The sequence below is a fragment of the Podarcis vaucheri genome (assembly GCF_965113315.1).
Source record: "Podarcis vaucheri genome assembly, chromosome: 9".
Classification (NCBI taxonomy): domain Eukaryota; kingdom Metazoa; phylum Chordata; class Lepidosauria; order Squamata; family Lacertidae; genus Podarcis; species Podarcis vaucheri.
This window is the reverse complement of record NC_138767.1, coordinates 70907894-71049951: the sequence shown is the minus strand read 5'-3', so window position 1 is coordinate 71049951 and position 142058 is coordinate 70907894. Positions and strand designations below refer to the sequence as shown.

At 44.6% G+C, this 142058-nt stretch overlaps 3 protein-coding genes and 1 long non-coding RNA gene across 5 annotated transcripts; 3 read left to right on the top strand and 1 right to left on the bottom strand.

Annotated features, from left to right (window-relative positions):
* The first annotated feature begins 21129 nt into the window (after positions 1-21129).
* On the top strand, positions 21130-52487 carry SLC34A2 (solute carrier family 34 member 2). 2 transcript variants are annotated; one of them, XM_082237392.1, is made up of 13 exons: positions 21130-21298; positions 28269-28362; positions 28488-28622; positions 31432-31560; positions 33684-33827; positions 35357-35468; positions 38264-38459; positions 40293-40388; positions 41204-41324; positions 44685-44852; positions 46508-46624; positions 48851-48975; positions 50357-52487. In XM_082237392.1, exons 2-13 carry the CDS (start codon positions 28272-28274, stop codon positions 50912-50914), a joined length of 1992 nt encoding a protein of 663 aa, XP_082093518.1. In that variant the 5' UTR covers positions 21130-21298; positions 28269-28271; the 3' UTR covers positions 50915-52487. The 2 variants fall into 2 exon arrangements, with proteins under 2 accessions (XP_082093518.1, XP_082093519.1); XM_082237393.1 differs by lacking the exon at positions 21130-21298 and adding an exon at positions 22005-22043.
* Positions 52488-52528: 41 nt separating this feature from the next.
* On the top strand, positions 52529-58526 carry LOC309540545. The gene is made up of 2 exons (XR_014223335.1): positions 52529-57998; positions 58042-58526. It is a non-coding gene; the product is annotated as an uncharacterized lncRNA (long non-coding RNA).
* An 11920-nt stretch (positions 58527-70446) lies between these two features.
* On the bottom strand, positions 70447-120234 carry SEL1L3 (SEL1L family member 3). Its single transcript, XM_082238467.1, has 24 exons — positions 120033-120234; positions 116735-117302; positions 111896-112022; positions 108189-108310; positions 106997-107112; positions 105687-105742; positions 103576-103708; positions 101034-101160; positions 98782-98964; positions 97554-97765; positions 94902-95081; positions 91929-92048; positions 90249-90389; positions 87966-88028; positions 87478-87654; positions 87088-87215; positions 85239-85322; positions 81655-81745; positions 81472-81556; positions 79999-80108; positions 78655-78782; positions 76574-76676; positions 76420-76492; positions 70447-71220 (listed from the first exon to the last, which is right to left on the bottom strand). The coding sequence occupies exons 1-24, from the start codon at positions 120105-120107 to the stop codon at positions 71054-71056; spliced, it is 3369 nt and encodes a 1122-aa protein (XP_082094593.1). The 5' UTR covers positions 120108-120234; the 3' UTR covers positions 70447-71053.
* Positions 120235-126095: 5861 nt separating this feature from the next.
* SMIM20 (small integral membrane protein 20) lies at positions 126096-131497 on the top strand. Its single transcript, XM_082237499.1, has 3 exons — positions 126096-126271; positions 129622-129678; positions 130927-131497. The coding sequence occupies exons 1-3, from the start codon at positions 126163-126165 to the stop codon at positions 130962-130964; spliced, it is 204 nt and encodes a 67-aa protein (XP_082093625.1). The 5' UTR covers positions 126096-126162; the 3' UTR covers positions 130965-131497.
* The last annotated feature ends 10561 nt before the right edge of the window (positions 131498-142058 follow it).

The window sequence follows — 142058 nt, the reverse complement described above, 5'->3', positions numbered from 1 at the left end:
TATCGAAGTGCCGCTTTCTGTGGATTCTGGAAGCAACGCAGACTTTATAGCGCAGAGCTTTGTGGAGCAGCACGCTATACAGCTATTGCCTGCCACTCTGCCCCTGCAAGTCGTCACAGTGGATGGCAGAGAGTTGCTAGGGGGGCAGGTGGTGAAGCAAACGCCACCGATGGTGATGCGCCTTGGCAACCACAGGGAAGTCATCAGTTTTAATGTCACCCAACTGTCGGACACGCCCATTGTGTTGGGCATGAGTTGGCTGGACAGGCACAGTCCGACACTGGCTTGGTACCAGAGACAACTGATCTTCGGCTCCTCTTATTGCGCAGAACACTGCATCCTGCCCCGACGGGAGGGAGAGGAGGAGGAATCACAACTGCAGTTGGGAACGTTGCAAGCGGTCCCCCACAAATACGCGAGCTTTTTGGAGGTCTTCTGCGAGAAGGAGGCGGACAAGCTACCCCCTCACCGGCCATATGACTGCAAGATTGACCTCCTACCGGGGGCGACGCTGCCGAAGGGGCGGCTATACTCCATGTCTGAAGATGAAATGCAGGAACTCAAACAGTTCATCGAGCATAATCTGGAGCGTGGCTTCATCAGAGAGTCCAAGGCAGTGGGGGGCAGTCCCGTTTTCTTCGTGAAAAAGAAAGACACGCCCCAAAAAAGACTCGTTGTGGACTACCGCCTTTTGAACCAGATGACCAAACCGTCTGATTACCCCATGCCCAGGATTGACGACCTCCTCGCGACGGTGCGCAAGGGACGCGTGTTCACCAAGTTGGACCTGCGAGGGGCGTACAATCTCATCCGCATGCGGGAGGGCGATGAGTGGAAGACGGCCATGTTCACACCGCTGGGCACCTACGAATACAGAGTTATGCCCTTTGGATTACAAAATGGCTCTCACTGTTTTCAAGCTTTTATGCATCACGTGTTGGAGGGACTCCTCTACAAGACATGCGTCTGCTTCCTGGATGACATCCTGATTTTCTCTGACTCGCAGCAAGCTCACGACCGAGACGTGAGGGAGGTGCTCAGCAGGTTGCAACAACATAGACTGTACGCCAAGCTGGAGAAGTGCCAGTTCGACACGACGGAGGTGGATTTCCTGGGATACAAGTTGTCGGACAAGGGGATAGCCATGGACAGCACCAAGGTTCGTGCGGTATTGGATTGGAAGAGCCCGCGCAACCGGAAGGAGGTCCAGCGGTTTGTCGGCTTCGCCAACTTCTATCGCAAGTTTATCAAGGGGTTCGCGATGCAGACGGCAGCAATTACGGACACGCTCAGCTCCAAAAAAAAGAAATTCATCTGGACGGAGCAGGCGGAACAGTCCTTTCAAGCGCTCAAGCATCTCTTCGCATCGGAGAAGCAACTGCTGCATATCGACCCCAGTAAACCGTTGAGGGTAGAGACAGACGCGTCAGACAGAGCCGTGGGAGCTGTCCTGCTGCAGCGAGACCCGCAGGGGGTGTGGCGGCCGGGAGCGTTCTACTCCAGAAAGCTCAGCAAGTCGGAGCAGAACTACACCATCTGGGACAGGGAGTTGCTGGCCATTCATGCAGCTTTCAAGGCGTGGAGGCACTTCCTAATCGGCGCCAAGCACACGGTGCAGGTCTGCACGGACCACAAGAATCTGGAGCACTGGCGCACGGCTCAGTTCCTGAACCAGAGGCAGATACGTTGGGCGGAGTTCTTTGCTGACTTCAATTTCCGAATAGAGTACGTCCCAGGCGACACCAACATCATGGCGGATGCACTGTCCCGAAAACCGCAATACCTAGAAGAGGTGACGCCAGCGGCGGCCATGCACATCTTCGCACCGACGGCGTGGGCGTGTGCCTCAGCTACAGTAGACCTGGATGCGGTGCGACGTGCATTGAGGGACGACTCATTCGCGCAAGACAAGATGGCGGAACTGCTCAGAGGCACGGCTACCACGGACGAGTTCCAGGTGCGGGACGGCTTGCTCCTACGCAAAGGGGCTGTCTATGTACCAGGAGACGACCTTCGCGCCAAGGTACTGCAACAGTTGCACGACGCACCCACGGCCGGTCACTTTGGCACAGAGAAAACGATGGAATTAGTCGCGAGAGACTTCTGGTGGCCCAGGCTGAGAGGAGAGGTCGCGGACTACGTCGCGAGGTGCGACACCTGCCAGAGGGCCAAGCCGGTACACAGACCACCGGCGGGACTGTTAGAACCGCTGCAAACACCGTTTGAACCGTGGGAGAGGGTGGCCCTGGACTTTGTGACGGATCTACCCAGCTCGAGAGGCAAGACAGCTGTGCTAGTGGTGGTGGACTTGTTCACCAAGATGGCACATTTCATTCCGTGTGCGAAGGTGGCCACGGCGGAACAAACCGCCAAACTGTTCATAGATCACGTGTTCAAAGTGCATGGCCTGCCACGGTCTATCCTGTCCGACCGCGGACGCCAGTTCATCTCGTCTTTCTGGCAGAAGCTGATGGGTTTTCTAAATGTCAAGGTCAATCTGGCATCAGCAAGACACCCGCAGACCAACGGGCAAGCAGAGAGGGTCAATGCCATCATGCAGCAGTACCTGAGATGCTATGCCAATCAACAGCCTGCGACGTGGGTGGATTACCTGCCGCTAGCCGAGTTCGCTTACAACAACACGAAGCACGTGTCCACAGGAGTGACGCCGTTCTTTGCCAACAATGGGAGGAATCCCAGAACCTTCCCGGGACTGGAGAGAGTGGGGGAAGGAGAACCACAGACGGCGGACGCGTTCGCGTCAGAGCTGCAGGCGGTCCACGATCAACTCAGAAGGCAGCTGGAGCTAGCTAAGCACGCCTACAAAGTGCAAGCTGACAAGCACAGGCGGGTTGGCGAAGTGATCCAAGTGGGAGACTGGGTCTGGTTGGCAGCCCACGCAGTGCCGACCAGGTCACTTGCCAAGAAGAAGTTGGGGCACAAGCAGATCGGTCCGTACCAAGTCGAAGCGCAGATCAACCCGGTAGCCTTCCGACTGGCGCTGCCGGAGGGTTCCAGAATGCATCCGGTGTTCCACAGGTCGGTGCTCACTCCCTACAAGGCCCCTCACAGGTTCCAGGAGCCAGGGACGGCGCCAAGTCCGCTCCGGGAATGGACGGAGACGCGGGAGGTGAAGCACCAGGACCACATCAACGAGGTCACGGAGATTTTGGACTCCAGATGGGGGGAAGAGGGAGTCGAATACCTCTTAGCCAGAGAGGGCACCCGGGCCAGCGCCAATAGCTGGGTACCAGACTACGCTTTGGAGGAACCCCTGCTCAAGGACGAGTTTCATGCCCTCTTCCCACACAAACCCATGCCAGCGAGCTTCTTCGACGACTGGTTGTTCACACCCACACTTTCTTCCAGCACGTTCCATGGATTCGACTCAGAAGGGGAACCCGCACGGAGCACCCGTTCCCCAGAAGGTTCACCGGCAGGTTCGGCATCAGGCAACTCGTATTGGTGGGACGATCGACCAGAGGAGCAATGGCGCAGGAAGTGGCTGGAGATGCCAGGTCGAGCGACCGACGCAGAGACTGACATGGACGTGTTCGGGGAGGACCTCGGGTTCGAGCACGGCGGTACAGAGATGGAAGAGCAACAAGTCAACGTCGACGACCGCGAGGGGGAAGACTCGGAGGTCTTCAGTTGGCGGCCACCCACGGGGAGCGACCTGTATCCAGCATTCCCTCCCATGATGATGGAGCACCCAGCACCCACACCTGACAGCGGGGAGGGGGGAAGGGGGGGCTTCGAGGGGGGGATGGATGTCAGGGGTTCAGAAGCAGAGACGCAGAGAAGGGTGGAAACAGAGAGCGAGGGGGAGGAAGCCGAAGGGAGAATGAGTGATGATGACGAACCGAGATCTCCAAGCCTAAGCAGTGAGTCAGAGGACTCCCAAAAGGGAGCCCCAGTGAGCAGAGCAAGGGGGGGATCCGGGGGGACACCCCAGGAGGAAGGGAACAGAGGAGATTCAGAGAGCAGCAGCTGGAAGTCGGGACCCACGCTCAAGACTGAGAGCAGCAGGGAGGAAGGCAGCCAGGCATCGGGTTCCGGAGGCCGTCAGCAGGAGGGAGGGCACGAGTCAGGGGTGGTCACGCCCTCCTCAGAGAGCGAGGCAACGGTCAAGAGGAAAGTAGAGAGTTGGGCGCGCGCGCCAAGTTCAAATGCAGCGGAAGCTGGAGCAGTAAGCAGCCCGGAGAGTGAGCCAGGTCCCAAAGCCCGCCGAAAGGAAGCGGAAGGATCAGGGGGGTCAGCGTCAGAGGAGAGTAGAAGGGAGGAGTCCCAGGGGGGCAGAAGGACCCAGAGACGTAGGGAGAGGCGAAGGAGGTGGAGCAAGGCTAGGGTATTAAGCTGGTGTGCAAGAGGCGGGGACTCAGATGGGTCTTCGCCGACCTAGGGCAGAAGGTGTAGAGCTGCACGCTGCAGTTCGGAAATGAAACCTGTAACTCAATAAAGACTCTTTTAAAGTGGACGCTGTGTGGCGTGGTCCTATGTGAGCTGGGACCTGGTAGCAGCTCTGACAGTATGTAACCCGAGGTACCACTGTATTATTTATTAAATTTCTATGCTGCTCTTCATCTGAGAATCACAGGGTAGTTTATAATATAAAAACACAAAAACACATAACATAGTTCAAAAGTGCAAGTAGATAAATAGGTACCACTGCGGCGGGAAGGTAAAAGGCATTTCCGAGCACTCTGGCTTGAGTGCTATGCGCTCAAACTCTCCTGCAGCGGAGAGTTCAGCTGATTTTCTGAACTGTCTGCAGAGGCCGCCCCACATATAACGTGTTACAGTAATCTAACATTTACCAGAGCATAGACAACGGAAGTTGGGCTATCCCTATCCAGAATGGGGCATAGCTGGGCCACCAGCCGAAGATGATGATGATGATAATAATAATAATAATAATAATAATAATAATAATAATAATAATAATAATATATTATTTATACCCTGCCCATCTGCCTGGGTCCCCCCAGCCACTCTGGGCAGCTTCCAACAAAACACTAAAATACAATAACCTATTAAACATTAAAAGCTTCCCTAAACAGGGCTGCCTTTAGATGTCTTCTAAAAGTTTGGTAGTTATTTTTCTCTTTGACATCTGGTGGGAGGGCGTTCCACAGGGCGGGTGCCACTACCGAGAAGGCCCTCTGCCTGGTTCCCTGTAACTTGGCTTCTCGCAGCAAGGGAACTGCCAGAAGGCCCTCGGCGCAGGACCTAAGTGTCCGGGCAGAACGATGGAGGTGGAGACGCTCCTTCAGATATACTGGACCAAGGCTTTAAAGGTCAGCACCAACACTTTGAATTGTGCTTGGAAACATACTGGGAGCCAGTGATAGTAGGCACTCTGTGCCACCAAGGCCACCTGAGCCTCGAGCGACAGCAAAGGATTCGGATGTAACCCCAAGCTGCATACTCACTCCTTCAGAGGGAAGATAACCCCATCAACAGCAGGCAATCTCCCACCCATCCCGTCTCGTGTACCACCCACTAAAAGTCCCTCAGTCTTATCTGGATTGAATTTCAGTTTGTTGGCTGTCATCCAGTCCGTTATGGAGGAAAGACACTGGTCCAGCACTTCCACTGCCACACCTGCAGATGTAAAGGAGAAGCCGAGCTATGTGTCATGAGTATATTGCTGACAACGTATTCCAAACTCCAGATAATAATAATTTATTATTTGTACCCTGCCCATCTGGCTGGGTTTCCCCAACCTCTCTGGGCGGCTTCCAACAAAGATTAAAAATACTTCAGATGTCTTCTAAATGACCCCACCCAGCAGTTTCATGTAGATGTTAAACAGCATGGGGGGTAAGATTGAACCCTGAGATGTGCCAAACACTATGAGCTTATCTACATTCAGACTTGGAGCTTTATTTTATTAAAATGATTTCTGTCCAGCCTTTCTACCTGAAATGCAATCAAGGCGACTTACAATAAAACCACAACTAGAGATCAGAAATGCAATCTCATAAATACAAAACAACTATACGGTGGTACCTCTAATTACGAAGTTAATTCATTCCGGAGGTCCGTTCTTAACCTGAAACTGTTCTTAACTAGAGGCGTGCTTTCGCTAATGGGGCCTCTTGCTGCCGCTGCGCCGCTGGCACACGATTTCCATTCTCACCCTGGGGCAAAGTTCTCAACTCAAGGTAACTCTTCCAGGTTGGCAGAGTTTGTAACCTGAAGCGTTTGTAACCTGAGGTGTTTGTAACTCGAGGAACCACTTTAAAAGACTAGAAAGCAGCCATTAAAGAGGTGAAATTAAGAAAACACTCAACTAGAACTGCCTTCACTGCCGTGATATGAGGCAAGATATGAGGGCCCCCACAGCCAATTGGGGTGGGGCCTCAGGTTCAAAGGCTCAAGGTTTGTCAATTTTAGACAATTGTTAATTATTAGGGTTTTTTAAGCATTTGGTAAGTTTAACCATTTACCGTATTTTTTTGCTCTGTAAGACTCACTTTTTCCCTCCTAAAAAGTAAGGGGAAATGTGTGTGCGTCTTATGGAGCGAATGCAGACTGCGCAGCTATCACAGAAGCCAGAGCAGCAAGAGGGATTGCTGCTTTCACTGTGCAGCGATCCCTCTTGCTGTTCTGGCTTCTGAGATTCAGAATAGTTTTTTTCTTGTTTTCCTCCTCCCAAAACTAGTTGTGTCTTGTGGTCTGGTGCGTCTTATAGAGTGAAAAATACGGTATTTTGGACCCCTGTATCCCCCCCAGAAAAAAGGCACTGAGTAGGACATTCCCATTTTCATCTGAAAAATGTAGGAAGGTATGGATATTTTTCTTTTGCTGTTGCTTTAGCAGCAGCAGGGCTAGTAAGACCCTCCACCCTAATTCCCTAGGAAGGGAAGAGGTTGAGACCCTCGCTGGGCAGTAGCAAGGCAGTAGCAAGGTTGGGTGCAAGGCTATCACCCCTATTTTCGCCTTCTCCCCAGGTACAGCCTTGGTGCAGTGAACAGGCTAGAAAACTGCTGTTTGCTGCAAAATTGCGCAGGCGGCTGGCAGATGTGACGAAACTGATCCATGCGCACAAAGTTTCACTCCATGACTGGCCTGTCTTGGGCTGGGATTGCCAAAGAGAGCTTTTGGGAGATGGAATAAACCAGCAGAACAGGGAACAAACACAGCAGGGTGTGATCTTGAGGGTTAGATTGTTTCTCAGAACTATCTTGAGCAATTGGGGGGGGGGGAGGAAGGGAGAATACTTTGAAATACATAGAAAATACGTTGATGAAGTTTAATTTTTCTCACCCTCTCCCTAATGTCACGGGTGTAACAAAGGATTGTCCAGGGTTGGGAGGAGACAGAAGTAGAAGGAGTAGTTGAGAGTGATTTAAGCAGAGATTAAGGACTGGGCGTGAGGCATAAGAGAGAGATGACAGGAGATGTGAGTGGATGTTTTCTGAGAACGGAAGAGATTGCTTTTCAGAACGCAATCCCGAGTGGGAGAAAAAATGCCTGGGGCAGGAAAGGAGGAATCCTCTCACCCACAAGTCACATTGGATGCAAAAATTATTATTATTATTTTAAAAAATTACTTTTTTATTCAAAATTAAAACAAAACATGTTATCTAGAAACATATCATCCTTATTTTTCCCCTTTTTCCCTCCCTTCCCCCACAGAACCCACCCACCCCCATCCCCCAACTTCCCTCAGTTCCAGTCTTTGATTTCTCTAAAAATACTGTTTTCTGCATGTTACACAGTTGTATAGATCCTCAAACTATTTAGCTGATTATTATCAATAAAAAGTTTGTGAATGTTTATTCAAAACCAGCCAAGGAGTCCACTTCGCTTTGTTGCGTCTTCAAATACTTTGTAAAGGGTTCCCATTCATCTTTAAAGTCACAGTTATCCTTATCCCGTAGCTTGTATGTCAGTTTTGCCAGTTCTGCATAGTCCATCAATTTTTCTTGCCATAATTCTTTAGCTGGGGTTTCTTCAGTCTTCCATCCTTGTGCTACTAAAACTCTCGCGGCCGTTGCCGCATACATGAAGATGTTTTTCAGCTTTTTTGGCAGATCTTTCCCTACAATCCCTAATAAAAATGCTTCAGGTTTTTTAACAAATGTTAAATGGAACATTTTCTTCAATTTGTTATATATCAGTTCCCAATTTTTTTTAAATTACCTTACAATCCCACCACATTGGATGCAAATATTAGACCTTATACCCAGGGCGATTTTTGTAGAAGAAGAAGAAGAAGAGTTTGGATTTGATATCCCGCTTTATCACTACCCGTAGGAGTCTCAAAGTGGCTAACATTCTCCTTTCCCTTCCTCCCCGACAACAAACACTCTGTGAGGTGAGTGGGGCTGAGAGACTTCACAGAAGTGTGACTGGCCCAAGGTCACCCAGCAGTTGTCCAAAAATATTTTGGCTGCCTTGTGGCCACAATATTATGTGGGGCGTGTAGTTTAAACAACTTTTACTATTATACAGGAACTGAGTGGCATATGCTGTATCCCATGTAACCCATGCCCTAACCCATGCTGGGAGTTTAGGATGAAGGATGGGCAATAAATAAATAATAATGAAATAATAATAAAAAAGATGCAGTACACCTGTAAGTATTAAAGCTGCCTGCAAAATTGTTTGTATTTGTTTTGTGTTACGATGGGGCAGACTCAAAATCATTTATTATTATTATTATTATTACTGCTATTATTTGGTGAGGTGAGCTCGCAAAGGCAAAATCAGAGAACCCCAGTAGTAGTGGGAAAGGTGAACAAGGCTAAATTTAAATGTGTATGAATAAAATAAAACCTTACTGTTCTTACTGGATACCAAATGCTACGCGAAAAGGAAAAATCTTGCAGAAATTATCCATTCGCACCATTGGTGAACCTGGTTAAGTAGTCACTTATGCACAGAATGAATCTTCAGTACCAGAAATGTTCCTGGCACCTTTAATGATGAGCTTTAGCTGCTAAAAAAACAAAAACACTAATAAGGAAGCAAATACACAGGAAGGCTTATATGGTACTTCTATGGTACTTCTTAGAACACCCTAATCCTTCTCACATTCTTTAGAGACTGCAGCAAACCATTCACGTTCTCTGACACAGTTTCTGAACTCATAAACAATGATACTAAACCCAAATAGTGGTAAGGTCAGGCCAGTAAAGACATACCCTCCAACATTTCTCCAGAGAAAATAGGGATGTCCTATTCAGTAATAATAATATCATTTGTCAATGACAAACCTAGACAGCATCTTATAAAGGAGAGACATCACCTTGCCAACAAAGGTCCGTATAGTTAAAGCTATGGTTTTCCCAGTAGTGATATATGGAAGTGAGAGCTGGACCATAAAGAAGGCTGATTGCCGGAGAATTGATGCTTTTGAATTATGGTGCTGGAGGAGACTCTTGAGAGTCCCATGGACTGCAAGAAGATCAAACCTATCCATTCTGAAGGAAATCAGACCTGAGTGCTCACTGGAAGGACAGATCCTGAAGCTGAGACTCCAATACTTTGGCCACCTCATGAGAAGAGAAGACTCCTTGGAAAAGACTATGATGTTGGGAAAGATGGAGGGCACAAGGAGAAGGGGATGACAGAGGACGAGATGGTTGGACAGTTTTCTTGACACAACCAGCATGAGTTTGACCAAACTGCGGGAGGCAGTGGAAGACAGGAGTGCCTGGCGTGCTCTGGTCCATGGGGTCATGAAGAACCGGACACGACAACAACAATATCATTTGTACCTACCCATCTGACTGGGTTCCCCCAGCCACTCTTGGCAGCATAAAACATGCATAAAACATAATAAAACACTAAACATTTTTTTTAAAAAAATCTCTCTTTACAGGGCTGCCTTCAGATGTCTTCTAAAGGTTGTGTAGTTACTCATCTCCTTGACTGAAGGGTCGCATAACTCCACACCCTCCAAAACTTCTTAGATGAAAATAGGCATGTCCTAAGGAAAGTGGGAGATTCTGGGATCAAATCAGAAACTTGGACAGCTTCTGTAAATCCAGGACTGCTTCTGGAAAATAGGGACGCTTGGAGGGTTTTTAAAGAGCTACAACACTTGCGTTCTCATTTTGCATGGGCCACTAAGAAAGGTGAGGGGCAGTGTGAGATACAGTGGTACCTCGCAAGACGAATGCCTTGCAAGACGAAAAAGGCGCAAAATGAAAGAGTTTTCCGTTTTTTGAGTCGTTCCGCAAGACGAATTTCCCTATGGGCTTGCTTCGCAAGACGAAACGTCTTGCGAGTTCTTGCGAGTTTGTTTCCTTTTTCTTAAAGCCGCTAAGCCGCTAAGCCGTTAATAGCCGCTAAGCCGCTAATAGCCGTGCTTCGCAAGACGAAAAAACCGCAAGATGAAGAGACTCGCGGAACGGATTAATTTCATCCTGTGAGGCACCACTGTAGTTCAGCTTTCAGTATATTGGCACTTTATGGGCGAGCCAGCACCAATGATTTTATTCTTTCCGAAATCTGCATTCTGCAAATTACCTACAGCTTTTTGTGACATGGCAGTTATTCTCCTCTCTGTTTTGAGAGACTGTTCTTTGAACAGGCAATACCTCATTCTTCTCTTCCAGCACCTTTACAAGAGAACTCGAAGAACTTCACGAAACATTAATTAAAAAAGATGTTGGATTGCACTTCACTGTTTGCTCACTTTCTACCTTTGCTTCCTAATGTAAGACCAGCGCTATCTTCCTAGAAAAAGAGGTGGTGTAACTCACCACGAACTTCTCCCTTGTTCTCTTAGAATGGCGATGGTGCCCACCTGAGAGGTGCTGGGGGGGGAAAGCCCTGTATCAGATCTCTCATAATCAAACATCGTTATGAGGAAAGTACGAATTGCTAGCACTGGGTTACTATAGTTTATTTACAGATCACCATTCGTGTTTCCGCAATCATTCTTTTTGGGGGAACATTCTCTTGTCACTCTAGCTTAGCATCAAAGTCAACTGGCATCAAAGCCTTTCCTGATTGCCATTAACTCTGCAAGAACGTGCCAAGTAGCTGGGCGGACCACTTAGGCTTCTTGCCAAATGCCGTCAGTTGGACTTGTTTTGCCAGTCCTTGATGGTAGGCTCAAACACTGCCGGGAGTTGCCAACCGTACGCAGCAGAGAATTGGAGGCAAGGAGTGGATTTGCCTGCCCAATTCCAGTTCCAAAAGCCCATTCTTTATGAAGCAGATAGTGGATATTGGGGAAGCCTCTAATATGTTCTGTCCAGTTGGAACTTAGCTTTACTTTGGGTTTGTTTGACTCTTGACCTTAAATAATTGTTGTTGTTGTTGTTTAGTCGTTTAGTCGTGTCCGACTCTTCGTGACCCCATGGACCAGAGCACGCCAGGCACTCCTGTCTTCCACTGCTTCCTGCAGTTCGGTCAAACTCATGCTGGTAGCTTCGAGAACACTATCCAACCATCTGGTCCTCTGCTGTCTCCTTCTCCTTGTGCCCTCCACCTTTCCCAACATCAGGGTCTTTTCCAGGGAGTCTTCTCTTCTCATGAGGTGGCCAAAGTATTGGAGCCTCAGCTTTACGATCTGCACTCAGGGCTGATTTCCTTCAGAATGGATAGGTTTGATCTTCTTGCAGTCCATGGGACTCTCAAGAGTCTCCTCCAGCACCAGAATTCAAAAGCATCAATTCTTTGGCGATCAGCCTTCTTTATGGTCCAGGTCTCACTTCCATACATCACTGCTGGGAAAACCATAGCTTTAACTATACGGACCTTTGTCGGCAAGGTGATGTCTCTGCTTTTTAAGATGCTGTCTAGGTTTGTCATTGCTTTTCTCCCAAGAAGCAGGCGTCTTTTAATTTCATGGCTGCTGTCACCTGGAGCAGGAACCGGCAAGCCACTCCAGTATCCCTGCCAAGAAAACTCCATGGACAAAGACAACCTTAAATAATAAAACAAAATAAATGAATCAGCCCAGTTCTATGCATGTTGTATGACTTACAAGAAAAAAAAAATCTCCAGGTTTAAAAATACATACCATGAAGCAATATAAAGATAAACTGGAAGATTGCAACAGAAAAAAATCTGATAAGAAGCCCAATAAATGTTTACTTTCCATACATTCTAGACAGATGCAGAGAATTTATAAATAGGAACATCACTGTATCAAAGTTTGTAGGTCAAGGGCAGTGCCATATATTTTTCCATTAAGTCTATCAGTAATAAAAAGCTGTGTGTTTTACCAATAAACTTCTTTTTTTAAAAAAGGAAACAAACTTTGCCCCATAGTATCAAGGTCTTTCTTTTACATGTCAGCAGAAAAATATGCATAATTACAAATGTATATATGACCAGTCACACCTGTTGCCTTTAGGTTAGAAAGTTCCATTTCTATGGAAGTCAGTAATTACATATTTGTTGACCAGATGGGAACATTTTCTGAGTGATACACTGCAGTGAATTAACATAGTAACTCCAGTACTTTCCTAAAATGTATCAGTATTTTAGTATTATTGAGACTATGATCACAAACTGTGTACCGTGCAATATTACTTGCAATTGATTATTCCACCAAATAATGGTTTAAGTTCTAAAGCAGAGCACAGCTCAAGCCCCAGTAACGTTCTACACTTGGTTAGGCAGTGATATAATTTGTCCAAACCAGAGCGTGCACATGCATAATAAACTCTGAGACTAACTAGGTGGATGGGCTCTTAAATACGATGCAGTCAGACATTTAAAAATATCTTTTAAAAAGTGATAGTTCACAGCAAACCAAATTTAAGCCAAAGGCAGGTACTAAAGGGGGAGTTTCCTGTAGATTTAATATTGGGATAACAAATCAACACAGCCCATCTTTCAAAGGAACAGTGGCAGTTCAAATATGCCTTATCCAAAATACTTTAAAATAGAAAGAAAAAAGAGGGACTTTGAGCTTTTTCCTGGCTGGTGTCACTTTATCTATGTGGGGATAAAGGTCTGGGCCAAGGTTCTGGTTGTTGACTTCAAGTGAATCTTCCACACTTTAATTCCTGATCTGGCAAGTTTCAAGAATAGAATGGTTGTGGTTATCATGTCCTAATCCTGCCCTAATCACATGAATCATCAGAATAATCTGATAAGACTTCCGTTTTTTCTTCAAGTGCATGTAGATAAAGCATTTACAGTGGTACCTCGGGTTACATACGCTTCAGGTTACAGACTCCGCTAACCCAGAAATAGTACCTCGGGTTAAGAACTTTGCTTCAGGATGAGAACAGAAATCGCGCTCCAGCGGCACGGCGGCAGCGGGAGGCCCCATTACCTAAAGTGGAGCTTCAGGTTAAGAACAGTTTCTGGTTAAGAACGGATCTCCAGAACAAATTAAGTACGTAACCAGAGGTACCACTGTAATGGGTTTGTATTTTTATGCATTATATAAGTATAATGTGAAGACAGAAGTGCCTGGCGTGCTCTGGTCCATGGGGTCACGAAGAGTCGGACACGACTAAACGACTAAACATCAACAACAAAGTATAATGTGTGTGTATGCACGCCATTCCTAAGGCCAAACTAGGCAGGATGACAGTTTGCAATTTTATTTTTCATTTTTGAAAAATTTCTACACTGCCCTTGGGTCCTAGGGCAGCTTCCAAAATAAAAACCCTAACATAAAATAGAAGCCATGTTGAAAATATATATGCTACGTCTATTAAATCATGATAACAGTAGCATGAGATGGGCTTGGTTTAAAAACAGATGGATGCAGCAGGCAATTTTTTTTAAAAAAAGTAGAATAAAAACAGAATAAAAGTACAGTGGAATAACACAAGACTTTGTCATCCTTCTGAAACGCAAAGGAAAAGTGGCAACTAAGCCTATTTTGGGAGGTAGCTCTGCAGTCTGGGTGCCAATATCAAGAAGGCCTGCACTCCCTTTCCCATCAATAATACCTTCAAAATTGAAAATAATACTGTGAAATAACACAACAACATCTCATAAAAATCACTCATTTCTTGGCCGTTACTAATAGCAGCAGCTAATCCATTTGTCTAATTGGGTATTTCCTCCAGAGACCCACACAAAAAGATTCATCTTCGTCTTGGTCCTGAATGGGGAACTGTGCCCCTGAAGGACCAGGTGCGCAGCCTGGGAGTCATTTTGGACTCACAGCTGTCCATGGAGACGCAGGTCAATTCTGTATCCAGGGCAGCTGTCTACCAGCTCCATTTGATACGCAGGCTGAGACCCTACCTGCCCGCAGACTGTCTCGCCAGAGTGGTGCATGGTCTAGATATCACCCGCTGGGACTACTGCAATGCGCTCTACGTGGAGATACCTTAGAAGGCGACCTGGAAACTACAACTAATCCAGAATGAGGCAGCTAGACTGGTGACTGGGGACGGCCACCGAGACTATATAACACCGGTCCTGAAAGACCTACATTGGCTCCCAGTACGTTTCCGAGCACAATTCAAAGTGTTGGTGTTGACCTTTAAAGCCCTAAACGGCCTTGGCCCAGTATATCTGAAGGAGTGTCTCCACCCCCATCGTTCAGCCCAGACACTGAGGTCCAGCTCTGAGGGCCTTCTGGTGGTTCCCTCATTGCGAGAAGCAAAGCTACAGGGAACCAGGCAGAGGGCCCACCCTGTGGAATGCCCTCCCAACAGATGTCAAAGGAATAAACAACTACCTGACATTTAGAAGACATCTGAAGGCAGCCCTGTTTAGGGAAGTTTTTTATGTGTGACATTTTAATGTATTTTTATTCTTTGTTGGAAGCCGCCCAGAGTGGCTGGGGAAACCCAGCCAAATGGGCGGGGTACAAATAAATCATTATTATTTATTAATTTATTTATTTATTTTCCTGTTTGGAAGGCAGGGAGTTACACATGCAAGGTAAAGGTAAAGGGACCCCTGACCATTAGGTCCAGTCATGACCGACACTGGGGTTGCGGCGCTCATCTTGCTTTATTGGCCAAGGGAGCCGGCGTACAGCTTCCGGGTCATGTGGCCAGCATGACTCAGCCGCTTCTGGCGAACCAGAGCAGCGCACGGAAATGCCATTTACCTTCCCACCTGAGTGGTACCTATTTATCTACTTGCACTTTGACATGCTTTCAAACTGCTAGGTTGGCAGGAGCAGGGACCGAGCAATGGGAGCTCACCCTGTCGCGGGGATTCAAACCGCCAACCTTCTGATTGGCAAGTCCTAGGCTCTGTGGTTTAACTCACAGCGCCAACCGTGTCCCTCACACGTGAAGGAGCCATTACCAAAAAGGCTCTTTCCCAGACCCCTACACTACAACACTACGAGAGCCAGTGTGGTGTAGTGGTTAAGAGCGGTAGTCACGTAATCTGGGAAACCGGGTTCGTGTCTCCGCTCCTCCACATGCAGCTGCTGGGTGACCTTGGGCCAGTCACACTTCTGTGAAGTCTCTCAGCCCCACTCACCTCACAGAGTGTTTGTTGTGGGGGAGGAAGGGAAAGGAGAATGTTAGCCGCTTTGAGACTCCTGAAGGGGAGTGAAAGGCGGGATATCAAATCCAAACTCTTCTTCTTCTTCTACATGCTTCATCCTGTGTTGCGGTCACTAAAGTAAAGGTAAAGGTAAAGGTACCCCTGCCCGTACGGACCAGTCTAGGGTTGTGCACTCATCTCACTTAAGAGGCCGGGGGCCAGCGCTGTCCGGAGACACTTCTGGGTCACGTGGCCAGTGTGACGAAGCTGCTCTGGCGAGCCGGCACCAGCGCAGCACATGGAAACGCTGTTTACCTATTATTGATGTATGGAAGTGAGAGCTGGACCATAAAGAAGGCTGATCGTCGGAGAATTGATACTTTTGAATTATGGTGCTGGAGGAGACTCTTGAGAGTCCCATGGACTGCAAGAAGATCAAACCTATCCATTCTGAAGGAAATCAGCCCTGAGTGCTCACTGGAAGGACAGATCGTGAAGCTGAGGCTCCAATACTTTGGCCACCTCATGAGAAGAGAAGACTCCCTGGAAAAGACCCTGATGTTGGGAAAGATGGAGGTCACAAGGAGAAGGGGACGGCAGAGGACGAGATAGTTGGACAGTGTTCTTGAAGCTACCAGCATGAGTCTGACCAAACTGCGGGAGGCAGTGGAAAACAGGAGTGCCTGGTGTGCTCTGGTCCATGGGGTCACGAAGAGTCGGACACAACTAAACGACTAAACAACAACAATGACCATATTCACCCTGTGTCCTCAGGCCACACCTTTCACCAACCCAGCATTTGGACCTTCCTGGAGAGTTTTTGCCTGGCTGGCACGTTTCTTGAACTCAGCGCCTCTGGGCACATCCATTGCTCTGCCAACTATTTTCTCTGGTTCTTCCCTTTCCAGCTTGCAGTCCCGGAAGGTTGCAAAGAAGAGAATGATTCGACAAAGTTTTCCTTCAGATTTTCACATACTTGGCACTTTATGAATAAAGCATTGTTTTGAGATTGACTTCTCAAAACAAGCAGATGAAGCTCCTTAGGACACTTTTTTTTGTTTGCTCAATATCCGTCTGTATTACTTAACTTTTGCACTGTAACATTGGGGAGGTCACCTCAACATTAAAAGACTAATCCCAAAGGCTTATTTTTCACAATTATGAGTCAGAGGGGTTTGCCCCTAAACTTCTCTGGTCATTTACGGATCTTTACCTTGTTCCTCCTTTCTTCACATCTGACTAAAATTCTGGCATAAAATCAAGGTTGCCTTAGCAACAGATAGTGTCATCTCAACCTCCTAAACTCTAATGGGAATGGGGATTGGTTTGGGTGGTGACCAAATATAGTAAATTCCAGAATTCCCATGCAGAAGAAGGAGTTTTAGCTTTGATAAAAGGGCTGTACTTGCCAGACTTTCGTGTGTTTTTTTTACATCTGTTTGACCCATTCAGTTCTCTTATTCTCCTATGCAGGCATTTGGTTTTCTCGAATTTGCATCTAATTCTGTTTATTTCTATAATGTGTAAATTATATTTCCATTCTTTCCAACACTCCAAAATCTGTATGAGGTATTTTGAATCACAAAAACCTGTTTTGCCCTGTCTAGAGAACATAATCTGACAATTTTTCACTACATTGAACTTTCAAAATTCTGATAACTTCAGTATTTGGAGAACAATTTTGCATGACAATGGAACTATATCAATTTATTTACCCCTGTGCTTGGAAGTGTACTTTCTTGGGGGTGGGGGAAGAGAAATGGATATTTTGAATAATTATTTTATGTCATTAGATCTATTATTTTTAGAACATTTATAAACTTTTTTCCAAAGTAGCAAATAAATTTAGAAGTAGGTGCAAAATAAAGCAAATAGAACCAGAAACCTGCCAAACATAAATAATAACCAAGCTTACCACATTTAGAAGGGTTGCGAGAATAAATGAAGTTTAAGTAACAAACTGTTGCATATAGTTTGTTCACTATCAACTCAGTTTAACCTTGCAAGCTGTTTTCACACAGTGGCTAAAAGTATGATCCACAAACTAAGAAGTCTCAGATTCAAATATTTTTTTCACCCAAGAACCTACTCACTTTGGTAAGCTACTGTCTCTCAACCTTGACCTCCCTACATCAGCAAAATGACGGTGTTAGCATAGTTTGCCTTTCAATATTGTAAAGGTAAAGGGGCCCCTGACCTTTAGGTCCAGTCGCGGATGACTCCGGGGTTGTGGCGCTCATCTCGCTCCCGGTGTACAGCTTCCGGGTCATGTGGCCAGTTCTGGCGAACCAGAGCAGCGCATGGAAACGCCGTTTACCTTCCTGCTGGAGTGGTACCTATTTATCTACTTGCACTTTGACGTGCTTTCAAACTACAGTGGTACCTCAGGTTAAGTACTAAATTCATTCCGGAGGTCTGTTCTTAACCTGAAACTGTTCTTAACCTGAAGCACCACTTTAGCTAATGGGGCTGCCGCACCACTGGAGCACAATTTCTGTTCTCATCCTGAAGCAAAGTTCTTAACCCGAGGTACTATATCTGGGTTAGCGGAGTCTGTAACCTGAAGCGTATGTAACCTGAAGAGTATGTAACCCAAGGTACCACTGTACTAGGTTGTCAGGATTTCAGTATTGTAGCAGGTATTAATGGGCAATTGTGTCATAGGTAATTTTAGACTCTGGACTGAACTGTCTTAGGGGGATCTATCGATGGCAATGCGTTTTTCTTTGAAGATGTAGTACCCAGCCACGCAGTGCCCTAATCTCTCTGCCTCTCTTGCTTGTTCTGCTGAGTGGGACGTTGGACTTCTGCCCCCAAGTCCTGCTTTGCTGTGATAGTGACTCTGGAATCTTTTGACACCTAAAATATGCTATTGTTGCATGCCACCTCAGTCTCCAATCGGTGATACTGTACATGTAATGATGTGTGGGATTCAGCCAGATAAAGGCTGCAAAACAAGTCATAGGCCTTAATTATTTCTGCGACACCCATGGCTGCAGCATGATGCCGTCACCATTACATGTGAACCAGTACTGGGTAAATTTTGCCAAATTCTGTAGCATAACCAGTCCACATGCGCGATATAAGGAGGACAATAACTAAGCTGTTGTGTGTTCCGACACACAGAAGGAAGATGGGTGTTCTTGTCAAAGGAAATGGCAGTAGATGTTGCTAAAATTTACAGGGAATTTGAAGCTTCCTTTGGTCTGTCAGTTTAAGCTCTTGTGTGACTCCTATTTACAAATTATTTACTGGCAGTAGGATCAAACCTATCCATTCTTAAGGAAATCAGCCCTGAGTGCTCACTGGAAGGACAGATCCTGAAGCTGTGGCTCCAATACTTTGGCCACCTCATGAGAAGAGAAGACTCCCTGGAAAAGACCCTGATGTTGGGAAAGATTGAGGGCACAAGGAGAAGGGACGACAGAGGACGAAATGGTTGGACAGTGTTCTCGAAGCTACCAGCAGTGGAAGACAGGAGTGCCTGGCGTGCTCTGGTCCATGGGGTCACGAAGAGTCAGACACGACTAAACAACAACAACACTTATTTGAATAAAGGGGGGGGGTAAAAGGGACCCCTGACCGTTAAGTCCAATTGCAGATGTCTCTGGGGTTGCAGCGCTTATCTCACTTTACTGGCCGATGGAGCCGGTGTACAGCTTGTGGGTCATGTGGCCACCATGACTAAGCCGCTTCTGGTGAACCAAAACAGTGCACAGAAACGCCGTTTACCTTCCTGCTGGAGTGTTACCTATTGATCTACTTGCAGTGTGTGCTTCTGAACTGCTAGGTTGGCAGGAGCAGGACCGAGCAACGGGAGCTCACCCCATCGTGGGGATTCAAACTGCCGACCTTCTGATTGGCAAGCCCTAGGCTCTGTGGTTTAACCCACAGCGCCACCCATGTCCCCACTTACTTTGAGTAATACCATGTGTCAGGGGTTCAGGAGCAGAGACGCAGAGAAGGGAGGAGACAGAGAGCGAGGGGGAGGAATACGAAGGAAGGATGAGTGGGGATGACGACCCGAGATCACCGAGCCTGTCCAGTGAGTCCGAGGATTCCCAGACGGGAGCGCCAGCGGTCAGAGCAAGGGGGGAAAGCAGGGGGACACCCCAGGAAGAAGGGTCCAGAGAGGGATCAGAGAGCAGCAGTTGGAGATCGGGACCCACGTGCCCAGCCGGGAGCAGCGGGGAGAAAGGGGACCAGACATCGGGTTCCGGAGGCTTTCAGCAGGAGGGAGGGCATGAGTCAGGAGTAGTCACGCCCACCTCGGGGAGCGACGAAACGATCAAGAGGAAGGTAGAGAGTTGGGCGCGCGCGCCAAGTTCAAATGCAGCGGAAGCTGGCGCAGTAAGCAGCCCGGAGAGTGAGCCAGGTCCCAAAGCCCGCCGCAAGGAGGCGGAAGGGTCAGGGGGGTCCGCGTCAGAAGAGAGTAGGAAAGAAGAGACCCCGGGGGGCAGAAGGACCCAGAGACGGAAGGAAAGGCGCAGGAGGTGGAGCAAGGCTAGGGTATTAAGCTGGTGTGCTAGAGGCGGAGACTCAGACGGGTCTTCGCCGGTCTGACATAGAAGACGTAGGGCTGCACATTGCAGTTTGGAAATGGAACCTGTAACCCAATAAAGACTCTTTTAACGTGAACGCTGGCTAACGTGGTCCTATGTGAGCTGGGACTGGGTAGCAGCCCTGACACCATGCAAACACTGTTCTACTCGGACACTTATATCACCGTTAGTGCTTCCAGGTTGTGCTCCACATCACAATAACCCAACTAGCTGCAGAATTACTTTGTCCTCATCACTTTGTTATTTCATTGCCAGATATTGGGATTGGATTTGGAAGGTTTGGATATAAATGCTTGCTCACCCCTGAAGTTCAATGGAATGACCAAGTCACTACCTCTCAGACTACTTGAAGGCTTGTTCCCAACTGAGCATTATTTAGCTGTTAATCCACTGTTTCCCCTTCAAATTAATCCACACTTGCACAAATCTGCATTTGCATATGAGGAACAATTTAGGTCTTTCCCCTCATATCAATAGGCATTTCCTTATGTGCTTGTCTCTGCCTTCTAATTTGTTTATCCTGTCATGCTGCTTAAGGACCTTGGTTTTTTAAAAAATCATTTCCCCACCCGGGAAGTGTGCAAATGCCTATCGTCAGGCAATTGTAAATTCTCAGCACACAGTTTTTAATGCGGTTTGCTTGCGCAGTTTTCTCGGTTTTGTGCAAGGCTGAGGGACCAAAAGGGAAAGCTCTGCTGGAAATAATTACTAGCCCAGCTGGAAAAGAAATGAAAACATGAGTAGTGGCCATGGAAAGAGGAGTAGCAGGAAGTTACAGTTGATCCACCGCCAAAATAAATTGCCTGAGGAGAGCAGTTCAGAGCCCAATTCCCCCCAATTTATCTGACTCTCTATGTATTGGGTGAACCTAAATTAACAGGGAGAAGGCATCAATATTGGTGTTTTAGCGTAACATCATGTGGACCATGCAAATTAAGTGGGAACGAAAACAAAGTGGACGAGCTCTTATGTACTGTTGTGATGGCAAAATGAGGCAAAGGCATATTCTAGTTTGCCTGGATGTCTTCAGCTAGGGTGGAGGAGAATGTTAATTATATTGTTGACCATGCAAATTGAACACCCTTAATCCAGAGATCCCCAGCACTCATTGGCTAGCTGAGGTGCGGCAGCAACAAAAAAAAAAAAACTGTCTGTGATGCATGCAAAGGTAGACAGTTCTGTTTCCACCTACTCTAGGTGTGATCCACTCAGCAAGCTAATAGAGATAAAGGTGGGAGGTGCACTTGCTTATTTGGAGAGACATTGGGAGTTTTTGAAACACTGAAGATGGTTTTGGATGTAGGAATTTTACTGAGCAGAGATGTGTCTCAGCGGTGACTGACTAGGTATGTACACCAACTGAAATTCAGGACAATAAAATAGAGCAGTCCCAGTACTTTGCAAGTGACTTGCTTGTGAAAGACTGGTTCTTTTCCCAATACGAATCAGCATTGTGAACTTTCTAATTTGCTTACTTACCTTGCGATTCTTTGATGTCATTTGATTTCTGGCTTTGCCGGGGTACGGTTACCCGGAGCGCATATAAATTTTTAAAATCTTTTCTAAAGAAAGGCACTAGGACAGCAGCAGCGGCAGCTGAAACAAAAGCTGAAGTTTTTCTACCTCAGGAGAGCAAATTATGACATCATTTCGTTTTGAAAGGGGTTCTTAACGAGTTTGGAGAGAATTAGACTTGCTTTTTATCTGATCTTTAAAAAAAAAAAAAAAGATCTGCAGCAAGATAAAACTATACCACTAACAGTGCTCTACCAGTCAGGACAAGTTTTTATCTTAAATGAAAAAGAATAACAAAGGATGCAGTGCCTGGCAATTTAGAAGGATGGATGTAATCACCTTTAAACTTTGAAGCACAGGACTATTAAAGTTCCTCCTTTATTGCTGATGGGGTATTTTCTGAGCTAAACTTTGTGCTGCCTGAAAAACTTCAGCAGGTAGCCTTGGCAAACCAGAGGGTGCAATTGGAATTTAACCTGGTGATGAAAGCAGTCCAATACCTGCTCTCTCTATATATTGTAGCTCCCCACAGAGATACCTTTGTAAATCCTTCATTGTCTGTGAAGGAAGGAGCAGGTGAGTAAAAGGAAATCTGAGCTCAAACTTTCCATTGCCTTTATGCTTTCATTGATGTTTGCCTCCCAGGTGCTCCTCTTAACTACCTACCAGATATAGCAGCCTGTTGTTCCAGTGCAGGAAATCTGAAAATTATATGGAATTCTGTTCTGTAGTCTTTTCTTAATTGTACGTCCACTGAGATATTGTAACCCATAGAGGCAACCCACATTTATTAACCATAAAATAGCTGTTGAGTTAAGAATGTTTGATTTCTAAAGATCAAACATATTCAAAGTATGGGAAGTTCATATCAAATGTTGGGTTTATTTTTTATTGTTTGTACAGAACCCCCGCTCATTTTTTTGAAACCATTTAAAAAATATATTTCAAAACTTAAGTTTTACTCAGAGTAGATTCTCTAAAATGAATGAACATGTTATGGCCATTGTTTTCAATAGGTCTACCGTGAGCAAAACTTTGCTGAATACCTACCACAATATACGTCTCGTTGCGTTTTCAGGGTATTTGCAAAAAGATGCTTTTTCTGTGGCTAATTTGCTTTGATGCACTGAGATAAAGAGGTTACACAGTGCTAACACTGTCAGGTGAATATAACATTAGGCAGACATCCACTGAGATCAGGGTAATGGTTTTTCTATTAGATCTGGGTGCTTTCTGGAAGTGGTCATTATGTTTTCTTCCTTGGGATTCTTTACTTGGGTTTGAATGTACTGTATGTTTTATTCAGAGTGCTCTTATGGCCCCAAAGGATAAAAGAGGAAAGCAGCTAACATGATACTTTTAACCGGATCTTTATCTACCGTGAGAGTAGGCAGGCTTTTGAACTTCACAGACATCTTCCTCAGTGATGCAATCAGAGACCTCAAGATCCGTATTTAAATTCTGGGCATTGCACTTCCCCTTGCCTGCACCGAGAGGAACAAATTTAAATGCCGATCGGTCACTGGAGCAAGAAGAACTTGTCCCAGCCAATTTAAACTGGTGTGCACACATGCTTATTAAAATTATGACTTGTTGTATCATGTGCAGCGCTCTCTCTCTCTTCAGTGACATCACTAGGAGTGCTGAGCTGGGTAGGAAAAATAAGTCAACACCTTTTAAGTAATGAAGAAACAAAACACTTTTTAAAAAGCTGAATCTTTTAGTCTAATATTACAAAATTGAGACAGCTGAGCTAGATTCTCGTTTGGTATAAAGTTGCCTCGTCCTGGAGCCATTTGTTGATACAGGCTGACTTGCACGAACTTTTTTTTTTTAATGTGAGTTTGGCAACACCGCATCATTTGAGCAGCATTTGAACAACATTAATGTGCTTATTGTTATTCTTATTGAATATTTTTTTATTGCTCTCTCTCTCTGTGTGTATGTGTCTCTGTGTGTGTACACCAACGTTTTATTTCCCAAGCGATGCTATTTCTGTTTTGAGATCCTAGGGTGGAGTGGATAGCAAGTTGTCTTTAGATGATGGAGACCCAAGCTAAAATCTCTGCCCAGCCGTGAAGTTCAGTGGAGGACCATGACACAGTCCTTATCTCTCAGTCTAACCTACTTTAGAAGGTTATTGTGAGGATTAAAGGGAAATGGAGACACACAGTATATGCTATTTTAAGCCTCACGGAAGAAGGGCTGGGAGAATAACTTGTTAATCCTCCTCACAAAAACCTTGCGGCTAAAGAGAGTAATTTGTCCAAGCCCACAAAATGAGCTTCTGGAAACTGTAGGACTTTAATATAGGTCTTTAAAGCCTGAGTAGGATGAGGTTCCTGCTGGATGCCAGTAGTTCTTATTAGCTGTTTTGTGTGGCAGGAGAATTCCTGTGTGACACGACAAAAAGCACAACCTCATAGACACAAATTCGAATAAGAGGCAGAATAGTGAAGGGAACAGAGTTTTGGGATCGGTTTCAGGAAAGCTATAATCAAATGCTTACTCAGCCATTAAACTTGCTGAGTAACCTTGGGCAAGTCGCTGTCTTTCATCTTTATGTACCTCACTGGGTGAAATTGGGAGAACCCCATGTACGCCTCCCGGAACTGGTGGAGGAAACTTTGCATGAGGATAATTGACAAAAGACAGGATAATTGGCATGAGTAATGAAAACTGCAGGTGCAAATAGATTTCTGCAGCCAAGTACGTTTTCACAAGCGTCCATACCGTGCGAGCTTTTACCATGGAATGTATTCCTGGCAAACATCGCTTTTGAAATGCAAAAAAACAGTAACAAAGATTTAAATATTGCTTGTGAAACCAGTCTGACAGCAGGTGTAGATAATCTATAAACAAATCGTAAGCAATGACAATGAAGAAGGATGAAAGTGGCCAATCCCAGGTGACAGTCCAGTAGGCATTTTGGAACAATTAGTTGTTTTTCAAGCGCAACTCAATTACGGCAGTCCAGTCTGGAGGTTACGGAAACATTAATGTTGTTCATTAACTGGAAGGCCCTGTCTGCATAGACAGTTGACTTTGGAGAGAATACACAAAGAAAATGTTCAACGCTTCTGTTTCTTCAACCATGACCATGGAAAGTTAGCAAGTGTTAAAATGTCTCTCCAAATGATGCTTCAGGCCAAACATACAAGGTTTTGTTTTCCTCTACTTTCGTGTATCCTTCAATATCTGAAGAGAGTACTATTCACATATGAAAATCTAACTGCTTGCTGAGTTAATAAGTGGTTATGATTGATACTACTTTCCCTCAGAAATCACCACTCCTGGTTTTGCTTCAGTTTCTCTTCGTCTGCTCCCCTGTAATTTTGAGTTTCCTAAATTGGGTTTCTTTACTGTATTCACTTGAAGTACAACTTGTCCTTTCATTGGGTTGTCATGGATGGCAAGCCGCAAACAATGCTTTGTAGTCACATACAAGTCACTGGTTTTATACCTCTTTGTGTTATACCCAGGGGAGTACAAATAACCTCTTCTATGGGAGGGAAAAAAACACCGTGAGGAATCTAGCCAAAGAATGTTGACAGTGATACTCCATGAGAGCCAATAAGTCATATTAAGGCTATTAAAGCTTGGGTATGATCCTGTCCGGTAGTTGAGTTCAACAGGACAGAGTTTCACCCCATAGTTTATTCTCCCGCTAGAAGCACTTTCATATGCTTGACATTGTTCAGTAGGAAATATTCACTGTTATACATAAAACAGAGTGAACTTCCATGAAAAATGAGGAGCAAGGTGGCTGAACGAGGGTTTGCCAATGATGTTGTTAGTGTTACAGACCCTCTAAGTGTCCTTATTTTCCAGGGACTTTCCTGATTTAGAAAAGCAGTCCCTGTTTCTGATTTGATCCTGGAATGTCCCACTTTTCCTTAGGATGTCCCTACAGTGGTACCTCGGGTTACATACGCTTCAGGTTACATACACTTCAGGTTACAGACTCCGTTAACCCAGAAATAGTACCTCGGGTTAAGAAATCGTGCTCCAGCGGTGCGGCAGCAGCAGGAGGCCCCATTAGCTAAAGTGGTGCTTCAGGTTAAGAACAGTTTCAGGTTAAGTACGGACCTCCGGAACGAATTAAGTACTTAACCCGAGGTACCACTGTATTTTCATTGGAGAAATGTTGGAGGGTATGGAGTTATCTGACCCCTGAACTGTCTGAAGGCATCCTGTATAGGGAAGTGGTTTGGTTTTTGTTTTTGTTTAAATGTTTAATGTTTTATTATGTTTTTATGCATGTTGGAAGCTGCCCAGAGCCCTGGGGCAATGCAATAACATGCGTGGGGTATAAATAGTAAAATTATCATTGTGGAATGGGACGTCACTATTTCCATCAGAGAAATGTTGGAGGGCATGGTGTTATGCGGAGTAAGAATAATAATTTTTAAGTGTAGACGGTTCAAAGAGTTTGGGCTGCTTTGTGTGAGTTGGATGGGGGACTGTCAGTCACCACTATTTTTTTAATCTGAAACTTTCCAATTCTAAAAATAACCTATTGTTCTTTAAGTTGCATACACACCATACATTTAAAGCATACCTCTCTAAAAATGAAAAAAATCCTGGGAACTGTAGTTTGTTATGGGTGCTGGGAACTGTAGCTCTGTGTGGATAAACTACAGGTCTCGGGATTTTTCTTTTTCTTCTGACGGGTGTGTGCTTTAAATGTATGGTGTACTTTAAATGGCCTTCAATCAGTCCTGTAACAAATTTAAATTAAATACAAAAAATTAAAAACCCTGGGTTTTGATAATTTTTAGGTGGGGCACTTATGCTTTAGTTTTTGAAAGTACACTCTCTAGTCTATGGGTAGGCAAACTACGGCCCGGGGGCCGGATCCGGCCCAATCGCCTTCTAAATCCGGCCCGCGGATGGTCCAGGAATCAGCTTGTTTTTATATTAGTAGAATGTGTCTTTTATTTAAAATGCATCTCTGGGTTATTTGTGGGTCCTGCCTCGTGTTTTTACATGAGTAGAATGTGTGCTTTTATTTAAAATGCATCTCTGGGTAATTTGTGGGGCATAGGAATTCATTCATTCCCCCCCCCCAAAAAAAAATCTAGTCCGGCCCCCCACAAGGTCTGAGGGACAGTGGACTAGCCCCATGCTAAAAATGTTTGCTGACCCCTGTTCTAGTTGCATCCTGGCTCAGGGGTGGAACGAGAAAGATTGGTGGAAAAGTTGTAGAGAAGGACTAGAATTCAAAATCTGCAACAAATCTGCCTGTGAAACTCTAGTCCCAGTTACATATTGTCCTCATTCGGACATAACACTAAACTACAGTTTAGAATTACAAGGCTGGGCAAACCTTGGGCTCATGTATCTGCCTTCTCTTCCTCCGACAAGGAAGAGATGTGCTTTTCTGCAGCGCATGACTAGAGAAGAATCACTGTGCTGAAAGCGATGGTGGTAAGAAGGGCTGAGATCTCACTTTGGTACTTGTGAGCTAAGTCGAAAGCACAGTAGCTTGTTAACTGGACACCTTTAGAATAAATGTACACCTTTCATTCTATTATAACACGATTACTATCACATTAACTGTGTTTATTTGTGCTAGTTTGTGATCACTGTGGTCAGCAGCGTAGTAGCAAGTCGGGGGACATGAAGATCGTTTTTTGGACAGGTCACGTACTAAAGAAGAGGCTTTGTACCTCTTCAAATTAATGCAACCTCAGGGTTACAACATAAAAGGAAAAGAGATTGGGAGGGAGAAAGAAAAAAAACAAACCCAGACACTAGTTCTTGATTAGAGGGTTCTTGTTACTGCCAGATGGAATTGAAAAATTTAAAGGAAAGGAGGAATAAAAAAAAAAAAAGGCTAACAACAATTTAATGTTCACAAAAATGAGCTAGTATCACTCCAGGAAGTCAATCGAATACTTACAAGAAGAAGAAGAAGAAGAAGAAGAAGAAGAAGAAGAAGAAGAAGAAGAAGAAGAAAGGGGGGGGGAGACAGCCATTAGCACTGTCATTTTCTACCAAAGATGAAATAAATGAATTAACAATTAGAGCATAATCCTGCACATATTTCCTCTGTTCAGTGCTGCCTTTGTTCAGTAAAGATGCACAGTTCAGCCTAAAACTGTCCGCATTTAAAGGTAAAGGGACCCCTGACCATTAGGTCCAGTCGTGACCAACTCTGGGGTTGCGGCGCTCATCTCACTTTACGGGCTGAGGGAGCCGGCGTACAGCTTCTGGGTCATGTGGCCAGCATGACTAAGCTGCTTCTGGCGAAGCACAGCAATGCATGGAAATGCCATTTACCTTCCCGCCGAAAGCACTTTGATGTGCTTTCGAACTGCTAGGTTGGCAGGAACTGGGACTGAGCAACAGGAGCTCACCCCATTGCAGGGATTCGAACCGCCAACCTTCTGATCGGCAAGTCTTAGGCTCTGTGGTTTAACCCACAGCGCCACCCGCGTCCCCGTTTAGGTGACATTTAAAATGCTTAGAACTATGTATTTTCCTCTTTAGAGTAGTAAGAGATGAAAGAGTCGAAAGTGAGAGACAATTGTTCGTTTATGTTTGCGTATTTGCTAGATCGATAAATGGGTAGCTCTTTGGGTTTGTTCAGATATTTATTTGTAATGTGGAATGCGAGCTACTTTAGTTAAAATAAAGGGGTTAGGAAATATGCTGTTGATGGCATTCCCTTGAGGAAATGGCATTGGCTCATGCAGGTTAGTATTCAGAGTTGATTGCCTCAGATTCATATAATTAACCCTTTTGCATGGAAATGCTTTGGCTCTGACCTTTCGTTGGTGCATCATCTCTTTGCAGGCGATGGCTCCAAGGCCTGAACTAGCAGGAACAGACGCAAGCAAAGCCCAAGAAAATCAAGTCATGTCTGACAGAGCGATGAACAATTCAAAAGGTACATAAATAGTTACCATCCCTATTCCTATATATCCTATATTAACATTCTGTTTAGAAGCTTGCGAGTTCTATATTCAAGGATAGGTAGGAAACAGTTATTGACTTGCTTGCTGGTTCTCTCAGGTGAAGCGGTTCCTGTAGGAAATCAGCTGGAACTTTTGCCCGCTTACTCCACCATTGCCTTGGCAGCAGAACCAGCGCCAGAATTTGACCCATGGAGTTTGCCAGAGCTCCAGAACACAGGAGTAAAGTGGTCAGGTAAGAACCTGTTGTGGATATTTATACTTTTCCACCTTTAATTTGTGTTTTCTGCATTGCAGGGGGTTAGACTGGAATGGGGTAGCCAACTCCCAAGAGACTGCGATCTACTCACAGAGTTAAAGACTGACAGTGATCTACTCCCTTTTTTGGAGTTTTTGAGTCAAAGTTTTTTTGACTCAATTTGGGCTTTAATTTGGGTTTTAATTTGGGTCAAAGTTTCTGAGCTTTTTTTTTAGGAAGGAAAGTCCTGTTTTCTGGGGTTCAGGGCAAAGATGCTGAGCTTTTTTTAGGGGAGACAAACTTGCTGAGCTTCTTTGGGGGGAGCCAGTGATCTGCCAGTGATCTACCCCAGATGTCCAGTGATCTACTGGTAGATCACAATCTACCTGTCGGACGTGCCTGGGATCCTCCGGGACCCTTCTAACGCTATGATTTTCAAACATTAGCTTTCTAGAAAAGGGTGCAGCAAAGCCCAGGTGGAAGTTGTTTTAATCATTGGCTCTGAATCTTTGTGCCTTTATTTACCTATCAGTACACGGGTGGCGCTGTGGGTTAAACCACAGAGCCTAGGACTTGCCGATCAGAAGGTCGGCGGTTCGAATCCCCGTGACGGGGTGAGCTCCCGTTGCTCGGTCCCTGCTCCTGCCAACCTAGCAGTTTGAAAGCACGCAGTGCAAGTAGATAAATAGGTACCACTCTGGCAGGAAGGTAAACAGCGTTTCCATGTGCTGCTCTGGTTCTCCAGAAGTGGCTTAGTCATGCTGGCCACATGACCCGGAAGCTGTATGCTGGCTCTCTCGGCCAATAAAGCGAGATGAGCGCAGCAACCCCAGAGCCGGCCATGACTGGACCTACTGGTCAGGGGTCCCTTTACCTTTAATACCAAACTATCTGTATTCTCTGATTTGACATGCTTTGTTTTAAAAGTGGACAGCTGAGCAGGCAAAACAACAAATCAGTGCATTGGCTAATGAAAGGTCTCCCATTGAACATGTTGCGTTTCCCATGTTATGGTAGCAGGGGAAATCTCTCAAGTTGCAACCTTCTTTTCCATTTATGTATTTAGGGTGTTCAAATGCTGTTGGGTTCTGCAACCAGGTTGTAAACAAAATTGGTATTGCTGTTGGCAAACAGATCACCTTGGACTCTACGCTGTGTCCATGGTTGATGGTGTCAATGCTGACCTTACTTCTCAACAATTAATTCCATATCTGTTGGTTTCTGCTGGTCTAGTAATCTCTCAAAAGTGGAACGATGCATCTTGTTATTCTAGGGAACCATGGTTTTAAAAAGGCATGTTCATTGCTGTTTCCGAAAAGCTGCCACCCCTCTCCAACTTTGCTTCTGCTTGGGCGGTCATTTGTGATTTACATGACCAAACTATCTTATGGCTGACACATTCCCACTAAATATGTGTTTATTTGGCAACATTCATGATCATTTGATATGCTTGGTACAACTGTGAACCTTGTCTTCCACTACGGAATATATTGTACACCACTCATTCTTTTTAAAAGCTTTCTATGACTGTTATTTTATTATTTTGTAATTATATTCTTCCTGCTACAGGGACGCGGGTGGCGCTGTGGGTTAAACCACTGAGCCTAGGACCTGCCGATCAGAAGGTTGGCGGTTTAAATCCCCGCGACGGGTTGAGCTCCCGTTGCTCGGTCCCTGCTCCTGCCAACCTAGCAGTTCGAAAGCATGTCAAGTGCAAGTAGATAAATAGGTACTGCTCTGGCGGGAAGGTAAATGGCGTTTCCGTGCGCTGCTCTGGTTCGCCAGAAGCGGCTTAGTCCTGCTGGCCACATGACCCGGAAGCTGTATGCCGGCTCCCTCGGTCAATAAAGCGAGATAAGCACCGCAACCCCAGAGTCAGCCACGACTGGAACTAATGGTCAGGGTTCCCTTTACCTTTATTCTTCCTGCTGAACTCAGTGGCAAGACATAATGCCTTGTTGTCCAAAGAGCTTAGAATGGCTTCCACGTGGATTCCCAGGCAGACTCCATTCAGGAATCTTAACAAGCTCAGAAATCCTTTGTTTTCGCAGTGGCTTGTGTCTCCAAACCATTATTTGGCCCCAAAGTTTCATTTTCCGGAGCCCTGTAGTCCTTTGGTGAAGTCTAAGGCAGTTCTCCTCTTCCTGTGGTAGGAAGATCCCCATCGGAGCTGCTTATGTTTTGGTGACAAGTGGAAGTTTAGAGTTGTGGACTGGTTCTGTAGAACCCTCTCTACCCATGGAAACACTTTACCTTCTGTATTGCCAGAGGTAGAAACAAGATGGAGGAGCCAACCAGGCAATTCCATCAGGCGAAGACACCACCTATTAGGGACATATAGTGAATTATTTAAATACACATCAACCTGTGCTGATGTGTACCACAACAGGCAATTTCAGCACTATCTTCCAACGCTTAAAAGTGCATGGGAACTCTGTTGTAATAATCTTCTGCCCCTTTTTGTTTCAAATTAATGATGCTATTTTCCTCATAATATTATGAAATTTGAGTAAAAACATAAAAAAATAAAATTTATCATTCTCACATTTTGCTTTAAGTAGGGTGAGAAGGGGTAATTGTTGTTTTTTTTTAAAAAAAACACCTTATTGGGTTTTTATAGCTTCATAAAAATCTTTTAGCTATGGTTAAATTTTAATAATGAGAACATTCCTTCTGGTTTATCATCCACCAAACTCACAGCATCAGCCTGGACTCCACAGACTTGCATGAAACCGATTGACTGTTGAAAATCAAGTATTAGATTCTTTGCTGTTTTGTATATGCAAACTTGCTTTGTATTTTGCAGAGCTGGATGCGAAAGGCAAAATACTCCGTGTGACAAAAGGATTTGGGAAGTTTGTTCTCTTGCTTGTCCTGCTCTACTTTTTTGTCTGTGCCTTGGATGTGCTCAGCTCAGGCTTCCAGTTAGTAGGAGGTAGGAAAACACTTTCATCATGGTTACCTAAGTCTCTGTTTCTGTAAAAAGGATCTTGTTGAGTTAAGCCTCAGCCCTCCAGAAGAGCCCACTTCAAACAGATGAAGAGAAAAAGAAAGTGTCAGTAAATGAATGCGGACGCCCCTTTATTTGCAAAGGCACCTTTTGTTTTCAGCATTCCAAGGGGGTGTTGACATTGCTTTAGTTTAGCTTCAGGTATTAGTCTTGGATGGTATAGATCAGGGGTCAGCAACCCGTGGCTCCGGAGCCGCATGTGGCTCTTTTACACCTTTGCCGCGGCTCGGGGCGGATACTAGCGAGGGGAGGAGGCGCATTGTGCGCCCCGACACTCCCCACTGTGGCGGGCGCTGCACTGGCTGTGACGTCGCATGGGGGCGGTGCGTGCGTTAGTCATGCACCGTCCCGACGTCACCTTCCCGCCCACCCGCTACATTGTAAGGGGCATGTACTCTGGACACTGTTTTGAAGGGGAGTGAAGAACACACACACAAAGGTAACTTGTTAATTTAACGTTTATTTCTATGAGGAGGAGTAATTCTGAGGGGTCAAACAAAGAAATAATAAAAAAGTGACAAAAAGTTATTTTTATAATGACGAGTTTTGCGGCTCCCAGTTTTTTTTCCTTCGGAAACGGGTCCAAGTGGCTCTTCTTCTCTTAAAGGTTGCAGACCCCTGGTATAGATGGTGTCAGTCGTTGGGATGAATTACAAGTCAAGCTAGACTGTTCTATGGAACCTTAAACTTTTTACAACGGTATTATGTAGTGTGAGATTTTGTGGGTAAAAGAGGGGCTGGGGAAACCCAGCCACATGGGTGGGGTATAAAAAATAAATTATTATTATTATTATTATTATTATTATTATTATTATTATTACTACTACTACTACTACCACCACTTTACAGATTCATGACAAAGGCAGTGAACACACACACACACACACACACACACACACACACACATTCTATGGTTCTATATAGTGATACCTTTCCCAAAACCCTGCAGCTGCTGTGAGAAAGGGGAAGAAGAAGAATGTCTACTGTTCGTTGCTGTCAGTAGTATCTGGACAAGGGATCTCCCACACATCTGTTTTGCCTAGAAAGTATGGCTCCAAGCAGTTTCCCCCTTGCCTCTCTCCTTTCTAAGGGAAAACCTGCTCTTTAGCAATATATAGGAACAAACAGCAATCCGGGGGAAACCCAAATGGCTGTTTGCTTCGATTGAGTGGTTTTAATTGGGGGGAAGGAATGGGACAAGAGGAAGTGTCGATATAAGCCCAAAGTCAGGAGTCCTCAAACTTGGCCCTTCAGATGTTTTTGGCCTACAACTCCCATGATCCCTAGCTAGCAGGACCAGTAGTCAGGGATGATGGGAATTGTAGTCTCAAAACATCTGGAGGGCCGAGGTTGAGGAAGCCTGCCCTAAGTCTTGGGGTGGTTTTGCCTTTGCATCAGAGCAAGCAGTTATTTACTCTTCCATACATGAATGAATGGCAGCCAAAATATTTTATACAGGAGGCATAAGAGTGGGGTTATCTGGGGGGTGGGGGTAATCTCTATTTAATGGCATAGGAAATACCTTTGGTGAGTCAATAATCACCCCTGCCACAATACGCAGAGCTGCCCCCTGGCTTCAACATCCTGCTCACACTAAAGCACGACAGAAAATTGGAAACTGGGTTTTCTACATATAGGTCTTCTTCTTTGGCGATCACTCGTAGCCAAGTAAGATTGTCTTCCATAAACACGGTTTTAACAGTGAGTCCGTAAGTGACTGTGGAGGCCAATTCTGGATCCACACATCCTTCCACAGTGGGGACATAGGTTTCCAGGTGGGAGTTGATCATGGTGAGGGTTTGCCAAGCGTGCCTTCCTCTTAGCACATTTCTCCCTTTTGCCCTGAGTTCGAGCGTCTTCAAAGGCCATGTCACCTTTGGTCAAGGCTGTTCTCCAATTGGAGCGACCGCAGGCCAGTGTTTCCCAGTTGTCGGTGTTTATACTACATTTTTTTTAGATGTTGGAACCATTTAGAAGTTGGAAACTGGGTTGTCTGCATATAGGTAGCAATTATGTTATTCAAAGACACAATCTATCTTTTTTTGTAGGCAAAGCAGCAGGGGACATCTTCAAAGAAGGCTCCGTGTTAGCAAATCCTCTTGCAGGCGTAGTGATTGGCCTTCTGGTGACAGTCATGGTGCAAAGCTCAAGCACGTCCTCATCCATCATCGTTAGCATGGTGTCCTCTTCAAGTAGGTTAATGGTACAAAGGATTGGTAGTTAATGGATGTTTTAGTTGAAATTCTTGCATTGCAGGGGGTCATCCCTTGGGGTCTCTTCCAACTCTACAATTCTATGATTATAACAGCCGTACAAGAAATATTTAAAATAACTAAGCAAGTATTAGACATCACTCCAGAATTGGCCCTACTAAACATCTTCCAAGACAACAATGTTCATTTACACCACAAAGAACTCATAATCCACCTACTTTCAGCAGCCAGAAACACCATAACCAGACACTGGAGAGACCTGTCAGGAGTAAGCATGGACCAATGGTACCAAATAGTATGGGAAACAGCCCTACTAGAAAAATTAACCAATAAACTGAAACTGACACGGGGACAAATAGAAGAAGACGCCTTCACCCCGGTATGGCTCCCCTTTATCACATAACACAGCCCAACAAGACAATGACAAAAATCCACCAACAGCATGCAAATCAATATGGCTAACCTGATCCAAAACACCCACCCACCCCACTCACACACGAAAACAAAGATCACCACAGCCAATCACAAACAAACAACCACACCCTAGGCCAACCCCAACCTCTCTCACCACCAAAGGAACACAAGCGAACAGCAGAAAACCTACATGAGCAAGGCTGACACCAAACTCTACATACATTAAGCATAATAGAAACACCGCCACCCCACCCCCACCCATCTTCCCCCCTCCACCCCTTTTTTTCTCCCCCTAATGTCTCTACATATGAAACGGATTTGTAAAAATGTTACATGGAAAAAATACGAGAGACATTACACATACTTCGGTAAACCAAGAACATCTTTAATAAAAAATAAAAAATTCTATGATTATAGATTTGTACAGGTCATCCTGAAAGTTGTGCATGCACAAATATAGAGAGCAAAGGGGATATTGGAAAAATATTTTCATAAAAAACTACTATGGGAATATCATATTGGAAACAGGAACAGACAATGTGTTTGGTGTGCCTTTTCTGTTGTAAAGATAGGAGGAAGTACACCTGATAGAACGCTGCCTTTCTGAGTAACTCTTTTAAGTTGTGTGAGACTTGGTCTGGATTTTGTAACCCTGGGTAGGAAAGGACTCTTAGGAGCAATGTTGTGGGAAGAGCCAAGGTCAGTCTGTGGTTGCAGAGCATTTATTTCAATCATTTGATCCAGGGGGAGGGGGGAAATGACAGGGGAAAAGGCAACCCTGCAAGTTTAAAATATAAGACGGAGTCTAAAATATAAGACGTAGAAAAATATTTTCCTGTTGGAAATTGGGTTGTAATGTTTTGGCAGATGACTTAGATCCGAACCCCACTGTGATCTCATTTAGCCATGTTCTAAACGCAACAGTTGGTGCTTTCTCCATATTCTGATTAGTGCAAAACAAGCTTTCTGATCCTCAAGTTGGTTACTTTTGTGTCTCAAGAACAAAGGAAGGTCCTAAGTTGGTTCAATGTACTGTAGATGCCAACACGGCCCATCTCTTCCATTTTTCATCTGTTGCTTCCAATATCTTGCAGTACTCAGTGTTCGGCATGCAATTCCGATCATGATGGGAGCCAATATTGGTACTTCCGTCACAAACACCGTTGTGGCGCTCATGCAAGCTGGAGACAGGAACCAGTTTAGAAGGTACCAGTGTTTTAAACTTAAGCTACAATCGATTATAGGAGCAGGTTGTGATATTTAACTGTAGAAATTCCCAAAATGTATGCAATGACATTTTTATTTATACTGCATTACAGTATTGCATGATATTCTGTGAACCCCCTGAGATCTTTTGATGAAGCATGGTATATAAATTTGATTAAACGGTTTCTTTTACTGGGCAGTTGAGAAAAACACTGATTGCTTCCTATATTATCTATAAAATTAAAATAGTAAACAAATAAATTAAAGTACGTCACTCTGTTTTCCGCCTTTCTCACCCTAACCTCAGTGGCTACATGCTTAAGACATGCTCTTAGCACACAAGAATACATTATGCATCTGCAAAATGTGCAATGATCGGGCTAGATGAATATTGGTTGAAGCCTTGCAACAGTACTAATATGCAGGGGTGAAGTATCCCCCGAAATATGGGCCTTTATAGTCTGGGGGCCCTTGAGCACAGGATAGCAGTGAGTCCCTCAGCCATTCCATTTCTCCTCATACCATGTCCCCCTCCTTGACCCATTGAAACTAAAATGGTTGTTGCCCAGTAGGGCAGTTCTCTGTGGTCAAAGAAAAACACGAGCATTACTATTTCACTAGTTGCCTTTTTTAAAAAAATGTTAATAGTATAACATCCTACAATACTTACAAGCAACTAACATGACTAGTGAAAGCACCTTCTTGTATAGGGTGCATCTGAACTGAGCAGTAAAGGTCCTGTCGTGACCGACTATGGGGTTGCGGCGCTCATCTTGCTTTATTGGCTGAGGGAGCCAGCGTACAGCTTCGGGGTCATGTGGCCAGCATGACTAAGCCGCTTCTGGCGAAGCAGAGCAGCGCACGGAAACACCATTTACCTTCCCGCCAGAGTGGTGCCTATTTATCAACTTGCACTTTGATGTGATTTCAAGCTGCTAGGTTGGCAGGAGCAGGGACTGAGCAACGGGAGCTCACCCCATCGTGGGGATTCAAACTGCCGACCTTCTGATCGGCAAGTCCTAGGCTCTGTGGTTTAACCCACAGCACCACTGAGCGGTAGCACAGCTAATTGTGTGGGGGAAGAGTTTGTGGTCTTATTTAGATGAATGAACTTTGTGTTGTTCCTGTGTCCATATGACTGCCACACCTTGTGTTGTGGAGCATGTGCTCCTTTCATTATCTGCACATCAGTGCTGCTTGTTTGTGTATTGTACCCTGGGATTGTGAGATTGACGTCACAAATAAATCTTCTTAAGCCAAATCATATCTACCCTACATTTGTACAGTAACCTTTTTATACAGTCCTTGTCATAAAACAGCGTTGTGAGATTGGTCGTTATTAATCTTTTATTACTGAATCCAAGAATTAATAATTTGCCTGATGATTGTTTTATCAATCGGTGGTTGCTTGGGAGTCCTCAGAGTTTACCTGATGGGGTTTTATCAGATGCCGCACAGTTTCTTTAACTGACTTTGAGCATTGGTGCCATTGCCTGTTGAAGTTGTCCCAGGCTATCTGCACCACATAGCAAACATCGTCGTGCTTTACTCTCTGCATACTTGCAAACGAAGCAGACATTTTGAGACAGGGCTGCCGACTCTGTAGGGACGAGTTGTCTTTGGCCCCCACAATATCCGATGGGAGGGAGGCCGGGCCCCCTCAGTGATGAGGGGGCAAAGAGGCCAAGCCAAGCACAGTATAGTTTCAGTGCCCAGCCCCACCTGAGCGTGAGAGAGGAGGAGCCGCTGGCCACCCCCCAAAATGTGACATCGCACACGCACCACATGCCAGACACGTGATGCCACAAGAGCGCATTGTGTGACAGGCTCCCTCAATCTTGGGCGCAACTTGGTGCCTCTGTTTTGAAGGCAGCATAGGTTTCCAGTGCTCTCTCCTCAGTTGTGAACCAGGATTAAGTAGCACCACTCCTGAGAAGCGGCTTAGTCATGCTGGCCACATGACCCGGAAGTTGTACACCGGCTCCCTCAGCCAGTAAAGCAAGATGAGCGCCGCAACCCCAGAGTCGGCCACGACTGGACCTAATGGTCAGGGGTCCCTTTACCTTTGAGGGACACGGATGGTGCTGTAGGTTAAACCACAGAGCCTAGGGCTTGCCGATTGGATGGTTGGCGGTTCGAATCCCTGTGACGGGGTGAGTTCCCGTTGTTCGGTCCCTGCTCCTGCCAACCTAGCAGTTCAAAAGCACGCAGTGCAAGTAGATAAATAGGTACCTAAACAGCATTTCCGTGCACTGCTATGGTTCACCAGAAGCAGCTTAGTCATGCTGGCCACATGACCGGGAAGTTGTACGCCTGCTCCCTCGGCCAATAAAGCGAGATGAATGCTGCAACCCCAGAGTCGTCCACGACTGGACTTAATGGTCAGGGGTCCCTTTACCTTTACCTCCTCAGTTGTGAATGAGGACCAAGTATCACCACCCCTGAGACTTCCTGCCATCTGTGGAAGCCAGGAATGCTCAGCAATAGGAAGCGTGAGCACTGAGGTGGCAAATTTCCTCTCTTGTTCTTAATCCAGACCCTCCAAGTGTCCCTGTGTTCCAGGGACAGTCCTAGATTTACAGAAGTCTTCCCGGTTTCTGATTTGATCCCAGAATGCCCCACTTTTCCTTAGGACTTCCCTAGTTTCATCAGAGAGGTGTTGCAGGGTATGTTAATCTACCGTGATAAAGAGTAGATTACTTGCTCTTTTCTCTAACAAGAACGTTAATTTACCTTTCTTTGGTGTCTTCCAGCATGTGGGTTTACCCTTTTGTCTTCCTTTGCTTTTTCTGCAGAGCCTTCGCCGGAGCAACAATCCACGATTTCTTCAACTGGCTGTCTGTGGCTGTCCTATTGCCTATTGAAGTGGCCACACACTATCTTTATCACCTCACCAATGTCATTATGAACTCATTTCAGCTTGAAAGTGGGGACGATGCCCCTCAGCTGCTGAAAGTGATCACTGATCCACTTACAAAACTTATAATCCAGGTAGGTGCTTTCCTCGGTTAGTTAATAATTGCCGAAGCATCTTTAGGTACTCAGATATGACTTGTCCCTCCCTAATAGTATTGTCGTTCTTATGGAGGGAAGGCTTCTGAGCAGACGTTATTGTTATTCCCATGAGTTAGAATCTTGTTTTTGAAAAATATGCTTCTTAGAATGTGCACTTTGCCTTCATAGCTTGACTTCAAAGTATAAGAGGGAAAACAGGATCAGTAGCTGAGAACTGATTATAAACCCTCTCTCTCTTTCTCGTATTCTTTTCGTGTATAAGACGCCCCCTATTTTTAGGGACTCCAATTTAAGAAAATAGGGACTCCAACTTAATAAAATAGGGTTGAGATTGCCCCATGTATAAGACAACCCACAGTTTTACACATAATTCTAAAGAAAAAAACCCCGAGTCTTATACATGGAAAAGTACGGTGTTTCAGTTTCCTGACATAATAAACATGAAAACCTCACAACATTACAATAAAAATAGATTAGAATTGGTTGGAAGGAGTCGTGGGGGTGAGCTAAAGCAAGCTCTGTGAAACCCAGAAAATTCAGTGCTTGAGCATCCCAAACTAATGGATGAATATTTTCAGCAAAGGCAGTCTACCCCACCAGCCCTGGTCGTAGGTTCCAATGTTGAACAGCTGTTAAGGAATTTCTCCTAATGATCAGCTGAAATTTATCCTCATGGAACTTAAGCCCAATCAGTCTAATTCTGACTTCTGTGCCCTTCAGAGTTTGAAGAGTGCTATCAGGTGTCGCCCCCACTCCGACGTCTTCCTTTCTTTTTTCAGGCTAAGCATACCTATTTCCTTTTTACTTTTCCTCTTAGGATTTGTTTCCCATACTAACTGCCCTCACGGGTACAGGAATGAAGTCCCGAGAGGGAAGGGCATGCTACTTAAAGACAGGCCCAATTGGCTTAAGACCAAAGCGCCAATAATGATTCCACTCCCTTTTTGTAGATGCCTTTTCAGCTGCTGTGATAGGAAAAAAAAGTTTAATATAGTGTTGTGTGGAGGTAAAATACAGAGAGGCCCCATATATTATGGTGTTACAGTGCGTACCATGTGTTGATCTTCGGCTAAGTGTTGTCCCGAACTCAGACCCAGGTGGCTTAAATGTCTAGCCAGAGGACCAGAGTGAAGTCTTCTCCCCTTCGGTCCGCCATCCAAGCTCTGCTTAGGCGGGATATCCTGTCATCCTTAGCAGCTGCACAGGGTGATTCCCCAACAGTTGGTCCTTGAGGCAGTCCTGGGAATTGAGGGGCGTCCGCGAAGGGTCACAACTGCCAAGGACCAGATAAGCAGCCGTTATAGTGTTACAGTACATGTTATGTGTGGGTCAGAGATTCTGATCCTTGCAGGATCCCCTCCCAGCGGAATATAGGCCACTAAGAGTTGCAAGTCTAAACCACTGAGCCTCTTGGGCTTGCCGATCAGAAGGTCAGCGGTTCGAATCGCCACAACAGGAGTGAGCTCCTGTTGCTCCGTCCCAGCTCCTGCCAACCTAGCAGTTCGAAAAAACACCAGTGCAAGTAGATAAATAGGCACCGCTCTGGCGGGAAGGTAAATGGCGTTTCCGTGCGCTGCTCTGGTTCGCCAGAAGCGGCTTAGTCATGCTGCCCACATGACCCGGAAGCTGTACGCTGGCTCCCTTGGCCAATAAAGCAAGATGAGCACCGCAACCCCAGAGTCAGCCATGACTGGACCTAATGGTCAGGGGTCCCTTTACCTTTACCTTTTAGAGTGTGACAAAGAGATGGAGGAATGTATTATTAAATGATGCAATAAACCAAACCTTATTTTCCATTTGCTTTAACAGCTTGATAAGTCGGTGATAAGTGCAATTGCTACAGGCGACGAGGAAGCAAAGAACAAAAGCCTAGTGCTAACGTGGTGCGAAACCAAGACCGAAGTGGTAAGTATTATGTTCCTGTGTTCCATAATGTACATTAGATATTGTATCGTCATTAAATAAGCAGACTACGAACCTCCAGAAGGGGAGGCTTTATCCAGCCTCAAAAAAATAATAATCCTGAAATTGGCTTTACAATTCTTCTTTCAAAGATTATCTTTGAAACACAATTTTATTCTAATTTGATTAATACCAAACTTTTTATTAAATTTGTTTGTTATGAAACAATTTAAGAAATAAAAAATAGGGAAGGGAAGACCTCCCAGGGTGAGAGACGAGGATTAAGAGCTAAGAGAGAGAGAGAGAGGAAGGAAGGAAGGAAGAAGGAAAAGAAGGAAGGAAGGAAGGGAGATTTAGCTTTGAAATTCATTGTTTGGATTGGCACAATCATACTACTTAGCATTTGTATAATGCTTTAGAGTGTTCAAATACATCCAAGCTCTGCTTGGCAAGGTAGATTAATAACAATAATATTATTATTATCCTCATTAATAGAATACTTTTCATTATGATGAGTGTGGGAGAGAGGCCAATAGAGGACTCATCCATTAGAAATATCCTACTTTCACAACTGTAATGAGTTCTTTTGAGATGCGCAATAGATCATTACAAAAAACAACAACCCTGAGATCTTTCCCAGTCTGCATCTGTACTGGAATTGTTTTAAATACGTTATTAATAATAATAATTATTATTATTTCATCACATGTTTGGCAATGCTGGGCTCCTTTGCAGGGAAAGGGTGAGATTACAAGTTTAATAAATAAATACATGTGGAGTGTTTATTTCATTGCTCTGCTTTATTTGTTGATATCTAGGATCCAATGAATGTTACTATCCCACCGTGGGAAAATTGCACCTCCCCAGACCTCTGTTGGAGAGATGGGAACTTGACCTGGACGATACGAAATATATCCACCACAGAATATATAAAAAAATGTAAGTAAAACGCCGCTTTCTGTAGCTCGTAACGCGGAGCTTTGTCGGGCTCTCGAGTCCAGCAGCCCATCTCTGCCCCTTGCATTGTAAAACCTCTTCGCAGAGACGGCACAATATAAAATATTATGGCAATGGCTCTCTTTCAGTGGGTGTGATTCAAACGTTGCAGTGGTGCCATTCTGATCAAAGGTATGCCTGTACAAAAATGAAATGTGCAGTGTGTGAGAGAGGGTTGTAGGGGAGGCGCTATAATCTTGGCTGGGGATTTTTTCCAGCACTGGAAAATTGTAGAGGCAATACACCCAAACTGCTTGTGGTGCACTGGAAGACTGTGATTGTTGCGTGTCGAGGTCCCCAGGTCCACCCCAATAACTCACACATCACACAGAAGTTTTTGTTTAAGATTTTTGGCATAATTTTGGCCACAACTTTATTAAAATACAAATTTGTGAGTGGTTGCTTAGGCATTGTTTGCGACTATCTGCCCCCACCGTGGGGGGACAGACTGACATTCCGCACGCCTGTGAAAGTCAGAAAAGGGGAATACACTTGGGGGTAGCGACGGAGCAGGGAACCTGCCCTCACCCCAAATGCAACCAGGAGCTCATTGCTATGGCCCGAGCCCCCTTGACAGAGTGGACAAGCAATAGTTAGCCCCCAATTCCTTTAACGGAATCCCTTGCAGCAGCAGCATTAGAGGGGCAGGCACAGCCAATCCATGCCCCTCAACCAACCAAACCATAAACCAATGCCTAACCGCGAACCTTACAAGTTGTGACAATTTGCTACGCAGTAGGCAAAAACCAAATGGCCCCAGCCAATCAGCCAGATGGACAAAATTCCTACCAGGCCCCCGCTCCAAAGCAGACGACCCCATGACAGGCATAGCAAGGTCAAAGCGAACAACCCTAATTCTAGGTGTGGGGGGGACGGGCAATCTGATGCACGGGCGAAAAGAGGAAGCCCTAGCCTCGTGCAAGGAGTTTTAGCATTTCTGGCTGTCAATCAATAAATGGCAACATTAACTTCTTCCCAACAACAAGGGAAGCCCCAATCGCATCAGTGGCCAACGATCAGTTAGCCCGCCCCCAACTTTGGAGTGTCCTGGCGGCCCCCACCGCAACACGTGCTCTCCATAAAGGAGAACACGCTTTCCCAGAATCATAGAATTGTAGCGATGTCCATCAGCTATACTGCTTTATATTTTTAAGGAACCGGAATAATAATGTAGGTTTCCAAACCTATATGAAAGCATCAAATAAGACAACCCAGAATAAAACACTTCAGAAGAAAATCAGATATAAAGTATACAGTCAAAGCAACATAATTAACAGGAAACTAAAATTATTTTATTTTCCTGTTTAGGGAAGCTTTTAATGTTTGATGTATTACAGTATTTTAATATTTTTTTGGGAAGCCACCCAGAGTGGCTGGGGAAGCCCCGGCAGATGGGCGGGGTACAAAAAAAATATTATTATTATTATTATTATTATTATTATTATTATTATTATTATTATTATTATTACTATTACAAAGAACGTACAGAATGCAAAAGTAACGCAGCAAAGTTAACAAAAAAGTCACCTTAACATTTCGAAATAAAACATTACTAAAGGACATCAGATATAAAATGCACATTGGAAACAGCATAATTAGCAAGAGAATAAAGTATTATCTTTTCTAATATTAATATTTTACTGAAAGAATGTCAAATATGAAGAAAAAAAGTGATACAGAGAAAAAAAGGGGAAGGTGAGGGGAAAGGATGTGTATAAGAAAATATATACATATATACAAAAATACAATGTAATAAAGTATTACCTTAAGCATAGAACATGGGTAGACAAACTAAGGCCCGGAGGCCGGATCCGGCCCAATCGCCTTCTAAATCTGGGCCGCAGACGGTCCTGGAATCAGCGTGTTTTTACATGAGTAGAATGTGTCCTTTTATTTAAAATGCATCTCTGGGATATTTGTGGAGCATAGGAATTCATTAATTCCCCCCCCAAAAAATATGGTCCGCTCCCCTACAAGGTCTGAGGGACAGCCCCCTGCTGAAAAAAATTGCTGATCCCTGGCATAGAACGTATCTGCTGCTATTGCTGCCAGTCTGCCCATGGCAGATCAGTGTGGGCAGCGGCTGTGGAAGTTCAGACTTGATGACCTCGGTTTGCACTCAGAGACAGCCAAGACTAGTAGTTCTTCAATGCCAGGCATGTTCAATGCGTGGATTGCAATCGATCAGTTGATCGTGGGATGAATGTTCGTAGATCGTGTGCCTGCCCCCTCAGGGGAAGCAGCCAGTACCCGCCTGCCCCCCCCCTGCACCCATCCCTGGGTGGTAGATCACTGCCAGTTTTTATATTGGATTGTAGATCACAGCCTACATCAAGTTGGACGTTCCTGTTCTATGTCATCGATGTTGTCAAAACCCCAAAAATTCAAATGCAACGTAAAACATGCAGTGTATCTCATCTATCTGCCCCAATGCATGCCAGAATAGGTAGACCCCTTGGGAAATACAGTGGTACCTCGGGTTAAGTACCGTATTTTTCGCTCTATAACACGCACCCGACTATAACACACACGTAGTTTTTAGAGGAGGAAAATCCGTAGGCATGCCATCCGTAGGCATTCCCTCCATAACACGCACAGACATTTCCCCTTACTTTTTAGGAGGAAAAAAGTGAGTGTTATGGTGCAAAAAATACGGTACTTAATTCATTCCGGAGGTCCGTTCGTAACCTGAAACTGTTCTTAACCTGAAGAACCACTTTAGCTAATGGGGCCTCCTGCTGCTGCTGCACTGCTGGAGCACGATTTGTGGTCTAATCCTGAAGCAAAGCTCTTAACCTGAGGTACTATTATTTTTGGGTTAGCGGAGTCTGTAACCTGAAGCGTATGTAACCCGAGGTACCACTGTACAGTCATACCTCAGGTTACAGCCGCTTCAGGTTGCATTTTTTTCGGGTTGCGGACCACCGAAACCCAGAAGTACCGGAACGTGTTACTTCCAGGTTTCGGCGGTCGCGCATGCGCAGAAGTGCTAAATCGCGCTTTGCAAATGTGCAGAAGTGCGGAATTGTAACCTTCGCGTGCACAGATGCGGGTTGCGAACGTGCATCCCGCACGGATCACGTTCACAACCCGAGCGTCCACTGTATAGCATTGGTATATTTTGGATGGATAGATATAGGAAAAGGTTTTTTTTCGTTATCATTGTTTCCACATGCAGCATCGCCATGGAGGTGAGGGGAGTTGCACTTGCATGGGGAATAACATGCAAACTTGACAGCTCCCAGAGCAGACTAATTGTGTGTGTGTGTAACTAAAAGTTCTGTATCTCTCCTCCTCCTATAGGTAATCACATTTTTGTAGACTCAGGTCTCTCAGAAACTGCCGTCGGCCTCATTCTCCTTGCCTCCTCGCTGCTCTGTCTGTGTGTTTGCCTGATACTCATCGTTAAATTACTGAATTCCGTCCTGCAAGGACAAGTAGCAAATATTATCAAGAAGACATTCAACACGGGTAACAATCTCTCTCTTTCTTTTTATTACATAGCCTAACAAGTAGAAATACGTTAAGCACAATGTATAATGGCTTTTCTTGTCCATAATGCAGTGGAATCAATAAAAGCTAGTGCAACATGGACTCAGTGGGGCATATATTTTTGTCTCTGGAGGAACGGAATGGTTTTTATCCAGCTCTCGTCCCGGGTCATAAGTGGCCAGGCAAGCCCATTCTGTCAAATGTCATATTTGGACTTTTTAAGGCAAAATACAAAACAAACAAACAAAAAACCACACCTGCATAATTAATTTTTTTTTTAAAAAAAACTATAAAGCGCTTAGAAAGCGGTCTGAGGACTTCCATGTCTCTTTCTCTTTCCCCCTTAAAAATCATTTGCTGTTGCTTGCCATGCTTGTTAAAAACTTTTGACCAATAAGTCCCTGGAAGCAACAGTATGCTATGAGGTACCATCTCTCCCTTGGTAATTGTAAGGACAAAAAACCCCATTTGCTTCTATGTACCTATGGGGATGAGTTTACAGCGACACTGTATGGGGGAAAGAAAGATGGCTGCCTGATCCATTGGATACAGACCAGGAAGGTTCACTCCAAATTGTGGAGCAAACTGAAATATTTCCCCATTCCTGCTTTTGCCTGTACCTATATATATCACCAAGACGCGGGTGGCACTGTGGGTTAAACCACAGAGCCTAGGACTTGCCGATCAGAAGGTCGGCAGTTCAAATCCCCGTGACGGGGTGAGCTCACGTTGCTTGGTCCCTGCTCCTGCCCACCTAGTAGTTCAAAAGCACGTCAAAGTACAAGTAGATAAATAGGTACCACTCTGGCGGGAAGGTAAACAGTGTTTCTGTGCGCTGCTCTGGTTCGCCAGAAGCAGCTTAGTCATGCTGGCCACATGACCCGGAAGCTGTACACCGGCTCCCTTGGCCACTAAAGCGAGATGAGCACCGCAACCCCAGAGTCAGTCACGACTGGACCTAATGGTCAGGGCTCCCTTTAGCTTTTTATATATCACCAAATGAAAAGGACTGGGCTGCAAAGAGGGGGGGAATGTTAGAAGCCCTACAATTTTTTTGACACTCATCATACATTCATGAAACTGCATGGAAGCTGCTTCCTGTGGTCCTTTTCCATTTGGATATGTGAGTTTTCCCAACCAGTTGGCAATTTTTCTTTTCCTGAGGGGCCAATTGGGTGGAAGAGACCCATCTGTTTGGCCTTTACAGCATTTGTACACTTACTGAAGTAGCAGATCAGAAGTATAGGGCGGGATGTTTGTGAAAGAAACTTTATTCTGCAGTAAATCTATGAGGCAGGGGATATTTCAGCCTCACCCAGTAAAGTATCCCTCAACCTGATTCAAAAAATATATAATGGTTGCACTCCAAGCTCTGTGATTCAGAAGGTAGGGTGCCAAGCAGGAAAAGGCAACAAATGAAACTTTCCAAACACAGAAAGTGTTCTATGAGGCAAGCATACCTAGCGAACAAGTCACCACCTTTTAGCTTCTTATTTCAGGTGAGGATCAAATGACTTTCAAGTTTTCTGGCAAGTGGTTTAAGTAGGGCACCCTGGTGTTTAGCTAAACAGTTCCACACATAATTTTGAGCAGAATATTCTGACTCTGATGCCTCCTTTACTTTTGTTTTCCAGATTTTCCTTATCCGTTTGCTTGGCTGACAGGATACATGGCCATGGTAGTTGGTGCTTTCATGACTTTTGTTGTTCAGAGCAGTTCCGTGTTCACATCTGCTATTACTCCACTTGTTGGTAAGTGTTGTGTGGAAGCATTTTAAGTAACGGTTTTTGGGGTGGGGGTGTTGAATTAGCCTAACTTTCAGCTACCAAAGTTAGGAGCAAATGAGGTAATTCCAGGTTTTTTTATGATACCATGTATATTTTTGTCAGATCTTTTAAAGAAACAAAAACAAATCTACACGATAGACCTGCCTAGATCTCTAGTGGTAGACTATGGCATAGAAATGGAAACATTTCCCCCCCCCTCCTCTGCCCCCCATCTCTTATGACGTGGCCTTAGACTGATAGTCCATTGCCATGCTTCCAAAATGGGGCCTTGAAAGAAATGGAGTCTTGCTGTAGACACAAATATACAATACACAATATACAATACAAATATACAATACAAATATTCTATTCTATGCATGGGACTGCCTTTGATGACAGTTCAGAAAATTCGGCTGGTTCAGAATTCAGCGGCGAGATGTTTTCAGCATAGAACACCGATTCTGGCCCAACTGTCCTGGCTGCAAATTAGTTTTGGGGCCCAATTCAAAGGGCTGGTTTTGACCTATAAAGCATTAAATGGCTCAGGACCACAATGCCTCAAGGATCCCATATGAACCAACGCGGACCCTGCAATCGCAATCCGAGGTCCTTCTTTGTGTGCCTCCTCCACAAGAGGTCTGGAGGGTGACAACAGGAGAACGAACTTTTCCTGCAATGGCTCCCTGCTTGTCGAGAGCCAGTGTGGTGTAGTGGTTAAGAGCCGTGGACTCGTAATCTGGGGAACCGGGTTCGCGTCTCCGCTCCTCCACATGCAGCTGCTGGGTGACCTTGGGCCAGTCACACTTCTCTGAAGTCTCTCAGCCCCACTCACCTCACAGAGTGTTTGTTGTGGGGGAGGAAGGGAGAGGAGAATGTTAGCTGCTTTGAGACTCCTGAAGGGGAGTGAAAGGCGGGATATCAAATCCAAACTCTTCTTCTTCTTCTTGAATGCTCTCCCCAGAGAAGCTAGCCTGGTGCTTTTGCTACATAGCTTTAGGTGTCAGGCAAAAAATGTTCCTCTATAATAAGGTTACCAGATTTTTTTCAATGACTCCAGGGACACTTTAAGTAAATAAACAAATACTACACATTCGGGTTGTTGATGATACAGCAATGGCGGTGGTAGAGGGGCAGCCGCCACCTTGACCTCAACCTCTACATTTCCCCTTCCTCCAAGGCTTCTATCTCTTTTCTCCATAAGCCTGGGCAGCCCCTGAGCTGTTGGTTTTTCTGTGGTAGTGTGGGGGGAAGAGGTGTGCGGTGGGTCAGGCATGGATGGTGGAAAAGGAGGACCGAGAACTGCGACGGTGGCAGGGCTTGGACAACATGATGCCTCCCTTCCCATCGGAGCAGCCCCAATCCCATTCCTACTTGCGTGCAAGCAGGAGGGGCGGGGATCCCTCAGCTGGGAAGGGAGGCTTCCTGTTGCCTAACTGAAAAGTCCCTGCCCCCTCCTGCTTGCACGCAAGCTCTGATAGGCAGTGTGAAGCCTCCCTTCACAGCTGAGAGATCCCCGCCCCGCTCCTGCTTACACGCAAGTAGGAGTTGGGAGGCTGCTCCAATAGGCAGCATGAAGCCTCCCTTCACAGCTTAGTTGCTGGGGTCAGGGAAGGTGGAGGCAGCCTGGAAGCTGTACCACCATCATATGGGGACTTCCAAGCAGCTCCTGAAGCCAGCCAGAGCCAACTGCTCCGGGCTGCTGAGACTGCCGCTGTTGCATTTCCCGGGGACATTAGATGAAATCCGGGGACATTCCGGGGATGGAATTTGTCCGGGGACTTATTCGCAAATCCGGGGACTGTCCCCGGGAAACGGGGACGTCTGCTAACCCTACTCTATAACCAGCCCTTTGGCTGATTAAACCATCCATGGCCTTTTAAATGTCTTTGTGGGAGAAGAAGGATTTGGTTGGGTGGGTTTTTGTTTTTTGCTTTGTGTTTCCATTCTGTCTTTTTATGTTGTAAACCGCCTTGCAGTCTTTGGATGAGGGGTGGTACATAAATTTAAGAAATAAAAAAAATGTATATAAAAATGCAGCAATGTTTTAATATAGCTGTGACCGTCTTAAGTTGTGGTAGGTAAATTGCTATCCCTTAACCTTATAGTTTTAGGGCCGTCGTAATGGACGCCGTAAACATGAGACACTTCGGAGTCTTCAAAGTGCCACATGAATAATGATAAATTCACGTTGTTGTTTTGCCCCTCAACTAGGAATTGGTGTTATAAGCATCGACCGAGCTTATCCCCTAACTTTGGGGTCCAACATTGGTACAACTACAACAGCGATTCTTGCTGCTATGGCCAGTCCGGGAAACAAATTAAAGGCTTCCTTACAGGTTAGTTGTGATTTCTGTTTTATATTATTTCCAAACAGAGAGTAAATGGGAGAATTTGAACATGACTTTTACTCCAGTCAGGACTGTTTTATCTCTTATGTAAAAAACTGTGAGTGCAATTCTAGCACTTGGGGTTTTTTGATCCAGAGAAGTCCTTTGAGCATGAACTTAACAATAAGCTTGTAGTTGTTTTCCTGGGGCTCCAGTAGAGTCTTGAACATGCTATACTAAGGTGTAAGGGAGAAGGAACATGTTGCATGTGGCTGCGTGTATATTTTCTGCTACGTTTCATTTTAAAGTCTCCATGTCTGCAAGGGTCAGTAAGGAAATGCTAAAGGAGGTGCTTGCTACTTTGTTGCTTTTGTGCAGGAAATTATTTTCTCCTGAAAACCACATTATACAATAACGTTTCCGAGTTGGATAAAAATAAATGTCTTATGCTATTTGAACACACTGCACTCATTGGAGGGCACAAAATAGGAATAGAAGATTGCCCATATTTACTTTTTGGATGACTCTGATGATGTTCAGAATGACATCTCTTAGATTCTTGAACCTGTGATGGTTTGGCATTTATATAAGCCCTGGGCTTGTTTGTTTCCTTTGTTTCCCTTTCCTTTTTCCCCTTGCACACTCCGATTCACTTCCTGTCTCAAATGGCAAATTATGGTTTGTGCTTCCCCTCCAAACCAGAGTTGGAACTCATGGTTTGAATGTCGTTCCCAGTTTTGTTTCGGAGGACAAATATAAACCATGGTTTGCCATTTCAGATGTAATGTGTGCTACACAGGAAATAAGTATGTAAGTGTGTAATAGGATGAAGGATGGGACGATGGGAACATGCACACCCAAGGCTTGTTCGTGAAATGCCAAACCATGGTCTGATGTCGTGACTAACCTCATGTGTTGAATATTTCCTCCCATGGTTCTTTAACTCAGTCTATTTGACGGATGACCATGATTCATTTTATAAAATTATGAATATAAGCTTTAATATGTTGGCTTGCTTTTTAAAACACACATACCTGGTATATCAGGTATAGCTGTATGTTTGCTGTGGGACAGATAACAGTTTGGGGAGATCTTCAGTTGGGAAAATTAGTACAGGGCACCAATACAACTTATCCTCCCCATGGCAAGAATTGTTTTATTTCCCCTTGAAACTCCAATGCCATGTCTAGTTTGGCCCTTATTTTGATTGTGTTTAAATAATTATTTAATTTTTTAAAAAAAGTTTTGAAGGTCATAATAGATGGAATAGTAGGAGAGGATCCAATGAAGGGAGGAAAACAGTGCTTTCAAGGGTATTTGTACAAAAGTCACACTTGTTTTAACGTTTTTCTGATTAGTTCTCTTTTTGCTTCATTTCGTGTTTTTTCAGATTGCTCTCTGCCACTTCTTTTTCAATGTTTCTGGGATTCTCCTGTGGTACCCGATCCCTTACACGCGCATCCCCATCCACCTGTCTAAGGTTTTGGGGAACATAACAGCCAAGTACAGGTGGTTTGCTATTTTTTACCTTTTCATCGCCTTCCTTGTGATTCCTGTTGGTGTCTTTGGTCTGTCGGTGGCCGGCTGGGAGTACCTCGTGGGTGTCGGTGTTCCTATCCTGGTTCTCTTTTTCGCTGTGATCATCATCAACTATCTTCAAAAGAAGCGGCCCGAGAAGCTGCCCGAGAAGCTGCAAAATTGGGACTACCTTCCCTTGTGGATGCGGTCCTTGGACCCGTGGGATGAGGTTATGGTGTCGACAGGCGCCACCTGTGAAAAATACTGTTGCAAATGTTGCAAACGCCGGGGAGGCGAACAAATGGCAAGCGTGGCGCCGGGGAAAGCGATGGAAGTTCATGAAAACCCAGTTTCGCTGGCTGATGAGAAAAACGCCTTTTCAAAGACACCGCAGGCGACTGAAATGAACTTGTCCACCACCCCCTTGTAGCAGAAGACAGGACTTCAAGAGCCGAGGGCTCAGGGACAAAAAAAAGTGGGGGGCAAAATGTAAAGGGAGAGGAAAGAAGCGAAGGAGGGAAACGTATGCCATCTTCTTGCACCCAGCGAAAAGTGTGTATTGCTCTGTTGGTAGCTGAACATTTGGGCGAGCAGGCGAGAAGTCAAGTCCAAAATATCAGACACACACTTAAGGACACATACAGTCTTGTGCACAAACTTGCCTCTAGTCTGCTGAGCCAGGAAGTGGGCAGCAGTACAGTGCTGGAGTGAAGGTCTGACTCTGTGCCATAGCCAGGCCTTTGGGCCTTCCTGCTCCTGTCCAGTACTGCTACAGACCCAAACTGCGTCTGCCAGCTGTGGTTGCTCAGCTTCTCATCAGTGGACCCAAAATCAGGTACACAGGGCTTAAGGCAACATTGGTACAGAAGGGATCTAGTCTGTGATTAGCAGCGTTGCATCAAGAACTTTGAGATAGTACCACCTCCTTTCTGGCGGTTTCGAAAGTTAAGGCACAGGGCATCGTAAGAAAATCTTAAAGGTACCAAACTTTTTTTTAAAAAAAGAAATATTACTGAAAGAAGCTGGGCGTGTAAGAATAGGAATTTATAATTTTTAGCTTGATGCTTCCAGTAGTTTGTGTCTTCTAGCTAGAAATCAGGATATATTTACATACCCTCCAGCATTTCTCCAATGAAAATAGGGACGTCCTATTCTATAATAATAATAGTCATAATCATAATTTTATTATTTATACCCCATCCATTTGACTGAGTTGCCCCAGCCATTCTGGGCGGCTTCCAACATATATAAAAACATAATAAAACATTTAATAAACTTTCCTATACAGGGCTGCCTTCAGATGTCTTTTAAAAGTTGTATAGTTGCTTATCTCCTTGGTTCAAGGATCACATAACTCCATACCCTCCAACATTTCTCTGATGAAAATAGGGTCGTCCTCAGGGCATTCCAGGATCAAATCAGAAACTGGGACGGCTTCTGTAAATCCGGGAATGTCCCTGGAAAATAGGGACATTTGCCCTGACTTTCTATGGCACTTGTCTTTCCTGTGCCTGAATTTTTTGAGGATCAAATTCAGAAAGAGAGAACAGTTGCAGGATCTCACCATTACAGACCTGGCTTCCTTCAGACAGAGCACTTTTTCAGAAGAGAGAACAAAGGGAGTTTCCCATTGAGATTCCCATTGAGGCCCACGTCTGCTCTTGGCAAAATTAAATTGCATAAAAATGGAATGTGATTTGAAACTATTTGCTATGATAATTTTTCTTTTATAGCCAGGGACATAGGAGCTCCTGAGGAATAACCTCCTGTGACCCAAAACTTAGAGCATGGCAAAAACTGGCCTTTCTAAATAGCACCCCAATAACAGAGTGCACCTTGTCCTATGATTTCTGGCTGCAACAGCAGCATTTAAGCAATACATTTTTGCAAGTACAGTCAAACCTTGGTTGTCGAATGTAATCCGTTCTGGAAGACTGTTCGACTTCCGAACTGTTCGATATCCAAGACGTGGCTTCTGATTGGTTGCAAGCCTTCCGAAAAACGTTCACAAACCTCTGGGTTTTAGGCATCCTGGAGCCAAAACGTACAATAATGGAGCTGTTCAAGAACCGAGGTTTGACTGTAGTATCATGCAATATTGCGTTCAGGTCGAGACTAAGACCCCCATGGATGAAATTTGCAGCATATGCAAAAAAGCACTTTTGAGATTACTGCACATTTTTAGGTCTTGTAATTTTGTAATGAATTCCAGGCCAAAGTGTTTGACAACCTGACGTTTTCCCAAGGGGATTTTGGAAGGGGCTTATGAGAATCAAACCCTGGAAAATATTATGGGGCTGGGAGTAACATGTCCTAACCATACTGCTGCGTCATCAGCTGTGGATGGAAGACCAAACCATCAGTTGATTTATGTAACATAGTTGCATCTGATGTGCATCATTTATTTATTTGACAAAAAATACTTTGAGGTGAATTTTAATTGTTAGCTAAGACTGAGCAGGAAATTTTAACATATACGTCTGGCATTGTCTAAGCTTTGATCTCAGGGGATGGAACAAGTATGAAGAGGACATTTATATCTGCAAGATTAAGTAAAAGTGAAGGATTCTTCTCCTCCAGTTGTTCCCATGGGAAATATTTTACCTTTTCCTGTGGGGATCATTAGGGACTTAGATGTGTCCACCTGCGGCCAGACCTTTAAAAAGGTTCAAAAGAAAGTCACTCCCACTTGTTAACACATCAGAGACGATAAAATGATGTTGAAATAGGCTAGCTAAAACTCTAAGTCAGAACCAGCCAGATTTATACACCTTTAAACTCCATTGTTTATGATGGAACGCCTTCCACTGAAATCAGTGCTATTTAAAAGTGCTTAAATTTGTCTACATATTTTTCTCCACTATAATTTATAATGAAAGTGAGAAAACATGCAGCTCAGTTCTATGCACATTTACTTAGACAGTAACTCCTACCACGTTCAGGAAAGCTTAATCATAAGCAATTTTTAACTGAAAAACAGTATTACATTTTTTTTTTAAAGAGGGTTTTGTCCTGTGCACAGACTTTCTGACACTAGCATTTTTGCTTGCAGTTGTTCTTAAAGAAGTGGGTTTCTATCTTATAGTTCCACTGATATTTGAGGTTGTATATGGCTTTTATATAACTTAAAGCAGTCACCTGTTTTATATAAGAAAAATATTCAGATTTTATACAATGGATTGCACCTGGTACAAAGGGCAGAGTCCATCCAACACGAAGCACTTTCAGTCTCATTGTAATTTTAGGCTGCTTTCATATTACCACTTACCTGGAAGTCAGCTTCACTGAGCTCAGCGGAGCTTACTTCTGAGTAGAAATATGCAGAATTGCACTGTTAAGCGTATGCCTCACCCTCCTACTGAATTTGATAGGGCATAATCCCATTGTATCTATATTCTTTTTATGTCATGTTGTTAATTGCTTGTTTTTTCATGGAAAATGTTTTCTTTATGCTTAATCATTACTAGCTTATTTAACATATCTGTCAGAGAATGTTGACAAACTTATTTTTAAGTGAAACTGTGTTACTCTGCAATAACTCTGGGATAGAGGCAAGCAGCTTATCTGGTTTCTGGAGAACTCAGTCACAGACCATATTATTTGAACCTCATCTACCTCCTTCTCTCTAGCATCATCTACCTTTAGAAGGGGTGTTCATAAAAGCTTATAAAAGACATGTTCTCTAGTCCAATATTGAGTTTTTAGGAGGGGAAATCTGATGCTCTGAGGCTAGGGTACACAGATTTGGATGAGGGTCTCAACTTAAAAACACTGAGAGGAGGCTGGACAGAGTTACACTTACGAAAAGGAGAAGACCATTACTAGTATTGCGTTTTTCTTTATGTTCCAACACAGAGCTCCTTTCTTTGAGAGTTAAATGGGAGTCCTGATCAGTCAATTTCATTCTGGGCAGTTTGTCGAACTTAAGGCCAGTTTGTACAACTGGCAGAATAAAGTGGTGAAGCTTTTCCTGAACTGTAACATTTCATTTTGGATGGATGGTACACATGGTTCATCGTGAAAGAAAACCCTCTTTGCACACTGGAAAACAGAATAAGGGGAAGAAAGGTAGTGTAGAGACCAAGCTAGTTGCGCGTTGAGGTCCCCAAGACACCCCCAAAGAAAAACACAATTTTTGTTTAAGGTTTTTGTCATAATTTTGGCCACAACTTTATTCAAATTACAGCAATGTGAGTGGTTGCTTAGGCATTGGTAGCACTAGCTGACCCCGCCCGGGGACAGCTCTGACATTCGCACACCCGGCGAAGTCAGCAAGGGTAAGTCACCTGGGGAGAGAGACGGGACTGGGAACCATGCCTCACCTCTCCCCAGAATGCTCCCAGGGGCTTGCATGGCCCTAGCCCCTTGCCAGGGGGTTTCGGGCAAAAGCATGGGGAGCCCCTGGGTTCCTTTAACGGAAAACCCTAGCAGCAGCAGCAGCAGCATTTTGGAGGGGCAGGCACAGCCAAATCCATACCCCTCCACCAACCAATTCCCAAACCAATGCCTAACCGCAAACCTTACAAGTTGTGACAATTTGCTACGCAGTAGGCAAAAACCAAATGGCACACACTAATCAGCCAAATGGACAAAATTCCTACTGGGCCCCTGCCCCAAAGCAGACGATCCCATGACAGGCAATAGCAAGGTCAAGCAAACAGCCTAACATTAGGGAAGGGAGGGCGGGTGATCCGAAGCACGCAGCGAAAAGAGGAAGTTCCTCGCTGCGAGCATTGTATTTAACAAATAGGGCTGCCAATCAACAAATGGCAACATCTAGATTTCCCCAGTAACAGCCCGCCCCGGCTTAAAGGATGGCCAAACCATTTGCCTAGCAACAGTGAGGTGTCCCTCAGCCCCGCCCGCAACCCGTGCTCTCCATGAGGGAGAACATGCTATGTGGCAGCAGAATGTCTGCTATCAAGATCTCTGTTGAAACCCAGTTATTTTGAAATGGCATAGATAGAGCAGGGAGATATAGTGATAAATTGTCCTATTATTGCATTCAGATCGCTATACCGGTTTCAGACAGTTTGAGATCCATTCCAGAGCCAGACATCATGATATATCAGTATATTGCAATATTTAGCTGCTGATATATTACAATGCTGAAAACCAGATATCAGCCAGCCCTCGACATAGACAGTGGTGTAGATGGGTCTAAGGCTAGGAGCAAAAAGAACATGCAGAGGTCAGATCCCTGGAAACCAGTTTTCTTCCCACTTGGTTCACTTCCAGTATTGCTGAGGGGAAGCCATGGAGGAAGGAGGGAGGCTGCCAGAAGCTAAAACCTTGGATGTACTCCTAATCAGTACATTCTCCATTTTCTCCTAAATCTACATGATTTCTACAGGTCCAGGTTTAAGCAAACAGATCTGCTACTGCTACAACTTTTTGGGTCCTAAACGGGTACTTTTGTCTATTGCAAACCTTCAACCCTCCACCTCGGTGTAATCTACACATGTATAAAAAAATGCTGTGAAAATGTTTTTTTTTTAAAAAAAAAAAAACAACAACCAACAACCACAAACACGTTTTGACAAACACATTGAATTTTGCATAACTCACTTTCGCCATCTAGTGTCACATGTGTATATTGCACTTTACAACACATCTAAAATGTTTTATTTGATGCTGCGTAGCTGAGTCCCTGCTCTCCGAAGTTATACAATTCTGGAAAGGCTTTTGCACTCGGTTCTACTGTTTTGCACATGAGTTGCATACTTTAGGAAAAAAACTTCCTCTTCCCTAGGCAGTAATAGGAAAGGCCTGTTGAGTGTTTTGCTGCTGACTCTCACCCCAACCCAGCAAAAGTTGTTCCATGTGGAAGTAAGTTAAAGTGTAGGTGGGTTCCCACGAGGCAAGACACAGTGATAACAGCAAGAACCGTTATTGAATTAACAGAACTGGACAACAGGGGCAAAAACAACTGCTTATATACATTTCTGAAGACCTGGGCCACTCCCACTCCCAACATGATTGGCTGCCTAAACTTCCAAGCTGCGAATCATGACTCAGAGTTTCAGGGCCAATGGCAGATGCCCAAATCCTGAAATGTTCTGCAATTGGATATCATGTATCAAATCAGAACACAGGCTCAGAATCCTTAGTCCAGACTGAAGCTCAGGCAAACCCAGACCACTGAATGCATAACATAGGTTTCCATATGTATCGTCCGAGCTGGATTGGGACCTGTGTGCGTTACAAATAGATGCAGCATTTGAGTCCATTTGAAAGGTTACATTTCTGCGGAAAAGCTTCTCAGGCAAGGGAGAGTAAGGAGGCTGAAACCAGCTTTCCCCATTCCCCCATTCTGGCCAGACCACTGGCTTCAAATATTTTAGCTCTGTGGGTGCACAGTCTAGATCTTCTGATCTTGGTGCATTTTGAAACACTCACCCCACATGAAATTAGAAACAGCAGCTGTATTTTATCCCCTCTGTGACATCTCATGAACCCCACACTGCCATCATCAACACATTGGAGGGGAACGTGTGAGAGGGGTCCCTTTCTCTCCTAGATTTAGAACACTGGCCATGCAAGAAATTTTATTCTCTCGAGTGCTGTGTACATTAAGCTGCCCCTGTCTTGCAGTGTGAGTGAAGTAGCCTCTCCTTTGTGTGGAAATCTCAGAGTCTTCTTATGGAAACGTCAACTCCTGTCATATCTTTTAGCTTTTTAGACTCTTTATTTATAATTGTTTTTAGTGTATAGTTTTTTCTCTCTCCATAAGTTGTGTAAGAAGCACCTCAACTTGAGATGTGACTTTTATATTGAACATTCCAATTTGGCGCACTGTGGTAAGAAATGCTTTTAAAGAAGAGAAATGGCTTTTGAAATGGTATTTTTTTGTGTCTGCACATTTGGTTCACATGCACATGTCATGATAAGCCACGGTTTTCTTCCTGCTTTGCTCCTCTGCAGCCGTAAGCGGGAGATGCAAAGCAGAAAGGTGTAATAAGGGGTGGGGAGAAATTTGATCCAGTTTTTATAGGCAAACCATTCTCTGAAACAATACCTGGACTGAAACACAGCCAACATTGCAATACAGTTCTCCAGCCAAGAAATGTGTTACAAAAATGCATATACTAGGGTAAACTGTGTATTACCCTGGTATATATTTGTGGAAATAGCTTACAAAATGCATTATATTGGATAAAATTGCATAGTAAAATGCGTATATTGGAAATTTTCAGTAAAATGCAGAATGTTCACAAGGACTTGCTTTTTAAAAATTCACCAACTGATGAGGAAATGTGGAGAATTTAGAAACTGAGGAAAAAAGCAAAAATGACAGATTCGCCCACCCTTGAAGACAATTATGTTTGCTTTCCCGCTACATCTCAACCCAGGATTGTGATTTGTTGCTCTGTCACAAGTGAGAAAATCCATAAACCAACAACAAACCAGAATTAAGGCTGGAAACAAAACATGATTCTGGATTCTGTTGCAACAGAAAGCCAAGCTTAATTGCCACTTCCCGGTTTGTTTGCTGTGGCGCAATGGGTCCGTTTGTCTGGCTGTTAAGCACAAAGTTGGTGGTTTGAGACCACCCAGGGATGGCTGTGGGCAAGATTCCTGCACTGCGGGAGGTTAGACTTAAATGACCCTCGGGTCCCTTCCAACTCTTCAATTTTATGATTCAATTATCCTCCTGCTTGTGCAAGGGGAGTAGTGAAACATGCACTATAAACCACATTGTCATAAACTCTGGCCTGGCTTATGATGTGTTTGAATGTGGCCAAAAGTGTGGGTGGCAATGTTATTTTAAGTTGTAACGAGATTTGCTGATAAAGCACAATTAAAACCCTTAAAAGATGAAACTATATCTGCAATGTATTCAAATATTTAACTATTTTTATGGACTGTTCCCTTTTTTTGCTGTGAATGAAACTTCTCTTTTTGTATTAAGATTTCTTCATAAATTAGGAGGATAGTATGTATGACCAGCAATGGGGAAAGATGTGATTTTGTAGTCTGATTTTGTTCTTTAAAGGAAGTACAGGCCATTCAATGAGAAATTAAAGATTTTTAAAACAGTTCCACAATCTACATTTTTATGCTGTCAACATTTTTGCAGAAAGCTTTGGCTCATATTGTTTCTGTGTGTGTGTGTGTGTGTGTGTGTGTGTGTGTGTGTGTTGTGTTGGCTGTTAATGCTGCTCATGGAGTGAGGAAGAAGGAAATACCTATTTTCTGTACAAACATTCAAACGTCTACCAGCTCCACCTGGTACACAGGCTAAGACCCTACCTGCCTGCGGACTGTCTTGCCAGAACGGTGCATGCTCTAGTTATCTCCTGCTTGGACTACTGCAATGCGCTCTACATGGGGCTACCTTTGAAGGTGACCTGGAAACTGCAATTAATCCAGAATGCGGCAGCTAGACTGGTGACTGGGAGTGGCCGCTGGGACCACATAACACCGGTTGAGAGATCTGCATTGGCTCCCAGTACGTTTCTGAGCACAATTCAAAGTGTTGGTGCTGACCTTTAAAGCCCTAAACGGCCTCGGTCCTGTATACCTGAAGGAGAGTCTCCACCCCCATCGTTCAGCCCGGACACTGAGATCCAGCGCCGAGGGCCTTCTGGCAGTTCCCTCATTGCGAGAAGTGAGGTTACAGGGAACCAGACAGAGGGCCTTCTCGGTAGTGGCGCCCACCCTGTGGAACACCCTCCCTTCAGATGTGAAGGAAATAAGCAGCTATCCTATCTTTAAAAGACATCTGAAGGCAGCCCTGTTCAGGGAAGTTTTCAATATTTAATGCTGTACTGTTTTTAACACTTGATTGGGAGCCGCCCAGAGTGGCTGGGGAAACTCAGCCAGATGGGAGGGGTATAAATAATAAATTATTATTATTATAAACGGAGCATAGCGGAGTTAGCTAGGCTCTCACAGCACCACAAATTAGGGATGTGAGAATGCAGCAATTTCTATTCTGACCCATGTTTGTCACATACAGAGCTGTTTCTGTTCTACTGCAGTTCGGCTTCCAACAAAAACTACATTCTTCATCTCTCTGTCCTCAGAAAATTCTGTGGCAGAATTTTGCATGATTAATTATGTAATTGATTGTATTATTACACACAATTCATTTCAATGCAAAGAAAACACAATGCAAATCAATGGGGGGGGGGTCATCAGTTAAAATATAGTTTGCATATTTTGAGATTCTGACAAGGTCTAGAACTCCCAGACACGTTTTTATATAATTTGGCATTCCTTTATGGCATATACAGTGGAACCATCATTTTCAAGACTTGCCAAATCTAGAACTATACTTGATTATCAGATAACGTTGATAGTCTTTGCGTGGACAGGCAGAGTCCCCCAAACCCTGGGCGGCCCCCGTGTGAAATAATGACTCAAGACAACGTGCTATGGGATTAAAATTGGCCACAACTTTATTATGTTTCAGATGTGGGCAGACCTTGGCTCAGGCACTGGCTGTTTATCCCTCCCAGTCCCTCGCTGGGGATCTGGGGAACATCAGGGTTATCCAGTGTGAGTGAGGGATGGGCTGGCTCTGGAGAATATGTGTTCCAGGAGAGAGTCCATCCCTGTTACACCGCCACCGCAGGGGAGAGCAATGACGACCTCTAGGCGTACGGTCAATGCCTCCCCTCAAACAACCCCTTTAATGGGGAACCCTAGTATCGCTGTTGCTAAAAGGAGGGGGGCGTGGGTCACCTCTGTACGCCCTCCCCCCCATTTAGGGAAGATAGACTAAAGGATTCCGCCCAAGGCCCGATACCGCCAAAGTTGTGACGTTTTGCTACGGGAAAGGCAAACCTGCAAATGCAGGAGAATTTCTTTCCAGCACTTCAACAGCATCCTTGACGTAGCAGTGCCTGCGTACCTGTGGAGAAAAGGTTAACCTGCAAAAGAAGTCTTAACTGAGGGTGGGTAGGGTGGGAGAAGCTCTGGAGCCAACTGACAATTCCCAAGTAAGATCCTCCCCTATTGTGTGGGCAGGTAGTCCTTTCCCCTACCTGGCCTGATCACCTTGGCAACGCCTCCCCAGGTGGGATTGGGCAACTGGATGAGGTAGGCAGAGACCTCCAGGTATCCCACCTGGGGAAGGGGAAGCCAAGCCTGTGCTAATGGTGCCGCTTAAGGGTCCGGGGGGCTGCGTGCGACCACGCAAAGGGCGCCCCCCATTTAATGTGGGGAGCGGTCATTACTTGGACTTTGTTATTTAAACTCATGTTGCAACAACTTATTCTGTGTGCCTATTTTAGAGTTTTGTTTTGCATGTTTTAATTTTCATCTCTTAGAATTGTTCTCTCTGTTTTATATACATTATAAAATGAAATAATAATAATAATAATAATAATAATAATAATAATAATAATAATAATAAACTTTACCAAAAAAAAATCAAAATAATGCAGCCAATCACCCATAAAACAACATCCATTGGCACTGACAGAATCATATGAAAACTAAAACCCCAAATGCAAGCAAAATGTATTCACCATCAGACTAAAGAGAAACTAAAATTAGAAATTAAAATAATATTGAGATGTTTGCACAAATGTGACAGTTCGATAAAAAATTCTAAGCCAACAGCTCTCTCAACACAAGGGACTATGATTTCCTTGTAAATAAACTGACACATATATCAGCGAAGGAAAGTTGAAACTTCTTTGGCAGAGGCCATTCTTGCAATTAAACGGTTGTAAAAGAACCTGAATTGCACGATAAATTATCTGGAACTTGAAGTGCACTATAAATTATCTTATTTGCCAACAGCAAGTAAACAAAAGAAGAAGTATTATGAATGCCACTGGGCACTTTTCTTGTGAGAGTCGGGCTTCCCTCATTTAGCATCAAGAACAGGAAGAAACAGTTCCATCCTCACTGGGTTAGCTTTGCTCTGGGGGAACAGCCAGGTAGCACAAGCACAAGCAGCGGAGAGGACAAGAGGCAAGCTCCGGTGTATATACTTAACACATTTTACATTGTAAAGGTAAAGGGACCCCTGACCATTAGGTCCAGTCGTGGCTGACTCTGGGGTTGCGGCGCTCATCTCGCTTTATTGGCCGAGGGAGCCAGCGTACAGCTTCCGGGTCATGTGGCCAGCATGACTAAGCCGCTTCTGGCGAACCAGAGCAGCGCACAGAAACGCCGTTTACCTTCCTGCTGGAGCGGTACCTATATATCTACTTGCACTTTGACGTGCTTTCGAACTGCTAGGTTGGCAGGAGCTGGGATGGAGCAACAGGAGCTCACCCTGTCGAACCGCCAACCTTCTGATCGGCAAGTCCTAGGCTCTATGGTTTAACCCACAGCACCACCCGCATCCCATTTTACATTGTACCCTTAGCTTAAAAAGTATCCTGCGGGGGACCTTTATTTATTTAAGGCAAGATGGTATATAATACAAATGGATTAAATTCAGGTTACTTCAAAAATACAGTGCGATTTCACTTTATTTCGTCCACAGATGTTTTTGTGCATTATAGGTTTGGTTCCTTTATATGGTGATACTTTCTTTCAGTCACCCAGCCCATTTAACAATCCTGCTCCTGAGATAAAAGGTAAAGGGACCCCTGACCATTAGGTCCAGTCGTGACCGACTCTGGGGTTGCGACGCTCATCTTGCTTTACTGGCCGAAGGAGCCGGTGTACAGCTTTCCAGGCTAATATAAATCCTGTGATGTGAATAGAGGGTAAATAAGAACTTGTAAGAGAAGATGTAAATTAGGAAAACCGTAGCAGGGAAGGAGGGAAGTTGGGGTGCGAAATTGTGCAAGGTAAATAAGATAACGCAAAATGTTGATTGTAAAAGTTTAAGTTTTATTTATGTTTGTGAAAATCAATAAAAAGCATTGGGGGGGAAAAGAAGGCCCTTGGTGCTGGACCTCAGTGTCCAGGCTGAACGATGGAGGTGGAGACGCTCCTTCAGGTATACTGGGCTGAGGCTGTTTAGGGCTTTAAAGATCAGCACCAACACTTTGAATTGTGCTCAGAAACGTACTGGGAGCGAGTGTAGGTCTTTCAAGACTGGTGTTATATGGTCTCGGCGGCCGCTCCCAGTCACCAGTCTAGCTGCCGCATTCTGGATTAGTTGTAGTTTCTGGGTCACCTTCAAAGGCAGCCCCACATAGAGCGCATTGCAGTAGTCCAAGCGAGAGATAACCAGAGCATGCACCACTCTAGCGAGCCCGTCTGCGGGCAGGTAGGGTCTCAGCCTGTGTACCAGATGGAGCTGATAAACAGCTGCTTTGGACACAGAGTTGATCTGCACCTCCATGGACTGCTGTGAGTCCAGAATGACTCCCAGGCTGCGCACCTGGTCCTTCAGGGGCACAGTTACCCCATTCAGGACCAGGGAGTCCTCCACACCCGCCCACCTCCTGTCCCCCAAAAACAGTACTTCTGTCTTGTCAGGATTCAACCTCAATCTGTTAACCGCCATCCATCCTCCAACCGCCTCCAGACACTCACAGATTTTTACCCAGGGCTTACTCCCAAAGCCTTTCTTACAAATGAGAGGATGAGGTTTAGGGTCAGAGTTGTCCTTCTGCTAGATGGGCTATCTTCCCAGTTTGACGAGCCCCAGTGGCCCCTCATTTCCTTCGACAGCACATGCAAAAACCACCTTCTTGATCCACTTTCGGTCTTGTTTGCTCAATCCACCAGAGCCTGTCTTCGCATGCAGGGAAAGCCCTTAACTCAATGAGGGTTTGAGACCCACCAGCTACCCTCACCTGGTTTAGCCTGCCAATCAAAGCCGTTTTGACAGGGGTGTGGCGGCGGCTGCATGCTGACAGCTTCTTGGAGCCACAGATGAGAGCCTAGTGCAGGGTGGGGACCAAAGGCGGACAGAAGGAGCACGACATGTCCCCCACCAGAGGTACCACCCGTCCCCTAACACCCCATACACCCGAGCAGGAAAAACAATGCAGCAGATCTAAGAAGGTATAGAAAGAAGCTGAAAACTGGCAGAGCATTCAACATGGTGTAGGCAAGGCAGAAGAGAATCTTTTGGACCACCGGACTGCAATGTTCCAGGCATCACACTTTAGCCTGGGTATGTTTAGCATGCAGAAGACAGGGAAGACATGAAGACGGTTGCCAAATATGCAGAATTGCTCTCTCTTGCTTCAGAGGGCAGGACTGGAATCAGTGGGTGGACAGTGTGCTTTCCTAATAATAGCTGCAATGCTGGAAAGCAAATATTTCCTGGAAATAGAACTTTTTCTACATTTATAACACCCGAGAAGCATATTTACACATTTACTCATTTGTTCCATTGTGTCAGTGATTGCAGTTAGGCAATTTTAGTTACCGTATTTTTCGCTCTATAGGACGCACCCGACCATAGGACGCACCTTGTTTTAGAGGGGGAGAACAAGAAAAAAAAATTCTCCCCCTCTCTGCTCAGCGCCCCTTCAGAGAAGAGGCAGGAGAAACGGAGCCCCTTCCATTTCTCCTCCCGCTTGGCTGAAGGGGCGCTGCAGCTCTCCCTCTCTGCCGAAGCCCGGAGAGTCTTGCCCTCCCAGCTTCAGCAAAAGGAACCTGAAGACTGCGGAGCGCAGCGGGACGTCCCGCTGCACTCCGGAGGCTTCAGGTGTCATCCCTGAAGCCTGGAGAGGGAGAGGGGTCAGTGCACACCGACCCCTCTCGCTCTCCAGGCTTCAGCGAAAGCAACGCAGAGCCTCCGGAGCGCGGAGGGAGCGCTCCCTCTGCGCTTCGGAGGCTTCGCATTGCTATCGCTGAAGACAAGGAGCCTGCATTCACTCCATAGGACGCACACACATTTCCCCTTAATTTTTGGTGGGGGAAAAGTGCGTCCTATAGAGCGAAAAATATGGTAGGTCATTTAATGCTCTTGCTCTCCCTCCGCTTTTATGATGGTAAACTGCACTACTTCACTTACTTCCAAATGTGCTAAACCAGCCCTGGAGACCCTCCTTCTCATTCTGCTGAGTGTGACCCTGGACTTCTGCCCTCAAGCCCTGCCCTTAGTGGCACCAGTAAATTGTGTTCAACAGGATTCCCCTGCAGCCTCGCAGCGTGACCCACTCTATTCAGTGGGGCTTGCTTTTTACAGACTGAAAGCACATGTACCCATTGAACTTCCCCTCACTGTGGGGATTATTCTTGAACTTCTGACTTGGACTTCAACACAGACCCTGTTTGCCTAACATCCTTGATGCTTCTAGCTTAGCAAATAGAGCTGGGAGCAATAGTGTTGCCAGAATACACACCCTGTCTTAATCTTCCTTCCCAGAATGTCTCAAGTGAACTGAAAACTAAGCTTTGGGTCGGATGATGTATTTTTACATAACTGGATGCTGTTGACTTTAGGAGAAGCAATAGAAGAAAAGTTAATCACTTTGATCGGTCTACACTTTAAAATGACCTTATGCAAAGTCAAATAAAACATGTAGGACACCAAGTGCTAATCTACTAGGAATTATGTTCACCACACTGCTACAAAGACCTGAAATTCGTTGGAAATGGAGTTCCCCTTTTAAAAAATTATTACCCACAACAGGTCTGTAAAAGGAAGAACGTCGATAAGATACTTGAGAAAATGAGATTGATCTGAATCAACATGAAATCACCTCTGGATGGCTCATTCTCAGTTTAAATAGTACTGAATTCATATAACAACGTGGGTAAGTGTTATTCCAGGTAATTCCTTTATTAGCAAGTTTTTGTTGAATTCACATTTTTGACACACCTTATTGGAAGCTTGAACCTTTTGACGGAAGATGGGCTGGGCAAGGCCACCCATGAGAACATGTGAGCCTCAGGTGGCAGAACCATGCTTGTCTGCATGTGATTGGGTTCAGAGAAGACAGTAGTGGCAGCATACATGTGCCTTAGGGGCAGGCAGAGGCTACAACCTCCCCTCCAGCCAAGACCAAGGCCTAACCTCACAAAGTTGTGACGATTGCTAGGAGGTAGGCAAAAACAAAATGGTGGGTGCTCATTTGCCAAGCGCAAAAAAATCCTGCCTTGCCCCAATATGGCAGCCAGCGTAATCCATAGCAAGGTTGTAGTATGAACTGCAGTAAAATTAAAGGGATGGTGGGGAATCTGGCGAAAAAATGGGACAGAGGAGGAACTGCCAGGCCGAGCTGCAATTTATCTCCCCAGGAGTGGGCCCAGGTGGCGCTGGTTGACCAGTCAGGCCCACCTCTCTCCCCCCCCCGGGAAAGCCTGCCTGCTCATGCCAATTGCCGGCAGGCAACCAAACCCTGGCGCCCTCGCCGGATCACTGCAGGGCCCATGGCGCAGCCGCAACACTGCCCATCAGATAAGGTCAGCAGACTTGTGGCTGACTATTTGCGTATTACAGTCGCACCTTGGAAGTTGAATGGAATCTGTTCTGGAAGTCCATTTGACTTCCAAAATGTTTGTAAACCAAATCACGGTTTCTGATTGGCTGCAGGAAGCTCCTGCAGCCAATCAGAAGCCACAGAAGCCCTGTTGGATGTTCGGGTTCCAAAAGAACATTTGCAAACTGGAACAATCTCTTCCGGGTTTGCGGCGTTTGGAAGCCAAAACGTCCGAGTTCCAGGGCAGTCAACAACCAAGGTATGACTGTACTCAGTTTCTCATCCATGGACCCCAAACCACAGGAGCTTAAGATATCTATTCTATGATTAGTAGGGTTGTAAACAAGTATTTTGCAATATTATCACCTCTCTTCCAATGTCACTTTCAGTACGTGTTTATAGCAATCTATATCTAATAATCAAGTACAATCCACAAAGCAGAACAAGCACGGCCGCTGACACCTCATGGGACAAGAATCGTAGCTGTCCAGTCATAGGAGTCTGAATGCTGGAAAGCAAAGATTTCCTGAAAATGAGACATTTTCTGCATTTACAACACCTGGGAAATATGGCTGCGTGCTGTGATCCTAAACATGTTTACCCAGACATTTGTTCCGTTGTGTCAGTGATGAAGTTAGGTCATTTTAGACTCTGGACTCTGTCCTTAATGCTCTTGCTTCTCTGAAGGATGTATCACTTCAAAATGTGGAAAGCGAGCGCTGATATGCTAGGAGACCCTCCTGCTCATTCTGTAGTTTCTGCCATAAACTCTAGCCGTCACTGGCATGACTGCATTGCGTCCAACAGGAATTTATCCTGTAAGTGTGCTTGAGGACTGCTCCTAAGTGTGACCTGCTTATTCAGTGGCTCTTGCTATGTACCCATTGAAGTCACGGTGGGGATTATTCTTGAATTTCTGGCTCAAATTTCAACACAGACCACTGTTTACCCGACAATCTTGATGCTTCTAGCTTAGCAAACAGAGCTAGGATAATATTGTGGCCAGGACATACAGCAATGTCATATAATCTTCCTTCCCAGAAGGTCTCGGTGAACTGAAAACTAAGCTTGTTCTTTCACATAAAAGTGATTAAATTTCTCTTATCTTCCCCCCTCCCTCCACTTGAAGGTACATATTGATCCCTACCCTGACCCTAGCATATATTTAAAGGAACATCCTACTCATCTTGCTGTGACCAGGTATGTTGGCTGTTATCTTCCCAAGCTCAGACGAAAACGCAAGACTGTGATAGTATTGCTAAATTAAGGCCTGTATGCAAAACACCAATTGGATGTCAGTTTAATGACTCTGTAGAAAGGAATCCCTCTTCTTTCTGCCCCTTATCAAATGGGGGATTCGCTTCAAAAACACAGTATGGCTGACTTAGAACTTAAATCTAGACCTTAATCTCTTCCGAAATTAGCATTTGGGGGTGGTCACATGTACACTTTTGAAATTGGAGACCCAGAACTTTTTTGAGCAGCTAACACAACTGCTTTGGCAGAACAGATTAGGTATAACAAGGCAACCCTAATAAATAGTCTTTAAAGAAACATTTCCCTCTGATTGGAAACAAAATATGCCAGCTCTGGGGTAGTGTACATTTCTGCTGGATTTGAGGGCACACAAGTGAACTAGGAAGGCATTCAGCCATATGAACCCAAACTTTTCTGTGGTTGTCCCTGATACATCCCCAAACTACCCCCTTATTGGTCCCACAGTTATCAAGGGTGCAAAGGTTCTGAGATGGTGGCAGAACCTGACATCTTCAAGAATGGAGATCTATTTCTCATAGGAGAAGGTTCAATGTCTCCTATGGCCCCGGGGCACCTTCCAAGGAATATAACAAGGTGGGAAACTGGTTTAAGTTCCCCTTTCCAGTGAACATAGAAAGGTGTTCTTGGGAAAGGTGGAGGTAGAGATCTCAAAAAGACACTTCTCAACAACCTCTGTAGACTTCAATCCCTGGGATTCCTAGGTAAAGCAGGTCACTTGGTATAAACTATATATATATGTTGTTGTTTAGTCGTGTCCGACTCTTCGTGACCCCATGGACCAGAGCACGCCAGGCACACCTGTCTTCCACTGCCTCCCGCAGTTCGGTCAAACTCATGCTGGTAGCTTCGAGAACACTGTCCAACCATCTCGTCCTCTGTCATCCCCTTCTCCTTGTGCCCTCCATCTTTCCCAACATCAGGGTCTTTTCCAGGGAGTCTTCTCTTCTCATGAGGTGGCCCAAAGTATTGGAGCCTCAGCTTCAGGATCTGTCCTTCCAGTGAGCACTCAGGGCTGATTTCCTTCAGAATGGAGAGGTTTGATCTTCTTGCAGTCCATGGGACTCTCAAGAGTCTCCTCCAGCACCATAATTCAAAAGCATCAATTCTTCGGTGATCAGCCTTCTTTATGGTCCAGCTCTCACTTCCATACATCACTACTGGGAAAACCATAGCTTTGACTATACGGACCTTTGTCGGGAAGGTGATGTCTCTGCTTTTTAAGATGCTGTCTAGTTTTGTCATCGCTTTCCTCCCAAGAAGCAGGCGTCTTTTAATTTCATGGCTGCTGTCACCATCTGCAGTGATCATGGAGCCCAAGAAAGTAAATATAGTTTATACCAATTGACCTGCTTTACCTAGGAATCCATAGTAGATGGATAATAGATATGGAGATATATCTATTAAAATATTAAGAATATATAATCATTTCAACGTGGTAAAAGTTTGAGAGAACCAGTATGGAGTTCAAATTGTGAGCGTTCCATTTTCTGCCATTAGATTCATTCAGAAATAAGTTGAGCTATTTTCCCCAAAATAGATAAAAGCATCTTATTTCCAAGTCGATTGAATTTGAAATTAAACTCGCTCCAATAAGCCCTGGTCCTCTCCCCATCCTTCTCACTTATTGAACAGGTGTGTCAGGAGTGGCAAGCTATGGCAAGTGGAGCAAGGAAGACTGGTATTTCTCTCCTGCCCTTTCTGGCAGAATTGAGCAGGTCATTGGGTGTGGGAGATGGGGGGCACACCTCAATAGCCAGTAAAACGACCAAAAAAGTTGGTGAAGGAAAGGTAGCGATGGGAATATCAGTGCATACCTGACGCAAACTGTGAGAAGAAACAAATAATGTACTTAATTTGTGCATTGCAGAACACCTTTCATTTACAGGGCACTTAAGTTAAAGGCTTATCTTATTATCATCTTTTTTATTACTTTAGTCCAATCAATAAATTGCTGGCACGGCATTTTTCATCTCTAATATCTCCAGTTTGATATCACCATTGTCGTCACAATGGCGTCAAAACATCTGCTAGCGTTTATTATGGCAATTTCTACGACCAATCTCGTTTCCGTTTCACATGTCAGTTTGCCCTTAAAAGACTCAGCAGCCTCACACTTGCATTTTGTATATTTTCAGTGGAAACAATATTTGATAACAATATGCAAGATGCCACGTGGGAGCATAACAGGCACAATAAAATGGAAGCTTAGTTGTCTGTTTTGATGGTCAGGCCCTCATCTGTGCTCTTACTAGAGGTTACCATGGTTCATTTGTGGTCATTCCCAACTGTATACTAGTTCATACGTTGCAGGCAAAGGCAACAAGCACAATAATAATAGAATTGCACCTTGCCGACAAAGGTCCATATAGTTAAAGGTATGGTTTTCCCAGTAGTGATGTATGGAAGTGAGAGCTGGACCATAAAGAAGGCTGATCGCTGAAGAATTGATGCTTTTTAATTATGGTGCTGGAGGAGACTCTTGAGAGTCCCATGGACTGCAAGAAGAGCAAACCTATACATTTTGAAGAAAATCAGCCCTGAGTGCTCACTGGAAGGACAGATCCTGAAGCTGAGACTCCAATACTTTGGCCACCTCATGAGAAGAGAAGACTCCCTGGAAAAGACCCTGATGCTGGGAAAGATTGAGGGCACAAGGATAAGGGGGTGACAGAGGACGAGATGGTTGGACGGTGTTTTTGAAGCTACCAGAATGAGTTTGACCAAACTGCGGGAGGCAGTGGAAGACAGGAGTGCCTGGCGTGCTCTGGTCCATGGGGTCACGAACAGTCGGACACGACTAAACAACTAAACAACAACAAGGAACCCTGAGGAGTCCAACCTTCTGCAGTGCAGGAATATGAAGCCGTCCCAGAGGGAGATTGAACCTGCAACCTTGACATTCACAGCATCATGCTCTAACCAACTGAGCTATCCAAATTCGTAAACCACTTCACAGCCAGAAGCCACTTAAACTGCATACAGCAATATTGCGTATTAATGAAACTAATGTGTAGATTTAATTTGTGCTTTAGAAAAGTTTCGATGTGTTGCCCATAAATTATCTTCATAATTGTTAAAACAACTTTATAAGGTACAGCAATATCAGAAGCAGCTTTTTCTAAGCTCAGATACCTCTTCAGTGCTGAAATACCAGTGGCCTTGACATACATACATACATACATACATACATACACACACACACAGTGGTACCTTGGGTTAAGTACTTAATTCATTCCGGAGGTCCATTCTTAACCTGAAACTGTTCTTAACCTGAAGCACCACTTTAGCTAATGGGGCTTCCTGCTGCCGCTGTGCCGCCATAGCACGATTTCTGTTCTCATCCTGAAGAATAAAGAATGAAGAATCCTGTTCTCATTCTGTTCTTAACCCGAGGTAATATTTCTGGGTTAGTGGATTCTGTAACCTGAAGCGTATGTAACCTGAAGTGTATATAAACTGAGGTACCACTGTATATATTTAAGGTGAACAAAATATTCCTATATACTGTCTTTGAAATGACATTTTGGAGCCCTAGCCCACCAAGGCAAAAATGATTTTGGAGCACACTACGACTGATTAAGACAAGTCCTTTTCCCCCAAACCAGGTCTATCAATTCTCCGAACTGAAAATAAAACCCTGATTAATTTTAAAGGAACAGAAATCGCTTTCCCAATAATACAATAGGACCGATTATGTTCTAGTTCACACTATTTCTGAATCTGAAAATAAATTACCTCAAGTTCTACAGGACACTAAATCTGAAGGTCCTTCCTCCTTGAATCAAAGTGTCCCCTTTCTAACCAAATTTTGGGTGAAACCTTCAAGGCTGCTCAAGCAAGGAAGTGCTACAACAACAGCATAGCCTACTCCCACGGTGAGAGCACCCGGCTAGTCGCAAAAGGGGGGGGGGCATTTTCCAAATTGGCGTAGAAAGGGGAGGTTTCCATCTCCTGAAGACATCAGAGTGTCACTTCTTGAGAAAATGCATGCCTCAGCTGCTGGAGCGGGGATGCTGAGGATTCAAGACATCCTCCTCTGAATTATTTGACACAGTAGGTTCTCTGGGCTCTGCTGGTCTTGTCTCACTAGTATTTTCCTCTGTGGAAGAGAGTTCAGCTGGAGCCTCTTCAGGCATTCGTGATATCCGGCGATGAACAACTGTTGGAACACACAATATAATACAGCAGATAAAAGTAGTGTTATAGATTAGCACGCCCACCATCACTCAGGTGATGCAACTATTGGGTTGTGGCGCTCATCTCGCTTTCAGGCCGAGGGAGCCAGCGTTCGTCCACAAACAGCTTTCCGGGTCATGTGGCCAGCAGGACGAAACAGCTTCTGGCTCAACAGGACACCGTGATGGAAACCAGAGCGCACACAAAACCATTTACCTTCCCGCCACAAAGGTACCAGTTTATCTACTTGCATTGGTGTGCTTTTGAAGTGCTAGGTTGGCAGGAGCTGGGACAGAGCAACAGGAGCTCACCCCATCACGGGGATTCGAACTGCCAACCTTCTGATCGCAAGTCCAAGGGGCTCAGTGGTTTAGATCACCTCTCCAACAAGGAGGACTACGTACACAGCTCCAGATCCTGAAGACACCCTTTATGAATATGGAACCTGATTCAGTAGGGAGATTCGCACACAGAACCCACAGTCCATATGCAGATGGCCTGGAAGAGCATCCTTTTCTTAAACAGTACCTTGCATAGCAGAACCGTCAAGTGTACTTTGCCCTTTTTAACGTCTGGATTCCTATTCAAACATTTCTTATGGTGACTCTTCTTTTGATTTAAATTTGATGGTCAATTCAGTTCCCCATATGATTTATCATTTGCTTAAAAGCACTTCTAAACCACTTAATCTTTCAAAAGTCTCTAAGCAGTGTTCAGTAATGTCTGTGTGGCATCATCGTTATTATTTATCCAATTTCACACCCACCCTTCTCCAAAACATTCAAAGGCAGGTCACAGCCAGTGGAAACGACAATATTAATAGCAGTTCAAAACAAATACCAAATTCTCCAAATTCCCTTCCTTCACTAACATACTTTGTGTTATGTACTGAAGTTCTCACCCTGGGCCAGCAGGGGGATACTGTAGGTAGTTATGCAAATAAGGGATCAAAAGTGGCGTTCAGTGATTGGACAGTTTTAGAAAATTGTTACAGTTACGTTGTACTGGAGCTCTATATAAGCAGGCTGACTGAGCCCTTCAGTTCAGTTCTGTTCTGGCCTCTGAATAAACAAGAGCTGTTTGAAGAATCGCTGTGTCATCTGATATGTTCACCCACAACTTAACACTTTGCCTCCTTTGCCCATTAGAGTAATGAAAGCTTATACTAATGGCAAAATCTAGCAAATGCTAAGCACAATCCACTAAAAGCTATGGAATGGGAATTAAGTTGTTACTCCTGTTAAAATAAATGACTATAGTGCACTTAACATGTAGGATTGTGGTTTAAGCGGTCTGCAAAAATGAGGTATACACTTTCAGTGTCTCCCAGATTTACTACTGTGGTCAAAACACCTATCGGAACACGCTTACATATTTCAGATCACTCATTTGCTGCTTAAACACTTTAACTCTAGTCTTATTAATTCTTGCTTATAGCTTTGCACATTCCCTTCTCACCTCTTTCGGGGACTGATGCTTCTTCACCTCTTATTGCAAAATAATTTTCCTTTCTGAGCTAATCTGGGATTTGCCATCCCCATCCCTATTGTAAAGGTAAAAGTAAAGGGACCCCTGACCGTTAGGTCCAGTCACGGACGACTCTGGGGTTGTGGCGCTCATCTCGCTTTACTGGCCAAGGGAGCCAGCGTACATCCCTATTAATAAAGGTAAAGGATCCCTGACCATTAGGTCCAGTTGTGACCGACTCTGGGGTTGCGGTACTCATCTCGCTTTATTGGCCAAGGGAGCCGGCGTACAGCTTCCGGGTCATGTGGCCAGCATGACTAAGCCGCTTCTGGCAAACCAGAGCAGCACACGAAAACGCTCTTTACCTTCCCGCAAGAGTGGTACCTATTTGTCTACTTGAACTTTGACGAGCTTTCGAACTGCTAGGTTGGCAGGAGCAGGGACCAAGCAATGGGAGCTCACCCCGTCGTGGGGATTCGAACCGCTGACCTTCTGATCAGCAAGTCCTAGGCTCTGTGGTTTAACCCACAGCGCCACCCGCGTCCCAATACGTCCCTATTGTAGAAGTCATTAAACTCTGCACAGCAAGGTAAACGTTAAATTGCAGGTGAGGTTCCAAGTTCTTAGGCTGAGCGTGCGTGTGGACTCGATGTCAATTTATGCTCTCTGCATGACATTTCAATACCATCCTTGAGTAAACCGCATTGATCTGAATCGTAGATAACCTTAAGATTACACTATAAAATAATCAACTGAATCACAGTTCCATCAGGTGAGAAACATGGATGTTGTAAAGAAAATTGTCTCTTCCTGCTATCTTGTCTTGTTAATATTCTACCAACAATCCTTTTTTTAAAAAAATATATCTAGATGAATGCTTTAGTTGAATACTGACTAGAAACAGGTTTAAACCAGCTTTATTTGGCTTTCTCACGCTCGGAGACCAACTGAACCACAAGTAAAAAAAAAAAAAATAAATAAAGGTTAAATACCGGTTGCAAAAGGGACGCGGGTGTCGCTGTGGGTCAAAACACAGAGCCTCGGACTTGCCGATCAGAAGGTTGGCAGTTTGAATCCCCGCAAAGGTGAGCTCCCGTTGCTCGGTCCCTGCTCCTGCCAACGTAGCAGTTCGAAAGCACGCCAAAGTGCAAGTAGATAAATAGGTACCACTCCAGCGGGAAGGTAAATGGCGTTTCCGTGCGCTGCTCTGGTTCGCCAGAAGCGGCTTAGTCATGCTGGCCACATGACCCGGAAGCTGTACGCCGGCTCCCTCGGCCAATAAAGCAAGATGAGCGCCGCAACCCCAGAGTCGGTCACGACTGGACCTAATGGTCAGGGGTCCCTTTACCTTTACCTTACTGGTTGCAAATAAGACTGCACAAAATCTTTACACCCACCCATACTGGCAACACCCGCCTCCCTTTCCAGGATTTGGGTGAGGGAACAGGAAGTGCTGTATAACGTAACTCCCCCCAAAAGCTAGCTGTGTCATGCCTGTATCAGTAAAAGGAGAAGAAATAATTGTCCTTCTCTCTCACCCCATCCCAATAGATGAAAGAGGGTTGATTTCTTTTATTCTTATAATAATTTTCTTTTATTCTTATATAAGAATAAGAATAAAAGGAAATTATTATAAATTAGTTTGGAGATGGTATTTAATGCCAGTCAGACTAAATCAAATAAACAAGGAATATTTGGCGTTATGTCGGCAGGGGATGCCAGGAAACTGGGAATTATGTTCACATGTGGTGGGGGTGTAATGATGCACAATTTTTCTGGCAAAGGGTGTTTAAGGAGATAACAGAAATCACTGGGTTAAAGCTGACCAAAAGTCCAGAGGTAACATTATTATTAATTTACGATGGGGTGGAAGGTTCGTAGGCTATGAAGGACTTGCTCACAAATTTATTGACAGCTGCACAAATTATTATATAGCCAGAAAGTGGAAGGGACAAACAGAATATAAAATGGAAGAATGGTATAAAGAGGTGTGGGATATGGCTATTATGGATAAATTAATATGTGCTATTAAAGTAATACAGGGAATATGTAGGAGAAATGATTTTGAGGAGATACAGAGGGCGTTTGTGGAATTTGTACTGTTAAAATGGAAAGGGGTCAAACCATCGCGAGAGGTGTTGAAATTTTGGGATACTGGATAGTTATAATGGAATGGTCTCATTGGTGGGTGCACATCTTTATTCTTATTTATGTATGATTGTTACTTTGTCAAAATAGAAGAAGAAGAAGAAGAAGAAGAAGAAGAAGAAGAAGAAGAAGAAGAAAGTTGGTTGAATCCCTCACAATGTGGAAATGCAACAGAACTATCCACTCTCAGAGGCCGTTGCTCACTAATCAGCCATGTGGGCAAGTCCTTCAATCAGGAGACACTTTTAGGTCCATGACTCCTGCAGAGACACCACTGGGCAGTCTCTTTTGAACGGAGAAGTAGTTCTGCACTTTTGAGGAGTAAGGTCAGTTCTTACACAGTATATAATCATGGGAAAAAAATGAAACAACAAACCCTGTGCCTCAGCTTAGAAAACACAGATGTAGAACCTCAGCATTGCTCATATTCCTTTTATTACTCCACGAGAAGTTCCACAATTACTTGTCTGGAATTTATATAAGCAATATATTGAAAAAGGGAGGTCTCTAGTTACTGGAAGGGACGTGGGTGGCGCTGTGGGTTAAACCACAGAGCCTAGAACTTGCTGATCAGAAGGTCGGCAGTTCGAATCCCCGTGACAGGGTGAGCTCCCGTTGCTCGGTCCCTGCTCCTGCCAACCTATCCAGTTCAAAAGCACATCAAGTAGATAAATAGGTACCGCTCCAGTGGGAAGGTAAATGGCGTTTCCGTGTGCTGCTCTGGTTCGCCAGAAGCGGCTTAGTCATGCTGGCCACATGACATGGAAGCTGTACACTGGCTCCCTCGGCCAATAAAGCAAGATGAGCGCTGCAACCCCAGAGTCGGCCACGACTGGACCTAGTGGTCAGGGGTCCCTTTACCTTTACCTGGTTACTGGTGGTATCGGGCTAGGCTATACAGTCATACCTCGGGTTGAAGTAGCTTCGGAATGAGTATTTTTGGGTTGCGTGCTGCAGCGACCTGGAAGTAATGAAGCACATTACTTCCCGGTTTCGCCGCTCATGCATGCACAGACGGTCAAAATGACGTCACGCGCATGTGCGGAAGCGGCAAATCGCGACCTGTGCACACGCAGCCACAGGTTGCGTTCACTTCTGGATGTGAACAGGGCTCCGGAATGGATCCCATTCGTATCCAGAGGTACCACTGTACGTGGTCCCTTTTTAAAGAGCTGCTGGTTCACAAGGTGTGAACCAAATGAAATAAATCAAATAAATAAATCAAAATGTGGATCAAAATGAAATAAATGAAAATAAAATATGAATAAAATCAGAACTGTGCAAGGCTACATTTTCATTCCATGCTTTTATTATTTAAGCTGGCATCCGATCTCAATTCTTTCCCCTCTGTAGTGAAAAAGTAAACTACGCTTTTTGACCTGTTTGCCTTCAGTAGTCTTTAAAAATCTACTTTGATTCCTTTTTCTATCGAGGAAAACAAATGGGACAGAGCAACAGCTTATGTAATCAAAGACATGGAATATTCTATTTAAAAAAGCCTTGTACACTTGTGATTTTATTATTATTATTTTGTTCTTCAGCTCTATGGCTGCTGCTAGATACTTACCCAACAGAGCCCGGAAACACTGTATGACAAATACAACCAATGCAGAGACAAACAAGGAGCCCAGGAAGTAAATCTGCAAGGAATTCAGAACCTTGTATTAGCCAGAGCACAACATGCTAGGCATTTACTCAAAGAACAGTGGAGTTGTACGCACCAGACTAGAATGCAAAGTTGTCTTCCAGAAAACACGCAGGTGGAAATAAAGCAAAGCTAAAGTGCATGGACTGATTGATTCTTGGTTGCTATAGCTCCAACACCTACGGACAACAATAAGAAAGACATCAATGTCAAATAAAAAATATGCCTAGGACCCTCGTACCTACGGGACCACCTCTCCTGGTACGTCCCACAGAGGAACTTACGGTCTTCAAACAAAAACATCCTGAAGGTCCCAGGTCACAGAGAGGTTAGGCTGGCCTCAGCCAGAGCCAGGGCTTTTTCGGCTGTGGCTCCGATCTGGTGGAACGCTCTGTTACAAGGGACTAGGGCCCTGCGGGACTTGACATCTTTCCGCAGGGCCTGCAAGACAGAGCTGTTCCACCAGGCCTTTGGCCAGGGCACAGCCTGACTCCCTCCTTTGGCAATCTTCACAGAACTCTAGCCCAATGGTTGCCATCAATTTGATTTGAATTAATTTTATAATGAAATGATTTTAGAATGTTGTATTATTTTATTGTTGTTAGCTGCCCTGAGCCTGGCTTCGGCTGGGGAGGACAGGATATAAATAATAATAATAATAATAATAATAATAATTATTATTATTATTATTATGGCTCTCAGCAGCCTGTCGCAAGAGCAGACAAGGACTATGCAGATGAAGGAGTAAAGCCAGGCAGATAGAAGGCTTGAGTCTTAACTGGGGCCATCAATGATAGGGCACAGGTGTGGAGGACTCCCTGGTCCTGAATGGTGTAACTGTGCCCCTGAAGGATCAGGTGCGCAGCCTGGGAGTCATTTTGGACTCACAGCTGTCCATGGAGGCGCAGGTCAATTCTGTGTCCAGGACAGCTGTCTACCAGCTCCATTTGGTATGCAGGCTGAGACCCTACCTGCCCGCAGACTGTCTCGCCAGAGTGGTGCATGCTCTAGCTATCTCCCGCTTAGTCTACTGCAATGCACTCTCCGTGGGGCTACCTTTGAAGGTGACCCAGAAACTACAACTAATCCAGAACGCGGCAGCTAGACTGGTGACTGGGAGTGGCTGCCAGTCCTGAAAGACCTACATTGGCTCCCAGTACGTTTCAGAGCACAATTCAAAGTGTTGGTGCTGACCTTTAAAGCCCTAAATGGCCTCGGTTCAGTATACCTGAAGGAGCGTCTCCACCCCCATCGTTGTCCAGCTGAGGTCCAGCTCCGAGGGCCTTCTGGCGGTTCCCTCGCTGCGAGAAGCGAGGTTACAGGGAACTAGGCAGAGAGCCTTCTCAGTAGTGGCACCCGCCCTGTGGAATGCCCTCTCAGCAGATGTCAAAGAAATAAACAACTATCTGACTTTTAGAAGACATCTGAAGGCAACCCTGTTTAGGGAAGTTTTTAATGTGTGAAGTTTTGTCGTGTTTTTAATATTCTGTTGGGAGCCCCCCAGATGGGCAGGATTTTAATAATAATAATACTAATAATAATAATAATAATAATAATAATAATAATAATAATAATAAGTTGTTATGTGTAGATGTCAAGGAGGAAGGGTCAGCAGACACAGGAGAACACTTGAGGAGGCCTGGCATTCTTTTGGAAGAGTACTGTGGCCCAACAAGCCACCCTGTTTTGCTGTTCTTGGTGGCTTGTGATAACTTTTCCGTTCCCCAAGACCAGGAATTCTCAAGAATTCTACCTTCAGGAAAATATTTTCCCCAGGATTTGCTTGCCAGAGGAACTTCATGGAGCTCAGGGAACACTATCACTTCACAATGAGCATGGGCCCATTCTGAGGGTGCTCAGAGCTTCTCCTGCAACTTGCACGCTGCATGGAGAAAATAGTGGCAGACAGAGAGTTGTCTTCCAGGAAAGGATTTGCCGTTACTGATCTTCTCTTTGAGGAACTCTTGATATGCTTCTGACAGAACCCAGGGTCCCCTAGAATACATTTCGAAGACCACCATCTTAGGCATTTTAACGTTGTTGCCGATTTTATGGCACCTTGCTATTATTTCTGTTGGTTCACATTTTACACCATGCTAAATAAAAACCTGCTCTTAACGTTTTAAGGACGGCAATGATGGACAAGAACAGTCTCACCTTTCATAAAGCTCCTGGAGCACGTTTGCATTACTGGAGTTGACGGTCCTGTCAATTCCTAAATGATCTAAAATGTGATGAGGGATGGAATAGCCTTCTTCCAGGAGAACAGCCAAATTAAAGAACCCCTGCAACGTGCAAAACGAAGGCATTTCCAGTCAAACAAATAGCACTTCACGGCTCTGTGGCAAAAGGCGTTGGGCGTTTTTCCTTTTAAAGGGGACAAGGAGTCAGAGAAGCTGGTGAAGAATTCACCAAGACAGATAATTCAGCCCTGGAGCAAGAAGCTCCCTTGTCAATTCATAAATTACAACCTGCAAGAAAGCTCAACAGCTTTAACCTCCCCCACCCCCCAAATTGGGGGCACTTGGGCGTTTTTTTTGCACCCTGGCGCTGCATAGCGTGTTCTCCCTCATGGAGAGCACGGGTTGCGGGTGGGGCTGACAAGACACCTCACTGTTACTAGGCAAATGGTTTGGCCATCCTTTAAGCAGGAGCGGGCTGTTACTGGGGATATCTAGATGTTGCCATTTGCTGATTGACAGCCCTATTTGTTAAATACAATGCACGCAGCGAGGAACTTCCTCTTTTCGCTGCTTACTTCGGATCACCCGCCCTCCCTTCCCTAATTTTAGGCTGTTTGCTTGACCTTGCTATGCCTGTCATGAGGTCGTCTGCTTTGGGGCAGGGGCCCAGTAGGAATTTTGTCCATTTGGCTGATTAGTGTGTGCCATTTGGTTTTTGCCTACTGCGTAGCAAATCGTCACAACTTGTAAGGTTGCAGTTAGGCATTGGTCTGGGAATTGGTTGGTGGAGGGGTATGGATTTGGCGGTGCCTGCCCCTCCAAAATGCTGCTGCTGCTGTTTCAAGGGTTTTCCGTTAAAGGAACCCAGGGGCTTCCCCCATGCTTTTGTCCGAAACCCCCTGGCAAGGGGCTAGGGCCACGCAAGCCCCTGGGAGCATTCTGGGGAGAGGTGAGGCATGGTTCCCAGTCCCATCTCTCTCCCCAGGTGACTTACCCTTCCTGACTTCGCAGGGGGTGCGAATGTCAGAGCTGTCCCCGTGCGGGGTCAGCTAGTGCTACCAATGCCTAAGCAACCACTCACATTGCTGTAATTTGAATAAAGTTGTGGCCAAAATTATGCCAAAAACCTTAAACAAAAATTAAGTGTCAATTGTGTTTTTCTTTGGGGAGTGTCTTGGGGACTTCGACGTGCAAATGCTAAAGACGGCCCTGAACGTGACCGGGGTTTGTGGGACACTGCAGATCTCAAGAGTCTTCAGAAAAGGCCTCAGGTTTTCTGATGATCAGCCCTTTCATTTCCCAACCAGCAAGAACCTACCTGTGCGTCTCCATACAAGGCAGCTTGTGCATACATCTGTACTGAGATATCCAAGTTTCTGGACTGATTCCGATATCCATAGTAGTAGAAATCTCCCACCTTCAGATAAGCTGTGGAAAGAATCATAGAATCATAGAGTTGGAAGAGACCACAAGGGCCATCGAGTCCAACCCCCTGCCAAGCAGGAAACACCATCAGAGCACTCCTGACATATGGTTGTCAAGCCTCTGCTTAAAGACCTCCAAAGTAGGAGACTCCACCACACTCCTTGGCAGCAAATTACACTGTCGAACAGCTCTTACTGTCAGGAAGTTCTTCCTAATGTTTAGGTGGAATCTTCTTTCTTGTAGTTTGGATCCATTGCTCCGTGTCCTCTGCTCTGGAGCAGCAGAAAACAACCTTTCTCCCTCCTCTATGTGACATCCTTTTATATATTTGAACATGGCTATCATATCACCCCTTAACCTCCTCTTCTCCAGGCTAAACATGCCCAGCTCCCTTAGCCGTTCCTCATAAGGCATCGTCTCCAGGCCTTTGACCATTTTGGTTGCCCTAAAGAAGAAGCAGCTGCATTAAAGACTGCGCAGGTGATTCCCTCCTTCGCAGCTCAGGCTATGACAAATTCCAGTGGTCCTGATCAATGATCTTTTGCAATGATCTTTGATTGATTGCAAACAAGCCAGAAGGAGGTCCTTTTGCGCCCAGAGATGGAAAGAAGATAAAGTCCCTACCAGGACAGAATGGCAAATTAAGTTGGTGGATTATGCCGATTTGTAACTTATCTTAAAAACCCATTGCAAACAGTTAAAATCATTAGTAGGATGGGAATAACACATGTAGTTTAATTGTGAACTTTGGACACAATGGAGATGTAAAATATCTGGATTATCATAAAAGATGCAGGAGGAAATGATTAACAATACAACCCACAAATGGGAAGAGAGGAGTCCAGGAGTATTGTTTTTATGTTGTATATTGGATAAAAGGTAAAGGGACCCCTGACCATTAGGTCCAGTCGTGGCCGACTCTGGGGTTGCGGCGCTCATCTTGCTTTATTGGCTAAGGGAGCCGGCATACAGCTTCTGGGTCATGTGGCCAGCATGACTAAGCCGCTTCTGGTGAACCAGAGCAGCGCACGGAAACGCCGTTTACCTTCCCGCCGGAGTGGTACCTATTTATCTACTTGCACTTGGACGTGCTTTTGAACTGCTAGGTTGGCAGGAGCAGGGACTGAGCAACGGGAGCTCACCCCGTCGTGGGGATTTGAACCGACAGCCTTCTGATTGGCAAGTCCTAGGCTCTGTGGTTTAACCCACAGCGCCACCCGCATCCCTTGTATATTGGATATATGATTGTAAAACTTTTATCTGAAAACCAAATAAACCAATTATTTAAAAACGGGAAATAGGAGGTGATTTTGCAACACTCAAAAGCACACGAACAATTTTATCTTTAATGGGTTGTTATACGTACCAAAGGAGGGAGCATTTTTCTGAGAAACCGAGAAATTATAATATCTCCAAATGCAGTCAACATCCATGTATCTTTCTGTCATATTCTAGAACACAGGATGTGGGAGAGAAAGAATGACTCGTATGCTTCCAGGAAAATATTTAAGGATTTAAAACAAGAGGGTGTGGAATCAGATATACTTACTGGCCTCTCTTCGCAGAGATGTGCCAGGTTTGTCTGTGACACCTCGATTCCAGTCTCTGCAGACAGAAGGTAATAAAGCAGGGCTTCATGCCTAAAACCCAAGGGGTGTGAGAAAGAGAAATGCAAGGTGAATACAAGGAAACTTCAGAAATAGTTTGGCACAGTGGTTTCAAACAGAGGCAGAATACCGATAACTAGGAAAAACTGGACCGCGAGCGCTCCCATTGGAGAACAGCCTTTGCAAGTTCAGACCTTTAAACCTCCCCCTTAAATAAATTCAGACGAGACTCAAATTTTTGGTTTGGTTTTTGGCAGAATTTAGGGCACAACTTTATTGATTACAGAAAGTGACTGGTTGCATAGGCTCTTGGAGGCAGCGCTGATCCAGGGTTCCAGCATAGGTCAGCCAAGGGTAAACACCTGGATAAGTGGAAAGCCGGGCACGGACTAACTCCGCCACCCAAATGTCCCCCTGGACTCAGGCACGGGCACAACCCCCTCTCAGGGGTAGACCAAACCATCGAGTCCCTGGATTCCTTTAACAAAATACCCTTCACATAGGGATGGCGAGAGCGTTCTCCCATCCCTATCACCTGAACCAGAGCCTATCCGCAACCTTACAAGTTGTGACGATTTGCTACACGGCAGGCGAAACCCAAATGGCACCAGCCATTCAGCCAAGCGGGGAAAATTCCTGCCATGCCCCTATCCCAACGATAGACGACACACAACGGCATAGCAAGGTGAAGCGCACAGCCCTAAATATAGGGAGAGGTGGGTGGGTGTTCCGATGCACAAGCCGAAAGAGGAAGCTCTGGGTCATGTGCATATGTATACATAGGTCCCTTGATCCATTTAGCTTGTGTCCCATTGGCCTGATTGAACCCAGCATCAAGGGACCTACCAACTGGGTGTTGTGGATATTCAATCAAACCCACCCACAACACAGGGTTTGGTTGCCAGATCTCACCGCAATACGTGCCCTCTTTAAGGGAGGACCCGATTTACCAAAGGTGCCATGGGCTTTGAAGACGTTCGAACTCAGGACGAAATGGTGGAACGTGCTAAGAGGAAGGAACGCTTGGCAAACCCTTACCATGATCAACTCCCGCCTGGAAATTGGCCTCCACAGTCATTTGCGGGCTCACTGTTAAGACCGTGTTCATGGAAGACAATCTTACTTGGCTATCAGTGATCGCAGAAGAAGAAGAAGAAGAAGAAGAAGAAGAAGAAGAAGAAGAAGGGGAGGAGGAGGAGGAGGAGGAAGAAGAAGAAGAATAGAGACAGATTGTTCAGCAGTACTGATATTCCTCCTGGAATGTGCCACAGCAAAAGAGTCTTAAGTCTGTTTTAGGGCACATTCTCAATTGACACAGGATAACAATAAGACCCGAGGAGCTCAAAGAAGCCACATTCGCTCTTTATTTCCACATCACAACATCCCTGTGAGGTAGGTTAGGCAGAGAGACAGTGATGGGACAGGTTAGAGTACACACCCTGAAACATTCCACAGAATCATCTGCAGAACACAGCCCTTGCTTGGGAGAGAAGGAAGGGTTCTGAGAAGACAACGGGTTTAAATTAAAGACACAATTAGAGATGACATCGGCATAGTTCAATTCAGCTCATGCAGAAGTAATACAAGGTGGGGAGCTTTTGAAGTGTAACCGTGTTGTGCAGGTGGCAGCAGTTGAACATCTGACCTACCCATGCCCCCCCAAAAAACAACACAAAAACCTTCTAAGAAAATCTCTTCTCCCCTCTGAGTGGTGCAGCAGTAAAATGGATAGCAAATTTGCAAAGCTAAGCAGGGTCCAGTGTGGTTTCAAACTGGATGGGGAACACATATTGAGATTCCTGCATTGCCGCTAGATGATACGTAGGGTCTCCTCCAGTTCTCCAGTTCTCTGATTCTATCCTAATATTTCTTTCCATTGAGAAAGAAAAGACTGGCTGAAAATTTGGGGATTACCGTATTTTTTGCTCTATAAGACTCACTTTTTCCCTCCTAAAAAGTGAGGGGAAATGTGTGTGCGTCTTATGGAGTGCATGCAGGCTGCGCAGCTATCCCAGAAGCCAGAACAGCAAGCGGGATCGCTGCTTTCGCTGCGCAGCGATCCCTCTTGCTGTTCTGGCTTCTGGGATTCAGAATATTTTTTTTCTTGTTTTCCTTCCTCTTGTGGTCTGGTGCATCTTATAGAGCAAAGAATACGGTATCTAATTCAGATACATGAGTCCACTCCTGTTATGTCTAGTTAGGCCCTAAGAGTTTCGGAAAAATGACACATGATGCGGAATGCATCGCTTGTAGCTGAATTAATCTTAAGAAAGCAAATTGTAAATGGCTGCTTGTGCTCCCACCCTGACCCCAGCCCATGGTCATGGTTAGGACTATGTCATGAAAACTCTCCCTGCCTGCAGAGATGCTATTAGATCTTGAAAAGAAGATTCCACCGGGCCTTCCCTCCAATCTGAAATAGGTTGTGGCTTTTACACAGAGCTGGGGAAGAAAGGTTGGCACTCCGAATCAACAGCTACATCTACTGGTCAAAACTTAGAAGTGAAGGATAAGGATTAGCAGCTGGTTTAAACTTTGGCAATCTGCCTCCTAGCTTTCACATGGATCCTTTGCATGTAGAGTTTCACCAAACTGTAGCCAGAAAATGCTCTGGGAGTTCTGCGTGTGGATTGAGATACACTAACTTCAGAAAGGGCATAAAGTTGTCTGTGATGGTGTTTATTATTATTATATTTGTGATGTAAGGGTGGTGCTGTGGTCTAAACCACTGAGCCTCTTGGGCTTGCCGATTAGAAGGTCGGCAGTTTGAATCCCCACGACGGGGTGAGCTCCTATTGCTCTATCCCTTCTCCTGCCAACCTGGCAGTTTGAAAACACACCAGTGCAAGTAGATAAATAGGTACCACTGGGGCAGGAAGGTAAACAGTTTCCATGCGCTCTGGTTTCCATCATGGTGTTCTGTTGCACCAGAAACGGTTTAGTCATGCTGGCCACATGACCCAGAAAGCTGTCTGTGGACAAACGTTGGCCTGAAAGCAAGATAAGTGCTGCAACCCCATAATTGCCTTTGACTGGACTTAACCTTCCAGGGGTCCTTTACCTTTACCTTTATTTGTGCTATAATGGAGGGTTCATTAGGTTTTTCTGCTTTGAGCACTGAATTGTTTTAGGTCATGCTGAGGGCAAAACTAGAGGGAATGGTGGAGATCTGATGTGCCAAAACCTAAGAGACTGGAGATCTAATAATAGGTTGCAAATGTCTCATCTAGTTTGTCCCTGAGTTTTTCATATCAAGCTAATGATTTGGCCTTTGCACAGATATATCTGTTGGGAGCACAGTGTTAGGAAAAGGATAAATCAGTCAATTGTTCTAATTTAGCTACTATTAGGTAGCCATTTCACAGCACAGAAGTATAGAATTCCCATTCTGAATTGCATTTATCTTTTGGTGTCATTGTGTTATTTCACTTTCTCAGTTCTCTTGCATATAACAACAACAACAACAACAACAACAACAACAACAAATGTATTATTTATACATACAGAAAAGGAGCACCAGACCTACCAAGACAATTCCAGATAAGCGTTGAGAGCTTTTTGAATGACGTGGCCTAAATAGCCGTTCTTTTCTGCCACATATTTTGCCCAGCTGAAAATAAGAACAGAAACATTAGCATTCGAAGTCTGCGGCCAACTTTGCAGCAGGCAAACGCCTGCACATACCTCAACCCGAATCAATGAACTCTAGGAGAATCGCCTGCTTTCCAACATGCTGTTTCTCACGTTCTTCTAGCCCCTTGCTTTCTTGACCGTCTCTGCAATGGCGGACACCTGCCAGCAGCCCTCACATTGTGAAGAAGTATGAGACTGGCCCTCAACTCCATTATGTACCTCCAGGTTAGGATGAGATGGGGACCTTCTTGGGGGAGAAGAGAAAGGAAGGAGGGTGTTTGCTTCACTGCCAATGTAAGACTCAGGGCTCCCTCCCTCCATGAAATGTGCAATTTAAGCTTCAGAAATGCAAATCCCCTCAGCCCAAAAAGTGACACAATGAACAGGGTTTGAAAAAGAAAGAAGAAAACAAGTATAGGTTTGGAACGTCATGGTCACTGAAAATTGGGTTCTCCTCCCAGAGAGCACATGTTTGCGGTGAGGTCACCACAACTGACTCTCTATTGCTGGGGTGGGTAAGTTTGGATTGCCAGAGCTACCCGATTGGTCTCTTGGAAGCTTGAGACTTGTTCTGGCCAATGGGGTTGCAGAAATTGCTTCCGAGGGACAGATATATACCGCTGCACTTTGCGATTCCTCTGTTTCGCTTTGCGCACCGGATCACCCGTCCCCCCTCCCTATATTTAGGGTCCGTGTTGACCTTGCTATACCATTGTGGGTCATCTGCTTTTAGGGCAGGGGCCCGGTAGGAATTTTTCCCACTTGGCTGATTGGCTGGTGCCACTTGGGTTTTGCCTACCATGTCGCAAATCATCACAACTATATAAGGTTTGCGGTTAAAGGTAAAGGTACCCCTGCCCGTACGGGCCAGTCGTGTCCGACTCTAGGGTTGTGCGCCCATCTCACTTAAGAGGCCGGGGGCCAGCGCTGTCCGTAGACACTTCCGGGTCATGTGGCCAGCGTGACGAAGCTGCTCTGGCGAGCCGGCACCAGAGCAGTGCACGGAAACGCCGTTTACCTTCCCGCCTCAGTGGTACCTATTTATCTACTTGCACTTAGGGGTGCTTTCGAACTGCTAGGTGGGCAGGAGCTGGGACCGGAAAACGGGAGCTCACCCCGCCGCAGGGATTCGAACCGCCGACCATGCGATCGGCAAGCCCTAGGCGCTGAGGTTTTACCCACAGCGCCACCCGTGTCCCTCAGGTTTGCGGTTAGGCATTGGTTAATGCTTGTGGAGAGCATGAGGCGTGGCTGTGACTTGTCCCTCCGATGGTTGCTGCGTAGGTATTCTGTTAAAGGAATCCAGGGACTTGCCATGAATTTTTCTGACCCCTGAAAGGGAGATAGGGCCACGCAAGAGCCCTTGGGAGCACTCTGGGTGTGATCTTAGGGATCTGCACCCATCCCAATCGATCTCCCGGGGTGCTTACCTTGACTGACCTCTGCAACTGGCAGTTGTCAGTTCTGCTCCTTGTGGATAGTCTGGGACAGGTTCAGATAGTCTGAACCAATGCCTAAGCAAACCAATCAATAGCCTGTAATCAATAAAGTTGTGGCCAAAATTACACCAAACCTCAAACTAAAATTTGAGTCATGTGTGAATTTATTTCTAGGCAGTTTTGGTGATCTTAACACGCAACCATTTTTATTATTATTTTTTGCAGTCACAATGATTCCTGGTTTAAGAAATTTGATTTTTATTTTATTTTTTTGTTCTCAATGCATTTCTTAGCACTACTTACATTACTGCTTTTTCAGGATCCCTGGGGAAGCTCGCTAAGTTTCCTGTGATATAATATTGTGAACACCGCAATGTGCCTTCCATGTGACCACTTTCTGCCGCTTTCAAGAAATAGTCAGCAGCAACAGTCTGCAAAGTGGGGGGGAAAGCAGCAGAAAAATAAAACTTTTGCTTGTTTCATCTTTCTATAATGTTAACAATTTGTGCATAAGGAAAAATGCAAGTTTTTAAAAAAAACTGAAACAGAAGTTATTAGCTACCATTTGTGTACTGATCGCCATTTGAAATGGCCACCTCTCTATTAAAATTTTGAGAATCCAAAGAGAAAAATGTTGTTTAATCCGTGCTGCAATATCACCAGAAGGCAAATAAACAAACTATTTACACTCACTTTATTTCTCCCAGTTATTCCTGGATACGCTCCATCTAAATATAAGACGCCGAGGTTGAAGGATGAATCAGGATTGCCCATAGCTTCAGCTTTTAACCAGTATCGGGCTGCTTTCGCATAGTCTCTTTTGAAGTTATGATAATACCAGCCCAGGCCATTCAGTGCCTGAGGTAGTCCCTGCAGGCAGAAAGGGAGCAAAAGGGGAAATCTTAAGATCTTTCAGGCTGAGAGTGTTTCAATCCCTGATTTATTTTGTTCAAGGACCCAACACCTTAAGGAAAGACATGGACCTAAGTCCAGGTTGCTCTCAGATAAAATCCCCGAGGACATCTCCCACATTTTGTTGGAAGCTGCCCAGAGTGGCTGGGGAAAACCCAGCCAGAGGGGCGGGGTATAAATAAATTATTATTATTATTATTATTATTATTATTATTATTATTCCCAGCCAATTGTCAAGCAATCAAATCAAACCTGCAGAACAAAGTTACCTTGGATGCAGCTTTCTTCATCAGATGTAAAGCAAGTGTTCTGTTCTTTTTCACACCTTGGCCCTAAAGCAATGACAAAAATCAGGATTATACAAAGCCTTTCCTATTCTTCTCACTGAAAAGTCACATTAGAGGGACAAAAATTCAGATGTAACTTTCAAATATGCAGGATTCTCCCATGATTAATTGGTATCCAAGCAAAAAAAATGGAGTTTCTTCCTCCTCAAAGCACCCAAATATCTTTTATGCTCGTGAAACATCAAAAACCTCGTATCCAATTGACAAATGCGACCTCCTCATCCCACATTGATATTAATGTGTAAAAGGTAAAGGTTAAAGGTAAAGGACCCTGGATATTAATGTGTTGTTGTTGTTTAGTCGTTTAGTCGTGTCCGACACTTCGTGACCCCATGGACCAGAGCACGCCAGGCACTCCTGTCTTCCACTGCCTCCCACAGTTTGGTCAAACTCATGCTGGTAGCTTCGAGAACACTGTCCAACCATCTCGTCCTCTGTCGTCCCCTTCTCCTTGTGCCCTCCATCTTTCCCAACATCAGGGTCTTTTCCAGGGAGTCTTCTCTTCTCATGAGGTGGCCAAAGTATTGGAGCCTCAGCTTCACGATCTGTCCTTCCAGTGAGCACTCAGGGCTGATTTCCTTCAGAATGGATAGGTTTGATCTTCTTGCATTCCATGGGACTCTCAAGAGTCTCCTCCAGCACCATAATTCAAAAGCATCAATTCTTCGGCGATCAGCCTTCTTTATGGTCCAGCTCTCACTTCCATACATCACTACTGACTGGGAAAACCATGGCTTTAACTATACGGACCTTTGTTGGCAAGGTGATGTCTCTGCTTTTTAAGATGCTGTCTAGGTTTGTCATTGCTTTTCTCCCAAGAAGCAGGTGCCTTTTAATTTCATGACTGCTGTCATCATCTGCAGTGATCATGGAGCCCAAGAAAGTAAAATCTCTCACTGCCTCCATTTCTTCCCCTTCTATTTGCCAGGAGGTGATGGGACCAGTGGCCATGATCTTCGTACCAGTGGGTAATTCCACACAGAGGCACGTTCTGTTAAATGGAAGTCTTGCCCCAAAAGGGAAAGGAAAAATGGACCCAATACAAGATGCAAAAAAAAAGGGGGGGTGATAAGGCCAGCAATAAAAGAATTGTTTAAATAATTCAGAATAAAAAAATTCTTTCCAGTAGCACCTTAAAGACCAACTAAGTTAGTTCTTGGTATGAGCTTTCGTGTGCATGCACACTTCTTCAGATACACAGTGTATCGAGGTCGAGGGAGCCAGCGTTTGTCCACAGACAGCTTTCTGGGTCATATGGCCAGCAGGACTAAACCACTTCTGGTGCAACGGGACACCGTGACAGGTGCCAGAGCGCATGGAAACGCCGTTTACCTTTCCGCCGCAGTGGTACCTATTTATCTACTTGCACTGTGACATGGTTTCGAACTGCTAGGTTGGCAGGAGCTGGGACCGAGCAACGGGAGCTCACCCCGCTGTGGGGATTTGAACCGCCAACCTTCTGATCGTCAAGCCCAAGAGGCTCAGTGGTTTAGACCACAGCGCCACCCGCGTCCCAGCTCTATGCACTTTTCAAGGGGATGGGGGCAGACAGCAGCATCTTGTGTTGGGAGGGGGAGGGTACCATGGGAAGGCTACCTGCCCAAATGTGGTATTTATGGGCAGAAGAAATAAATCAAGGGGCTCGGCTGGATTGCTGGGTTGGTGGTTGTTACGTAGTGAGTTGAATAGGATCCAAAAGGCAGCAGTCGGATTGGTCCTAGAACAATAGGATTCAGAATGCAGCAGTCTGATTGGTCCTAGAACAATAGGATTCAGAATGCAGCAGTCTGATTGGCCCTAGAACAATAGGATTCAGAATGCAGCAGTCTGATTGGTCCTAGGACAACAGGACCCAGAATGCAGCAGTCTGATTGGTCCACAGGAGCCACCCAATCTAGCTCCAGGTGGAAGTGAATCCGCAACCTGATTGGCCTACAGGTGAATCCCGGAATTAGCCAATCATGTGGGGCCCATTGTATAAATCATGTATATAAAGCAGACATTCTGGGGGAACTTCCATTCCTCCTCACCACTACGAGCTGAATAAAGAGCATGAAATCCACTCTCGACTCCGAGTATGTTTCAGTGGTGGAAATCACTCATTTTACACCGGAATGTTTATTTTGATTATGTAAGGTATGCAAAGAATGTTTCTCTGAAATGCTGTCACATTCTATAACAAAAGCAGCAGTTTCTCTATTTTACCTTGAATAACACGATGGAATAATCATAGAGAGATACAAGGTCTCCTGTCTCCAAGGCTCCCTTTGCATACCACTCAACAGCTGCTTTAGTGTTTTTCCCCACTCCTTGCTGGCCCCAGAAAAGCATCTGTCCTAAACGTTGCTGAAACAAAAGGAAAGATGTTCATAAATCTCAGGTGTGTACTTGTCAAGATCCATTTCAGAATTTCGCAAATCTATGCGAATTTTTGTAAGTCCAAGGGAGGTGCTTAAAGTAATCTAAAAATTCCCTACCAGACAAGAGTGGCAGATCAAGTTGATGGACTATGCTGAAATGGGAAAAATGACTGGGAAAATCAGAAATCAGGAAGATCAAATCTTTAATAAGGAATGGGGAAAATTTATAACTTATCTTGGAGACCACTGTATACAGTTAAAATCGTTAGTGGGATTGCAATAACACTCGTGATGTAACGAGAACTATAGATGTAATAGAAACATCACAATTTGGATTACTATAAAAGACGCAGCAGAAAATGTTTTAGAACAGAACCCATGGAGGGGAGGAGGGAAGTCCAGGGATTCGTGGGAGTCTTGTATTTATGGAAGGTGTTGTGGTATGGGTGTAAATTTTAATATGGAAAACCAAATAAACAGATACATAAAAAAATAAAATAAAATACTGTATTTTTGCTCCATAAGACACACTTTTTTTCCTCCTAAACGGTAAGGGGAAATGTCTGTGCATCTTATAGAGCAAATGCCTATGGATGGCGGGGGAATCCTGCTGCAGTCGCGAGCAGAGGCTCCTGTCCGGTTGGCTCCTTTAAAGCACATGGATCCTCAGGATTTTTGTATTGGGTCACCCCAAGTTTACCATCAGATCACATAGCATGTTCATGGCTACAGCCTGCACAAAAAAAAACCATGCACCCATTGTTTCCTGCGGCCATAATGGTACAAAAACGTGGTTACAAAGGACGGATCCACATGGATTCTCAGGATTTTTGCATTGGGCTACCCCAAACTCACCATCAAATCACATGTCTGTGGCCACAGCATGAACCACAAAAATCATACATCCACTGTTTCGTTCAGAATATTTTTTTTCTTGTTTTCCTCCTCTAAAAACTAGGTGCGTCTTATGGTCAGGTGTGTCTTATGGAGCGAAAAATACGGTAATCTAAAAAATACAGCTAAGCAGTCAAATGAGGAGAGAAGAAGAAGAAGAGTAGTTTGGATTTGATATCCCGCTTTATCACTACCCGAAGGAGTCTCAAAGCAGCTAACATTCTCCTTTCCCTTCCTGCCCCACAACAAACACTCTGTGAGGTGAGTGGGGCTGAGAGACTTCAGAGAAGTGTGACTAGCCCAAGGTCACCCAGCAGCTGCATGTGGAGGAGCGGGGAAGCGAACCCGGTTCACCAGATTACGAGACTACCACTCTTAACCACTACACCACACTGGCTCTGTGGTGGGCTGTTTCAACAGGCTAATCACATTATCTTGCAGTGGTGGGAGCTATGTATATCTGAATCCCCTTCAGTGTGGTTTGGAATACAGCATCCCTGTGAGCTGTTGTGGGTTGAGCACCCGGCCTTGCTTGCCACAACCTTGATTTTAGCCAAGTGAGAAGAAGTTGCCCTTCGGTTCAGTTTCTAGAGAAAGGACGATTGTTCAGGTCTACTAGCAAACACTCCACCTGCGCAGCTGCGTTTCCTCTTGTCGCTTCGTGCTTCAACCACATGAAGATGTCGCCATTTTCTTTCGTTTGAGCTTTCAACAACTCTTCGTCCCGGAGCCTGATGGTTTCTACAAACGCCTAGGAAAGAAAGAAAACATTAAACAGACCAATGGCGAGAGGAGAAGAGGAGATCTCATTCATAACACTGAAAATGTTAGGTGCTGTCTAAGCGCTCTTGCACTCAGAGCTCTTGACAGTTTGCCTTTGAGTCAGTCAGTACTAAGGAAGGCCAAAGAAAATGGACTACTATTGGCTCTGCCATCTTGATTCAAAATGTTCCCCAACACCCATGTATCCATGTAGACTGCCCCTCATCCCCACTCAGGATTCTTCTTGTCAAGTAGGGCAATGATATATTGAGAGGTGGCCAAAGCTATGTCAAAAAAGCAGTGTCATGTCAAAGTGACATTTTGGTTTTTTTAATAAATTTTTATTGGAAATTTTATTTACAACATAACACAACCCCCACCCCCCAAGACAGAAATCCACCCCCATCAGACACAAACATAACAAACAACAAGCATAATATACAACAATACAAACAACCAAATAAAAGAGTTCCTTTATCCTGTTTCTGGCATCCTTATTTACTTCTTTACAAAACTTTAGTTTATGGTTGCCATCAATTTTGATTTTAATTAATTTTTATAATGTTTATAATGTTGCCCTATTTTAGTGCTGTTAGCTGCCCTGAGCCCGGCTTTGGCTGGGGAGGGCGGGATATAAATAAAAGTTGTTGTTATTATTATTATTATTATTATTATTATTATTATTATTATTATTATCTGTTTCCTTTATGAATAATCATTTAGATTTTTCTAATTATAACTTAAATATCCACAAAGTCTCCTGCAGACATTAATCAAAACAAGTCGAGGTATGAATTTTAGGGCACTGTTTTGTGAAGTATTCTCTGCATTTTCCCCATGCTTTTTGAAATTCTTGTCTAGTGTGATCTCTAATTCCTCTGTTAATCTAGCCAGTTCAATATACTCTAACAGTTTGTTTTGCCATTCCTTTTTTGTTGGCACAATTTCTTTTTTCCAGCAAGGATCCTAATTGGTAAAAACTGGAAAAAAGAAATTGTGCCAACAAAAATGGAATGGCAAGACAAACTGTCAAAGTGACATTTCGGTCTGCCATCTTGATTCAAAATGGCACCCAGTGTCCGAATGGCCACAAAATATGCTGCTCCACCTCAGGAGCCCTCATGCTAAGTGTGGCGACAAAATATTGAGAGGCAGCTGAACCTATGCAATTTTGGGGGGGGAAAGTCACACCAAAGTCACTTTTTGATCTGCCATATTGATTCAAAATGGCATCCACCAAAGAGCAATGTGTTACTTGCAGAATGCACCAAAGTTATTCCCTGACGTCTCCCGCCAAGAGCAGGGTTTGGAGCTACTAAGATGGCTGCCCCTCACAAGAGGGTTTTTTGTCTGCCTCTCCACAAAACTGATTAAAAGATCACTGGTAACAAAGCTGAGCAACAACTTTCCCCCAAAACTGATTGCAACCAGTCATAGTTAATAACAGTACTGGGCTCGGTGAGGAGATGTTTTGAATTGAGCTCGGGCAGCCCTGTATGTTCAAGCTGAACTTAGTACAGTGGTGCCTCGCAAGACGAAAAGAATCCGTTCTGTGATTCTCTTCGTCTAGCGGTTTTTTCGTCTTGCGAAGCAAGCCCATTGACGGATTAGCGGATTAGCGCTTTTAGCGGCTTTTAGCGGCTTATCTGCTGATCGGATCAGCTGATAAGCGGCTTAGCGGCTTAGAAAAAGGGGGGGAGGGGAAAAACCCAGCAGGAACTCGCAAGACATTGTCGTCTTGCGAAGCAAGCCCATAGGAAATTTGTTTTGCGAAGCACCTCCAAAATGGAAAACTCTTTCGTCTAGCGAGTTTTCCGTCTTGCGAGGCATTCGTCTTGCGGGGCACCACTGTATCAACATTGTCACTTTCTTTTGGGAATTATAGGGACAGAACTACCTAAATTATACAGAAATTTATTTATGTATGCTACTACAACAGTATGGGACGCGGGTGGCGCTGTGGTCTAAACCACTGAGCCTAGGGCTTGCCGATCGGAAGGTCGGTGGTTCGAATCATCGTGACGGGGTGAGCTCCCGTTGCTCGGTCCCTGCTCCTGCCAACCTAGCAGTTCGAAAGCACGTCAAAGTGCAAGTAGATAAATTGGTACCACTGTGGTGGGAAGGTAAATGGCGTTTCCCTGCACTGCTTTGGTTCACCAGAAGCAGCTTAGTCATGCTGGCCACATGACCCGGAAGCTGTACGCCGGCTCCCTTGGCCAGTAAAGTGAGATGAGCGCCACAACCCCAGAGTCATCCGTGACTGGACATAACGGTCAGGGTCCTTTACCTTTTTTTACTACAACAGCAAGAATGCTACTTGCCCCAAAATGGAAAGAAGCAGAAGTCCCAGCAAAGTAAGAATGGATACAAAAACTTACGGAATATGCAGAAATGGCGAAACTTACCGGAAGAAAAAGAAATCAAGATAAACTTTTTATAAAAGAATAGAAATGGCTTACTGAATATTTACAGATAAATTGCAAACAGATAAAAACATTGGCAGGATTATTGTAATAACCTGCAGTTTCATAAGAGTTTATATTTAAAGTAGATGAATTTGGATATGCAGAAGATATTAAGAAATAAATTTAAGGAACCGCAGAAAGAGGGGGAAGGAAGTCAAACTTTGAAATGTTAAAATGATTGTAAAATTATTGAAATGTATAAATTTGAAAAGTATAAATAAAAACTTTTTTTTTAAAAAAGGCATTGTCACTTCAAATTTCAGTCAGGAGGGTTATTCACTACAGTGATTTGGCAGAAAATTTCCCAGTAAGGTATTTGGAAACATTCCGTTTTCAGAAAGACGGGGAACAAATCTCAACTGCACGTTTCTTTTTACCTGGTCTCCTTCGGAAACATGTTGATCACGTGGCGTCTTTAAGGCGACATCACTATAATAAGCATATGACAATTCCAGATCTCGTGGGTAACCATTAATGGCTTGGTAATGCTTATATCCGAGACTCATTAAGGCCAACCTATCACCGCCCTGAGCTGCAACCAAACTGTACAGTAGCCCCTGGCAAAAATTAAAGGATAGGAGCGTAAATTTAATCGTGGCCAATAGAAAAACCCCAGAGAAATAAGAGTATCTACATTGCGAATCATAGATTAAGTTCAGTACAGTGGTACCTCTGGATGCGAACAGGATCCGTTCCAGTGGCCCATTCACAACATGAAAAGAACGCAACCCGCAGCGGCACGTCTGTGCACGTGCGGGTTGCGATTCGCCGCTTCTGCGCATGATGTCATTTTGCGCTTCTGTGCATGCGTGAGCGGTGAAACCCGGAAGTAACCCTTTCCGGTACTTCCGGGTCGCCGCGGGACGTAACCTAAAAGAACGTAACCTGAAGCGGACGTAACATGAGATATGACTGTAAATAGCAGCAAGCGTAGAACGGCAACTGTAAGCTCTGAGGGGTTTTTGCAATCCTGGCCATAGCTGTCAACTTTCAGATTTGAAAATAAGGGATCAGCAGCCTTGAAAATAAGGGATCAGCAGCCTCACCTGTCCCGGGGACAGTCTATGGGATATCTAACAATCCGGGATAGCAGCGGGAAATGGCACTGGAATAAGGGAATTCCCCATCCCGCAAAAAAAGGGAAAGTTGACAGCTATGATCCTGGCCCTGTCATGACTTTCTGCCTCAGATGAAGATGAGGAAGACCAGGTGGGTTGTGAACACCCCCTTCCATTATCAGTATTTCTCAAAACGTTGGAGTACAACTCCCATCATCCCTGACCACTGGTCCTACTAGCTAGGGATAAGGGGAGTTGTAGTCCAACAACAGCTGGGGGACCCAGGTTTGAGAAATGCTGCATTAGCGAGACGGCCTGCTGCCACCCTTGTGGCTGATGACTGCCACGACTGCCACTGCGCCTCCCTCTTTGCCACCCACCTGCTGCCCACCAATGAAGTAGCAGTGATGCCAGCACACCATGCCTCATCCTGAGGAAGGGGTCCTTCTGGGCGAGATCACACAAGGAGCTCTCACGCTGCTTTCCTCTGCTGCGAGAGCAGGAGATTCTCGTTTGAAGTTAGCACAAAACTTTCCAGCTGACTTCAAAAAGCAACACGCTGCCGTTTGCGCAGGCGGCAGTGGCACAGGCCCTCTCTGGATGATCTCACCTGCAATGCTTTGTTCTGAGAAAGGCTAGGTGCCTCCTCAGAATGAGGCGCAGAGCGGCCATGCTGTCACACGGGTGGCGCTGTGGTCTAAACCACTGAGCCTCTTGGGCTTGCTGATCAGAAGGTTGGCGGTTCGAATCCATGCGATGGGGTGAGCTCCCGTTGCTCTGTCCCAGCTCCTGCCAACCCAGCAGTTTGAAAGCGCACCAATGCAAGTAGATAAATAGGTACCACTGTGGTGGGAAGGTAAACAGCGTTTCCAAGTGCGCTGGTTTCTATCGCAGTGTTCTGTTGTACAGTGGTACCTCAGGTTACATATGCTTCAGGTTACATACGCTTCAGGTTACAGACTCCGCTAACCCAGAAATAGTGCTTCAAGTTAAGAACTTTGCTTCAGGATGAGAACAGAAATCGTGCTCCAGCGGCGCGGCAGCAGCAGGAGGCCCCATTAGCTAAAGTGGTGCTTCAGGTTAAGAACAGTTTCAGGTTAAGTACGGACCTCCGGAACTAATTAAGTACTTAACCTGAGGTACCACTGTACCAGAAACGGTTTAGTCATGCTGGCCACATGACCCAGAAAGCTGTCTGTGGACAAACACCGGCTCCCTCAGCCTGACAGTGAGATGAGCGCTGCAAGCCCATAGTCGGCATTGACTGGACTCAACTGTCCAGGGGTCCTTCACCTTTTACCTTACCATGCTGTTGAAGCAGGAAAGGAGGAGGAAGTGAGGTGGCAGTGGCAGCAGGGAGCAAGCGGAGATGTGGTCTCAGGTGGCACATTGTCTTGTGCCAGCTCTGCTTACAGTTATGTAAAGTAATAAGGCCAGTAAGGAGCAAATGAAGCAATGTTTTTTTCAAGAGAGCTGAAAGGGATATAGCAGAACCTTTGCTTCCCAATGTATAAATAAACGTTCCTTTGTCTCTCTGTCTTCTTTTGACGCATGCACACACACACAGAGAGAGAGAGAGAGAGAGAGAGAGAGAGAAAGGAGTATCAGAACAAGATTGTAAGAATAGTCAGGGTGCTTGTAAGAGGGAGCTGAGAGGGATAGGCTGTCCTCAGTCCTGCCCTATGCTGATTTTGAGTCGAAGAACAGAGACCAAAGTGACTCTTAGTCCTACTCTCTGGAGGAAAAGGGGACTCAGAACACACTGAGGGGTTGTGGTCTTGCGGAGAATATCACAAATAGAAAAAGATGCCAAGCGTGTCGATCAGAGGTGAAAGGTGGAAGTGTGGAAACACCACCTTTGACTCTGAAAAAACTGTCTCCAGCCTAAAAGTGGGACTTGGGAGATGAAATAGCAACTATTGCTAACTCTCAAGCTGTTCACAGGCAAAAGTGAGGCATCCAAATTCTTACCTGAGCTGGGTCTGCAGGCCTGCCCAATCCTATTTCAAAGATCACGCCAAGAGCATAGGACGCTCTGTGATCTCCACAGCAGCTGGAATCCATCAGGGACAAGACAGAAGAGTTTATATAACGTACGCCATCAGCTCTGGAAAGATTTTGAGCCGCCATCTCAAATAAGCTGCGTCCAATTTCTAAAATGGCGTCCTTTTGGCCTTCAGGTGCTAAAATCATAAGATATAAATGTTCAATTAAACTACTGGCTGTGAAAACAAGCAGGTTCTGATTAGGTAGCTTTAATTTCCCACACGCTTACTATTAAGTAGATTTGGTGCCTAATCCAAAGTTACTATAAGGGGGTGAGGGGGTTGCAAGACACACCAATAATGTTGTAACATGTATATTGTACCGTCACTTTCACAGATTCACAGAGGTTATACATATAGCACCCCAGTCATGTGGCAGTTATCCTTCACTTTCCAGTGTAATTTATTATCGCTTTTCTTAGTGCAAAAGGATGGCAATTTTTACAGGGGAAGGGGAGTGAATCTGTTGTTCAAAACAAATTTAGTCCTTGCTATTTATTGCAGGGCATTCATTTTCTTTGTGGTGACAGAAATGAAACTGCACTCTCATTCCACAAAGGGCACATACTACTTGTTAAGTTGTGGGTGAACATATCAGACGACACAGCGATTCTTCAAACAGCTCTTGTTTATTCACAGGCAAGAACAGTACTGAACTGAAGGGTTCAGCCAGCCTGCTTATATAGAGCTCCACTAGAATGCAACAGTAACCATTTTCTGTAACTATCCAATCACTGAACGTCACTCTCAATCCCTTATTTGCATATGTGGACCTGAGTGAAAACTATCTACAGTATCCCCCTGCTGGCCCAGGGTGAGAACTTCAATACATAACACTAGTATCTACCTTAATGTATCAGAAATCCCCACAAAGTGTGGAAGGAGCCAAAAATATCTCTTTGGGTCTGGCATCTGATGTGATTTTCTCCCTGTGCCACTAATATACAACCCTGGGGGCTGGTATGCCACAATGGAGAGCGTAAGAGCAGAACCTTATTCCTAACACAATTGTTTGTTAAAATGTGGTCCAAGGAGAACCAGCAGTCTCTAAGATCATGGCGAAAATGAAAGAGGAAAAAGCTGAAAAGCCACATGTTTCTTGCAAAAGTTAAGTGATTGATAAAGAAAAGGAAAGAAGTAAAATCTCCAATTACCTCCTGATAACTGTAGACCTGACTCTTGCAACTGTTTAAACATGTTGTAGTATTTCTCCAAAAGTTCTTGTCTCCAGCTGAAGGCTGCATCCTTGGGGCATCCTCCATATTTATTGATCATTTCCAGATAGTAGTTTTCATAAAGGCCTGGAGAAAATGAAAGCGAGTCATCTGAAGGCAGCCCTGTTTAGGGAAGCTTTTAATGTTTGATGTATTACAGTATTTTAATATTTTTTTGGAAGCCGCCCAGAATGGCTGGGGAAGCCCGGCCAGATGGGGGGGTATAAATAAATTATTATTATTATTATTATTATTATTATTATTATTATTATTATTATCCTAGCTGTATCTGTGAAACTTCTCACATATAGGTGTCCACCTTCCCACTTCAGAATTACTTAATGCCGTCACAAAATCACTTGATTTTGGTTTTAGATTGTGTTCCCCTGGGTCGATTTTAAAGTGCCTGAACCTAAGACTGTTGATACAACTACACCAAAGACATGTAGCATGATCCTAAACTGTCAGTTTGCATTTCTTAGTGCAGAAAGGATTAATCTTATGTGTAGAGATCTTTCTGATTCTAATTTAGTTAAAGAGGGTTCTGGAAGTTTCTCTGTGTGAAAGAAACAAGCAGAATGTTCATGGTGTTTGGGTTATACCTTCAGAGAAGCTGAGTAAAAAGGTAAAGGGACCCCTGACCATTAGGTCCAGTCGTGGCCGACTCTGGGGTTGCGGCGCTCATCTCGCTTTATTGGCCGAGGGAGCCGGCGTACAGCTTCCAGGTCATGTGGCCTGCATGACTAATCCGCTTCTGGTGAACCAGAGCAGTGCACGGAAATGCCGTTTACCTTCCCGCTAGAGCGGTACCTATTTATCTACTTGCACTTTGATGTGCTTTCGAACTGCTAGGTTGGCAGGAGCAGGGACCAAGCAACGGGAGCTCACCCCGTCACAGGGATTCGAACCGCCGACCTTCTGATCGGCAAGTCCTAGGCTATGTGGTTTAACCCACAGCGCCACCCGCGTCCTGAGAAGCTGAGTACAGCTGGCTTAAACAGACTCTGCTATCTATTTCTGTCAAGGTCATGCTGACTATAATAAGAGGCCAGAAGGAGCCCGGGTTTCACTTTCTCTTTCTACCTCTCTTCCTTCTGGTGTGCTGTTCTGTACATAGTATGCTTAGTGTTAAGGTTTAGACTTATTATGAGTTATTGTAAGTTTAAGTTAAGTCTGCTGCAACTGGATTTCTTATGGACAGCGCCAATCCTGAATGTATTGGATTTGTAACCATGATGCTCATTTGCCTTCAGTAGCAGTAAAGCTCTGTTGGACGAAATGAAATTGCCTCTGGTCTATTTTTGGGGAATCCTGTAACATGTTTAAGTTTTTACTCTGCTAACTATACATTGGAATCTGCTCTGGATCAATATTGGGTAGAATTCCATGACATAAACATCTCCCAGTGTTAAGCCCTACTGAATTAAATAGAATTTACTCCCTACTCAGTGTATTTAGGATTGCAGCCCTAAACTGGTTTACAGATTATTCCTTCTTTCTGTGCGGGAATCCAAAGACCTCTAACAGTGAGCTCTCAGTACCATTAGCAAAATACGATTCTCGAGATTCAGAAACAATGACAGCAAAAGCTGCACAGAATAGATATAGATTTGAGGCATAAATATGCTTAATGAGTAAAGACATATCTATTTCAATCAACATGGAGCAGAGAAGGAATACCTTTAGTTCCACATAAAGGTAAAGGTAAAGGGACCCCTGACCATTAGGTCCAGTTGTGACTGACTCTGGGGTTGCAGCGCTCATCTCGCTTCATTGGCCGAGGAAGCCTGCGTACAGCTTCCGGGTCATGTGGCCAGCATGACTAAGCCGCTTCTGGCAAACCAGAGCAGCGCACGGAAACACTGTTTACCTTCCCGCCGGAGCGGTACCTATTCATCTACTTGCACTTTGACGTGCTTTCGAACTGCTAGGTTGGCAGGAGCAGGGACCGAGCAACAGGAGCTCACCCTGTCGCGTGGATTCGAACCGCCGACCTTCTAATCGGCAAGTCCTAGGCTCTGTGGTTTAACCCACAGTGCCACCCACATGCCCAAGCGCCACCTGCATCCCTTAGTTCCACATATTCAGCCTCAGTTGCCTATCCTCACAGCTTCTTTTAAATTAAACAAACAAACAAACGAAAGGAGATCCTGTAACCCTACATGATACCAAGTTCAGTCCTTGCTACTTGCATTTTTGCTCTTTTTTGTGTTTCTGCACAAATCCATGCCTGGGCGATGTGCTCTGGACAGCGAAACATTTTTGATAGTAAAGGTCAATTCTTTCCAAAATGTCTTCTTTGTAGAAAGGGTTAGAAATCTGTGGGTGAGGGGAAGAGTAGTAATCTTATGCATTTCCTATAAAACCGTTGCGCATATTTTAAGAAATTGCTAAAATGCAGGAACACCATTTTTTATTCCTACTGCAGAACACAGGCAAGTGACCACAGACGCTTGCAGATTGGCGTAATGCAGACAAACTGCCTATTTTGAACACTTTATTTTAGATGACGAGATTCTCCCTATCCACCTGAAAGGGGTATAAAGTATGCTTGATAGACATTTTTAATATAAATGCTAATGGGATGTTATTGCCACATATTCATGCAAGCTTCTAAAAAAAACCTGCCTGATCAAGTTCTCACATAGAGGAATAAGCTATTCCATCCAAGTGGCTAAACTGGTCATCAGACTGTCTGTGTGGATTCTGTCATCTAGTTATATATTTTTCTTATTTTAATAAATTATTAGTATACCTAAGAATAATATACAGTTCATCAACTTTTTATTTTAAAAAAGCTTACATGGTTCCATTGTAACAGTATCATAACTTTGATATCATAAATAAGAAAACAAATATATAACTAGTTTATTTATATAAAATGTGATGGGGGAATGAGTGTTCAGACCCCTGGGCTCTCACTTGTGGGGTGCCTCAGGGTTCTATCCTCTCCTCCATGTTTTTTAACATCTACATGAAGCCGTTGGGAGAGATCATCAGGGGATTTGGGCTGGGTGTTCATCAGTATGCGGATGATACCCAGCTCTACCTCTCTTTCAAATCAGAACCAGTGAAGGCAGTGAAGGTCCTGTGTGAGTGTCTGGAGGCGGTTGGAGGATGGATGGCGGCTAACAGATTGAGGTTGAATCCTGACAAGACTGAAGTACTGTTTTTGGAGGACAGGAGGTGGGCAGGTGCGGAGGACTCCCTGGTCCTGAATGGAGTAATTGTACCCCTGAAGGACCAGGTGCACAGCCTGGGAGTCATTTTGGACTTGCAGCTGTCCATGGAGGCACAGGTCAAATCTGTGTCCAGGGCAGCTGTTTACCAGCTTCATCTGGTGCGCAGGCTGAGACCCTATCTGACTGCGGACTGTCTCGCCAGAGTGGTGCATGCTCTAGTTATCTCTTGCTTGGACTACTACAATGCTCTCTATGTGGGGCTACCTTTGAAGGTGACCTGGAAACTACAACTAATCCAGAATGCGGCAGCTAGAGGGCTGACGGGGAGTGGCTGCCAAGACCATATGACACCGGTCTACATTGGCTCCCAGTACGTTTCTGGGCACAATTCAAAGTGTTGGTGCTGACCTTTAAAGCCCTAAACAGCCTTGGTCCAGTATACCTGAAGGAGCATCTCCACCCCCATTGTTCTGTCTGGACACTGAGGTCCAGCTCTGGGGGCCTTCTGGCAGTTCCCTCACTGCGAGAAGCCAAGTTACAGGGAGCCGGGCAGAGGGCCTTCTCAGTAGTGGCACCTGCCCTGTGGAACACCCTCCCACCAGGTGTCAAAGAGAAAAACAACTACCAGACTTTTAGAAGACATCTGAAGGCAGCCCTATGTAGGGAAGCTTTTAATGGTTGACGGACTATTTTATTTTCATATTTTGTTGGAAGCCGCCCAGAGTGGCTGGGGAAACCCAGCCAGATGGGCAGGGTATAAATAATAAATTGTTGTTATTGTTGTTGTACTTTTGGTTGCCATATGGTTTAGGCACTAGGTGGCATTGGATTTAATTGGATTTAGATAAGTCAGGAGTTTCCTGTTCTGTGCTTGCTGGAGTGGCGAAGCTTTAGCAAAATTTCCTTCAACTGCTTGGTGTCAAGTCAAGTTTTAAACCTATAGATTTCTAACAGGACAAGGAAAATGGCACAGCCCTTTGCAGCAGTAAAGGTAAAGGTAAAGGGACCCCTGACCATTAAGTCCAGTCGTGACCGACTCTGGGGTTGCGGCACTCATCTCGCTTTATTGGCCGAGGGAGCTGGTGTACAGCTTCCGGGTCATGTGGCCAGCATGACTAAGCCGCTTCTGGCAAACCAGAGCAGCGCACGGAAACGCCGTTTACCTTCCCGTCAGAGTGGTACCTATTTATCTACTTGCACTTTGATAGCTTTTCAAACTGCTAGGTTGGCAGCAGCAGGGACCGAGCAACAGGAGCTCACCCTGTCGCGGGGATTCGAACTGCCGACCTTCTGATCGGCAAGCCCTAGGCTCTGTGGTTTAACCCACAGCGCCACCCATGTCCGTTGCAGCAGTAGCCTTTGCCTTTAATAGTCCTGTATCGTAGCCACAAAACAACTCAAGGAGGAAGGAACAGTGAATCTGAGTTCACTCCTTACGCATCATACCCGATGCCCACCCGAGTTACAGTACTGCCTTGGAAATGAATGTCAAAGGCAGGCACAGGTAACTCTAGATCCATATTGACATATTTGTTACCTTCTGTTCACTCACCTTTCTGGTCTCTAGGCCATTAAGACGATAGTATTTCACTGGACCAAAGTATCCTTCAATACTTGATGAATAGCCGCTGCCTCCGAGAGCCAAGTAACCGGAAGTGTCATCGAAATAGAAATCCTCCCTAAAACTAGAAAAGTCAAGGTTTTGAAACATTCTGAAGCAAATAAAACCTCTGATTTGCCGGGCAGGCAGAGGACTCTGTCATGGAATAGTCTGGAATATATTTTAAACAAGATGGTTTGGAGGCTTACAGGGACACAAGCAGAGTGTTCTCTCTAAAGACCGCTGCATTGTGAGGAGAAATCCAGTTTGACATCGGTCAACAAAGCTTTTTTTTAAAATGAAATCTGGAAAGGTGCCATAATAATAACACTGGGCAACAATTTTTTACTTTTTGAATGTTGTCTAGATTTCTACAACTGATTTAGGGTATTTTTGCACTGCTGAATCAGGAAATGGCATCCGTTTCTCTCCATCAGGTCAGGTTTTTGTGCTATGTTGATTTGAAAAAAAATCAGATCTAGTGACAAAATCGATTACATTTTTGTGTCATTATCAGCTGATTCTTGTCAACACATATCATCCTAAATATGTTTTTAAGAGAAAAAAATGTTTTTCCAACAACATATATTGATTACCTGATAGAAACATCGATTACTGTAAACTGAATGGTGGGCATTGATAAAGGTAAGTACACGTAAATTGCATGTTGCTTCACCATTTTTCAAACTTCAGGGCTTGAACATCCATTTCTTGGAACTCCTGGAATGCTCAGCGGCAGGGAAGTCTCTCTTCAGAGTCCAACAGTAGTCAGCCATGACTGCGTCCCAGCGACCCTGATACCTGGTCTCCATCTCTTTCATGTCCTGATGGAATCTCCCCGCCTGCTTGTCACTCACTGAACCCAGGTTCTCAGGAAACCGGTCTATATGTGAAAATAGGTAGTGCATCTTGACGCTCATGTTGCAGCCCAGGTTTCTGAAAGCAGTCAGCATGTTGTTGACAAGTTCTGCGTAGTTTCTGCCTTTATTGTTGCCAAGAAAGTTCTTCACTACCAGAACAAATGCCTTCCACGCTTCCAGTTCCACTTCGTTCATTGAGTTTCCGAACTCTGGATCTCTGATGAGCTGACGGATCTGAGGACCGTCAAAGATGCCAGCTTTCAACTTCTCCATGGTCAATCCTGGAAAAGCCTGGCACATGTAAGTGAAGCAGTCACCATCCTTGTCCAGAGCCTTGGTGAACTGCTTGATTAAGCCGAGCTTGATGTGCAGCGGTGGGAAGAGTATTCTGTCTCTGTCCACCAGAGGGTCGTTGATGACGCTCCTTTTTCTGCAATGCACCAGTTCCTCCCGCACAGGCCAGTCCTTCTTCGTGTAATGCTGAGCACCAATTTATGGAGGATTTTGAGGTTTTATGACTTCAAACTGATCCCTTTTCGACATAATCACTCAGAACTATCGGACCTGAATACTTCTTGTCATTAAAATAATAATTTCCAATCGAAACAATTATTCGACATGGCATTTTACCTCCACCAACTTCTTCTAAAGCGTACATGTGAACAAAAACATAAAAAATGACATGTGGCTATAGCTCAAAAACTTGACCTGATTGAGCAAAACCAATGTGATTTTTGGATTCAGCGCATCAGATTCGTCCTAAATCAGCTGAAAAAATGCAGACAACAAATTTGTTGTTGACCAGTGTAATAATAATAATAATTAATAATAATAATAATAATAACAACAACTTATTATTTATACCCCGCCCACCTGGCTGGGTTTTCCCAGCCACTCTGGGCAGCTTTCAACAAAGCATTAAAAACAGAATAAAACTTCAAACATTAAAAGCTTCCCTAAACAGGGCTGCCTTCAGATGTCTTCTAAAAGTCAGATAGTTGTTCATTTCCTTGACATCTGATGGGAGGGCGTTCCACAGGGCGGGAAGAAATGATTAACAATAGGACCCACAAAGGGGAGGAGGAGATTTTGCCTTTATGTTGTATGTTGGATATGTGATTGTAAAATTTTAATCTTTTTTTAAAAAGAAAGAAAGAAAAGAATACACACTACTTGTTAGAATGGAGGGCAAGTTAGTCTTACATAAAAGTTTGATGCCGGTGAATTTTCAGATTCTTTCCAACACTGGTAATTTCTATCTAAAACAAAAATAAATTAAATTTTAGTTTTGAAAACATACATGTGAACCAATGGAAAACAGGTTTATTTCATCATGGCTTGCAAAATGCAACAAAGTCTTGCCAGGATGGTCAGCTGAACCACAAGAATTCACTATCTTTATATATGGATGAGGGACGCGGGTGGCGCTGTGGGTTAAACCACAGAGCCTAGGACTTGCCGATCAGAAGGTTGGTGGTTCGAATCCCCGTGACGGGGTGAGCTCCCGTTGCTCGGTCCCAGCTCCTGCCAACCTAGCAGTTTGAAAGCACGTCAAAGTGCAAGTAGATAAATAGGTACCACTCTGGCAGGAATGTAAACGTAGTTTCCATGCGCTGCTCTGGTTCGCCAGAAGCGGCTTAGTCATGCTGGCCACATGACCCGGAAGCTGTACGCTGGCTCCCTCGGCCAATAAAGCGAGATGAGCGCAGCAACCCCAGAGTCGGTCACGACTGGACCTAATGGTCAGGGGTCCCTTTACCTTTTATATATGGATGAACCCACAACTTAACAAACCTAAGGACTGAAAACATCAGCATAAAGCCGAAGGGAGACCTAATATAAGATCGGTGTAAGAGCCAAGTCAGTCTTCAGTCACCAAACCAGCCCAGCACAGCAGGAATTTTCCCCACTTGGCTGATTGGTGGTTGCCATTTGGATTTCACCTGCCACGTAGCCAATCGTCACAACTTGCAAGGTTGCGGAGAGGCTCTGGTTCAGGTGATAGGGATGGGAGAACGCTCTCGCCATCCCTGTGTGAAGGGTATTCCGTTAAAGGAATCCAGGGACTCAACTGGTTTGGTCGACCCCTGTGAGGGGGTTGTGCCCGTGCCTGAGTCCAGGGGGAAATTTGGGTGGTGAACATAGTCTGTTCCCGGCTTTCCGCCTATCCAGGTGTTTACACTAGGCTGACCTATGCTGGTGCCCTGGGTCAGCGCTGCCTGCAAGGGTGCCGGGAGCTAGTCGAACCAGAGCCTATGCAACCACTCACCCTCTGTAATCAATAAAGTTGTGGCCTAAATTCTGCAAAAAACCAAAACTAAAATTTGAGTCAGGTGTGAATTTAGGGGGGAGGTCTCTGGGTCTGAACACGCAAATATGTTTAGATTGAACACCGATTGTCTTTACAATTCTGACAAGGCTATTTTAGCATCTCCGTTCAAAGCCGCTTGCAACCCCTAAACACATTCTCCTCATGCTCAGCTACAAGAGGGCAGCCAAGGCGACATAGATACCTGCCCGCCGCTAACGGAGAGATCAAGTCGAAGCCACTGCTTCAGAGGAAGGCTGAAGGTCGTCTTCACCGCCACATCTCCCCCTTTGAGAAGATGCATCTGGATATGAACGTCACCTGAAAAACAAATCCCAGGGAAAGAACCTTGTCAGTTATGCGAAGGCCGCAAATATATTGACTTGATTGATCAAGTTCACACCTGCTTTGCTTTGGCAATGTCAAAGTCACCGAGTGTTTCCAGAATATTCATTGGGTCCAAAACTGCCTAGGGTCAGTTCACACAAGGTGGTCCCTACATAACTGCCTCAGGAAAGAACGGGGGTTCATACAAAAGATAATTTCGGTGATGTGTTGCTTTTGCATCGGTTGTACACACGCAACTGGCTGCCATTTTTGAGCAGCTACAGTTGTATGCTTTGGGGTGGCCGCACAAAAGCCACTTATAAGAGTGAGCTTCATCTTCTTTCTATAGCTTTTATTATTTTTTTCTAATTTACATTTCAAGATACTCATTTAGACAACCTTACATCAATGACTTCCCTTCTTCTCTTTCCATGGTTCATTTTGCATACCATACATCACTACGTATTTTACATGAACTAAACCATTCAGTAATCCATTATTACACCACTGAAACTTATTTACGCTGTTGAAGTTATCTTAATGCTACCAGTGTTTTTAAATGTACACAATTTCCACCCAAGTTGTAGTAGTCCAAGTTCTTAACCCAAGGTAATATTTCTGGGTTAGTGGAGTCTGTAACTTGAAGCGTATGTAACCCGGGCTACCACTGGACTTGAATATTCACCCAGCCACTGTCAGTTCAATCTCCCTAGTCTGTATAATGCAAGAGCCTTGAGTTTTCAACTCTCTGCGTTAGTGTGAGTGCTCGGAGGGGCAGGGAGACCATAGAATCGAATGCCTCTTTTGCACATACTTCTTCCCCGCCCACATACAATCCTATAGCCCTGTTTGCTCCCTTTTCCATCCATTTGACTAACATTCTTTGAAGGCTAGTGAGGATTTTGAATAATGATGTGAATTAAATTTACTTGAGAGACGGCATTACAAATTAAACTTGTTGTTGCTTTGGGTTGCCTTGAACAAGAGAAAGTGACATCATATTATTATTATTATTATTATTATTATTATTATTATTATTATTTCTGTCTGGAGGCCTCCCCCCATCTTACCTTCATTCGTTAGAAACACAGCAGGAGTACTGTACATTTCCTCAGAATCAATGAAATACAGTATTCCACACAGTGGTTTTCTGCAGTAACGGAGTAAATAAAGCCACACCGAAAAAGTAAAGCTGTACAAACAAAAAAGTCTGATGAGAAACAGAATATTGGGAACAAAGACAACTTTAACATTATTCAGTTCATTGGTCTTCAGTGTGGAAATAGCACAATTTTATGATGGCAAGTAAGGGGGGTGGAAGAGGAGCCAATTTAGACAATCCCTATTAAAGTAGTATATGTTGTTGTTTAGTCATTTAGTCGTGTCCGACTCTTCGTGACCCCATGGACCAGAGCATACCAGGCCCTCCTGTCTTCCACTGCCTCCCGCAGTTTGGTCAGACTCATGTTTGTAGCTTCGAGAACACTGTCCAACCATCTCATCCTCTGTCGTCGCCTTCTCCTTGTGCCCTCCATCTTTCCCAGCATCAGGGTCTTTTCCAGGGAGTCTTCTCTTCTCATGAGGTGGCCAAAGTATTGGAGCCTCAGCTTCACGATCTGTCCTTCCAGTGAGCACTCAGGGCTGATTTCCTTAAGAATGGAGAGGTTTGATCTTCTTGCAGTCCGTGGAACTCTCAAGAGTCTCCTCCAGCACCATAATTCAAAAGCATCAATTCTTCGGCGATCAGCCTTCTTTATGGTCCAGCTCTCACTTCCATACATCACTGCTGGAAAAACCATAGCTTTAACTATACGGACCTTTGTTGGCAAGGTGATGTCTCTGCTTTTTAAGATGCTGTCTAGGTTTGTCATTGCTTTTCTCCCAAGAAGCAGGCGTCTTTTAAAAGTAGTATATACTCACACACATATATATTCAGGCAATCCCATGATTGGGTAAGAGAGGCATGGGAGTTCTTTGCACCTAGCGTTTGAGCAGAGAAGGGTTCAGTCGAGGGAGCTAGGTCTGCACACAAGGGGAAACAACAACTCGATTGGAGAAGCAGAGCTCAGAGAAGCTATACATCTTCCAGAGAAGGCTCTCAGTACTAATATAAGGCAGGGAGCAGTAGTTTGTGTGCACTAAATGTTATGTACTGAAGTTCTCACCCTGGGCCAGCAGGGGGATACTGTAGATAGTTATGGAAATGAAGGATCGAAAGTGATGTTCAGTGATTGGATGGATAGTGTAGATAGTTATGCAAATGAAGGATCAAAAGTGACGTTCAGTGATTGGAATGGATACTGTAGATAGTTATGCAAATGAAGGATCGAAAGTGACGTTCAGTGATTGGATGGATACTGTAGATAGTTATGCAAATGAAGGGTCGAAAGTCACGTTCAGTGATTGGATGGATACTGTAGATAGTTATGCAAATGAAGGATCGAAAGTGACGTTCAGTGATTGGATGGATACTGTAAATAGTTATGCAAATGAAGGATTGAAAGTGACGTTCAGTGATTGGATAGTTTTAGAAAGTTGTTACAGTAACGTGGTACTGGAGCTCTATATAAGCAGGCTGACTGAGCCCTTCAATTCAGTTCTGTTCTGGCCTCTGAATAAACAAGAGCTGTTTGAAGAATCGCTGTGTCATCTGATATGTTCACCCAAAACTTAACACTAAATCTGTACACTTAGCAGGAAAGCCACAGAAATGATGGCAATCAAAGACAGGTTCAAAGTTTCTCCCCACCGCTCAACACCTGCCATCTTCATAAAGCGTAGAAGTATATAACTGGGAACAGAGAAACTTCAGAGTAATACCGTATTGGCCCGAATATAAGCCACGCCCACAAATAAGCCGCACCTTTAAAATTCAAGGGGGGAGGGAGAGAGAAAAAGACAACACCCAAATATAAGCCGCTCCCTTAAAAAATCTGCAGGCACTCACACCCGTTCCGTTTTACCGTACGTCTGTTTCAGCAGCAATACCGTCAAAGTCAATTTTTGTAAGGTCGCGAATTTAAGCCACGCTTTAACTTTTCACAGTCGGAATTTGGAAAAAAAGAGTGTGGCTTATATCTGGGCCAATACGGTATTTTAAAGCAGATTTCAACTGCAACTATTTCCCACTTATTTGTGTACACATACTCACATGCATATATACATAGACACACTTTGGCTTTGTTCATTTTCAATAATAGCATTAAAGTAAAAACAAACAAAAAACAGATTAACAAACAGGCTATGGGTTATGTCAAAACACAAAATCTTTACTCATGAAGATTAGAACACTCTTATGGAGCATTTGCTCAATTATTTCTGGTGGGGTCAAAATTTTCCCAGTGAATTTTTAAGGACTTAAAAAAATTATTATTCCTGCCCCTTAACGCCAAACTGACTGTTTCTCTCTCCTTTTGTCAGGAGGCGATTGGGGATGGAGTAAGTGGGCAGATTTATCACTGTGGTCCAATGAGGAAGAAGTGTGTTTCAACATCCTTTGCCACTCAGCGATGCCTTTCTAAGAGGCAATTGCTTTTCAGAGTCCGGTATCGTCATCGGTCCATGAGACTTAGCAAGTCCTGCAAATGTGTCGCAAGGCAAATAAAGGTGCAGCTTGTAGAGATTGCAGGAAGAAAAGAACGTACACAAAAAGCTACAGTAGTGTAAATATCCGGTAGCTTTCAGAATACAGAATTTGATAGCTATGGTAGTTGGTATGTGGTGGACATTCTGGGAAACATATTGGAAAAAAATGTTTAAAATAACCTTTACAAAAAACCCAGAAGCTTTTCTTTTAGGAATTTTAAGTGCTGAAATCCGAAGGGAACAGAAAAGATTATTTATGTATGTGACCACAGCTGTATGGATGTTATTAGCCCAGAGATGGAAAGAAGACAAAGTCCCTACGAGAGAAGAATGGCAAATCAAGTTTATGGGCTATGCCAAAACGGCAAAAATGACTGGAAGAATCAGAAATCAGGAAGACCAGAGCTTTAATAAGGAATGGGGAACATTTATAACTTATCTTAAAAACAATTGTAAACAGTTAAATTCGTTAGTGGGATTGGAATAACCCTTGTAGTGCAATGAGAACTATGGATGTAATGGAGATATAAAAATTTTGGATTATTACAAAAGATGCAGTAGGGAAGGTTTAACACAGGCTTCCTCAACCTCGGCCCTCCAGATGTTTTGAAACTACAATTCCCATCATCCCTGACCACTGGTCCGGCTAAGGGGAGGAGGGAAGTCCAGGGGATATGTGGGAATTGTGTTTTTATATAATATGTTGTGGTGTGAGTGTAAATTTTTCTATGGAAAATCAAATAAATAAATTTGAAAAGAAGAAGAAACTTTCACATGCTGCACACTCAAGTACAGTATTATGATAGTACTACTGTTGATATGTTTGGCAGTCTGGGGTGCTTTGGAGGAAGATCTGAGGTAAAAATCTAATAAATGATTAAAAGAAATTAAAAGCTTTCTATCAGTTGAATATCTATAACTACACACCCATGTGTCTCACAAGCTCCACCAGGAGGTAGTATCAGGAACGTAATGTACAAAACCTGGAAGGAACCGACCGAAGTTTCCTCAGGGGAGGGGAACTGCATAAACAAACCCACAGCACCCATATAATTTATGACATTTTCCACGACAAAATAGGATTCTGACAAACAGAAAGGCAGCCAGAAGAGGGAGACAGCTGGAAGGAAAAGAATGCATGCTTTAAAAGAGCAAAGACAGTTATTTTTAAGGACATTTTTAATTTTCTTACTTTGGGTAACCGTTCTGGCGCTTTCTGATTATTTCAAGTTCTCTGTTCTCAAATTTCTGAAACTTCTTCACAATTCCCGTCATCTCTCCACCAGAGGCGTACGGAAAGCTGAGGATCTCAACGACATCTGCAAAATGCAATCATTCTTAATGTGCCAGGAAGTGCAAATAGCTGGGAGTTGTAGTCCAAAAGATTGGGAGGGCACCAGGTTGGGGAAGCCTATATGCCCTATTGTCATAAATGTAAAGGGACCCCTGACCATTAGGTCCAGTTGTGACCAACTCATCTTGCTTTATTGGCCGAGGGAGCCAGCGTACAGCTTCCGGGTCATATGGCCAGCATGTCTAAGCCGCTTCTGGCAAACCAGAGCAGCGCACAAAAACGCCATTTACCTTCCCGCCAGAGTGGTACCTATTTATCTACTTGCACTTTGACGTGCTTTCGAACTGCTAGGTTGGCAGGAGCAGGGACCAACTCCTATTTCTTTTTTTTTTTTTATAAAATTTTTATTGGGTTTTCACATTTTATATAGACAAAGACAAAAACACAAAAAACATAAAAACAAACAAACAGAAAAGTAAAACAACAAACATATATAGTTTCCAGAAAAAACTTATTTTCTAACCCTGGTCATTGACTTCCCCCCACCCCCTCCCTTGCATCCCTATTCCCAAATTTGTATCAGCAAATTGGCATTTCCTTATCCATCTTAATATTAGTCCTTTATATATATAAAAAAGCAAAATTAAATTTATTCTAAGTTGGACCTCAGTTCCCTTCCAACGATTTCCCATTTTGTCTTAAATAATAATCTTGTTAGCTAAATCCCATAGTCTTAAGTGTTGTTGAAACTAGATTCTTCCCTCCCTCCCTTCCCCGGTTTGTGTCCCTTCCGAAAACATGTCCAAAATAGCAATTATTAGCCCGGATTCCTTACGTCCGAGGCTCTCAAATCTCTTTCAGTCCCTCTCCGCCGGCCTAGTTGGCAATCCTTTATGTCGGTCTTCACGTCTCGAAAGAGTTCTTTCACAGTCAGTCCAAAATCTCTTCCCATATTTTCAAGCAACTGCTGAGGAATTTCCACAAGGCATGAATTTTGAACATAATCAAAGTCAGAGTCTATGTGGAGGCCCCAATTATATTTCTTTATTTTAAATTCCTTGATTTCATAAATTCCCAGGGCCTCCACTTTCATCTTCTGGATCTTTCGTAGATTTGTAGTAGGTTCAGTCCAATAGTCTCCTTGTTTATATTCCACAGATATCAGCTTCTGGACAATATTTTCCCATTTCAGTTCTTCTCTTTCTTGTTTTGTCTTCTCCTCTTCTTTGGTTATCATTTCCGGCTCAGCTGTGGATTCTTTCTCAGCCAGGTTCTCATTACATTGAACAGAACTACTTGTTTCAGGATTCAAGGTCATCAATTGTTCACTCATAGCCGTAGTCTGTTCCTGTAAGATTCCAACCAAATAAAACATCCTTTCGATTTCTCCCAGTATCTTTCCATCCACAGCCATTGTAATTCCACAGATTTCCCCCTAGAGGGAATCTGGTTACTTAGTGTTCTTTTCTCCAACAGTCCTCTGTCTTATTATTGATTCTTTGTTTCCAACAATTTTAGTTCAATTGTAACTCCTTTTAACCCAGAGGGGTCTTAAGTAGCAATTTTTCTACTATTAACAGTCCGTTTGACAGCTTTAACAGCTGTCAAACTCTGCTCTTCTTATACCAGCTCCAAAGTAGGACACTCCCGGGCCCGGGAGGGGGGGGGTTGCTTACAACAGAAATATACCCCTTCCAACACTCCTCTCTCCTGCTCAAAAAAAAAAAATCTTTTCCAAATCTTGGAAGTTACTGTCTTTTTAAACTCACCCTTTACAGGGTAGGCACTCCAGCTTAGTTCTTTTATCGTTGCTCTGGATCGTCTGCAAGGGGGGGGGTGCGGACTTCCTTTTAACACATCCCCCGATCGTCTCAAATTCAATAGGTAAAATTCTTAGAATCCAAATTCAATTAACTCACGGGTTCTTTTTCTCAGCCGAATTTCAAGGAAGGAAGTCAGCGCTCTCCGGTCATGGCTCGCGGCTTCGCTCAGCAGAGGTAGCGATGGACTCTCGGTGCCACGCCACCCCCCGTATCCCCTCCGCAGCCTTTAAAAAGGCTCTTTGCGAATCAGGGGGGGCGCTTAAGGCACCCACCGAGTCTTCAGTCCGCAGGCTTTCGTGCCTGCGGTTTTAAGGGTCCCCGTGTCGCCGGCACGGCAAAGACCCGTCCCCCGCTGAGCCGATTCCCTCCGGAGCTCGGAGGGAATCCGCCATTCCCAGATCGCGCCAACCCCGGAAGTCGGACCAACTCCTATTTCTATGCCAGTGCATAGCTGAACACTTAACTTTGCAGCACGGGACAGAGGTTATAATTGAACTGCTTTGTAAATAACGGAGGTTAGGGTGAGACTATCTTAACATCTCCGTAGTTTATAATAAGTTACAAGATTGGAAAAGATTATTCGGCAGGTGGTGCGTGAGATTTCTGGCTGCTATTTAAGACTGTGGCAATTGCGTGTGATGCGTACTTTGAGATAACAAACTGGGACAAAAATGAACAGAAGCTTGCCTTCGTCCTATGCATGTTTGCTCAGAATTAAATCCCACCGAGTTCAGTGTCTCGGATGATTTCCCAAATAATACACCAGTAAAAAAGGTAAAGGACCCATGACAGTTAAGTCCAGTCACGAACGACTCTGGAGTTGCAGCGCTCATCTCGCTTTACTGGCCGAGGGAGCCGACGTTTGTCTGCAGACAGTTTTCCCGGGTCATGTGGCCAGCAGGACTAAGCCGCTGCTGGAGAACCAGAGCAGCGCACAGAAACACCGTTTACCTTCCCACCAGAGCGGTACCTATTTATCTACTTGCACTTTGACGTGCTTTCGAACTGCTAGGTTGGCAGGAGCAGGGACCGAACAACGGGAGCTCACCCTGTTGTGGGGATTCGAACCGCCAACCTTCCAATTTGCAAGCCCAAGGCTCAGTGGTTTACACCACAGCGCCACCCGTATCCTAATACACCAGTTGTTGTTGTTGTTGTTTAGTCGTTTAGTCGTGTTCGACTCTTTGTGACCCCATGGACCAGAGCACGCCAGGCATTCCTGTCTTCCACTGCCTCCCGCAGTTAGCTGGACCTTATTAAAATAACTGTTCAGGCAATGAAGTGCTGAGGATGAGGACAACAATGGCTGGACCATCGCAAAGCAGCAATGCCAACTGATTCAGAACAGTGCACTGGTAAAATGATGTGGATAGGCCTTTGTAAGCCTCCTTTGCTACCTACAAAACAGTATAATTGTACTAAATTGTTGCACAGTGCAGCGCTGGGCAGGGAAAAGCCACATCAGATAATCCCTCATTGCATTACAATTATATCATTCTACATTGTTCATAAATCTTTGCTAATGAGATCACGCATGGCAAGCAGTTTAATAGGTTTGGCACCATGAGATCAGCTTGGAACTTCACTGCAGGTGAGTTTTATGCACCATTCCAGTCTCATTATCTACAGGATCTAGGTTCCAATGTGAATTTTTGTTCTTGGTAGTGTTTACAAGTAGAGATGCGTGAGATATCGTTCTGCTGTTTGCACACCAGGGTTTGTTCACGTTTCCTCTTGTCCTGCCACTTTCTCCCAGGAAAGCCCCCCTTTTTACGGCTGAATCAGAACAAATGTCAGTTGGTTTTTCCCAACATTTGTTCTGATTCAGCGGGAAACAGTGGGTTTTCCTGGGGAAAGCGGCAAGACAAGCAAAAAACCTCTTGGAAGCAGAAAAACTCTTGAACCTGTTGCTTTCTAGTGTGGAAAAATGACGCAGCTGCTTTCATATCCCTCTTACAGAGCCAGGGTGAAGTTCCTTTTAATTCTGGATGCCGTTTCAAAACAAGTCAGGATCTGAAACCAAGGTCTGATCCAAGCTTGCTCAAACAAACAATCATCTAAATAACCCACAGTTCCTTGAGTCTGGATGTTAACAGAGAACAGCGGTTTGTTTAAAAACACAGATGAAAGCTTCCAATCTTCTCCTTGTAGACATGAAGAAGGAGAGGAGAGGGAAGTTGGGAGCCTGAAAGCTCACACAGGATCATTCACATTGCTTGGTTTGCCAATAAATCTGAAACAGCCTGTTGACTAATATACAGTTTCTATGATATTGTAAGTGGGAGTTTAGTCACGTACGTGCCCCCGGCTTTAACCATTTCATGTGGGCAGGAGCGATGCCTTCAGAAAACTGAGAAGGAGGAAGATCAGATACAGACATACACTGGAAGTCAAACAGAATTGATTCCGGAAGTGTGTTCGATTTCCAAAACGTTCAACTTCCAAGGCGCAGCTTCTGATTGGCTGAGGAAGCTCCTGCAGCCAATCAGAAGCCCCGCTGGATGTTTGGCTTCCAAAAGAACGTTTGAAAACCGGAACAATCACTTCGGTTTTCAATCATTCGGAAGCCAAAACGCTTGGCAACTAAGCCGTTCAAAAACCAAGGTATAACTGTACTCAGGGCAATCTGTCGTCTTTCAACTCAGAGGCTTTCAGATGTCTCATCCCTCTAAGAAAAGCAGTAAGAAAAGGGCTCTCAAAATTCTCAGTTAAGGACCTTTGCGACAACATCAGCCAGTAGACAATTCTTCTCCATAAGCCCTCTCCTCGTACGCTTGAAAAATCCACACGCAAAATGTCAATTGAGTCCAGGCTGTAGATTTCAAAGATGCACCACCAGGTGAGCTGAGCACCTTGCTAGTTGCAAATTCATTCACACAATGTGAAAAATTCAGACAATAAGAAAAATACTTACCATTCTCATGGGGACACCAACGCATTATGTTTGCCTGCAGCCTCCAGGTATATTCCAAGCTCCATTTCATACACACTCGGTGTTCTTTGTAGGGACGTTCGAAAGGCGGAACAGATTCCAGCAAAGTGTAGTCCTTTGCAATTGCCTGCAAGTAGCCTTCCTTTCGTTTACCATGGAGGATCCCTCTTTGTTTGTGAATAATCCATGCATAGAGTATCACTGTGTGTACGATGACGGAGCGCCTGATGAAATAGTCATCTCTGAAAACCATGCTGTTTGGAAATTTCAAGTTCACGGTTCTGTTTCTAGTGGTGTGGAGATATTTGTCATTTTCCCACCTCTCCTTATAGACAGACACACCAGTTCTGAATTCCAGTGACGCTACGGCTTCTATAGTAACAGTGCAAGGTTCTGAGCATAAATAGTCGACGGAGATTTCAGTATCATTGAGAACTCTTTTGTTCAAAACATTCAGATGAATGAAATCTTCGTAAAACACATCAGGTTTGGGCTGCGGAGTGACAGGTGTTGTCAGCAATGTGTCCTTTCCAAAAGATGGCACACTTTTCTAAAGGGAAAAAAAGATGCCATATGTTAACTTATTTAATATTTAAGGGCAACTGATGCAAAAGTGAGCTCTAATTATCTTCATTAAGATGTTCCTCACTCGGAATTTTTGCAGAGTTGTAAACCAAACGGTTGGTTACGAACGGGATCCGTTCCCTAGCCCTGTTCGCAACATGAGCAGAACGCACCCCGTGTCTGCGCGGGTCGCGATTTGCCGCTTCTGCGCATGCGTGTGACGTCATTTTGAGAGTCTGCGCATGCGTGAGTGGCGAAACCCGGAAGTAACCCTTTCTGGTAAGTCATGTCAGACTAACCTGATCTCGTTTTTTGACAGAATTACAAGCCTGGTAGATGAAGGGAACGCAGTGGATGTAGCCTACCTTGATTTCAGCAAGGCATTTGACAAGGTGCCCCATGATATTCTTGTAAAGAAGCTGGTAAAATGCGGTCTTGACTATGCTACCACTCAGTGGATTTGTAACTGGCTGACTGCCCGAACCCAAAGGGTGCTCATCAATGGTTCCTCTTCATCCTGGAGAAGAGTGACTAGTGGGGTGCCACAGGGTTCTGTCTTGGGCCCGGTCTTATTCAACATCTTTATCAACGACTTGGATGATGGACTCAAGGGCATCCTGATCAAATTTGCAGATGACACCAAACTGGGAGGGGTGGCTAACACCCCAGAGGACAGGATCACACTTCAAAACGACCTTGACAGATTAGAGAACTGGGCAAAAACAAACAAGATGAATTTTAACAGGGAGAAATGTAAAGTATTGCACTTGGGCAAAAAAAATGAGAGGCACAAATACAAGATGGGTGACACCTGGCTTGAGAGCAGTACATGTGAAAAGGATCTAGGAGTCTTGGTTGACCACAAACTTGACATGAGCCAACAGTGTGACGCGGCAGCTAAAAAAGCCAATGCAATTCTGGGCTGCATCAATAGGAGTATAGCATCTAGATCAAGGGAAGTAATAGTGCCACTGTATTCTGCTCTGGTCAGACCACACCTGGAGTACTGTGTCCAGTTCTGGGCACCACAATTCAAGAAGGACACTGACAAACTGGAACATGTCCAGAGGAGGGCAACCAAAATGGTCAAAGGCCTGGAAACGATGCCTTATGAGGAACGGCTAAGGGAGCTGGGTATGTTTAGCTTGCAGAAGAGGAGGTTAAGGGGTGATATGATAGCCATGTTCAAATATATAAAAGGATGTCACATAGAGGAGGGAGAAAGGTTGTTTTCTGCTGCTCCGGAGAAGCGGACACGGAGCAATGGATACAAACTACAAGAAAGAAGATTCCACCTAAACCTTAGGAAGAACTTCCTGACAGTAAGAGCTGTTTGACAGTGGAATTTGCTGCCAAGGAGTGTGCTGGAGTCTCCTACTTTGGAGGTCTTTAAGCAGAGGCTTGACAACCATATGTCAGGAGTGCTCTGATGGTGTTTCCTGCTTGGCAGGGGGTTGGACTCGATGGCCCTTGTGGTCTCTTCCAACTCTATGATTCTATGATTCTATGGTACTTCCGGGTCGCCGCGGGACGCAACCTGAAAAGATTTAACCTGAAGCAAACGTAACAAGATGCATGGCTGTATTTGATGTTGGGAAAGATTGAGGGCACAAGGAGAAGGGGGCGACAGAGGATGAGATAGTTGGACAGTGTTTTCAAAGCTACTAACATGAGTTTGACCAAACTGCGGGAGGCAGTGGAAGACAGGAGTGCCTGGCGTGCTCTGGTCCATGGGGGCACGAAGAGTTGGACACGACTAAACAACAACAACAACAACTATATTGCTGTCCTATGGCTTTTGGGGGAAAATGTACAACAAAATGTTGGTTTCAAAAAGGAGGATGAGGAGAGGAAGAAGAAGAAGAAATATGCACAACTTGCAGACTTAACATATAGAATAAGAGAACAAGAAGAACGTATGCTTAGAGACGATTGGAAAGCGCTTATTGAATATATGGGGAATAATTGTGTACAGCTGAAACCACTGGCAGCATTAAGATAAATTCAACAGTGTAAATAAGTTTTGATGGGTGCAATAATGGAATACTGAATGGTATAGTTTTGTAAAACATGTAGGGATTTCTGATATGCAGTGCTTTTTTCCCTTTAAAAAATGTTTAGGGGTACTCTCATTTTCCTACTCATATTGAAATACAGTGCTACCTCGGTTTAAGTACTCAATTCATTCTGGAGGTCCGTTCTTAACCTGAAACTCTTCTTAATCTGAAGCACAACTTTAGCTAATGGGGCCTCCGGCTGCCGCCGCACCGCTGGAGCACAATTTCTGTTCTCATCCTGAAGCAAAGTTCTTAACCTGAAGCACTATTTCTGGGTTAGCGGAGTCTGTAACCTGAAGCATCTGTAACCTGAAGCGTATGTAACCTGAGGTACCACTGTACTGCCCCTCAATGAAGCCAAACTTAGATTCACAAAATGTTTAGGGGTATGCGTCCGCCCCCCCCCCCAAAGGCACTGATATGTCAAATGAACCATGGAAAGAGAAGAAAGGAAGTCTTAAGGATGTAAAATGAGTATTTTAGATTGTAAAACAGAACATGTCATAAAAATTATATAGAAGAAGGAGAAGGAGAAGAAGTGAAGTGAAGTGGGCGCCAAGCACCCCAAACCGATGGCACAATAACTTTGCCCCCCTCTCCCCCAGGTGAGCACCCACCTGCCCACCCCACCTGGCAGGAGACCCGAGGAGCCAACTCACCAGGAGCAGCCAGAGGAGGCAGAGGCATCCGGCAGCTGCCCGGAGGCGCACGGTGCGCCCCACGGCGCTCTCCATGGCTGCGCCCGCTTCTCCTCCCTCTCTTCCTCGGGGGTGACTTGGCCGAGCCGGGAAACCCTGTCCCGGAGCGCGATGGGTGTGTGGCTGTCTTTGCGACACGGATCCGGCTTCCTGGCAGGCGATGCCTCCGGCTTGGAGGAGGAAGCAGGAGGAGCCAGCCGGGCGCGGCAGGTGCGCCTTGGGCTGGGCGCGCCACGGCGGCGAAAGGAAAACCCCGATGGTGCCTCTGAGCGAGTGCAGAGGATTTTTTTTCCCGGGCGGCTGCAACCAGCTGTCAAAGGGCGACTGAGAACCGCTGCTAACTGGGCAGGGGACCCAAGGGTCATCTAGTCTAACCCCGCGCAACGCAGGACTCACAACCAGATCGGACATGGCAGGTGGCTTGGAGCAAACTCTTTCGGGCTGAGGTCCCTTCGGGCGCCCCCCATAAAATATTCCAGGGGGCTGCCCCCCCTCCGAGTGCCATTCAAATAGTGTGTCTTGTGATCGATTATGGGGGGCGGGACTTACCTATTTTAATTCAAATTGGCACCCCTGGTAGGTGGCCACCACCTCTCCTTCCATTGTACTAATGGGTTGGGTTCCTCCCTCCAAAGAACTCCCTGAGACATTAAAGCACCCCTGTGACAAATCGATACAGATTTTTCTGTGCCTCCTGTATTACTGTCGCGAATTATAGTCTGTCCAGATCTGGCATGGCAGGGAGTTGGGCTGGATGACCCCAGAGACCCTTCTAAAGCAAAGGGTGTTGGTACGCCGATGGCAGCCCTTTTCTTTATTCATCTAAGCAAGGAAAAGCACGGAGACGTTTAATAGAATTCTGAGCATCCTTAAGCCCCGCTGGGCTGCCTCTCCTCCAGTGAATGTGCAAAGGATGGTGTGCGGACGGTTAAAGATGCCTCTGCCAGCCGTTCAGAGATTTTAAGCTTTTGAGAGCTCCAGGTGAAGATTCTGAACCCGGAAGAGCTACAAAGGCGGGCTGTGGCTTTTCAGTGCTACAACACCATTCTTTGGGGTGCAGAAAAGTCCCAGGTTCAAGATCTGGCACCTTCACCGGCAAGAATGTTAAAGGTAAAGGGACCCCTGACCATTAGGTCCAGTCGTGCGGCGCTCATCTCACTTTATTGGCCAAGGGAGCCGGCGTACAGCTTCTGGGTCATGTGACCTGCATGACTAAGTCGATTCTGGCGAACCAGAGCAGCGCATGGAAACGCCGTATACCTTCCCACCGGAGCGGTACCTATTTATCTACTCGCACTTTGACGTGCTTTCGAACTGCTAGGTTGGCAGGAGCAGGGACCGAGCAACGGGAGCTCACCCCGTTGTGGGGATTCGAACCACCGACCTTCTGGCAAAACTTACCCAAAGAATAAGAAATCAAGATAACAAAATTTTTATAAAAGAATGGAAATAGTTTGTGGAATATTTACAGATAAACTGTAAACAGATAAAAACATTGGCAGGGTTATTGTAATAACCTGCAGTTTCAGAAGAGTATAGATTGAAAGAAGATGAGTAAATGAGCAAATTAAGTTAATTTGGATATGCAGAAGGTATTAAAAATCAATTTAAGGAACCGCAAAAAGAGGGGGAAGTCAAGATTCGAAATGTCAAAATGATTGGAAAATCAGTGAAATGTATAAACCTGAAAAGTATAAATACATATTTAAATAATAAAAAATGAGATCTGGCACCTTCACTTGAGGGGTCTCACATAGCTGGGCTGGGAAAGGCAGCTGCTCCAGTCAGAATAGACAGTGCTGGTGTAGATGGAGCAACAGGGTGACTCAGTGATGGCCAAACCAGGGAGGTGCTTGAAAATAGTAAAGGTAAAGGGTCCATTAGGTCCAGTCGTGGCCGACTCTGGGGTTGCGGCACTCATCTCGCTTTATTGGCCGAGGGAGCCGGCGTAGAGCTTCCGAGTCATGTGGCCAGCATGACTAAGCCGCTTCTGGCGAACCAGAGCAGCGCACGGAAACGCCGTTTACCTTCCCGCTGGAGCGGTACCTATTTATCTACTTGCACTGGCATGCTTTCGAACTGCTAGGTTGGCAGGAGCAGGGACCGAGCAACGGGAGCTCACCCCCTCACGGGGATTCGAACTGCCGACCTTCTGATTGGTAAGCCCTAGGCTCTGTGGTTTAACCCGCAGTGCCACCCGCGTCCCTGCTTGAAAATAAGGCACCTTATAAAGAGAGAGTTAGGATATATGTGCACATCGTGAAGTTGCATCTTAAGGATGTTGTATAAGAGCCCACAATCCATCCACAATCCATGGCTTCACAATCCATTTGCTTCCAGGGTTAACCTGCATGGATATGTTTCCTAGCCGAAGGAGAGGTTTTGTTTGCTAATGACTCCAATCACAGCCTGCAACTCTTTATTGAGGTGCAAACTTGTCTTTGAGAAAATCCGGAATGGGAACACAACTTAAAACAGGGAGACAGTTATGCAGTGTGTTGTGAACTATTTCCTTGTGTGATGCTCTTCTTTCCTCTCCAGGTCCAAACCACATTTTAAACATCACTCACATCTACAAATGTCTTCAAGATCCAGATCAAAGCCCCTCCCAACTCTACAATTCTGTGATTATATGAATGTCGTTCCATAAGAAAACAACAGAACGTCAGTCCTTCTATTAAAGGCCAGGTTAGACACAATGGGAAGCGGGTGGCGCTGTGGGTTAAACCACAGAGCCTAGGACTTGCAGATCAGAAGGTTTGTGGTTCGAATCCCCGCGACGGGGTGAGCTCCCGTTGCTCAGTCCCAGCTCCTGTCAACCTAGCAGTTCAAAAGCACATCAAAGTGCAAGTAGATAAATAGGTACCGCACCGGCGGGAAGGTAAACGGCATTTCCGTGCGCTGCTCTGGTTCGCCTGAAGCGGCTTAGTCATGCTGGCCACATGACTCGGAACTGTACGCCGGCTCCCTCAGCCAATAAAGCAAGATGAGCGCTGCAACCCCAGAGTTGGTCACGATTGGACCTAATGGTCACTTTACCTTTACCTAGACACAATGCAAGAGATTTGGAGTTTGGATTTGATATCCCGCTTTATCACTACCCTAAGGAGTCTCAAAGTGACTAACATCCTCCTTTCCCCTCCTCTCCCACAACAAACACTCTGTGAGGTGAGTGGGGCTGAGAGACTTCAGAGAAGTGCGACTAGCCCAAGGTCACCCAGCAGCTGTATGTGGAGGAGCGGAGAAGCGAACCTGGTTCCCCAGATTACGAAACTACCGCTCTTAACCACTACACCACACTGGCTTGTAAAGAGGAGGAAAGAGAATTTGCAGCAGGACTACAGGGAGGTGTTTGTAACCTTTCCCTGCAATGTTTTTCCTGTTTAAATCATCACACAGAGAGATAGAAACCGTATGAGCAACTACTGTATATGTTTTCCCCTGCAAGGCAAATAGCAGCATTTAATTAAGGGAAACAGCGCAGAGGGGTTAAAGGACCCCATGGGCTCCTTAATGAATGCTCTCTTGTGGTTTTTTCTTTTTAATTAAAATCAGGAGATCTTGTTCACATCAAGCACTACAACAAGTCTGATTTAGCTGTGAGTGTGTAAAGAATAAAGTGCCGTATTTGGTAGCATTTTCTGGATTTTCCTCTGTTTAGATTTGTCATCAAACTGAAGACAAGTGTCAAGCTAAAGTAGAATATGCTTTTTTAAAAAAAAGAATGGTTCCCTTTCATGTGATGGGAAGTAGTAAAAGAGAAAAGATTTTCCCTTTGAAAAGATTTTATCCAGCCTCAGCTAACTTTATGAGAGGCTTGAACCGGTTGAGCAGGAAATATTCCACCGCAGGAGCAATCTTCTCATATTCTTGGCCCCATGCCCTTCAAGCAGCCCCCCCCCATGCTGCAAAAACAACCAATGTTGCAATTGTGCACCCTAAAATGCGCATTGCCATTATCCCCGCCCCCCCATTTAATATAGTAAAATTGAAAATGGGGGAGATAATGTGTTCTGACATACGCTGGGGTTCTGAAATATACTTAGAGTCGAGAGTGGATTTCATGCTCTTTATTCAGCTCATAGTGTTGAGGAGGAATGGAAGTTTTCCCAGAATGTCTGCTTTATATACATTATTTACGCAATGGGCCCCACGTTATTGGCTAACTCCGGGATTCTCCTGTAAGCCAATCAGGTCGCGGATTCACTTCCACCTGAAGCTGGATTGGGTGGCTCCTGTGGACCAATCAGACTGCTGCATTCTGGATCCTATTGTTCTAGGACCAATCAGACTGCTGCATTCTGAATCCTATTGTTCTAGGACCAATCAGACTGCTGCATTCTGAATCCTATTGTTCTAGGACCAATCAGACTGCTGCATTTTGGATCTTATTCAACTCAGTACATAACACCTAGAACAATTTCAGTTAGATATGCCGTAGATTGTCCCTGGGACAGGTGAGGCTGCTGATCCCTTATTTTCAAATCTGAAAGTTGACAGCTATGCCCCAGAGGAAACCTACTGGTCTTTCCTTTCCTCCTTATCTTGGCTCAGGGAGTGCTCCCCCCCAAAGTAAACAAATACGTGCTTGCTGTTTCAGAAATATTTTCAGTTGAAGACAGTGCCATTAGTTTTAGCAAGTTAGTGAAGGGCTTCTCCTGCATGGATTTATTTATCAAGGTGATGGGGGAAACTGAGTGTTCATTCTGGTTTGACATTCTGCGGGACAGCAGCTTCCCCTCCCAGGGGAGCAGCAAGCATTTATTTGCTCAGGGCGGAGAGCTGCTCCAACCTGTTGCCGTCGCTTTCTACGAAAGGCTGAAAGAGCGAGGAGAGTCAGCACAAGGGACACTTATGTACCAATTGTGGGGAGCCTGGCTGCATGTGCCCTTCAGAAATGTGTGCCCAGGGCAAATTTTGTTGTTGTTTAGTCGTGTCCGACTCTTCGTGACCCCATGGACCAGAGCACGCCAGGCACTCCTGTCTTCCACTGCCTCCCGCAGTTTGGTCAGACTCATGCTGGTAGCTATGAGAACACTGTCCAACCATCTCGTCCTCTGTTATCCCCTTCTCCTTGTGCCCTCCATCTTTCCCAACATCAGGGTCTTTTCCAAGGAGTCTTCTCTTCTCATGAGGTGGCCAAAGTATTGGAGCCTCAGCTTCAGGATCTGTCCTTCCAGTGAGCACTCAGGGCTGATTTCCTTCAGAATGGAGAGGTTTGATCTTCTTGCAGTCCATGGGACTCTCAAGAGTCTCCTCCAGCACCAGAATTCAAAAGCATCAATTCTTCAGCAATCAGCCTTCTTTATAGTCCAGCTCTCACTTCCATACATCACTACTGGGAAAACCATAGCTTTTACTATACGGACCTTTGTTGGCAAGGTGATGTCTCTGCTTTTTAAGATGCTGTCTAGGTTTGCCATTGCTTTTCTCCCAAGAAGCAGGCGTCTTTTAATTTCGTGACTGCTGTCACCATCAGCAGTGATCGTGGAGCCCAAGAAAGTAAAATCTCTCGCTGCCTCCATTTCTTCCCCTTCTATTTGCCAGGAGGTGATGGGCCCAGTGGTCATGATCTTCGTTTTTTTGATGTTGAGCTTCAGACCATATTTTGTGCTCTCCTCTTTCACCCTCATTAAAAGGTTCTTTGATTCCTCCTCACTTTTTGCCATCAAGGTTGTGTCATCTGCATATCTGAGGTTGTTGATATTTCTTCCGGCAATCTTGGGATTCATCCAGGGCAAATTTACTAACATGCATTTGGCAAGATGCCACGAATTTTTTTTATTTCCTCCTCTGGAAATCTCCCAAGAGTCGCATCCCCCCAAAAGAGGAGAATTTCCAAGGTTCCCTGTGATTAGTATCGTTGCACGAGAGACCTGCAAGCTAAGGCAACTTTAGGCGGCGAGTCTGCACGTCGTTTCGCGGACTTGGGTTGTTTCCGTCCTCCGCCGCCAGGGGGCAGTCAAGGGAACTCGTTGCTCCTCTGTTCCGAGTGAGTCCGCTCTTCGCTCTTCGTCGCCCGGAAGCGGAAGGAGTTTCCTCCGAGGGCGGGAGGGGAGAGAGGTCGTGCTGGGCTCCGCGGCGTCTCCTCATGGCTCGCGTGCCGCGCACGCTGCTGATCTTCGGCGGCTTCGTGGCCGTGCTGGGGGCAGCCTTCTACCCCATCTACTTTCGGCCCCTGATGCACCTCGAGGAGTACAGTAAGTCGAGCGGGGAGCGCGTTCTGCGCACGCGCGGCCTTCTGCCGCTTGTCCGGAGCCCCGCCCCTGTTCGAATCTCGAAGGAAGGGATGGGAAGCGGCCGTTGGCTGCGCGCGCAGCTTTTCCTCAGAGCGGCCTTTTCCTGCCTCCCCCTCTCGCTCTCTGCTTAACCTGACGCGGGAGCGGAGCTGCACGTGTGAACCCGACATCGAGGGTCTTGTCACGGACCCGGGTGCGAGGAAGAGTTAGATGACGAGCCGCTTTGGGCGATATGAAGGGAACTTCGGAACTCCCAGTCTCTTGAGAAATCAGGCAGGCGCCTTCGCTGTCTTTTTTTTTTTTTTTAAGGCGCCTGCTGACATGAATTCTTACTATAGAAAAGCCTATTCAGGTGCTCAGAAAGCTGAGGGGATGTTTGATCCTTAAAAAAAAAAAAACCATTTCTGCTTTTGTAGGTTTTTGAAGTAGGGTTGTAGATTTCCCCCCTCAGTAAATAATAATAATAATAAATAAAGTAGGGTTGTAGATTTTCCTCCTCAATATAATAATAATATTAAAAAGTAGGGTTGTAATAATAACAACATCAATAATAATAATTGCTATTATTATTATTATTTCAGTGAATCTACTCCGCCTACGATTTAGTCAAACACAGCTCTCTGACTTTGTTACCTTTTTGTTTCAATCAGTGGAAAACATTATTATTTCTATTATTTCAATGGAAACACACCCACACCCTGGGTGTTGTAGAGGATAGAACATTCCACACATGGATTTGTGATTTTTTTGGGGTGGGGTATTTGGCTACCCTGAGTTACAGTGTAAATTGGCTTCTTTGGGGGAGGCAGGTGAGATGGTCCCCAAAACAGCCTATAAGGCTTTTTCTTCCTTTTTTTTTTTTAAAAAAAGCCTTATGCTTCTGAACACAGTGAATGGGCGTCTCTAGTTCGTACTATAATTGCTTGATCGTAAAAACAAACAAACCCCAGTATCCTAGATGAATTATGTCATAAATCTACTTCTGAGTAAATTCTATAATGAAAAGAGCATCACCCTGTATAGGATGTTGATGGTTCAAGTGTCATGTTCGCCATCACCTAAGATACAACTTCAAATCTCAAATTTAGTCGACCAAAGAAGCTTTGCCTTTGAGGAAAAAGGAAAGCTCTCTCCGAGGTGCTAATACCCTAAGGCTCATTCACATATGAATCTCGTCACTTTAACTGTGCAGTCGTTAAAAAATAAATGTCCGTGCATCTCAAGGGAGAATTGTGGTCACCCCCTTTCTAGCATGTGCAAATGCATTGCAATGCTTGCTCATTCCTCGTGCATGAAAGTGGGCATGTTCCTCCCAATAATTGATGGGGATGTGGGAGCAATCCAAATTAATGTTGAAACAAAATAAAAAAAAAATTCCTTCTAGTAGCACCTTCGAGACCAACTAAGTTTGTTATTGGTATGAGCTTTCATGTGCATGCACACTTCTTCAGATACCTTCTTCAGTGTGCATGCACACGAAAGCTCATACCAATAAGAAACTTAGTTGGTCTCGAAGGTGCTACTGGAAGGATTTTTTTTAAAAAAAAATTGTTTCAACTACGGCAGACCAAAACAGCTACCTACCTGTAACTCAAATTAATATTGCTATTTCTTTTGAAGGGGGGACACTCGTCTCCCTGGCTGGCATGCCGGCACATTGCACACAGTATTTCCTTGGGATGATGTTCTACTAGGACTGTTTTGGTTTGTGCAGCTGGGACTGTTGGGTTCAGGACCTGATTCTCATATATGAAATACACAAACAGGAGCAGAAGCATTTATGACTGGTACCCACCCTCATCATACCATGCTCTCTATATATGAGTAGGGAGAAGGTATTTCAATCCTTCGACATCACAAACCCAATTATAGCTGTCAACTCTTCCCTTTTCTTCAACTTTTCCCTTTCCTATTCGGAATACGGGAATTTCCCTTTAAAAAAGGGAAACGTTGACAGCTAGGAACCAAATATGCTTTGTGTGTTTCTGTTCTCTAATTCTAATCCAAGATGATTAAAATGTGTAGTTCAGCTCTGGAAGTAATTTTATTAAAAATAAAATGGGCAAATTGCACAGGCAGTGCTTTCTATTATAACACCAGCAGAGGGAGCATTGACTAATGCAGTCTGATTCGAAAGCCTCAGTATACTTACACTGTAGAAAGGAATGGTACATATAATACCGCCCTGACTCTCTTCCTTGCTCCCTAAAGAAAGAAGGCATACATTGGAAAGATGGTGAGAAGGAATAATAAGTACAGTAATACGAGGATGTATTTCCGAAGGTAGTTCAGAACCTTTAGCATTGTATCTGACACAAGAATGTTACACTTCCTATTGTGAATATTCCTTTCTGTTATAGAGTCAGATGATTAATTGTTGAAGATAAGCAAAGCAGTAATAGCACACAGTTCAGGCTCTTTGGCCCATTTTTTCCTTTTACTTTGTTATCTGATTTAAAAATATTTTCCCAGCATTTTCATTTACTATGGTGCTAATGTTTCCTGCCCACCTTGGTAAAAATCCAGTATTTGTTGGTGCTTAAACCAGTAATTCTCACGCTGTGTGCTGCAATAAATACCTTAAGTCAGGGGTCAGCAACCTTTTTCAGCCGTGGGCCGGTCCACTGTCCCTCAAACCATGTGGTAGGCCGGACTATATTTTGAAAAAAATGAAAGAACGAATTCCTATGCCCCACAAATAACCCAGAGATGCATTTTAAATAAAAGGACACATTCTACTCTATGTAAAAACACACTGATTCCCGGACTGTCCGCAGGCTAGATTGAGAAGGCGATTGGGCCGCATCTGGCCCCCGGGTCTTAGGTTGCCTACTCCTGCCTTAAGTAATGAAAGATACCTGTGGGACCAAAATACCTACTTCTAAAGGAGGCTGCATTCTTGAACAACTTACTGCTCTGCCCTTATCTCTTTCTCACCAGCTTCATTGGTTTAAAGTTATTCTACTGTGTCTGCCTTTTCAATAGGATCATTCCGTTACCCTGAACATGGAGCAGAATTACATGCCTTCAGAGGAGGCACATCTAAAACTTGTGGGGAGTCTAGACAATAGACCAGGCTCCCCACTGTAGATAGTTGCCCTTCATCTTGTGCAGGATGAGGAGGAAGGGGGTGGAAGAGCTGGGTGAGGGGCAATTTTGAGTCAGAAAAGGGCCTCATATATTATTTCATAGATTGTGATTTGGGTAGATGTGTAGATGGGTGTTTTGAGCAGGCTGGTGTCCATCATTTTCTTCCCACACTAAGGGATAAATGCACTTTCTCACCTACTGTAATGTTTTGTGTTTACCAGAAAAGGAGCAAGCAATAAATCGAGCTGGTGTTATACAAGAAGATGTTCAGCCTACAGGTATAACTCTAAATGCTTAGTTGAGATGTGTTTATGTAAATTATGTATATCTTAATACTGTATTCCAATTCCAAAGAAGTTGACATGCAAAGGAGTTAATTTAGGATTTCATACAAAAAAAGATGCAACTGTATATATATGAATGCTTCAGTACAAAGTACAGTGGTGCCCCGCAAGACGAATGCCTCGCAAGACAGAAAACTCGCTAGACGAAAGAGTTTTCCGTTTTGGAGGTGCTTTGCAAAACGAATTTCCTATGGCTTGCTTTGCAAGACGCCAATGTCTTGCGAGTTCCTGATGGTTTTTTTCCCCTCCCCCCCCCTTTTCTAAGCAGCTAAGCCGCTTATCAGCTGATCCGATCAGCAGATAAGCCGCTAATCCGTCAATGGGCTTGCTTCGCAAGACGAAAAAACCGCTAGACGAAGAGAATAACAGAACGGATTCTTTTCGTCTTGCGAGGCACCACTGTATGCATGTTGTGATTCAAATAGAAGGGCATGTGTTTTTCACTCGGTTCTACCTTTCAGCTACAAGCAGAGGTTATTGTACAAAGGTTATTGTACAAAGATTGGACCATAGCTTTTAAGTATTTTGGTGAGAAGTAGAGTTAGGGAGACACACAGATTCCCTTTATACAAGGTCCAGAAAATTGTATTCTCTACTAATATAGTCATACGCCTGTGCAAGAAATTCTGTAAGAAATTCCCTTTGATCTCAGCAGAACTGTTGAAAATACTGTTCTATCTTTCATATAATTCTGGTAATAGTCACTTTATCTATTTGAACGAGTAATATTCCAACTGGTGTTCTCAATTGCAACAACTCAGTCAAAAATATCCCTTTCTCGAGCAAGATGCTCAAAATGTTCAGATTATTCAGATGAGGCAAATTATTGTGACTCATTTCAGTCTGCATTCATGCCTGGTTTTGGCACAGAACAAGTTTTGTTTGCTCTGATGGATGACTTGCCTTAGGAGAAACATGGTGTGTGTAACCCTATTGATTCTCCTTGAGCTCTCAGTGACTTGATAACATCTGTATGCTGTCCTATGCATGTGGGACCAAGAAGATCACATTCCATGTTTCAGACTCTCTTCAGACATGGTCCTTGTCCAGTTGTTCAAAATACGTAATGTACTCACGTGTATAACTTCATGCAGAGAAGCTAGGTTGTAGAGAATACATGCATTTATTGACATTACAACAGCCTTCTAAAATGCTTTTTTATCTCTCCTGTTTTATCCAAAGGATTAAAAGTATGGTCTGATCCATTTGGAAGAAAGTAAGGACTTCTTTGCGTAGGATCTCACCAATGAATGTATTTTCCCTTATTCCATCAGTGATGCTTCTGGTTCTTTGAGTCAACCAAGATCATGCAGAAAAAGAACTCCACACGTGGAATTGTTTTATAATATCACTTTACATAAAGAGCAGTAGCTGTTGGCTCTCAAGAGATAAAGCCCACTGTTTCCCCAGTGATGTAGTAGGAAACGCTGCACTGAATGTTTTCTATTAACCAAATGGAATAATTGCCTTTTTCTTCATTGGAGGAATGAAGGAGAATTGCTTTGGTGAATGTAGTGTAAACATTACCAGAGTAGATTATGGAACTAATGAGGTGTGAGAGAGTTTTAAATTATGTACATTGATTGTAACATTTTTGTTGAACTAAACTGTAGTACTGCAGTTCAGTTTTCATGGATTTTGTTGTTAAGAGAAAAACTCACTTTCAGATAACTTATTAATGTGTAAACTCGCTGTTCAAAAGTAAAGATTTGGATGTGTTGACTTATTTCTGTATATAAATCTTTTGAATGACTACACAGCTTTTTGCCTTTTCCTGGAACTTCTGTAAGTAGTTCTTTTCATAGAAAACCTGGCAATGCTTTTAATTTTTTCTACTAGCCTGGTTTTAGTTTGAAACTGCAGGAATGGGCAACTACTGTCTTCTCAAAGGTCACTATAGTGTCCAGACAGTGGTCCATATGTCATAAATATATGTGCTGCACAAGCTGACATCCAAATGGGTCAGTTGGCCCCTTGTAATAATATGGGCCTTGTCCCTGTAAGCCATAAAGACAAATGAGTAACCAGTTACATACAAAATTCAAATGAGATGCAGTATTGTTGGCAACTTGAGTCTAGAGAGAATGGAGTGCACCTCCAAGAGCTAAGTCAAACTGCTGTGTTAGCAGCATTGAAGTGACCTCCCTAGGTCACAAATTTGAGTAGTGTGCATGAACTGCCCTGACAACAAAACGTCCCTCTCAGCCTCGCTGGTGTGGTCCAAAGGAAAGCAGAGGAATATGCTTGGCACAGCTTGGCTGCAGGAGTTGCCAGAAGGTGCCATCCAACCATCTTGGGGACTCCACTCTGGATTTGTGCAGGGTTTACTCCTGAGCCTTCTCTTGAAGATATCCCACAAGCAGCAAAGGTCTAAGATCAGAATTTTCCTTCTCCTAGATGAGCGGCTTTCCCAGTTTGACAAGCTCCACCTGCCCCTTCCCTCTACAGCACATGCAGAAACCACCTTCTTGACCATTGGACCCACTATTGGTCTTGTCCGCTCAATCTGCTGGAGCCTGTCTTCACATGCAGGGAGAGTCCCTAACACACTGAGGGTTTGAGACCTATCGGCTACCCTCACCTGGTTTAGCCACCCATTCGAGGCTATTTCCAAGGTGTGGGCACTGTCTCATGCTGACAGAGTCTAGGAGCCACAGGTTGAGAGTCAAGTGAAGGATGGGGACCAAAGGTGGACAAATAACCCTGGAAGGAGCGTGATGTGTCCCCCACCCAGAGGCACTACACCCCCATACACCTTGGTGCAGCATTAAAGTGTGGGAGCTATATTTATTATTGCTTGACAACATTTCCCAAACCTTTACTAAATATTTAGTAGGGCTACTATGGACAAATTGCTTTGGAGGCTGGGTATATTTTACTAGTAGACCATTCCTAGATAATAACAAGAGGCTGCCTTATACAGTCTTTTCTCCCCTACCTGGGGATGCTGGCAATTGAACCTTGGACCTGTGCCTGTGTTCTAGGAATTCTGAGGTCTTAAATATAGAATAAATGTTGAATTGCACAAGGTAAACACACATACATAAGTATATAAACCACATGTCTAAAATAGTACAGGAGAGCAATCCAAAAGCCATCTTCGCTCTCCTAAAGACTCAATATTTCCTCTGCCTCCTTAATCTGCCTTACCTGAGAACAGGTAGGCAGATAGCAATCTGGAACTTCCTGAAGGGATTCCTTTCCTATACAGTGGTGCCCTGCAAGACGAATGCCTCGCAAGACGGAAAACCCGCTAGACGAAAGGGTTTTCCATTTTTGAGCTGCTTCGCAAGACGATTTTCCCTATGGGCTTGCTTTGCAAGACGAAAACGTCTTGCGAGTGTTCCAATTTTTCCCCCGCTTCCCCCCCCTTTTCAAAGCCGCTAAGCCGCTAATAGCCTTTTAGCCGCTAAACCGCTAATAGCTGCTAAACCGCTAATAGCGCTAAGCCGCTAATAGGGTTGCTTCGCAAGACGAAAAAACCGCTAGACGAAGAGACTCGCGGAACGGATTAATTTCGTCTTGCGAGGCACCACTGTATGTATGAACCTCCATTGTCATTGTTTGCCCAGATGCTTCATTGAGGGATGTCTGACAGGCATCCTGATTGTCTTATCAAACGCTAATGTTCTGTGTAAACTGTGTCTGGAACTATGTAAAATTCAGGAATATCACACCTCGGCCTGCCTGAGCCACAGCAACCCCACCTTACGTGTGGTGTAATTTCTGACTGTAGAGGGGGTGTCCTTCTCCACACCAAAGTGCAAACCCTTAAAAGAGATGTTTCTTCTTGGTTCTGGATGTCTCTTTCCTCCTTGATAGGAGTGGAGGGAACTCTGTTGCAACAGAAAAATAAAGATCTGCCTTGCTTTCACTGCATCCTGCCTCCATCCATTCATGGACTTAGAGGACTCAGTCCCTTGGGTTGCTGGGCAGCAAAAGCCAACCACCCCTCTTTTTTTCTATATCACATGGAAAGCAGATTCTCTGTTACTGACCTAGGACACCTCCAGATTCCTGCCATTAAGGATGTAAATCCTTCCAAGTAAAATTAAAATCCAGTAATAAAAACACAAAGGCAGTACTGGAACATAACTTGTCTGGACACGCCAGGTGGAACAGCTCCTAGTGTCATCTTTCTCGCTTCCAAATGTACATTGTCCAGTTAACTCTTTCAACCATTGTGCTGCTGGGAAAGACTGCTTTCCATTTACAGTGGTGCCCGGCAAGACGAATGCCTCGCAAGATGGAAAACTCGCTAGACGAAAGAGTTTTCCGTTTTGGAGGTGCTTTGCAAAACGAATCTCCTATGGGCTTGCTTTGCAAGACGACAATGTCTTGCGAGTTCCTGCTGGTTTTTCCCCCTCCCCCCTTTTTCTAAGCCGCTAAACCGCTTATCAGCTGATCCGATCAGAGAAGCCGCTAATAGCGCTAAAAGCCGCTAATAGCGCTAATCCGCTAATCCGTCAATGGGCTTGCTTCGCAAGACGAAAAAACCGCTAGACGAAGAGAATCACAGAACGGATTCCTTTCGTCTTGCGAGGCACCACTGTATACGTCTGTGCTTATGGATGTGAAACTTTCTGCAGCTGATTACCAGTGCCTGTCAATGACTTCGATGCGGGATCCAGAAAACAACCACAGATAAAGTATATACGTTGCCAGCTAATACCAACTCTTCATAAAGGTTTTATGAAAAAGCAAGTAATACTTGGAATGAAAGTGAAAGCAAATATTCTAAATAGATTTGTCACCCCCTTTGATCCTAACAAGAAAATTCAGAGGTGTCAGACGCAAAAGCTGATGGAAAAGGTTCTCTTTTTCATAATTCTTCTAACTGGTGCTATAGATATTTGAAGGTGTATTTGGCCCATTCTCAGCGTGTTCATTATTCAACTGCAGCAACAACAACAGGTTTTTGCTATGCGAGTGAGTCATCCACAGAAGAGTGCTTCTATGCTATGCAGCAAGGATGCAGTGATGTGCTTTGGTAACCTTCCACAAGTATATTTCCAGAAAAAGACATTTCTTTAGCCATGAGTGCAGAACTTTGAATTAAGAATACATGTAACAACTGCTGGTGTTCAGCAGTACATCAGAGGGGTAAGATAAGCATGTTTGGCCCAAGATGTGTTCAGGTTAACAGGCTGAAAGCTGAAAATATATCACTTGCTTAGCTTGTATTTGTTTTTGTCCCAGAACCACTTGTGGGAGCTTTCTTGCATTGTGCTTTAGCAATGATTAACTGCCATTTTCCCCAGAACTGTGTACAGTCAGTCTGACATCAATTATACGGCTGCATCGGCAAACGTAAACCAAAAGCAGCTGTATTTGGCATCTGCTGTGCTATAGCTGAGTTCAATAACATGTTTTGCTAAAGCAAGGTCACACTTTATTTGAGAAATTGGTGTTTTTAGGAACTACAGCGGACTTCGGTGCCGTTGATGCAATGGGTTGAGCTAGCAGGAAGAAATGGAGCTGTACCATCGAATCAAATCTTTATGGTTGAAGTCAATGATCAGCATTAAAGAAGCAAGATAAGAGGCACATAAAACACATCCAAGTGTGAAGAACAATAAAAAAGGATAAAGTAAATAGAAGTAGCGTAAAGGTGAAGGGACCCCTGACCATTAGGTCCAGTCGTGGCTGACTGGGGTTGCGGCGCTCATCTCGCTTTATTGGCCGAGGGAGCTGGCGTACAGCTTCCGGGTCATGTGGCCAGCATGTGGTGAACCAGAGCAGCGCACGGAAAGGCCGTTTACCTTCCCGCCGGAGCGGTACCTATTTATCTACTTGCACTTTGACGTGCTTTTGAACTGCTAGGTTGGCAGGAGCAGGGACCGAGCAACAGGAGCTCACCCTGTCGCAGGGATTCGAACTGCCGACCTTCTGATCGGCAAGTCCTAGGCTCTGTGGTTTAACCCACAGCGCCACCCGCATCCCGAGAAGTAGCATAGAGTTAAATAAATAGGGCATCAACATTTTAAAAGATATAATCATGCCATGAACTTCAAAGAGGGAAATTGCAGAAGGTCTGAGGTCAGTTCCTGGAGAATTTGGCTTGCTGTAGCACAGAAGTTGGCCACACTGAGAGTGATAGATGCATCTTGTTTGGAAAGGAGTAGAAGGCCATAGAATTCCACTGATCATCCTGGCAGATTTAATAAGTTGCTTGATAAAGATTTCAGGCAAATCTTAATATAAAGAGCCGTGCAGGAGGATATGGGTCACTGACCTCTCCAGAATTGCAAGGGAACTTGTGTTCACGATAGGGCTTTAAAAAAACTTATCTTCCCTCTAGAATAGCAATGGGGAGGACAGAAGTTGTACAATGACAGTCATTGGTAGAAGATCTGAGCTCCAAGTTCAGACGTTTGACTAGAAGGTTGGTCTTCCAAGCCTTCCTTTGCCTTGCCACAGCTGTATATAGAGTTCAAAATCCTTTGGCTTGGTTGTGGGTGAGAGTAGTCTGTGATACGGTATAGCCAAAAGGTTCTTCGTGTATTCAAGATTGAATTCAAATATCGCCTGACAAACTGAATTTGAGCCCAAGAGCCACTCACCACGTTACATCAAAGATTTCCCCTATAGCCAATCACAAATTTTCTAACACACCTTTTCATGCCAAAAGTGTGCAGCAAACATGCCCCAAGACTGCCCACGTGTGTGTTCTATGAGCAGTTTCAGAAAGTTGGATTCCTGTCCAATATTGTGAAAAGTCAATATTTCTGGCCATCTGAAATGGAAATGTAGGACTCTAATTTTGCTGTAAAGTTGCCCAAAGATATTTGAATTAAAAAGTTCTTATTGAATGTTGTTCATTCTTTGTCCACTAGATAGAGCCCTCAAACCCCTTCTCATTATTTAGGAATCGGGGCAGAGTGAGTTTCTTAGATCATACTGTATTCTCTTATGTACAAATCTGTGGATTTGGGGCAGCCAAATGACAAACTGCAAGGACAGTTGATGGGGCTGCTCTGAAGAGCTTGACAAGGAAGGAAGAAGGTATGTGTAGAGAGATACCCAAAGTACAAACGTTTCACAAAAGTAAGAGTAGCACCCATGCGTTCCTACGAAGCTTCCAACTGATTGCGTCCAGGCACAACCCTTCAGTACAAAAAACCACAGATTAAGATCGGGGTGGGGGGGGAGATTACATCATAACTGCATAATAAAACCATTGTCAAATACCTCTCTTGTAATGTGGCATCATGAATAACTAACTGAGAAGCTAGTCAAGACACTTAAAAAGATGAATGTACTTTTGAGTTTCCTAGAATCGATGATCAAATTTCCCCTGACGATTACCAAATGGTAAATATTGTGTGTTAATTTCTACAGTTAATTGTGTGCAAGATGTAGGTTTGCTGTAAAATGTCTGCCAACGGCATAGCTGTCAACCTTCCCTTTTTTCGCGGGAAATTCCCTTATTCCAGCGCTGTTTCCTGTTGCTTCCTGCTGCTATCCCGGATTGTTAGATATCCCGTAGACTGTCCCCGGGACAGGTGAGGCTGCTGATCCCTTATTTTCAAATCTGAAAGTTGACAGCTATGGCCAACAGATCAGCTATAGTGACTTGGGTAAAGGTAAAGGGACACCTGACCATTAGGTCCAGTCGTGCCCGACTCTGGGGTTGCGGCGCTCATCTCACTTCATTGGCCGAGGGAGCCGGTGTACAGCTTCCGGGTCATGTGGCCAGCATGACTAAGCCACTTCTGGCAAACCAGAGCAGCACACGGAAACGCCGTTTACCTTCCCGCCAGAGTGGTAGCTATTTATATACTTTGACGTGCTTTCGAACTGCTAGGTTGGCAGGAGCAGGGACCGAGCAACGGGAACTCACCCCATCACAGGGATTCAAACCGCCGACCTTCTGATCGGCAAGCCCTAGGCTCTGTGCTTTAACCCACAGCGCCACCTGCGTCCCTTATAGTGACTTAGAGCATTTGCTAGTACTGATGCTACTAGGTAACAAACTTAAAACATGCTATCTTGGAATCAAGTGATCTGAAGTTCGGCATAAGTGCGTCGTTCCCTCCTTCAAGACTTGTCTGGGTTTCCCCCTTCTGTCTAGCAGAAGTAAAACTCTCGCCTCACTTGCAAATGCATAAGTGTGTGCTTTTAACTTCCTGCCTACATTTTCTCCCCACCCACTGCAAACAACACATGCCATTCTAGGAGGACGATTGGTTTCACACTGTTCGCCGCATCAAGGTGACATCTTGACATTCAGCCCGGCCACGCAAACAAGTCGCTGCCCTTTATCTTCTCAGACTCTCTCAAAATGATACTACTATGTTGTGTCTGTGTGGGAAACAATTGCACAAAGAAGATGTGTCCTTGCATATCAGTTGCCATGTGTAATAAAATGAGTCAGATTTTTATTTTTTTGAGGCCAATGGCCATTGCAACAGAAATCACAAAATGCAAACATGATAATTCCAGAGTAATTTAAAAACCTATCAATTTTCTGAACTGTAAATTATCAGAATTCAAAGTTCCCTAAATTATTTAGATTAAAACAATTCCATTGGCAGTTGACATTGTTTTGGATTTTTAAAAAATCAACTTTCCTGTTGCTAATGCATAGAAAGCTATCCTGTAGGTAACAAACTTGTCTTCATCAAACCGCAACTGTCTAATTTTGAAATCGTCTGATCTAGAAAATTCTGAAATGAACAGAGGAAGTTGTCCCTAGGTGAACTATGGTAAGGGCAACATAGGATATGGTGCACAATATCTCTCACCTGATCTACATACACAAAGGCAAAATTTACTAGCCAAACACTTTATGGGGATCGCTTGAAATCTAAGCTGGGAAAATGCATGCCGTAATGTAGGAAGTTAATTTCTGCAAATAAACAGCTCTTTTGTGGTTCAATTTAATTTTAATGCAGGTAGCAACTCTTTTAGGCAACTGTTTTAGGCAACTGCACACACACGCATCACAGCAAACCCAGAAATATCTTCTGCTGTGCAGGAGTCTATAAACACCAGGTAGCAGTTAAGAATTCACCGTACAACGGTATACATGGCTACACTGAAGTAAGTCTCTTTGTGTTTAGTGGGACTTACTCCCAGTTAAGTGGATACAGGACTGCAGCCAAGGCTTAGATTTACGGTTAGCACTGGGGAAAACAGGTTTCTTGTGCCTTTGACTAGCAGGTGTGTGAGGGGCAGAAATCCAACAGGTTAAGTCCTTTCTAGCATGGAAAATAAAAAAGGCTGATCGCCGAAGAATTGATGCTTTTGAATTATGGTGCTGGAGGAGACTCTTGAGAGTCCCATGGACTGCAAGAAGATCGAGCCTGAAGGAAATCAGCCCTGAGTGCTCACTGGAAGGACAGATCCTGAAGCTGAGGCTCCAATACTTTGGCCACCTCCTGAGAAGAGAAGACTCCCTGGAAATGACCCTGATGTTGGGAAAGATGGAGGGCCCAAGGAGAAGGGGACGACAGAGGACAAGATGGTTGGACAGTGTTCTCGAAGCTACCAGCATGAGTTTGACCAAACTGCGGGAGGCAGTGGAAGACAGGAGTGCCTGGCGTGCTCTGGTCCATGGGGTCACGAAGAGTCAGACACGACTAAACAGCAACAGCAATTATGGGGGGAAAGCAATTATGGGGGAAAGCACCTCTTCACAGACATTTTGTTACGTGTGCGACCACTGATTTATTTTTGGGCCCTCCACCTGCAAAAGAGGGCACAGATGGACAAACGGCACAAATTATGTGCAAATCTGTGTCCTTTGCAAGTCAGAGGGGCCAATCCACAGGCATTGTAGCCTTCTCTGCAGTGGAATGCTCTCCCCAGGGAAGTTCGCTGGCGCCTTCATTATACTCCTTTAGGCGCCAGGCAAAAACGTTCCTTTTTAACCAGGACTTTAGTTGATATTATTGACATCCAACACCCTTTTAGAATGTGGCTCTTTGGCTATTGGGTTGCTGTTTTTATTTTTATTAGGTATTTTGTGGTTTTATATTTTATATGTAAATTGATAGCCATAGCCTTTTATATACTAACCTTTTCTGCTCTTCCACATCCATTTAATGCTCCTAACCCTTATTTTTAGCTTCTTTGAGATTTTTATAGTTTTTTATATATACCTTCTGTTTTAATAATTTTAGCTTTCCAAAACCTTTTACAGATTTTTAATGATTGTAGCCCACCCTACTTGTGCTGGTCTATGTCCATAATAGTGATTTGATTGATTGATTGATTTTATTTTGTGAACCTCCCTGAGATCCCAGGGTATAGGGTGGTATATAAAGTCATCATCATCATCATCATCATCATCATCATCATCATCATCATAGTGATGATGGTGATTATGATGCAGGGCCCAGAAAATCCTGTTGCCCAGGTGGACAAAACTGGGATAGAGCCATACCTTTCAAATCATGGGTGATGGATATGCACTCAAAGGGAGCACAAGACCATAAGGCAAGTTGGCAGGGCAACTAAAACGATCGCTGGTTGGGGAAGCACCAGAAGAGTGGACAGTCTTAGGTGAGTCACCACCCTTTCTCCTGACTGGTCTATCCAACCCACACGTCCCTCTGTCTGTCATTACTGAAACAGGTGTGCTCTGCATTTCTCTTCCCTATTGATGACTTCACTGCCCAGGCACATCTTTGTAATGCCATGGGTTGATCAAGTGCAATCAAAGAGTCAACGTAAAATAGAGCAGACCAGACAAATGCATAATCCTTTTCTCTTTTTTTGCTTTGTAGAGTGGTACCTCAGGTTACAGATGCTTCAGGTTACAGACGCTTCAGGTTACAGTCCGCTAACCCAGAAATAGTACCTCGGGTTAGGAACTTTGCTTCAGGATGGGAACAGAAATTCTTCGGCGGCAGCGGGAGACCCCACTAGCTAAAGTGGTACCTCAGGTTAAGAACAGTTTCAGGTTAAGAACAGACCTCCAGAATGAATTAAGTTCTTAACCCGAGGTACCACTGCATATTAATCCCATGCTTTCTTTCCCTGTGGATAATTTTGTGTTTTGGAGTAGGAGAGGGGGGGGGGGTTCACTAAAATATCTTTTAACAAATACAGCAAATGAAAACATATAAAAACAGTTGCCTCTTGCTACAAAGTGAAGAGATAGGGATTGACATGGGCTTATCGGTGAAATGCCCCAAAACTTAGGTGCTAAAGCAGGCATCCCCAACCTGTGGCCCTCCAGATGTTTTGGCCTACAACTCCCATGATCCCTAGCTAACAGGACCAGTGGTCAGGAATGATGGGAATTGTAGTCCAAAACATCTGGAGGGCCAAAGGTTGGGGATGCCTGTTATGTACTGAAGTTCTCAACCTGGGCCAGCAGGGGGATACTGTTGATAGTTCAGGTCCACATATGCAAATAAGGGATCGAAAGTTGCGTTCAGTGATTGGATAGTTACAGAAAGTTGTTACAGTTACGTTGTACTGGAGCTCTATATAAGCAGGCTGGTTGAACCCTTCAGTTCAGTTCTGTTCTGGCCTGTGGATAAACAAGATGAAATATACTCTGAGTCGCAAAGTGATTTTGTGCTCTTTATTCAGCTCATAGTGGTGAGGAGGAATGAATGAAAGTCCCCTCAAAGTATCTGCTTTATATACATTATTTACACAATGGGCTGCACATGATTGGTTAATTCTGGAATTCTACTGTAAGCCAATCAGGTTGTGGATTCACTTATATCTCAGCATGATTGGGTGGTTCCTGCCAACCAATCATACTGCTGCATTGTTCTAGGACCAATCAGACTGCTGCATTCTGAATCCTATTGTTCTAGGACCAATCAGACTGCTGCAGTTTGGATCCTATTCCACTCAGTACATCACACAAGAGCTGTTTGAAGAATCGCTGTGTCGTCTGATATGTTCACCCACAACTTAACACTGCCTGTGCTAAAGCATCTAAAAAACCCAGTAAAGTGCTAAGGCTGTAAAATGTTAAACTAATAAAAATGCTAAAATGGCTGAGTGCAGATTGCAACCCAGTACAGACTTCTGGGCATACGATGATAGCACAAAGTGTAGCAGCACATTATGACAATAAACGCAAGAACCTTTCTGCCACTTCTTCTCCTTTCTCACACAGAAAGCAAAACCGCACCCAGCCCCAAAAACAAAAACAAAAAAAGCAAACATAAAAGTTTCCCGTTCTTGTTTTCAAATCACACAGGGTGCTGCCTTAAGCCTGCCCTTGCTGGAATTCCTCGCCAGGGCCTCTAAATAATTTCCTAGCACCAAAAGTTAGAAAGCTAAGGCAGGTGAGTTTGTATAATACATTCTTCTTGTCGTTTAGTCGTTTAGTCATGTCCGAC

Excerpts from the sequence above, each read along its gene's own strand:
- SLC34A2 (XM_082237392.1), top strand. The coding sequence starts at position 28,272 with ATGGCTCCAAGGCCTGAACTAGCAGGAACAGACGCAAGCAAAGCCCAA. Across the intron at positions 44,853-46,507 it reads CAAGAAGACATTCAACACGG|ATTTTCCTTATCCGTTTGCT; the intron begins GTAACAATCTCT and ends TTTGTTTTCCAG. Across the intron at positions 46,625-48,850 it reads TGCTATTACTCCACTTGTTG|GAATTGGTGTTATAAGCATC; the intron begins GTAAGTGTTGTG and ends CCCCTCAACTAG.
- SEL1L3 (XM_082238467.1), bottom strand. The coding sequence starts at position 120,107 with ATGGAGAGCGCCGTGGGGCGCACCGTGCGCCTCCGGGCAGCTGCCGGA. Across the intron at positions 85,323-87,087 it reads GATCCTGAAAAAGCAGTAAT|CTGGGCAAAATATGTGGCAG; the intron begins GTAAGTAGTGCT and ends TCTTATTTTCAG. Across the intron at positions 80,109-81,471 it reads GAAAAATGCTCCCTCCTTTG|CTTATCTGAAGGTGGGAGAT; the intron begins GTACGTATAACA and ends TTCTTTCCACAG.
- SMIM20 (XM_082237499.1), top strand. The coding sequence starts at position 126,163 with ATGGCTCGCGTGCCGCGCACGCTGCTGATCTTCGGCGGCTTCGTGGCC. Across the intron at positions 126,272-129,621 it reads GATGCACCTCGAGGAGTACA|AAAAGGAGCAAGCAATAAAT; the intron begins GTAAGTCGAGCG and ends TGTGTTTACCAG. Across the intron at positions 129,679-130,926 it reads AGAAGATGTTCAGCCTACAG|GATTAAAAGTATGGTCTGAT; the intron begins GTATAACTCTAA and ends TTTTATCCAAAG.